Source organism: Homalodisca vitripennis, unplaced genomic scaffold (genome assembly GCF_021130785.1).
Source record: "Homalodisca vitripennis isolate AUS2020 unplaced genomic scaffold, UT_GWSS_2.1 ScUCBcl_61;HRSCAF=875, whole genome shotgun sequence".
NCBI classification, from domain to species: domain Eukaryota; kingdom Metazoa; phylum Arthropoda; class Insecta; order Hemiptera; family Cicadellidae; genus Homalodisca; species Homalodisca vitripennis.
Window position 1 is genome coordinate 35,564 of NW_025776195.1, and position 139,683 is coordinate 175,246.

Below are 139,683 nucleotides of genomic sequence, written 5' to 3' on the forward strand. Positions count from 1 at the left end.
CGCGGCCATCAAGAGCCTGAAAGAGCGCGGCGGTTCGTCGCTGCAGGCCATCAAAAAGTACATCGCGGCCAACTACAAGGTTGACGCCGAGAAGCTGGCCCCTTTCATCAGGAAGTACCTCAAGTCGGCCGTAGCGTCCGGCGCTCTCACCCAGCCGAAAGGCAAGGGGGCCACCGGCTCGTTCAAACTGTCGGTGAAATCCTCCGGAGAAGGAGCCAAGTCCGCCGGCAGCGAGACGGTCAAGAAGGCCGCCAAGAAAGCACCGGCCAAGCCGAAAGCCGGCGATAAGAAGCCGAAGGCGGCCAAAAAGCCAGCCGCAGCCAAGAAACCGGCCGCCGCCGCCGCGACCAAGAAGGCCGCCAAGCCCAAGACTCCCAGCAAGGCAAAGAAGGTCGCCAAACCGCCGACGAAAAAAGCCCAAGTCGCCCAAACCGAAGAAAGTGGCCGTGAAGAAAGCCAAAACGCCCAAGAAGACCGCCGCCAAGAAGAAGTAAACCGGCCGGCCAGTCGCTCTCCTCACTCGACTGTGGGAAATCCAAACGGCCTTTCTAAAGGCCACCCAAAATGTCATTCGTTTTAACGTGTTTTATTAGCGACCCCTGTTTTTTGATATTATTATTATAACAAATACATTACGAAACGGCTTGTTTTGTTTTGTTTTTTTTTTTTTAAGTATTATAAAAGTGATATTGTTTGCCGTCTTGTATTTGACGAAATTTATTTAATGTTTGACTCATAATTACAAATACTCACATGCACATATTATAATCAATATTAACGGGTTTTTTATAACTAATTACGATTGGTTTTTGTATTTATAAATGAACACTATATGTTATACGATTTTACGTTAATGTTATGTTTAGAAAGATATTTATGTACATTCAATATTACCTAAGTCTCTTCTATTGATAAACCTTTCATATGATATAAATCCCAACGTTAATAAATAACCTACCGTTCGTTTATATATATATATACACACACACACACACACACACACTCACACACACACACACACACACACATAATTTCTTAGTTCTTTTCATTGGGTAATATACAGATATATTTATGTTAATCATAATACCATATTGTAGTGTGATGTCAATATTTTATTTTGAGCAAACTTGCAAACTAATATGTCCCCGCATTCACAAAGATCGTAATTAAATATCAGTGATAAACGCGGCGCCGCTTGATCTGGGCTTGGGAGTTTGCAAGCTCGAGTAAATTTTTTTTCTAAAAGAGCAAGCAGCGCGAAGCGCTGCGCAGCGGGCAAGCGTCGCGTGATCTGACCCAAATTCTGAAAAATTTTGTTAAATTCAGAATAGTAGGCTATATTGTTTTAAACGTGTTTCATTACTAATTTGTGTGTGTTTTTTTTTTTTCGTACGGAAATTAATAAAACTCGTAAACTTAATATAATAAACGTAATCTAACTTATATAAAATTAAAATAGATTAATGCGGGGACACACTGGAAAAGACCCATTTTAAACTTAAAAATACACTGACTTGGATCACATTATAGGTATAAATCAAGCAATCGCAATCAGGTTCGCTAGACAAAAGCAGATTTACACTTGTTAACAGACAACTCTGTAATTATGTAATTTCATATAAAACAAGTCGAGAGTTTCTTGTTTTAGCCGCCGACATGATAACAGAATTCCAATGTTTACACAACTAAAAGCGGTAAAATAAGCGAAAATTAGAAGTTATGTTTAATCAGAGTTCAAAACGGTTCTTGGTTAATTAGAAGTCATGTGTATAAAACATGACCGAAACTATGGTTTTCGATCGGAATTGCAATTGAGTATTTTTATTGTAAACTCAATGTATGTTTGAAAAAAAAAAATAAATAAATAAACAGAAAATTATAAAATTTTCAGTGAAATCGGACTATGTTTAAAAAGTAAAAAGGAATTGAAAAATTCCTGGAATAAAATATTTATGACAAGCACAAAGTCATAAATTGGGTATTTTCGATAGAAAATATAGTCGAGAGCGACTTGAAACAACCAGGTTTTACATCGGTTTTACAACTATAAGCGGTAAAATAAGCGAAAACGAAACGAGTTATTGGTGGCCTTTAGAAAGGGCCGTTTGTCGTAGCCACCGGCAGCGGGGCAGGCAGTCGCACGCTTGTGTGTCACTTAGGCTCGTTCTCCGCGGATGCGGCGCGCCAGCTGGATGTCCTTGGGCATGATGGTGACTCGCTTGGCGTGGATGGCGCACAAGTTGGTGTCTTCGAAGAGTCCGACCAGGTATGCCTCGCTGGCCTCCTGCAGTGCCATGACGGCGGAGCTCTGGAAACGCAGGTCGGTCTTAAAGTCCTGGGCGATCTCGCGGACGAGCGCTGGAACGGGCAACTTGCGGATCAGCAGTTCGGTGCTCTTCTGGTAACGCCTGATCTCACGCAGGGCGACGGTGCCGGGCCTGTAACGGTGAGGCTTCTTTCACGACTCCTGTGGCCGGCGCGCTCTTACGGGCTGCCTTGGTGGCCAACTGCTTCCTGGGCGCCTTGCCTCCGGTGGACTTACGAGCGGTCTGCTTGGTACGTGCCATATCGTCAGCTGGTCTAGCCGAAATGAGTGATTGAAAATTTCAAGTCCAATTTATTATATACGGGCCGGCACGAGCTGAGAACGACTGTGATTGGTCGCCGCGTTACCGGCCAATCACAGAGCGGCCAGAGTTGACAAAACTACCGAGAACGGGCGATTTTATCATCTGTTTGACTAACGCCACTGCAACAGCAACATGACCGGTCGAGGCAAAGGTGGTAAGGGGCTGGGAAAGGGAGGCGCCAACAAGCGTCACAGGAAGGTGCTCCGTGACAACATCCAGGGCATCACCAAGCCCGCAATCCGTCGTCTGGCTCGCCGCGGCGGTGTCAAGCGTATCTCGGGCCTCATCTACGAGGAGACCCGCGGAGTGCTCAAGGTGTTTCTGGAGAACGTGATCCGTGACGCCGTCACATACACCGAGCACGCCAAGAGGAAGACGGTCACCGCCATGGACGTCGTGTACGCGCTCAAACGCCAGGGCCGCACACTGTACGGTTTCGGAGGTTAAGCTGAGCTGCCGCCTGTTCCGCGCGCGACATCGCCCCACAAAAGGCCTTTTTAAAGGCCACCATAAACTCTATCGTTTTTACGTTTCTCTTCGGCTTAGACAACGGATACCGCTGTTTTTTCTCGATTTTTATTCTAAGTATTACAAGTTGACAATAATAACAATTTCATTAATACATATAATATATAAAAATTTTTATTTATTTATATTTTTTTTTTTTTTTCTCAACATTTAAACTTATCATACTAGGTTTTCAATTGTTTTTTCTCTCACTCTTCTGTTCCTAATAAAAAAGTTTCTTAAATTTTCGTTTTTATTAAAAACCTTTGTTTATTTCACTTTTTAAGGCCAGATCATTTTACCGTATGTAATTTAACCAAGTAAAAAATCACTCGTATCTGACGACTGTCGTCGACAATTCCATTATCAATATACAACTTACAAGATTATTCATTGTTGTAAGTTCATGTTCATAAAATCTCTATTAAATTTCATTATGACTAGTCACTTAAGACCCTAGCTTGCCTATTCAAAGCTCAGATCACGCGACGCTTGCCCGCTGCGCAGCGCTTCGCGCTGCTTGCTCTTTTAGAAAAAAAATTTACTCGAGCTTGCAAACTCCAAGCCCAGATCAAGCGGCGCGCGTTTATCACTAAAAAAAATAAATAAAGTACTTTATTTCTTCTTCAAGTTTCATTTAGGCCGTGTATTTTTATCTCTATTAAATTTGTATTATTTATGTATTTTAAATAATATCTCTATTAAAAATTCCATTATGACAAGTCACTTCCAACACCCTAGCTTGCCTATTCGATTAAATTCACTAGCCCAAGTTTCTTTCAAACACAACGATCGATTTCCTATTTATCCGTAAAATAATACCTTAATTTATGTATATTTCTCGTCGGTAAAAGTAAAAGTAAATTTTCAACGATTCTTATGTTCCTAATAAAAGAAATTTCTTAAATTTTCATTTGTTTACAAATCTTTAGTTTATTTCACTTTTTAAGGCCAGATGATAACCTAACCAAGTAACTATCGCTCGTATCTGCCGATCATTATCAATATACAACATACAAGATTATTCATTATATTATATTCTCTATTTCCTTAGGCACAACAGAACCTAGCTTGCCAATTAATAACTCAGATCACGCGATGCTTGCCCGCTGCGCAGCGCTTCGCGCTGCTTGCTCTTTTAGAAAAAAAATTTACTCGAGCTTGCAAACTCCAAGCCCAGACCAAGCGGTCCGCGTTTATCACTACCGATAAATCATATTCTGTATTCCTATTGGTCGATTCGTACCGATTTCCCTTTTGCGCATGTGCGTGGAGATAGAATATATACGGTGAACTGTTAACACACGCTTATATAGGTAGGAGGTGGCCAAACTCGTGATTGGTCGGTTAAAAGTGACCAACCAGAGTCGAGAGGATTTCCCGCGTTTCAATTGACAATGAATTTTGACCGTTTTAATCGGACGATCCTTGTTCGAAATGACACTTATTTACTTAATTCACGTCGAGTATTGATAATGAGTTGAAGAATTATTTGAAAATACAGACTAATACCGATATATTCAGTACACATTCCGGCCAATTATTTTAATAATTTTGGAACGTAGTGATTAACCAATGAAATCGTTTAGAGTAAATAAAATAAACGTGTTGACAATCGTACTACAGACGAAATCGAGTATATTCATAACCGAGTATGTGTTCTAAATCCGATCTATACATTATGTTTATAGTTTCGTATTATCATAATATGTGTTAATCAATGTTTGGTGATTTACAGCTAGTAGTACTGCTATTGTGACCTCTATGGATATCGCCCGGTATTAGCAATAGAAGAGAGCTTCATTTTGAATAGTTACTCCGATTACTCTATACTGCCCTTTTGTAATGTTCTATTCAAATAGAGACAATAAATTATTTTAACATTATCAAGTGACGTAACTGCCACATGTACAAGTATCGTATCTCAAGCCAATCCACATTGTTTTATTCAGTGTAAACACTTTTAATATTAATTTTATTTTAATCCTTTTTTTTATTATACTATTTAGATTCAATCTGAAACATAGTTGGAAAAGTATGTTCATTCAGTACATACAAATATTTCCGTATTGTTTGAAATTTAAAGTAATTGAAACGAAATTGCAACGTGAATAATTTAAATCGTAATAAGAATAAACGTATAGAGGAGAAAAACACACTGTTTTCCCGAATTAATGTAGTGGTTTTAAATAATAATTACAATAAACGATGTTCAATAGGATTCACGCCCAGCGTATATACATCGTACCGAGCACTGGTTGAAACTGAATACAATTATAACTTTCGCACTGTACATAGATGTTACGCTTCAACAGTATTTAACAACGAATATCTTCAATATTGACGCGTTTTTTTTTTCTCACTTATTTACCGAAATACTAGAAATACTTATATATATCAACAAATTCTACAATTTTTATGAAATTGGCTGAGTTAATTAGCTATTATTATTAGTCTACTATATTCTTATTGTTTAGTTCAACGGTCGAGCATATACCTTCGGTCGTGATGCCATCAAGTAAAACTGAAGTTTATTTACCTAAATCATCACTAGTTTTTGTTTACGCTTTTTTTTTTACGACGAATATTGTTTAGTTATATCACTTGTATATCGATGTAAGTAAATAGATTAGTGCACTAATAAATTCTCTGACGGCATTCAATCAAGCTCGATCGTTACAGTCGTTGATAATATTTTAATCTTGATAATGAAAATAATATTTAATTTCACTCCTATCTAGAAAAAAAAAATTCTTTATAGACAATAATCGTAACTCACGCGTTTATCATTACGGCATGTTGTGATATCTTGCACAGCTAAGCGTTATAAAAACTAGGCGTATCGCAACACTCACTGCGTGTAAATTGGACATAATTTTTTTTTTTTACTTAAACACTATATTCCCACTCGGATTTATAGATTAAAACAATCCTTTAGTACGTATTAGCCGTACAGACTTGACGGGCCCATTTCTCTGACCGGTATGTAGAGTACACACCGTCACGGTACTTGTGTCAACAGGGCCTCACTTTATCGCGTTTCACCGTCGTGTCGGTTAGATCCTGTGCTCCGCTCCTCATTGTAGCCCTCCGGACACGTTCAGTGTACAATATAAACGAGTGAAATCCGATATTAGACCGCGTTTATAGTTTTTATAGACAGTTTTTTGGCTGTGTAACGCGTACAGACGGGGTTCGACCTCCACTAAATACTGTCTGGTGACGTTAAAATTCGTTTTAAAACGGCGTTCTACTCGCTTATCGTTGGTAAGACGTCTCGGCCATCGGAAAAACGGATTTTTACGTTTAATCAGGACCTTACGTACTGTTTACGAGAGGTTTTAGTGTCGAGAAACGACTAAAATCCGGCAGACTGGCGTGGCGATGGGACGGCCCGGCTCGGCGACCTCTGTACGGTACGTACTCAGGCCGCGAGCCGAGTCGCGGCTGGCGGCGGAGCCATCTGATATTCCCGACATACAGAATGGCAGACTCCGCTACAACGGCACCGGCACCAGCCGCTCCCACACCGAAGAAGGCGAAGGCCGCGGCCGCCAGCAAGAAGCCCCGCGTCAAGCCGGCTCACCCACCGACGTCGGACATGGTGAACGCGGCCATCAAGAGCCTGAAAGAGCGCGGCGGTTCGTCGCTGCAGGCCATCAAAAAGTACATCGCGGCCAACTACAAGGTTGACGCCGAGAAGCTGGCCCCTTTCATCAGGAAGTACCTCAAGTCGGCCGTAGCGTCCGGCGCTCTCACCCAGCCGAAAGGCAAGGGCGCCACCGGCTCGTTCAAACTGTCGGTGAAATCCTCCGGAGAAGGAGCCAAGTCCGCCGGCAGCGAGACGGTCAAGAAGGCCGCCAAGAAAGCACCGGCCAAGCCGAAAGCCGGCGATAAGAAGCCGAAGGCGGCCAAAAAGCCAGCCGCAGCCAAGAAACCGGCCGCCGCCGCCGCGACCAAGAAGGCCGCCAAGCCCAAGACTCCCAGCAAGGCAAAGAAGGTCGCCAAACCGCCGACCAAAAAGCCCAAGTCGCCCAAACCGAAGAAAGTGGCCGTGAAGAAAGCCAAAACGCCCAAGAAGACCGCCGCCAAGAAGAAGTAAACCGGCCGGCCAGTCGCTCTCCTCCCTCGACTGTGGGAAATCCAAACGGCCTTTCTAAAGGCCACCCAAAATGTCATTCGTTTTAACGTGTTTTATTAGCGACCCCTGTTTTTGATATTATTATAACAAATACATTACGAAACAGCTTGTTTTGTTTTGTTTTGTTTTTTTTTTTTTTAAGTATTATAAAAGTGATATTGTTTGCCGTCTTGTATTTGACGAAATTTATTTAATGTTTGACTCATAATTACAAATACTCACATGCACATATTATAATCAATATTAACGGTTTTTTATAACTAATTACGATTGGTTTTTGTATTTATAAATGAACACTATATGTTATACGATTTTACGTTAATGTTATGTTTAGAAAGATATTTATGTACATTCAATATTACCTAAGTCTCTTCTATTGATAAACCTTTCATAAGATATATATCCCAACGTTAATAAATAACCTACCGTTTGTTTATATATATATATATATATACACACACACACACACACACACACACACACACTAATTTCTTAGTTCTTTTCATTGGGTCATATACATTAATATTTATGTTAAATCATAATACCATATTGTAGTGTGATGTCAATATTTTATTTTGAGCAAACTTGCAAACTAATATGTCCCCGCATTCACAAAGATCGTAATTAAATATCAGTGATAAACGCGCGCCGCTTGATCTGGGCTTGGAGTTTGCAAGCTCGAGTAAATTTTTTTTCTAAAAGAGCAAGCAGCGCGAAGCGCTGCGCAGCGGGCAAGCATCGCGTGATCTGACAAATTCTGTAAATTTTGTTAAATTCAGAATAGTAGGCTATATTGTTTTAAACGTGTTTCATTACTAATTTTGTGTTGTTTTTTTTTTTTCGTACGGAAATTATAAACCTCGTAAACTTAATATAATAACGTAATCTAACTTATATAAATTAAAATAGATAATGCGTGGACAACACAGGACAAAAGAGTAAGTTGGGGGGGCCCAGAGAAAGTAAGAAGAAAAATGTGACAACAAAAAGCAAAAAGCAACAGGATAGAAGAAATATATAAAAGAAGGCAAAAATGAGACGATAGATAAGAAAAAAAAAAACTACATCACAAGAACGAAAGTCGCGTTTGTAACTCATCTCCCCTAACACTCCCCCCAACCAGCCTTCCCTCTCCCCCCACCCTCCACCTACACCTCATCCTTCTCCGTCCCCCTATTCGCCCTTCCCACCCCTCTCCCGTCTATCCTCCAGCTACACCCCCCAACACACCTCCCCTTACCCCTCTCCCCCCCTCTCCCCTCCCTCCTCCTCCCCCACCTCATCCCTCTCACCCTCCCCCCGCCACCCCTCTTACTCTGCCTCTCCTCTTCCCCACCTCTCCCCGCCTCCCCCCCTCCCCTACCCCCTCACTACTCCTCCATCCTCCCCCCTACACCTTTCGCTCCCTCAGTCCCGTCCACGTCCTACATCCCCCTCTCCTCCACCTCCCCCTCTCCTCCCAATCCACTCCCTCATCCCTCTCACCCCCTCTGATCCTCCCCTCCCTCCTTCCACCTACTCACCCTTCGTTCCCCCAACAAAAACCAACCCCACCACTGCCAAGTCACCCCAACACGGACAATACACCAGCAAACTCAACATAACGCAAGCCACAACGTCATAAATATCCCCATAGTACCCAGCCCACACTGACCAACAGACCTAATCCCATATACAACAAAGACCAGAGTAATGCTATGTAAGAAAGACCGCCTGTGCCCTATAACCGACTACCAATAAACACCACAAACAGCGTACAATACGCGCAAATAAGAAGTTAAGTTAAACAGAGTCCACGTTCTTGATAATTTAGAATAATGAGTATAAACATGACCGAAACAATGGTTTTCGATCGACTAGCAATGACGAAATTTTCTATGAAAACTCAATGTATGTATGAAAACAAAAAAATAAATAAATAAACCAGAAAATTCTAAAATTATTTACAGTGACAACAGGACAATGATTAAAAAGACAAAGGGACATATAAACATTCCTGGAATAAAAATTACATGCCCAGCCCAAATATCAAAATTGGGTAATATCGTGCAATAGAAAATAAAAGACGAGCGCTACATGACCCAACCAGTTTACAATCGAAATACAACTATAAGCGCTAAAAAATAGCACAAACGCACGAGTTAATTGTGGCCTTTAGAAGGCCGTTTGTCGTAGCCACCGCACGCGGGGCAGGCGCAGTGCACCTTGTGAGTCACATAAGGCTCGTTCTCCGCGGATGCGGCGCGCCAGCTGGATGTCCTTGGGCATGAATTGACTCGCTTGGCGAGATGGCGCTCAAGTTGGTGTCTACGAAGAGTCCGACCAGGTATGCTCTTCGCTGGCCACCTGCAGTGCCATGACGGCGGAGCTCGAAACCGCAGGTCCGTCTTAAGGTCCTGTGCTATCATCGCGACGAGACGCTGGAACGTCAACATGCGGATAAGCAGTTCGGTTGCTCTACCTGGTAAACGCCTGTAGATCTCACGCAGGGCACATTGCCCGGGCCAGTAACGGTGATGCTTCTTCACGACTCCTGTGGCCGGCGCGCTCTTACGGCTGCCTTTTTTGGTGGGCCAACTGCTTCCTGGGCGCCTTGGCCATCCGGTGGACATACTAGCGGTCTGCTTGGTACGATGCCATACGTCAGCTAGTCTAAGAGCCGAAATGAAGTTGATTAAAATTTTTCAATTCCAAATTATCCTATACTACGGGCCCGGCACGAGCTCAGAACCGACTGAGATTGGTCGCCGCGTTATCGCCAATACAGAGCAGCCATAGTTGACAAAACTTAAAACTACCGACAACGGCGATTTATCATCTGTTTGACTAACGCCACTGCAACAGCAACATGACCGACGAGGCAAAGGTGGTAAGGGGCTGGGAAAGGGAGGCGCCAAGCGTCACAGGAAGGTGCTCCGTGACAACATCCAGGGCATCACCAGCCCGCAATCCGTGTCGGCTCGCCGCGGCGTGTCAAGCGGATCTCGGGCCTCATCTAACGAGAGACCCGCGGATGCTCAAGGTGTTCGAGAAAGGATCCTGGTGGAGACTCCGTCACATACACCGAGCACCAGCCCAAGAGAAGACGGTCCCGCCAATGGACTCGGTACGCGCTGCAACGCCAGGCGCCGCACACTGTACGGTTTCGGAGGTTAGCTGAGCTGCCGCCTGTTCCGCGCGCGACATCGCACCCAAAAGGGCCTTTTAAAGCCACACCATAAACTCTATCGTTTTTATACGTTTCTCTTCGGCTTAGAACACGTATACCGCTGTTTTTTTTCTCGATTTTATACAAGTGAACAATATACAATTTTCATTATACATATAATATATAAAAAAAATTTATTTCATTTATTATTTTTTTTTTTTCCTCAACATTTTAAACTTGTCATACCTAGGTTTTTCAATTGTGTTTCTCTCACTCTTCTGTTCCTAATAAAAGTTTCTTAAATTTTTCGTTTTCATTAAAAACCTTTTGTTTATTTCACTTTTTAAGGTCCAGATCATTTTACCGTATGTAATTTAACCAAGTAAAAATCACTCGTATCTGACGACTGTCGTCGACAATTCCCACTATCAAAATACAACATACAAGATTATTCATTGTTGTAAGTTCATGTTCATATTTAATCTCTATTAAATTTTCATTATGACTAGTCACTTAAGACCCTAGCTTGCCTATTCAAAGCTCATATCACGCGACGCTTGCCCGCTGCGCAAGCGCTTCGCGCTGCTTGCTCTTATAGAAAAAAAATTTACTCGCTTGTAACAAACTCCAAGCCCAGATTAACAAGCGGCATCGCGTTTATCACAAAACAAAATAAAATAAATACTTTATTCTTCCTTCACAGTTTCATTTTAGGCCGTGTATATTTAATCTCTATTAAATTTGTATTATTTATTATTTTAAAGTAATATCTCTATTAAAATTCACTTACGACAAGTCACTTCCAACAACCTAGCTTGCCTATCTCGATTAAAAATTCACTAGCCCAAGTTATTCCTTTCAAACACAACCGATCGATTCTCTATTTATCCGTAAAATAATACCTTAATTAATGTATATTCTCGTCAGTAAAGTAAATTTTCAACGATAAAATCCTATAGTTTTTGTTATTCTGAGCAGTTGGGTGTTTGTTATTCCTATTGGTCGATTCTTGGCGATTTCCTTCATTGCGCATGTGCGTGGAGATAGAATATATACGTGAACTGTTAACACACGCTTATATAGGTAGGAGGTGGCCAAACTCGTGATTGGTCGGTTAAAAGTGACCAACCAGAGTCGAGAGGATTTCCCGCGTTTCAATTGACAATGAATTTTGACCGTTTTAATCGGACGATCCTTGTTCGAAATGAAACTTATTTACTTAATTCACGTCGAGTATTGATAATGAGTTGAAGAATTATTTGAAAATACAGACTAATACCGATATATTCAGTACACATTCCGGCCAATTATTTAAATAATTTTGGAACGTAGTGATTAACCAATGAAATCGTTTAGAGTAAATAAAATAAACGTGTTGACAATCGTACTACAGACGAAATCGAGTATATTCATAACCGAGTATGTGTTCTAAATCCGATCTATACATTATGTTTATAGTTTCGTATTGTCATAATATGTGTTAATCAATGTTTGGTGATTTACAGCTAGTAGCCTACTGCTATTGTGACCTCTATGGATATCGCCCGGTATTAGCAATAGAAGAGAGCTTCATTTTGAATAGTTACTCCGATTACTCTATACTGCCCTTGTAATTTGTAATGTTCTATTCAAATAGAGACAATACATTATTTTAACATTATCAAGTGACGTAACTGCCACATGTACAAGTATCGTATCTCAAGCCAATCCACATTGTTTTATTCAGTGTAAACACTTTTAATATTAATTTTATTTTAATCCTTTTTTTATATTATACTATTTAGATTCAATCTGAAACATAGTTGGAAAAGTATGTTCATTCAGTACATACAAATATTTCCGTATTGTTTGAAATTTAAAGTAATTGAAACGAAATTGCAACGTGAATAATTTAAATCGTAATAAGAATAAACGTATAAGAGAAAAACACACTGTTTTCCCGAATTAATGTAGTGGTTTTAAATAATAATTACAATAAACGATGTTCAATAGGATTCACGCCCAGCGTATATACATCGTACCGAGCACTGGTTGAAACTGAATACAATTATAACTTTCGCACTGTACATAGATGTTACGCTTCAACAGTATTTAACAACGAATATCTTCAATATTGACGCGTTTTTTTTTTCTCACTTATTTACCGAAATACTAGAAATACTTATATATATCAACAAATTCTACAATTTTTATGAAATTGGCTGAGTTAATTAGCTATTATTATTAGTCTACTATATTCTTATTGTTTAGTTCAACGGTCGAGCATATACCTTCGGTCGTGATGCCATCAAGTAAAACTGAAGTTTATTTACCTAAATCATCACTAGTTTTTGTTTACGCTTTTTTTTTACGACGAATATTGTTTAGTTATATCACTTGTATATCGATGTAAGTAAATAGATTAGTGCACTAATAAATTCTCTGACGGCATTCAATCAAGCTCGATCGTTACAGTCGTTGATAATATTTTAATCTTGATAATGAAAATAATATTTAATTTCACTCCTATCTAGAAAAAAAAAATTCTTTATAGACAATAATCGTAACTCACGCGTTTATCATTACGGCATGTTGTGATATCTTGCACAGCTAAGCGTTATAAAAACTAGGCGTATCGCAACACTCACTGCGTGTAAATTGGACATAATTTTTTTTTTTTTTTTTACTTAAACACTATATTCCCACTCGGATTTATAGATTAAAACAATCCTTTAGTACGTATTAGCCGTACAGACTTGACGGGCCCATTTCTCTGACCGGTATGTAGAGTACACACCGTCACGGTACTTGTGTCAACAGGGCCTCACTTTATCGCGTTTCACCGTCGTGTCGGTTAGATCCTGTGCTCCGCTCCTCATTGTAGCCCTCCGGACACGTTCAGTGTACAATATAAACGAGTGAAATCCGATATTAGACCGCGTTTATAGTTTTTATAGACAGTTTTTTGGCTGTGTAACGCGTACAGACGGGGTTCGACCTCCACTAAATACTGTCTGGTGACGTTAAAATTCGTTTTAAAACGGCGTTCTACTCGCTTATCGTTGGTAAGACGTCTCGGCCATCGGAAAAACGGATTTTTACGTTTAATCAGGACCTTACGTACTGTTTACGAGAGGTTTTAGTGTCGAGAAACGACTAAAATCCGGCAGACTGGCGTGGCGATGGGACGGCCCGGCTCGGCGACCTCTGTACGGTACGTACTCAGGCCGCGAGCCGAGTCGCGGCTGGCGGCGGAGCCATCTGATATTCCCGACATACAGAATGGCAGACTCCGCTACAACGGCACCGGCACCAGCCGCTCCCACACCGAAGAAGGCGAAGGCCGCGGCCGCCAGCAAGAAGCCCCGCGTCAAGCCGGCTCACCCACCGACGTCGGACATGGTGAACGCGGCCATCAAGAGCCTGAAAGAGCGCGGCGGTTCGTCGCTGCAGGCCATCAAAAAGTACATCGCGGCCAACTACAAGGTTGACGCCGAGAAGCTGGCCCCTTTCATCAGGAAGTACCTCAAGTCGGCCGTAGCGTCCGGCGCTCTCACCCAGCCGAAAGGCAAGGGCGCCACCGGCTCGTTCAAACTGTCGGTGAAATCCTCCGGAGAAGGAGCCAAGTCCGCCGGCAGCGAGACGGTCAAGAAGGCCGCCAAGAAAGCACCGGCCAAGCCGAAAGCCGGCGATAAGAAGCCGAAGGCGGCCAAAAAGCCAGCCGCAGCCAAGAAACCGGCCGCCGCCGCCGCGACCAAGAAGGCCGCCAAGCCCAAGACTCCCAGCAAGGCAAAGAAGGTCGCCAAACCGCCGACCAAAAAGCCCAAGTCGCCCAAACCGAAGAAAGTGGCCGTGAAGAAAGCCAAAACGCCCAAGAAGACCGCCGCCAAGAAGAAGTAAACCGGCCGGCCAGTCGCTCTCCTCCCTCGACTGTGGGAAATCCAAACGGCCTTTCTAAAGGCCACCCAAAATGTCATTCGTTTTAACGTGTTTTATTAGCGACCCCTGTTTTTGATATTATTATAACAAATACATTACGAAACAGCTTGTTTTGTTTTGTTTTTTTTTTTTTTAAGTATTATAAAAGTGATATTGTTTGCCGTCTTGTATTTGACGAAATTTATTTAATGTTTGACTCATAATTACAAATACTCACATGCACATATTATAATCAATATTAACGGTTTTTTATAACTAATTACGATTGGTTTTTGTATTTATAAATGAACACTATATGTTATACGATTTTACGTTAATGTTATGTTTAGAAAGATATTTATGTACATTCAATATTACCTAAGTCTCTTCTATTGATAAACCTTTCATATGATATAAATCCCAACGTTAATAAATAACCTACCGTTCGTTTATATATATATATATATATATATATATATACACACACACACACACACACACACACACACACACACACACACACACTAATTTCTTAGTTCTTTTCATTGGGTCGTATACATTAATATTTTATGTTAAATCATAATACCATATTGTAGTGTGATGTCAATATTTTATTTTGAGCAAACTTGCAAACTAATATGTCCCCGCATTCACAAAGATCGTAATTAAATATCAGTGATAAACGCGCGCCGCTTGATCTGGGCTTGGAGTTTGCAAGCTCGAGTAAATTTTTTTTCTAAAAGAGCAAGCAGCGCGAAGCGCTGCGCAGCGGGCAAGCATCGCGTGATCTGACAAATTCTGTAAATTTTGTTAAATTCAGAATAGTAGGCTATATTGTTTTTAAACGTGTTTCATTACTAATTTGTGTATTTTTTTTTCGTACGGAAATTAATAAACTCGTAAACTTAATCTAATAAACGTAATCTAACTTATATAAATTAAAATAGATAATGCGGGGACACACTGGAAAAGACCCATTTTAAAACTTAAAATACACTGACTTTGGATCACATTAGAGGTATAAATCAAGCAATCGCAATCAGGTTCGCTAGACAAAAGCAGATTTACACTTGTTAACAGACAACTCTGTAATTATGTAATTTCAATATAATAACAGAATTCCAATGTTTACACAACTAAAAGCGGTAAAATAAGCGAAAATTAGAAGTTATGTTTAATCAGAGTTCAACGCGGTTCTTGGTTAATTAGAAGTCATGTGTATAAAACATGACCGAAACTATGGTTTTCGATCGAATTGCAATTGACGTATTTTTATTGTAAACTCAATGTATGTTTGAAAAAAAAAAAAAATAAATAAATAAACAGAAAATTATAAAATTTTACAGTGAAATCGGACTATGTTTAAAAAGTAAAAAGGAATTGAAAAATTCCTGGAATAAAATATTTATGACAAGCACAAAGTCATAAATTGGGTATTTTCGATAGAAAATATAGTCGAGAGCGACTTGAAACAACCAGGTTTACATCGGTTTTACAACTATAAGCGGTAAAATAAGCGAAAACGAACGAGTTATTGGTGGCCTTTAGAAAGGCCGTTTGTCGTAGCCACCGGCAGCGCACGCTTGTGTGTCACTTAGGCTCGTTCTCCGCGGATGCGGCGCGCCAGCTGGATGTCCTTGGGCATGATGGTGACTCGCTTGGCGTGGATGGCGCACAAGTTGGTGTCTTCGAAGAGTCCGACCAGGTAAGCCTCGCTGGCCTCCTGCAGTGCCATGACGGCGGAGCTCTGGAAACGCAGGTCGGTCTTAAAGTCCTGGGCGATCTCGCGGACGAGACGCTGGAACGGCAACTTGCGGATCAGCAGTTCGGTGCTCTTCTGGTAACGCCTGATCTCACGCAGGGCGACGGTGCCGGGCCTGTAACGGTGAGGCTTCTTCACGCCTCCTGTGGCCGGCGCGCTCTTACGGGCTGCCTTGGTGGCCAACTGCTTCCTGGGCGCCTTGCCTCCGGTGGACTTACGAGCGGTCTGCTTGGTACGTGCCATATCGTCAGCTTGTCTCGCCTAAATGAGATATGTTTTTCCCCTTGCGGAAAATATTGACTATATACGGGCCGGCACGAGCTCAGAACGACTGTGATTGGTCGCCGCGTTATCGGCCAATCACAGAGCAGCCAGAGTTGACAAAACTACCGACAACGGGCGATTTTATCATCTGTTTGACTAACGCCACTGCAACAGCAACATGACCGGTCGAGGCAAAGGTGGTAAGGGGCTGGGAAAGGGAGGCGCCAAGCGTCACAGGAAGGTGCTCCGTGACAACATCCAGGGCATCACCAAGCCCGCAATCCGTCGTCTGGCTCGCCGCGGCGGTGTCAAGCGTATCTCGGGCCTCATCTACGAGGAGACCCGCGGAGTGCTCAAGGTGTTTCTGGAGAACGTGATCCGTGACGCCGTCACATACACCGAGCACGCCAAGAGGAAGACGGTCACCGCCATGGACGTCGTGTACGCGCTCAAACGCCAGGGCCGCACACTGTACGGTTTCGGAGGTTAAGCTGAGCTGCCGCCTGTTCCGCGCGCGACATCGCCCCACAAAAGGCCTTTTTAAAGGCCACCAAACATATCTCGTTTTTCACGTTTCTCTTCGGCAATGCCATTGATGACAAATCACCGCTGTATATTATCCGTATTTGTCGAGTTTTACAAGTGACTATACCATTTTATATTAGTGTTATAAATTTTTTTTTTTTTTTTCTTTATGTCACTCTTATATTAGACCTACCAATCATTCAAATACAAAATTTCTTTAATTTTTATTTGTTTAAAAATCTTTTCTTTTTTTTTTACACTTTTTAAGGCCAGATCAAAACCGTATTTAATTTAAAGCCATTCACTATCACTCTTATCTGCCGTTTCACTTACCTGACGACTGTCGACAGTATCATTATCAATATATACGATTTAAAAGATTATTCATTGTTATTCCTGATATAAGCTCTATCGTTTTTACGTTTCTCTTCGGCGTAGACAATGCCAATGCACACCGCTGTTTGTTCTCAATTTTATTTAGTATTGAAACATGTCATACTAGGTTTTCAATTGTTTTTTGTTACTCTTATGTTCCTAATAAAAGAAATTTCTTAAATTTTCATTTGTTTACAAATCTTTAGTTTATTTCACTTTTTAAGGCCAGATGATAACCTAACCAAGTAACTATCGCTCGTATCTGCCGATCATTATCAATATACAACATACAAGATTATTCATTATATTATATTCTCTATTTCCTTAGGCACAACAGAACCTAGCTTGCCAATTAATAACTCAGATCACGCGATGCTTGCCCGCTGCGCAGCGCTTCGCGCTGCTTGCTCTTTTAGAAAAAAAAATTTACTCGAGCTTGCAAACTCCAAGCCCAGACCAAGCGGTCCGCGTTTATCACTTCTATTAAATTTGTATTATTTATGTATTTTAAATAATATCTCTATTAAAAATTCCATTATGACAAGTCACTTCCAACACCCTAGCTTGCCTATTCGATTAAATTCACTAGCCCAAGTTTCTTTCAAACACAACGATCGATTTCCTATTTATCCGTAAAATAATACCTTAATTTATGTATATTTCTCGTCGGTAAAAGTAAAAGTAAATTTTCAACGATAAATCCTATCGTTTTGTGTATTCTGTATTCCTATTGGTCGATTCTTGGCGATTTCCCTTTTGCGCATGTGCGTGGAGATAGAATATATACGGTGAACTGTTAACACACGCTTATATAGGTAGGAGGTGGCCAAACTCGTGATTGGTCGGTTAAAAGTGACCAACCAGAGTCGAGAGGATTTCCCGCGTTTCAATTGACAATGAATTTTGACCGTTTTAATCGGACGATCCTTGTTCGAAATGAAACTTATTTACTTAATTCACGTCGAGTATTGATAATGAGTTGAAGAATTATTTGAAAATACAGACTAATACCGATATATTCAGTACACATTCCGGCCAATTATTTAAATAATTTTGGAACGTAGTGATTAACCAATGAAATCGTTTAGAGTAAATAAAATAAACGTGTTGACAATCGTACTACAGACGAAGTCGAGTACATTCATAAACGAGTATGTGTTCTAAATCCGATCTATACATTATGTTTATAGTTTCGTATTGTCATAATATGTGTTAATCAATGTTTGGTGATTTACAGCTAGTAGCCTACTGCTATTGTGACCTCTATGGATATCGCCCGGTATTAGCAATAGAAGAGAGCTTCATTTTGAATAGTTACTCCGATTACTCTATACTGCCCTTGTAATTTGTAATGTTCTATTCAAATAGAGACAATAAATTATTTTAACATTATCAAGTGACGTAACTGCCACATGTACAAGTATCGTATCTCAAGCCAATCCACATTGTTTTATTCAGTGTAAACACTTTTAATATTAATTTTATTTTAATCCTTTTTTTTTATTATACTATTTAGATTCAATCTGAAACATAGTTGGAAAAGTATGTTCATTCAGTACATACAAATATTTCCGTATTGTTTGAAATTTAAAGTAATTGAAACGAAATTGCAACGTGAATAATTTAAATCGTAATAAGAATAAACGTATAAGAGAAAAACACACTGTTTTCCCGAATTAATGTAGTGGTTTTAAATAATAATTACAATAAACGATGTTCAATAGGATTCACGCCCAGCGTATATACATCGTACCGAGCACTGGTTGAAACTGAATACAATTATAACTTTCGCACTGTACATAGATGTTACGCTTCAACAGTATTTAACAACGAATATCTTCAATATTGACGCGTTTTTTTTTTCTCACTTATTTACCGAAATACTAGAAATACTTATATATATCAACAAATTCTACAATTTTTATGAAATTGGCTGAGTTAATTAGCTATTATTATTAGTCTACTATATTCTTATTGTTTAGTTCAACGGTCGAGCATATACCTTCGGTCGTGATGCCATCAAGTAAAACTGAAGTTTATTTACCTAAATCATCACTAGTTTTTGTTTACGCTTTTTTTTTACGACGAATATTGTTTAGTTATATCACTTGTATATCGATGTAAGTAAATAGATTAGTGCACTAATAAATTCTCTGACGGCATTCAATCAAGCTCGATCGTTACAGTCGTTGATAATATTTTAATCTTGATAATGAAAATAATATTTAATTTCACTCCTATCTAGAAAAAAAAAAATTCTTTATAGACAATAATCGTAACTCACGCGTTTATCATTACGGCATGTTGTGATATCTTGCACAGCTAAGCGTTATAAAAACTAGGCGTATCGCAACACTCACTGCGTGTAAATTGGACATAATTTTTTTTTTTTTTTTTTTACTTAAACACTATATTCCCACTCGGATTTATAGATTAAAACAATCCTTTAGTACGTATTAGCCGTACAGACTTGACGGGCCCATTTCTCTGACCGGTATGTAGAGTACACACCGTCACGGTACTTGTGTCAACAGGGCCTCACTTTATCGCGTTTCACCGTCGTGTCGGTTAGATCCTGTGCTCCGCTCCTCATTGTAGCCCTCCGGACACGTTCAGTGTACAATATAAACGAGTGAAATCCGATATTAGACCGCGTTTATAGTTTTTATAGACAGTTTTTTGGCTGTGTAACGCGTACAGACGGGGTTCGACCTCCACTAAATACTGTCTGGTGACGTTAAAATTCGTTTTAAAACGGCGTTCTACTCGCTTATCGTTGGTAAGACGTCTCGGCCATCGGAAAAACGGATTTTTACGTTTAATCAGGACCTTACGTACTGTTTACGAGAGGTTTTAGTGTCGAGAAACGACTAAAATCCGGCAGACTGGCGTGGCGATGGGACGGCCCGGCTCGGCGACCTCTGTACGGTACGTACTCAGGCCGCGAGCCGAGTCGCGGCTGGCGGCGGAGCCATCTGATATTCCCGACATACAGAATGGCAGACTCCGCTACAACGGCACCGGCACCAGCCGCTCCCACACCGAAGAAGGCGAAGGCCGCGGCCGCCAGCAAGAAGCCCCGCGTCAAGCCGGCTCACCCACCGACGTCGGACATGGTGAACGCGGCCATCAAGAGCCTGAAAGAGCGCGGCGGTTCGTCGCTGCAGGCCATCAAAAAGTACATCGCGGCCAACTACAAGGTTGACGCCGAGAAGCTGGCCCCTTTCATCAGGAAGTACCTCAAGTCGGCCGTAGCGTCCGGCGCTCTCACCCAGCCGAAAGGCAAGGGCGCCACCGGCTCGTTCAAACTGTCGGTGAAATCCTCCGGAGAAGGAGCCAAGTCCGCCGGCAGCGAGACGGTCAAGAAGGCCGCCAAGAAAGCACCGGCCAAGCCGAAAGCCGGCGATAAGAAGCCGAAGGCGGCCAAAAAGCCAGCCGCAGCCAAGAAACCGGCCGCCGCCGCCGCGACCAAGAAGGCCGCCAAGCCCAAGACTCCCAGCAAGGCAAAGAAGGTCGCCAAACCGCCGACCAAAAAGCCCAAGTCGCCCAAACCGAAGAAAGTGGCCGTGAAGAAAGCCAAAACGCCCAAGAAGACCGCCGCCAAGAAGAAGTAAACCGGCCGGCCAGTCGCTCTCCTCCCTCGACTGTGGGAAATCCAAACGGCCTTTCTAAAGGCCACCCAAAATGTCATTCGTTTTAACGTGTTTTATTAGCGACCCCTGTTTTTGATATTATTATAACAAATACATTACGAAACAGCTTGTTTTGTTTTGTTTTGTTTTTTTTTTTTTTTTAAGTATTATAAAAGTGATATTGTTTGCCGTCTTGTATTTGACGAAATTTATTTAATGTTTGACTCATAATTACAAATACTCACATGCACATATTATAATCAATATTAACGGTTTTTTATAACTAATTACGATTGGTTTTTGTATTTATAAATGAACACTATATGTTATACGATTTTACGTTAATGTTATGTTTAGAAAGATATTTATGTACATTCAATATTACCTAAGTCTCTTCTATTGATAAACCTTTCATAAGATATAAATCCCAACGTTAATAAATAACCTACCGTTCGTTTATATATATATATATATATACACATATACACACACACACACACACACACACACTAATTTCTTAGTTCTTTTCATTGGGTCATATACATTAATATTTATGTTAAATCATAATACCATATTGTAGTGTGATGTCAATATTTTATTTTGAGCAAACTTGCAAACTAATATGTCCCCGCATTCACAAAGATCGTAATTAAATATCAGTGATAAACGCGCGCCGCTTGATCTGGGCTTGGAGTTTGCAAGCTCGAGTAAATTTTTTTTCTAAAAGAGCAAGCAGCGCGAAGCGCTGCGCAGCGGGCAAGCATCGCGTGATCTGACAAATTCTGTAAATTTTGTTAAATTCAGAATAGTAGGCTATATTGTTTTAAACGTGTTTCATTACTAATTTGTGTATTTTCGTACGGAAATTAATAAACTCGTAAACTTAATCTAATAAACGTAATCTAACTTATATAAATTAAAATAGATAATGCGGGGACACACTGGAAAAGACCCATTTTAAAACTTAAAATACACTGACTTTGGATCACATTAGAGGTATAAATCAAGCAATCGCAATCAGGTTCGCTAGACGGAGCAGATTTACACTTGTTAACAGACAACTCTGTAATTATGTAATTTCAATATAATAACAGAATTCCAATGTTTACACAACTAAAAGCGGTAAAATAAGCGAAAATTAGAAGTTATGTTTAATCAGAGTTCAACGCGGTTCTTGGTTAATTAGAAGTCATGTGTATAAAACATGACCGAAACTATGGTTTTCGATCGAATTGCAATTGACGTATTTTTATTGTAAACTCAATGTATGTTTGAAAAAAAAAAAAAATAAATAAATAAATAAACAGAAAATTATAAAATTTTACAGTGAAATCGGACTATGTTTAAAAAGTAAAAAGGAATTGAAAAATTCCTGGAATAAAATATTTATGACAAACACAAAGTCATAAATTGGGTATTTTCGATAGAAAATATAGTCGAGAGCGACTTGAAACAACCAGGTTTACATCGGTTTTACAACTATAAGCGGTAAAATAAGCGAAAACGAACGAGTTATTGGTGGCCTTTAGAAAGGCCGTTTGTCGTAGCCACCGGCAGCGCACGCTTGTGTGTCACTTAGGCTCGTTCTCCGCGGATGCGGCGCGCCAGCTGGATGTCCTTGGGCATGATGGTGACTCGCTTGGCGTGGATGGCGCACAAGTTGGTGTCTTCGAAGAGTCCGACCAGGTAAGCCTCGCTGGCCTCCTGCAGTGCCATGACGGCGGAGCTCTGGAAACGCAGGTCGGTCTTAAAGTCCTGGGCGATCTCGCGGACGAGACGCTGGAACGGCAACTTGCGGATCAGCAGTTCGGTGCTCTTCTGGTAACGCCTGATCTCACGCAGGGCGACGGTGCCGGGCCTGTAACGGTGAGGCTTCTTCACGCCTCCTGTGGCCGGCGCGCTCTTACGGGCTGCCTTGGTGGCCAACTGCTTCCTGGGCGCCTTGCCTCCGGTGGACTTACGAGCGGTCTGCTTGGTACGTGCCATAGCGTCAGCTTGTCTCGCCTAAATGAGATATGTTTTTCCCCTTGCGGAAAATATTGACTATATACGGGCCGGCACGAGCTCAGAACGACTGTGATTGGTCGCCGCGTTATCGGCCAATCACAGAGCAGCCAGAGTTGACAAAACTACCGACAACGGGCGATTTTATCATCTGTTTGACTAACGCCACTGCAACAGCAACATGACCGGTCGAGGCAAAGGTGGTAAGGGGCTGGGAAAGGGAGGCGCCAAGCGTCACAGGAAGGTGCTCCGTGACAACATCCAGGGCATCACCAAGCCCGCAATCCGTCGTCTGGCTCGCCGCGGCGGTGTCAAGCGTATCTCGGGCCTCATCTACGAGGAGACCCGCGGAGTGCTCAAGGTGTTTCTGGAGAACGTGATCCGTGACGCCGTCACATACACCGAGCACGCCAAGAGGAAGACGGTCACCGCCATGGACGTCGTGTACGCGCTCAAACGCCAGGGCCGCACACTGTACGGTTTCGGAGGTTAAGCTGAGCTGCCGCCTGTTCCGCGCGCGACATCGCCCCACAAAAGGCCTTTTTAAAGGCCACCATAAACTCTATCGTTTTTACGTTTCTCTTCGGCTTAGACAACGGATACCGCTGTTTTTTCTCGATTTTATTCTAAGTATTACAAGTGACAATAATAACAATTTCATTAATACATATAATATATAAAAATTTTATTTATTTATTATTTTTTTTTTTTTTTCTCAACATTTAAACTTATCATACTAGGTTTTCAATTGTTTTTTCTCTCACTCTTCTGTTCCTAATAAAAAGTTTCTTAAATTTTCGTTTTTATTAAAAACCTTTTGTTTATTTCACTTTTTAAGGCCAGATCATTTTACCGTATGTAATTTAACCAAGTAAAAATCACTCGTATCTGACGACTGTCGTCGACAATTCCATTATCAATATACAACTTACAAGATTATTCATTGTTGTAAGTTCATGTTCATAAAATCTCTATTAAATTTCATTATGACTAGTCACTTAAGACCCTAGCTTGCCTATTCAAAGCTCAGATCACGCGACGCTTGCCCGCTGCGCAGCGCTTCGCGCTGCTTGCTCTTTTAGAAAAAAAATTTACTCGAGCTTGCAAACTCCAAGCCCAGATCAAGCGGCGCGCGTTTATCACTAAAAAAAAAAAAATAAATAAAGTACTTTATTTCTTCTTCAAGTTTCATTTAGGCCGTGTATTTTTATCTCTATTAAATTTGTATTATTTATGTATTTTAAATAATATCTCTATTAAAAATTCCAATTATGACAAGTCACTTCCAACACCCTAGCTTGCCTATTCGATTAAATTCACTACCCCAAGTTTCTTTCAAACACAACGATCGATTTCCTATTTATCCGTAAAATAATACCTTAATTTATGTATATTTCTCGTCGGTAAAAGTAAAAGTAAATTTTCAACGATAAATCCTATCGTTTTGTGTATTCTGTATTCCTATTGGTCGATTCTTGGCGATTTCCCTTCATTGCGCATGTGCGTGGAGATAGAATATATACGGTGAACTGTTAACACACGCTTATATAGGTAGGAGGTGGCCAAACTCGTGATTGGTCGGTTAAAAGTGACCAACCAGAGTTGAGAGGATTTCCCGCGTTTCAATTGACAATGAATTAACCGTTTTAATCGGACGATCCTTGTTCGAAATGAAACTTATTTACTTAATTCACGTCGAGTATTGATAATGAGTTGAAGAATTATTTGAAAATACAGACTAATACCGATATATTCAGTACACATTCCGGCCAATTATTTAAATAATTTTGGAACGTAGTGATTAACCAATGAAATCGTTTAGAGTAAATAAAATAAACGTGTTGACAATCGTACTACAGACGAAGTCGAGTACATTCATAAACGAGTATGTGTTCTAAATCCGATCTATACATTATGTTTATAGTTTCGTATTGTCATAATATGTGTTAATCAATGTTTGGTGATTTACAGCTAGTAGCCTACTGCTATTGTGACCTCTATGGATATCGCCCGGTATTAGCAATAGAAGAGAGCTTCATTTTGAATAGTTACTCCGATTACTCTATACTGCCCTTGTAATTTGTAATGTTCTATTCAAATAGAGACAATAAATTATTTTAACATTATCAAGTGACGTAACTGCCACATGTACAAGTATCGTATCTCAAGCCAATCCACATTGTTTTATTCAGTGTAAACACTTTTAATATTAATTTTATTTTAATCCTTTTTTTTTATTATACTATTTAGATTCAATCTGAAACATAGTTGGAAAAGTATGTTCATTCAGTACATACAAATATTTCCGTATTGTTTGAAATTTAAAGTAATTGAAACGAAATTGCAACGTGAATAATTTAAATCGTAATAAGAATAAACGTATAAGAGAAAAACACACTGTTTTCCCGAATTAATGTAGTGGTTTTAAATAATAATTACAATAAACGATGTTCAATAGGATTCACGCCCAGCGTATATACATCGTACCGAGCACTGGTTGAAACTGAATACAATTATAACTTTCGCACTGTACATAGATGTTACGCTTCAACAGTATTTAACAACGAATATCTTCAATATTGACGCGTTTTTTTTTTTCTCACTTATTTACCGAAATACTAGAAATACTTATATATATCAACAAATTCTACAATTTTTATGAAATTGGCTGAGTTAATTAGCTATTATTATTAGTCTACTATATTCTTATTGTTTAGTTCAACGGTCGAGCATATACCTTCGGTCGTGATGCCATCAAGTAAAACTGAAGTTTATTTACCTAAATCATCACTAGTTTTTGTTTACGCTTTTTTTTTACGACGAATATTGTTTAGTTATATCACTTGTATATCGATGTAAGTAAATAGATTAGTGCACTAATAAATTCTCTGACGGCATTCAATCAAGCTCGATCGTTACAGTCGTTGATAATATTTTAATCTTGATAATGAAAATAATATTTAATTTCACTCCTATCTAGAAAAAAAAAATTCTTTATAGACAATAATCGTAACTCACGCGTTTATCATTACGGCATGTTGTGATATCTTGCACAGCTAAGCGTTATAAAAACTAGGCGTATCGCAACACTCACTGCGTGTAAATTGGATATAATTTTTTTTTTTTTTTTTACTTAAACACTATATTCCCACTCGGATTTATAGATTAAAACAATCCTTTAGTACGTATTAGCCGTACAGACTTGACGGGCCCATTTCTCTGACCGGTATGTAGAGTACACACCGTCACGGTACTTGTGTCAACAGGGCCTCACTTTATCGCGTTTCACCGTCGTGTCGGTTAGATCCTGTGCTCCGCTCCTCATTGTAGCCCTCCGGACACGTTCAGTGTACAATATAAACGAGTGAAATCCGATATTAGACCGCGTTTATAGTTTTTATAGACAGTTTTTTGGCTGTGTAACGCGTACAGACGGGGTTCGACCTCCACTAAATACTGTCTGGTGACGTTAAAATTCGTTTTAAAACGGCGTTCTACTCGCTTATCGTTGGTAAGACGTCTCGGCCATCGGAAAAACGGATTTTTACGTTTAATCAGGACCTTACGTACTGTTTACGAGAGGTTTTAGTGTCGAGAAACGACTAAAATCCGGCAGACTGGCGTGGCGATGGGACGGCCCGGCTCGGCGACCTCTGTACGGTACGTACTCAGGCCGCGAGCCGAGTCGCGGCTGGCGGCGGAGCCATCTGATATTCCCGACATACAGAATGGCAGACTCCGCTACAACGGCACCGGCACCAGCCGCTCCCACACCGAAGAAGGCGAAGGCCGCGGCCGCCAGCAAGAAGCCCCGCGTCAAGCCGGCTCACCCACCGACGTCGGACATGGTGAACGCGGCCATCAAGAGCCTGAAAGAGCGCGGCGGTTCGTCGCTGCAGGCCATCAAAAAGTACATCGCGGCCAACTACAAGGTTGACGCCGAGAAGCTGGCCCCTTTCATCAGGAAGTACCTCAAGTCGGCCGTAGCGTCCGGCGCTCTCACCCAGCCGAAAGGCAAGGGCGCCACCGGCTCGTTCAAACTGTCGGTGAAATCCTCCGGAGAAGGAGCCAAGTCCGCCGGCAGCGAGACGGTCAAGAAGGCCGCCAAGAAAGCACCGGCCAAGCCGAAAGCCGGCGATAAGAAGCCGAAGGCGGCCAAAAAGCCAGCCGCAGCCAAGAAACCGGCCGCCGCCGCCGCGACCAAGAAGGCCGCCAAGCCCAAGACTCCCAGCAAGGCAAAGAAGGTCGCCAAACCGCCGACGAAAAAGCCCAAGTCGCCCAAACCGAAGAAAGTGGCCGTGAAGAAAGCCAAAACGCCCAAGAAGACCGCCGCCAAGAAGAAGTAAACCGGCCGGCCAGTCGCTCTCCTCCCTCGACTGTGGGAAATCCAAACGGCCTTTCTAAAGGCCACCCAAAATGTCATTCGTTTTAACGTGTTTTATTAGCGACCCCTGTTTTTTGATATTATTATTATAACAAATACATTACGAAACAGCTTGTTTTGTTTTGTTTTGTTTTTTTTTTTTTAAGTATTATAAAAGTGATATTGTTTGCCGTCTTGTATTTGACGAAATTTATTTAATGTTTGACTCATAATTACAAATACTCACATGCACATATTATAATCAATATTAACGGTTTTTTTATAACTAATTACGATTGGTTTTTGTATTTATAAATGAACACTATATGTTATACGATTTTACGTTAATGTTATGTTTAGAAAGATATTTATGTACATTCAATATTACCTAAGTCTCTTCTATTGATAAACCTTTCATATGATATATATCCCAACGTTAATAAATAACCTACCGTTCGTTTATATATATATATATATATATATATATATACACACACACACACACACACACACACACACACACACACACTAATTTCTTAGTTCTTTTCATTGGGTCATATACATTAATATTTATGTTAAATCATAATACCATATTGTAGTGTGATGTCAATATTTTATTTTGAGCAAACTTGCAAACTAATATGTCCCCGCATTCACAAAGATCGTAATTAAATATCAGTGATAAACGCGCGCCGCTTGATCTGGGCTTGGAGTTTGCAAGCTCGAGTAAATTTTTTTTCTAAAAGAGCAAGCAGCGCGAAGCGCTGCGCAGCGGGCAAGCATCGCGTGATCTGACAAATTCTGTAAATTTTGTTAAATTCAGAATAGTAGGCTATATTGTTTTAAACGTGTTTCATTACTAATTTGTGTTTTTTCGTACGGAAATTAATAAACTCGTAAAAGTTAATCTAATAAACGTAATCTAACTTATATAAATTAAAATAGATAATGCGGGGACACACTGGAAGAGACCCATTTAAAACTTAAAATACACTGACTTTGGATCACATTAGAGGTATAAATCAAGCAATCGCAATCAGGTTCGCTAGACGGAGCAGATTTACACTTGTTAACAGACAACTCTGTAATTATGTAATTTCAATATAATAACAGAATTCCAATGTTTACACAACTAAAAGCGGTAAAATAAGCGAAAATTAGAAGTTATGTTTAATCAGAGTTCAACGCGGTTCTTGGTTAATTAGAAGTCATGTGTATAAAACATGACCGAAACTATGGTTTTCGATCGAATTGCAATTGACGTATTTTTATTGTAAACTCAATGTATGTTTGAAAAAAAAAAAAAAATAAATAAAATAAACAGAAAATTATACAATTTTACAGTGAAATCGGACTATGTTTAAAAAGAAAAAAAGGAATTGTAAAATTCCTGGAATAAAATATTTATGACAAACACAAAGTCATAAATTGGGTATTTTCAATAGAAAATATAGTCGAGAGCGACTTGAAACAACCAGGTTTACATCGGTTTTACAACTATAAGCGGTAAAATAAGCGAAAACGAACGAGTTATTGGTGGCCTTTAGAAAGGCCGTTTGTCGTAGCCACCGGCAGCGCACGCTTGTGTGTCACTTAGGCTCGTTCTCCGCGGATGCGGCGCGCCAGCTGGATGTCCTTGGGCATGATGGTGACTCGCTTGGCGTGGATGGCGCACAAGTTGGTGTCTTCGAAGAGTCCGACCAGGTAAGCCTCGCTGGCCTCCTGCAGTGCCATGACGGCGGAGCTCTGGAAACGCAGGTCGGTCTTAAAGTCCTGGGCGATCTCGCGGACGAGACGCTGGAACGGCAACTTGCGGATCAGCAGTTCGGTGCTCTTCTGGTAACGCCTGATCTCACGCAGGGCGACGGTGCCGGGCCTGTAACGGTGAGGCTTCTTCACGCCTCCTGTGGCCGGCGCGCTCTTACGGGCTGCCTTGGTGGCCAACTGCTTCCTGGGCGCCTTGCCTCCGGTGGACTTACGAGCGGTCTGCTTGGTACGTGCCATAGCGTCAGCTTGTCTCGCTAAATGAGATATGTTTTTCCCCTTGCGGAAAATATTGACTATATACGGGCCGGCACGAGCTCAGAACGACTGTGATTGGTCGCCGCGTTATCGGCCAATCACAGAGCAGCCAGAGTTGACAAAACTACCGAGAACGGGCGATTTTATCATCTGTTTGACTAACGCCACTGCAACAGCAACATGACCGGTCGAGGCAAAGGTGGTAAGGGGCTGGGAAAGGGAGGCGCCAAGCGTCACAGGAAGGTGCTCCGTGACAACATCCAGGGCATCACCAAGCCCGCAATCCGTCGTCTGGCTCGCCGCGGCGGTGTCAAGCGTATCTCGGGCCTCATCTACGAGGAGACCCGCGGAGTGCTCAAGGTGTTTCTGGAGAACGTGATCCGTGACGCCGTCACATACACCGAGCACGCCAAGAGGAAGACGGTCACCGCCATGGACGTCGTGTACGCGCTCAAACGCCAGGGCCGCACACTGTACGGTTTCGGAGGTTAAGCTGAGCTGCCGCCTGTTCCGCGCGCGACATCGCCCCACAAAAGGCCTTTTTAAAGGCCACCAAACATATCTCGTTTTTCACGTTTCTCTTCGGCAATGCCATTGATGACAAATCACCGCTGTATATTATCCGTATTTGTCGAGTTTTACAAGTGACTATACCATTTTATATTAGTGTTATAAATTTTTTTTTTTTTTTCTTTATGTCACTCTTATATTAGACCTACCAATCATTCAAATACAAAATTTCTTTAATTTTTATTTGTTTAAAAATCTTTTCTTTTTTTTTTACACTTTTTAAGGCCAGATCAAAACCGTATTTAATTTAAAGCCATTCACTATCACTCTTATCTGCCGTTTCACTTACCTGACGACTGTCGACAGTATCATTATCAATATATACGATTTAAAAGATTATTCATTGTTATTCCTGATATAAGCTCTATCGTTTTTACGTTTCTCTTCGGCGTAGACAATGCCAATGCACACCGCTGTTTGTTCTCAATTTTATTTAGTATTGAAACATGTCATACTAGGTTTTCAATTGTTTTTTTGTTACTCTTATGTTCCTAATAAAAGAAATTTCTTAAATTTTCATTTGTTTACAAATCTTTAGTTTATTTCACTTTTTAAGGCCAGATGATAACCTAACCAAGTAACTATCGCTCGTATCTGCCGATCATTATCAATATACAACATACAAGATTATTCATTATATTATATTCTCTATTTCCTTAGGCACAACAGAACCTAGCTTGCCAATTAATAACTCAGATCACGCGATGCTTGCCCGCTGCGCAGCGCTTCGCGCTGCTTGCTCTTTTAGAAAAAAAATTTACTCGAGCTTGCAAACTCCAAGCCCAGACCAAGCGGTCCGCGTTTATCACTAAAAAAAAAAATAAATAAAGTACTTTATTTCTTCTTCAAGTTTCATTTAGGCCGTGTATTTTTATCTCTATTAAATTTGTATTATTTATGTATTTTAAATAATATCTCTATTAAAAATTCCATTATGACAAGTCACTTCCAACACCCTAGCTTGCCTATTCGATTAAATTCACTACCCCAAGTTTCTTTCAAACACAACGATCGATTTCCTATTTATCCGTAAAATAATACCTTAATTTATGTATATTTCTCGTCGGTAAAAGTAAAAGTAAATTTTCAACGATAAATCCTATCGTTTTGTGTATTCTGTATTCCTATTGGTCGATTCTTGGCGATTTCTTCATTGCGCATGTGCGTGGAGATAGAATATATACGGTGAACTGTTAACACACGCTTATATAGGTAGGAGGTGGCCAAACTCGTGATTGGTCGGTTAAAAGTGACCAACCAGAGTTGAGAGGATTTCCCGCGTTTCAATTGACAATGAATTAACCGTTTTAATCGGACGATCCTTGTTCGAAATGAAACTTATTTACTTAATTCACGTCGAGTATTGATAATGAGTTGAAGAATTATTTGAAAATACAGACTAATACCGATATATTCAGTACACATTCGGGCCAATTATTTAAATAATTTTGGAACGTAGTGATTAACCAATGAAATCGTTTAGAGTAAATAAAATAAACGTGTTGACAATCGTACTACAGACGAAATCGAGTATATTCATAACCGAGTATGTGTTCTAAATCCGATCTATACATTATGTTTATAGTTTCGTATTGTCATAATATGTGTTAATCAATGTTTGGTGATTTACAGCTAGTAGCCTACTGCTATTGTGACCTCTATGGATATCGCCCGGTATTAGCAATAGAAGAGAGCTTCATTTTGAATAGTTACTCCGATTACTCTATACTGCCCTTGTAATTTGTAATGTTCTATTCAAATAGAGACAATAAATTATTTTAACATTATCAAGTGACGTAACTGCCACATGTACAAGTATCGTATCTCAAGCCAATCCACATTGTTTTATTCAGTGTAAACACTTTTAATATTAATTTTATTTTAATCCTTTTTTTTTATTATACTATTTAGATTCAATCTGAAACATAGTTGGAAAAGTATGTTCATTCAGTACATACAAATATTTCCGTATTGTTTGAAATTTAAAGTAATTGAAACGAAATTGCAACGTGAATAATTTAAATCGTAATAAGAATAAACGTATAAGAGAAAAACACACTGTTTTCCCGAATTAATGTAGTGGTTTTAAATAATAATTACAATAAACGATGTTCAATAGGATTCACGCCCAGCGTATATACATCGTACCGAGCACTGGTTGAAACTGAATACAATTATAACTTTCGCACTGTACATAGATGTTACGCTTCAACAGTATTTAACAACGAATATCTTCAATATTGACGCGTTTTTTTTTCTCACTTATTTACCGAAATACTAGAAATACTTATATATATCAACAAATTCTACAATTTTTATGAAATTGGCTGAGTTAATTAGCTATTATTATTAGTCTACTATATTCTTATTGTTTAGTTCAACGGTCGAGCATATACCTTCGGTCGTGATGCCATCAAGTAAAACTGAAGTTTATTTACCTAAATCATCACTAGTTTTTGTTTACGCTTTTTTTTTACGACGAATATTGTTTAGTTATATCACTTGTATATCGATGTAAGTAAATAGATTAGTGCACTAATAAATTCTCTGACGGCATTCAATCAAGCTCGATCGTTACAGTCGTTGATAATATTTTAATCTTGATAATGAAAATAATATTTAATTTCACTCCTATCTAGAAAAAAAAAAATTCTTTATAGACAATAATCGTAACTCACGCGTTTATCATTACGGCATGTTGTGATATCTTGCACAGCTAAGCGTTATAAAAACTAGGCGTATCGCAACACTCACTGCGTGTAAATTGGATATAATTTTTTTTTTTTTTTTTTTACTTAAACACTATATTCCCACTCGGATTTATAGATTAAAACAATCCTTTAGTACGTATTAGCCGTACAGACTTGACGGGCCCATTTCTCTGACCGGTATGTAGAGTACACACCGTCACGGTACTTGTGTCAACAGGGCCTCACTTTATCGCGTTTCACCGTCGTGTCGGTTAGATCCTGTGCTCCGCTCCTCATTGTAGCCCTCCGGACACGTTCAGTGTACAATATAAACGAGTGAAATCCGATATTAGACCGCGTTTATAGTTTTTATAGACAGTTTTTTGGCTGTGTAACGCGTACAGACGGGGTTCGACCTCCACTAAATACTGTCTGGTGACGTTAAAATTCGTTTTAAAACGGCGTTCTACTCGCTTATCGTTGGTAAGACGTCTCGGCCATCGGAAAAACGGATTTTTACGTTTAATCAGGACCTTACGTACTGTTTACGAGAGGTTTTAGTGTCGAGAAACGACTAAAATCCGGCAGACTGGCGTGGCGATGGGACGGCCCGGCTCGGCGACCTCTGTACGGTACGTACTCAGGCCGCGAGCCGAGTCGCGGCTGGCGGCGGAGCCATCTGATATTCCCGACATACAGAATGGCAGACTCCGCTACAACGGCACCGGCACCAGCCGCTCCCACACCGAAGAAGGCGAAGGCCGCGGCCGCCAGCAAGAAGCCCCGCGTCAAGCCGGCTCACCCACCGACGTCGGACATGGTGAACGCGGCCATCAAGAGCCTGAAAGAGCGCGGCGGTTCGTCGCTGCAGGCCATCAAAAAGTACATCGCGGCCAACTACAAGGTTGACGCCGAGAAGCTGGCCCCTTTCATCAGGAAGTACCTCAAGTCGGCCGTAGCGTCCGGCGCTCTCACCCAGCCGAAAGGCAAGGGGGCCACCGGCTCGTTCAAACTGTCGGTGAAATCCTCCGGAGAAGGAGCCAAGTCCGCCGGCAGCGAGACGGTCAAGAAGGCCGCCAAGAAAGCACCGGCCAAGCCGAAAGCCGGCGATAAGAAGCCGAAGGCGGCCAAAAAGCCAGCCGCAGCCAAGAAACCGGCCGCCGCCGCCGCGACCAAGAAGGCCGCCAAGCCCAAGACTCCCAGCAAGGCAAAGAAGGTCGCCAAACCGCCGACGAAAAAGCCCAAGTCGCCCAAACCGAAGAAAGTGGCCGTGAAGAAAGCCAAAACGCCCAAGAAGACCGCCGCCAAGAAGAAGTAAACCGGCCGGCCAGTCGCTCTCCTCCCTCGACTGTGGGAAATCCAAACGGCCTTTCTAAAGGCCACCCAAAATCTTATTCGTTTTCACGTGTTTTATTAGCGACCCCTGTTTTTTGATATTATTATTATAACAAATACATTACGAAACGGCTTGTTTTGTTTTGTTTTGTTTTTTTTTTTTTTTAAGTATTATAAAAGTGATATTGTTTGCCGTCTTGTATTTGACGAAATTTATTTAATGTTTGACTCATAATTACAAATACTCACATGCACATATTATAATCAATATTAACGGTTTTTTTTTTTTATAACTAATTACGATTGGTTTTTGTATTTATAAATGAACACTATATGTTATACGATTTTACGTTAATGTTATGTTTAGAAAGATATTTATGTACATTCAATATTACCTAAGTCTCTTCTATTGATAAACCTTTCATAAGATATAAATCCCAACGTTAATAAATAACCTACCGTTCGTTTATATATATATATATATATATATACACACACACACACACACACACACACACACACACACACTAATTTCTTAGTTCTTTTCATTGGGTCATATACAGATATTTATGTTAAATCATAATACCATATTGTAGTGTGATGTCAATATTTTATTTTGAGCAAACTTGCAAACTAATATGTCCCCGCATTCACAAAGATCGTAATTAAATATCAGTGATAAACGCGCGCCGCTTGATCTGGGCTTGGAGTTTGCAAGCTCGAGTAAATTTTTTTTCTAAAAGAGCAAGCAGCGCGAAGCGCTGCGCAGCGGGCAAGCATCGCGTGATCTGACAAATTCTGTAAATTTTGTTAAATTCAGAATAGTAGGCTATATTGTTTTAAACGTGTTTCATTACTAATTGTGTGTGTTTTTTTTTTTTTCGTACGGAAATTAATAAACTCGTAAAGTTAATCTAATAAACGTAATCTAACTTATATAAATTAAAATAGATAATGCGGGGACACACTGGAAGAGACCCATTTAAAACTTAAAATACACTGACTTTGGATCACATTAGAGGTATAAATCAAGCAATCGCAATCAGGTTCGCTAGACGGAGCAGATTTACACTTGTTAACAGACAACTCTGTAATTATGTAATTTCAATATAATAACAGAATTCCAATGTTTACACAACTAAAAGCGGTAAAATAAGCGAAAATTAGAAGTTATGTTTAATCAGAGTTCAACGGTTCTTGGTTAATTAGAAGTCATGTGTATAAAACATGACCGAAACTATGGTTTTCGATCGAATTGCAATTGACGTATTTTTATTTTAAACTCAATGTATGTTTGAAAAAAAAAAAAATAATATAAAATAAACAGAAAATTATACAATTTTACAGTGAAATCGGACTATGTTTAAAAAGAAAAAAAAAGGAATTGTAAAATTCCTGGAATAAAATATTTATGACAAACACAAAGTCATAAATTGGGTATTTTCAATAGAAAATATAGTCGAGAGCGATGATGATGACTTGAAACAACCAGGTTTACATCGGTTTTACAACTATAAGCGGTAAAATAAGCGAAAACGAACGAGTTATTGGTGGCCTTTAGAAAGGCCGTTTGTCGTAGCCACCGGCAGCGGGGCAGGCAGTGCACGCTTGTGTGTCACTTAGGCTCGTTCTCCGCGGATGCGGCGCGCCAGCTGGATGTCCTTGGGCATGATGGTGACTCGCTTGGCGTGGATGGCGCACAAGTTGGTGTCTTCGAAGAGTCCGACCAGGTATGCCTCGCTGGCCTCCTGCAGTGCCATGACGGCGGAGCTCTGGAAACGCAGGTCGGTCTTAAAGTCCTGGGCGATCTCGCGGACGAGACGCTGGAACGGCAACTTGCGGATCAGCAGTTCGGTGCTCTTCTGGTAACGCCTGATCTCACGCAGGGCGACGGTGCCGGGCCTGTAACGGTGAGGCTTCTTCACGCCTCCTGTGGCCGGCGCGCTCTTACGGGCTGCCTTGGTGGCCAACTGCTTCCTGGGCGCCTTGCCTCCGGTGGACTTACGAGCGGTCTGCTTGGTACGTGCCATAGCGTCAGCTTGTCTCGCTAAATGAGATATGTTTTTCCCCTTGCGGAAAATATTGACTATATACGGGCCGGCACGAGCTCAGAACGACTGTGATTGGTCGCCGCGTTATCGGCCAATCACAGAGCAGCCAGAGTTGACAAAACTACCGAGAACGGGCGATTTTATCATCTGTTTGACTAACGCCACTGCAACAGCAACATGACCGGTCGAGGCAAAGGTGGTAAGGGGCTGGGAAAGGGAGGCGCCAAGCGTCACAGGAAGGTGCTCCGTGACAACATCCAGGGCATCACCAAGCCCGCAATCCGTCGTCTGGCTCGCCGCGGCGGTGTCAAGCGTATCTCGGGCCTCATCTACGAGGAGACCCGCGGAGTGCTCAAGGTGTTTCTGGAGAACGTGATCCGTGACGCCGTCACATACACCGAGCACGCCAAGAGGAAGACGGTCACCGCCATGGACGTCGTGTACGCGCTCAAACGCCAGGGCCGCACACTGTACGGTTTCGGAGGTTAAGCTGAGCTGCCGCCTGTTCCGCGCGCGACATCGCCCCACAAAAGGCCTTTTTAAAGGCCACCAAACATATCTCGTTTTTCACGTTTCTCTTCGGCAATGCCATTGATGACAAATCACCGCTGTATATTATCCGTATTTGTCGAGTTTTACAAGTGACTATACCATTTTATATTAGTGTTATAAATTTTTTTTTTTTTTTTCTTTATGTCACTCTTATATTAGACCTACCAATCATTCAAATACAAAATTTCTTTAATTTTTATTTGTTTAAAAATCTTTTCTTTTTTTTTTACACTTTTTAAGGCCAGATCAAAACCGTATTTAATTTAAAGCCATTCACTATCACTCTTATCTGCCGTTTCACTTACCTGACGACTGTCGACAGTATCATTATCAATATATACGATTTAAAAGATTATTCATTGTTATTCCTGATATAAGCTCTATCGTTTTTACGTTTCTCTTCGGCGTAGACAATGCCAATGCACACCGCTGTTTGTTCTCAATTTTATTTAGTATTGAAACATGTCATACTAGGTTTTCAATTGTTTTTTGTTACTCTTATGTTCCTAATAAAAGAAATTTCTTAAATTTTCATTTGTTTACAAATCTTTAGTTTATTTCACTTTTTAAGGCCAGATCATTTTACCGTATTATGTAATTTAACCAAGTAAAAATCACTCGTATCTGACGACTGTCGTCGACAATTCCATTATCAATATACAACTTACAAGATTATTCATTATATTATATTCTCTATTTCCTTAGGCACAACAGAACCTAGCTTGCCAATTAATAACTCAGATCACGCGATGCTTGCCCGCTGCGCAGCGCTTCGCGCTGCTTGCTCTTTTAGAAAAAAAATTTACTCGAGCTTGCAAACTCCAAGCCCAGATCAAGCGGCGCGCGTTTATCACTAAAAAAAAAATAAATAAAGTACTTTATTTCTTCTTCAAGTTTCATTTAGGCCGTGTATTTTTATCTCTATTAAATTTGTATTATTTATGTATTTTAAATAATATCTCTATTAAAAATTCCATTATGACAAGTCACTTCCAACACCCTAGCTTGCCTATTCGATTAAATTCACTAGCCCAAGTTTCTTTCAAACACAACGATCGATTTCCTATTTATCCGTAAAATAATACCTTAATTTATGTATATTTCTCGTCGGTAAAAGTAAAAGTAAATTTTCAACGATAAATCCTATAGTTTTGTGTATTCTGTATTCCTATTGGTCGATTCTTGGCGATTTCTTCATTGCGCATGTGCGTGGAGATAGAATATATACGGTGAACTGTTAACACACGCTTATATAGGTAGGAGGTGGCCAAACTCGTGATTGGTCGGTTAAAAGTGACCAACCAGAGTTGAGAGGATTTCCCGCGTTTCAATTGACAATGAATTAACCGTTTTAATCGGACGATCCTTGTTCGAAATGAAACTTATTTACTTAATTCACGTCGAGTATTGATAATGAGTTGAAGAATTATTTGAAAATACAGACTAATACCGATATATTCAGTACACATTCGGGCCAATTATTTAAATAATTTTGGAACGTAGTGATTAACCAATGAAATCGTTTAGAGTAAATAAAATAAACGTGTTGACAATCGTACTACAGACGAAATCGAGTATATTCATAACCGAGTATGTGTTCTAAATCCGATCTATACATTATGTTTATAGTTTCGTATTGTCATAATATGTGTTAATCAATGTTTGGTGATTTACAGCTAGTAGCCTACTGCTATTGTGACCTCTATGGATATCGCCCGGTATTAGCAATAGAAGAGAGCTTCATTTTGAATAGTTACTCCGATTACTCTATACTGCCCTTGTAATTTGTAATGTTCTATTCAAATAGAGACAATACATTATTTTAACATTATCAAGTGACGTAACTGCCACATGTACAAGTATCGTATCTCAAGCCAATCCACATTGTTTTATTCAGTGTAAACACTTTTAATATTAATTTTATTTTAATCCTTTTTTTTTATTATACTATTTAGATTCAATCTGAAACATAGTTGGAAAAGTATGTTCATTCAGTACATACAAATATTTCCGTATTGTTTGAAATTTAAAGTAATTGAAACGAAATTGCAACGTGAATAATTTAAATCGTAATAAGAATAAACGTATAAGAGAAAAACACACTGTTTTCCCGAATTAATGTAGTGGTTTTAAATAATAATTACAATAAACGATGTTCAATAGGATTCACGCCCAGCGTATATACATCGTACCGAGCACTGGTTGAAACTGAATACAATTATAACTTTCGCACTGTACATAGATGTTACGCTTCAACAGTATTTAACAACGAATATCTTCAATATTGACGCGTTTTTTTTTCTCACTTATTTACCGAAATACTAGAAATACTTATATATATCAACAAATTCTACAATTTTTATGAAATTGGCTGAGTTAATTAGCTATTATTATTAGTCTACTATATTCTTATTGTTTAGTTCAACGGTCGAGCATATACCTTCGGTCGTGATGCCATCAAGTAAAACTGAAGTTTATTTACCTAAATCATCACTAGTTTTTGTTTACGCTTTTTTTTTACGACGAATATTGTTTAGTTATATCACTTGTATATCGATGTAAGTAAATAGATTAGTGCACTAATAAATTCTCTGACGGCATTCAATCAAGCTCGATCGTTACAGTCGTTGATAATATTTTAATCTTGATAATGAAAATAATATTTAATTTCACTCCTATCTAGAAAAAAAAAATTCTTTATAGACAATAATCGTAACTCACGCGTTTATCATTACGGCATGTTGTGATATCTTGCACAGCTAAGCGTTATAAAAACTAGGCGTATCGCAACACTCACTGCGTGTAAATTGGATATAATTTTTTTTTTTTTTTTTTACTTAAACACTATATTCCCACTCGGATTTATAGATTAAAACAATCCTTTAGTACGTATTAGCCGTACAGACTTGACGGGCCCATTTCTCTGACCGGTATGTAGAGTACACACCGTCACGGTACTTGTGTCAACAGGGCCTCACTTTATCGCGTTTCACCGTCGTGTCGGTTAGATCCTGTGCTCCGCTCCTCATTGTAGCCCTCCGGACACGTTCAGTGTACAATATAAACGAGTGAAATCCGATATTAGACCGCGTTTATAGTTTTTATAGACAGTTTTTTGGCTGTGTAACGCGTACAGACGGGGTTCGACCTCCACTAAATACTGTCTGGTGACGTTAAAATTCGTTTTAAAACGGCGTTCTACTCGCTTATCGTTGGTAAGACGTCTCGGCCATCGGAAAAACGGATTTTTACGTTTAATCAGGACCTTACGTACTGTTTACGAGAGGTTTTAGTGTCGAGAAACGACTAAAATCCGGCAGACTGGCGTGGCGATGGGACGGCCCGGCTCGGCGACCTCTGTACGGTACGTACTCAGGCCGCGAGCCGAGTCGCGGCTGGCGGCGGAGCCATCTGATATTCCCGACATACAGAATGGCAGACTCCGCTACAACGGCACCGGCACCAGCCGCTCCCACACCGAAGAAGGCGAAGGCCGCGGCCGCCAGCAAGAAGCCCCGCGTCAAGCCGGCTCACCCACCGACGTCGGACATGGTGAACGCGGCCATCAAGAGCCTGAAAGAGCGCGGCGGTTCGTCGCTGCAGGCCATCAAAAAGTACATCGCGGCCAACTACAAGGTTGACGCCGAGAAGCTGGCCCCTTTCATCAGGAAGTACCTCAAGTCGGCCGTAGCGTCCGGCGCTCTCACCCAGCCGAAAGGCAAGGGGGCCACCGGCTCGTTCAAACTGTCGGTGAAATCCTCCGGAGAAGGAGCCAAGTCCGCCGGCAGCGAGACGGTCAAGAAGGCCGCCAAGAAAGCACCGGCCAAGCCGAAAGCCGGCGATAAGAAGCCGAAGGCGGCCAAAAAGCCAGCCGCAGCCAAGAAACCGGCCGCCGCCGCCGCGACCAAGAAGGCCGCCAAGCCCAAGACTCCCAGCAAGGCAAAGAAGGTCGCCAAACCGCCGACGAAAAAGCCCAAGTCGCCCAAACCGAAGAAAGTGGCCGTGAAGAAAGCCAAAACGCCCAAGAAGACCGCCGCCAAGAAGAAGTAAACCGGCCGGCCAGTCGCTCTCCTCCCTCGACTGTGGGAAATCCAAACGGCCTTTCTAAAGGCCACCCAAAATCTTATTCGTTTTCACGTGTTTTATTAGCGACCCCTGTTTTTTGATATTATTATTATAACAAATACATTACGAAACAGCTTGTTTTGTTTTGTTTTGTTTTTTTTTTTTTAAGTATTATAAAAGTGATATTGTTTGCCGTCTTGTATTTGACGAAATTTATTTAATGTTTGACTCATAATTACAAATACTCACATGCACATATTATAATCAATATTAACGGTTTTTTTTTTTTATAACTAATTACGATTGGTTTTTGTATTTATAAATGAACACTATATGTTATACGATTTTACGTTAATGTTATGTTTAGAAAGATATTTATGTACATTCAATATTACCTAAGTCTCTTCTATTGATAAACCTTTCATAAGATATAAATCCCAACGTTAATAAATAACCTACCGTTCGTTTATATATATATATATATATATATATATATATATATATATATATATACACACACACACACACACACACACACTAATTTCTTAGTTCTTTTCATTGGGTCATATACAGATATATTTATGTTAAATCATAATACCATATTGTAGTGTGATGTCAATATTTTATTTTGAGCAAACTTGCAAACTAATATGTCCCCGCATTCACAAAGATCGTAATTAAATATCAGTGATAAACGCGCGCCGCTTGATCTGGGCTTGGAGTTTGCAAGCTCGAGTAAATTTTTTTTCTAAAAGAGCAAGCAGCGCGAAGCGCTGCGCAGCGGGCAAGCATCGCGTGATCTGACAAATTCTGTAAATTTTGTTAAATTCAGAATAGTAGGCTATATTGTTTTAAACGTGTTTCATTACTAATTTGTGTGTGTTTTTTTTTTTTCGTACGGAAATTAATAAACTCGTAAACTTAATCTAATAAACGTAATCTAACTTATATAAATTAAAATAGATAATGCGGGGACACACTGGAAAAGACCCATTTTAAACTTAAAATACACTGACTTTGGATCACATTAGAGGTATAAATCAAGCAATCGCAATCAGGTTCGCTAGACGGAGCAGATTTACACTTGTTAACAGACAACTCTGTAATTATGTAATTTCAATATAATAACAGAATTCCAATGTTTACACAACTAAAAGCGGTAAAATAAGCGAAAATTAGAAGTTATGTTTAATCAGAGTTCAACGGTTCTTGGTTAATTAGAAGTCATGTGTATAAAACATGACCGAAACTATGGTTTTCGATCGAATTGCAATTGACGTATTTTTATTGTAAACTCAATGTATGTTTGAAAAAAAAAAAAAAAATAAATAAATAAACAGAAAATTATACAATTTTACAGTGAAATCGGACTATGTTTAAAAAGAAAAAAAAAAAGGAATTGTAAAATTCCTGGAATAAAATATTTATGACAAACACAAAGTCATAAATTGGGTATTTTCAATAGAAAATATAGTCGAGAGCGATGATGATGACTTGAAACAACCAGGTTTACATCGGTTTTACAACTATAAGCGGTAAAATAAGCGAAAACGAACGAGTTATTGGTGGCCTTTAGAAAGGCCGTTTGTCGTAGCCACCGGCAGCGGGGCAGGCAGTGCACGCTTGTGTGTCACTTAGGCTCGTTCTCCGCGGATGCGGCGCGCCAGCTGGATGTCCTTGGGCATGATGGTGACTCGCTTGGCGTGGATGGCGCACAAGTTGGTGTCTTCGAAGAGTCCGACCAGGTATGCCTCGCTGGCCTCCTGCAGTGCCATGACGGCGGAGCTCTGGAAACGCAGGTCGGTCTTAAAGTCCTGGGCGATCTCGCGGACGAGACGCTGGAACGGCAACTTGCGGATCAGCAGTTCGGTGCTCTTCTGGTAACGCCTGATCTCACGCAGGGCGACGGTGCCGGGCCTGTAACGGTGAGGCTTCTTCACGCCTCCTGTGGCCGGCGCGCTCTTACGGGCTGCCTTGGTGGCCAACTGCTTCCTGGGCGCCTTGCCTCCGGTGGACTTACGAGCGGTCTGCTTGGTACGTGCCATATCGTCAGCTGGTCTAGCCGAAATGAGTGATTGAAAATGGCGATGGCGACGGGATGACGGGGAGTCCTTGTTCCCCTCAGAAGGCAGAGCTTCTGTGCTGATTGCACAATGGCTGCTGGTCAGCGTGTTGGCGTCTTATGTTCTGTAAACTCAGAAACACTTTTTGCGCCTGTGGGGCTAAATATATACATAGTATAGGCATCTTAAAACTAATTCTTAATACTATTAATACTATACTATACTATACTATTTTTTTTTTTTTTTTTTTTTTTTTATTTACAATTTGGTCAGTAAATTCCTATAATTTATTATTATCTACATACAGGTCAGCAATTTCTATACTTATTTGTATTTACAATCTGGTCACTATTTTCTACAATTATTATTATTTACAATACAGGTCAGTAATTTCTGTAACTTATTATTATTTACAATTGGTCGGTGGTTTTGTTTATAGTCGGTGTGGTGGTCTGTAGTGTGGCTTCTATTGTTTTTAGGGTGGATCGTGTAGCAGTATCAACTTCGGGTTTCTTACTTGTGAGCTGATTGAAAATTTCAAGTCCAATTTACTATATACGGGCCGGCACGAGCTGAGAACGACTGTGATTGGTCGCCGCGCTACCGGCCAATCACAGAGCGGCCAGAGTTGACAAAACTACCGAGAACGGGCGATTTTATCAGACATCAGCAAGGCATTCGACAGGGTTTTGGCACGCAGGTCTGAATTTCAAGCTGGCACGCAGTCCTCTCCCCAAGAAGCTAAGACAACTGTTAAGATCTTATCTGCAAGACCGGCACTACCAAGCCCAGTCGCAGTAGCGGTCGGCCCGTCAATATCCAGCAACAGGCAGATCACCGCTGGTGTGCCACAGGGCTCAGTCCTAGGACCAATCCTGTACCTGTGGTACACCAACCGATATCCCTGTTCACCCCAGGGGTCTCAGTCGCTCTCTACGCAGACGACGCGCTCTTCTATACCAAATCGAAGATAGTCCAAGCCTCCTGTGCAGACGCATCCAGAGCCAACTGGATCTCCTAGCGCCCTTGGGGGGATGCGAAAATGGAGGATGAAGGCCAACACAGACAAATGTGCGGCAATCTGCTATCACCAGGAAGAGGTTGGGGCCATGTCGCACAGAACACTCTACTTCTGGAAGGCCAACGTATCGCGTGGACAAAGAGGCTGAGATACCTGGGGATGACCCTAAGCAGGACACCGACCACCACTCCAGCTGCAGAAGACCGACTGCAGAAAGCCAAGGCCGCACGCAGAAGCCTTCTCCCAACTACTGCGACCAGCCGCCGCCCTCCCACTCACCACCAAGCTGCTGCTGTACAGGGCCATACATTCGACCGGTCCTGACATACGCCGGGCCCGCATGGTACGCCGGGGACGTCTAAAACAACAAGGAAGAAGCTGGAAGCTTTTCCAGCACAAGACGGTCCGGCTCCTGAACGGACTCACCGTGGTTTCGTCAGGAACTCTGTCATCATGGCGGTCCACAGGGCTTCCTACTGTGGAGGAGTGTGTCAGGAACGCAGCAGTCCACCTGTACGCAGCAGCTGCAGAATCTCAGTGGCCAAATCATCAGGGAATGGTCGACCAAAGAAGGGCCGCGGGCCAGGAAAATCCCAAAACCAAGAATGCTACTACAGATCCTCCGTAGCAACAACAACATCAATCATGTAAATACTTACCTTTTAACAATGTAAACCACATGAGACCTGTATGTATACAAAACAAAAAATTGTAGAAAACACTGAGCTTACCATAACAGATTGTAAACAATAAATACCAAAATGAACTGACCCGACTGTAAATTGCCTCCGGTGGACTTACGAGCGGTCTTGACTTGGTACGTGCCATATCGTCAGCTGGTCTAGCCGAAATGAAGTGATTGAAAACGATGGCGATGGCGACGGGATGACGGGGAGTCCTTGTCCCCTCAGAAGGCAGCTTCTGTGCTGATTGCACAATGGCTGCTGGTCAGCGGTGGCGTCTTATGTTCTGTAACTCAGAAACACTTTTGCGCCTGTGGGCTACTATATACATAGTATATGCATCTTAAAACTAATTCTTAATACTATTATACTATACTATACTATACTATATTTTTTTTTTTTTTTTTTTTTTTTTTTATTTACAATTTGGTCAGTAAATTCTATAAATTTATTATTATCTACATACAGGTCAGCAATTTCTATATTAAATATTAAATAAATCATAAACACTTATTTGTATTTACAATCTGGTCACTATTTTCTACAATTATTATTATTTACAATACAGGTCAGTAATTTCTGTAACTTATTATTTATTTTTACAATTGGTCGGTGGTTTGTTTATAGTCGGTGTGGTGGTCATGTAGTGTGCTTCTATTGTTGTTTTTAATGGTGGGATCGTGTAGCAGTATCAACTTCGGGTTCTTACTTGTGAGTGATTGAAAATTTCAAGTCCAATTTACTATATACGGGCCGGCACGAAGCTGAGAACGACTGTGATTGGTCGCCGCGCTACCGGCCAATCACAGAGCGGCCAGAGTTGACAAAACTACCGAGAACGGGCGATTTTATCAGACATCAGCAAGGCATTCGACAGGGTATTGGCACGCAGGTCCTGAATTTTCAAGCTGGCACGCAGTCCCTCTCCCCAAGAAGCTAAGACAACTGTTAAGATCTTATCTGCAAGACCGGCACTTCGCAAGTTAGCGGTCGGGCCCGTCAATATCCAGCAACAGGCAGATCACCGCTGGTGTGCACAGGGCTCAGTCCTAGGACCAATCCTGTACCTGTGGTACACCAAACGATATCCCTGTCACCCCAGGGGTCTCAGTCGCTCTCTACGCAGACGACGCGCTCCTTCTATACCAAAATCGAAGATAGTCCAAGCCTCCTGCAGACGCATCCAGAGCCAACTGGATCTCCTAGCGCCCTGGATGCGAAAATGGAGGATGAAGGCCAACACAGAACAAATGTGCGGCAATTCTGCTTCACCAGGAAGAGGTGGGGCCATGTCGCAACAGAACACTCCTACTTCTGGAAGGCCAACGTATCGCGTGGACAAAGAGGCTGAGATACCTGGGGATGACCCTAAGCAGGACACCGAACACCACCACTCCAGCTGCAGAAGACCGACTGCAGAAAGCCAAGGCCGCACGCAGAAGCCTTCTCCCACTACTGCGGACCAGCCACGCCGAGTAAGTCGAACAGGGATGGGAAAGGCCCTCCCACTCACGCACCAAGCTGCTGCTGTACAGGGCCATCATTCGACCGGTCCTGACATACGCCGGCCGGGCCCGCATGGTACGCCGGGACGTCTAAAACAACAAGGAAGAAGCTGGAAGCTTTTCAGCACAAGACGGTCCGGCCTCCTGACGGACTCACCGTGGTTCGTCCAGGAACTCTGTCATCATGCGGTCCACAGGGCTTCCTACTGTGGAGGAGTGTGTCAGGAACGCAGCAGTCCACCTGTACGCAGCAGCTGCAGAATCTCAGTGGCCACACATTCAGGAATGGTCGACCAGAGAAGGGCCGCGGGCCAGGGAAAATCCCAAAACCAAGAAAGCTACTACAGGATCCCTCCGTAGCAACAACAACATAATCATGTAAATACTTACCTTTAACAATGTAAACCACAGAATTGTATGTATAAACAAAAATTGTAGAAAACACTGAGCTTACCATAACAGATTGTAAACAATAAATACCCAAATGAACTGACCCGACTGTAAATTGCCTCCGGTGGACTTACGACGAGCGGTCTGCTTGGTACGTGCCATATCGTCAGCTGGTCTAGCCGAAATGAGTGATTGAAAACGATGGCGATGGCGACGGGATGACGGGGAGTCCTTGTCCCAGTCCCCTCAGAAGGCAGCTTCTGTGCTGATTGCACAATGCTGCTGGTCAGCGGTGGCGTCTTTTGTTATCTGTAACTCAGAAACACTTTTGCGCCTGTGGGCTATTTTTATATACATAGTATATGCATCTTAAAACTAATTCTTAATACTATTATACTATACTATACTATACTATTTTTTTTTTTTTTTTTTTTTTTTTTTTTTTTTTTTTATTTACAATTTGGTCAGTAAATTCTATTAATTTATTATTATCTACATACAGGTCAGCAATTTCTATACTTATTTGTATTTACAATCTGGTCACTATTTTCTACAATTATTATTATTTACAATACAGTCAGTAATTTCTGTAACTTATTATTATTTACAATTGGTCGGTGGTTTGTTTATAGTCGGTGTGGTGGTCTGTAGTGTGCTTCTATTGTTTTTATGGTGGATCGTGTAGCAGTATCAACTTCGGGTTTCTTACTTTATTTGGGTGGGCTTCTTCCCTGGTTGCCCACTCCCTGATGTGGGGCCACTCTGATTCCTCGGCTGCTGTGTACAGGCGGTGAGCATCATTCCTGACATATTCCTCCACAGTAGGGAGACCTGTGGTCCGCATAATGACTGAGTTCCTGACGAACCATGGTGTGTCCGTCAGGAGTCTGATCGTCTTGTGCTGGAAGGATTCCAGCTTTCTCCTCGATGTCATTGACGCTCCAGCGTACCATGCGGGGGCGGCGTATGTCAGGACTGGTCGGATGATCGTCCTATACAACAGCAGCTTAGTTGTTGTGGAGATGGCAGCAGACGGTCGCAGTAGTGGCATTATGGCTCCTCTGGCGCTCTTGGCTTTTTGGAGTCGGTCTTCGGCTGCCGGTGTCGTTGTCAGTGTTCTGGTCATTTTCATCCCCAGATATCTCATTGACGATGTCCACGCAAGACGTGTACCTTCCATTTTCAGACTGTTATGGAGGACGTTGCCAAGCCTCTTCTTTTTTGAAAAGCAAATAGCTTCGCACTTATCTGCATTGGCTTTGATCCTCCATTTTTTCATCCAGGGTGCTAGTAGGTCTAGCTGTCTCTGGATGGGTCTTGTAGAATACAGTGCATTCTTCGATGTCGAGTAGAAAAGTGCATCGTCTGCGTAGAGAGCGCTTGAGACTCCGGGGGCTAGTGGGATGTCGTTGGTGTACCACAGATATAGGATTGGCCCTAGTACAGAGCCTTGTGGTACACCAGCGGCGATGTTTCTGGCGGTGGACATTGTCCCGCCAACAGAAACCCTGAATTTCCGGTCCATCAGGTAAGATTTTATTATTTGCCGGATGAGTCGGGGGAGAGGGCTGTGGGCCAGCTTGTAGTTGAGGCCGGCGTGCCACACTCGGTCGAATGCCTTGCTGACATCCACCGAGACAGCTGTGGTCACTCGGCCCAGGTTGGCATTATTGGCAATATCTGACATCACCCTGGTTAATTGGAGTGTGGTGGAGTGGCCACGGCGGAAACCGTACTGGTCCTCCCTCAGTGCCAGATAAAAATCCTCGGGAAATCGTGCCAATATGAGTCTCTCGAGTACTTTTGAGAGGGCTGGTAGTAGGGAGATTGGTCTGTAGCTTCCTGGAAGTGTCAGATTTTTCCCTGATTTTGGTAGCATTATTATTTTGGCTATCCTCCACGGTGATGGGAAGTGATGAAGTCGCAGGCAGCTGTTTAGGAGTAAGGTGAGCCATGTGACCACCCAAGGTGGTAGTCTTCGCAGTGCTGGTGGTCCCAATGTGTCCAGACCCGGGGCTTTCCTGGGCTTTAGTCCGGCCAGGGCTCTGGATACCTCCTGCTCTGTGATGGGTGGCACCTCCTCCTCGTCGCTGTCCTCCGTCTCCATCTCCATACGTGCGTCCTCCTCCAGGTAGATTTCCACCGTAGATGTGTGTTCAGGGTCACTGATGTCGGGGTGGGGGGAAAACTGAGACTCCATGCAGTCCGCAAAAACTTCAGCTTTTTCGAGTGTGGAGTAGACCATCCCGTGCTGACCGAGAATCGGCCTCTCCAGCCGTTTGTCAGCTTTGAGGGCTTTGGCCAAGCGCCACACTGACCCATCCTCAGGGTTAATGGTTGCGAGATAGTCACTCCAACTCTTGTTGCTGTGGTTCTGCAGGAGCCTCTTAACTTTCTCAGCCTGCCTGTTGAAAGCTGTCTTGTCTCCAGGATACCGTGTCCTCTGCCAGATTTTCCTTAGCCGCCTCCTTGTGTTCACTTCCTCCTGCAGGTGCTGGGGAAGTCGGTGGCGGTAGTCCGATTGCTGTACTTCGGGTCTTAGTGAATTGGATACGGCATCCTGGAGGCAAGCGTGTAGTTCCTCCACTTGATGGTCGAGATTAGCCGCAGAGTCTGGAGCAGTGACTTGGCGTGGGCGGTCTGCCAGGTACGTGAAGTACTTGCTCCAGTTTACTGTCGGCTTTTTTCCTGGAGGGTAGCGGTGTGTTGTAGGCCGGTCGAGAGTTATGATGACCGGCAGGTGGTCAGAGGTGAGGTCGCAGGCGACTCCAACCGTTACTGGCATTGTTATGGCGCTGTGTAGGGCTATGTCTAGTATGTCTGGCCGGTGATTCACTACCCTGGGGTAGCGGGTCGGTTCCCCGGGCACACTAATTTCAACATGTGGCATCCGCCTCAGGTGTTGCCTAAGTTGTCTGCCAGCTGAGTTGGTAGCTGCACAGCCCCATGCCGTGTGTTTTGCATTGAAGTCGCCTGCTATTAGGGCTGGGTAGTTGGGGCGTAATAATTGGGCTAGTTCATCTGGGTTTATTGGCGCTGTGGCACTGCAGTATATGGAGGAAAGTTCTATTTCTGGGCCACCAAAAGAAACAGCTACTGTCGTGTGTTCGGTCGACATGCCACGATTTTCAATTAATCTGTGTGGCACTCGGCGGTGTACAAGCACCGCGGTGCCTCCCGATGAGCGGCCTGGTTGCCGTTGTGGGCGGTCAGTCCTGTATACCGCGTAATTTGGGGCCGAGAATGGTATCCTCGGTGACAGGTGTGTCTCCTGCAGTAGGGCCACGTCGATGTCACATTCGGCCAGGAACTGGATGAGCTCAGCGCGCTTGTGTCTGAGTCCATCGCAGTTCCAAGATACCAGACGCGGGCATCTAGCCATGTCGGGAGCCAAGGAGAGAGGCCAGCGACTGTAGAGTCCGTGTTACGGTCGTCAGCTGCTCGAGAATTACACTGAGCAGTGCCGACATTTCCTCCTGGTCAAAGTGGTGGTGGCCTTGAAAATGGCCGTTTTGCCGCTCCTCGCTAGTAGTCCGGGGCCGGTGTTGCCTAGCTGCTGGCGGGGCGTTGGTGTCCGCTGGGCGGGTGGGCTGCGCTGGCTTGCGCGGCTCCTCTTCTTTCCTCGGCTGCTGTGCGGTCCGCTGGGGATAAGCCGGGGCTCTGACTGCTTCTGCCCATGTCCTCGGCCCGGTCGTCCTGTTGGCGGGATTCCTCGGAAGACGCCGCCTCCTCCTGCTCTCCTTCTCCGTCTCCGAGTGTTCTTCCTCGCCGTGGTCGTCGGTCCGCTGCTCGCCGTCAAGTGATGGCTTCAGGGGCGCAGGGTCGCTAAGCTGGGCGTTGGCGGTGGGGGGGGGTGGCTGGCGCTGGTTGGTCGCTGCTCTCGTCCAATGGCGGGGGGGCTGAGCACGTGGCGGCTGACCACGTGGCGGCTGACCGCGTGGCGGCTGAGCTCGTAGCGGCAGGGCGCGTGGCGGCTGGGCGATCGATGCGCTGTGACTGGGCTGCGCGGCCGGCCAGTGGGAGCGCGCCGCGCGCGGCTTCGGACAAAGGCTGTCCTTTCACCGGCTGCCGGCGCGCGGCGATGCCCGAGACTGGCCCCTTCTTCTCGGCCAGATATTTTTGGCAGCCCCGGTAATTTGCGTTGTGCGGTCCTCCGCAATTACAGCACAGGCCACGCTCGCCACGTGGCTTGTCACATGCTATAACTTTGTGGGGGCCTCCACAACGCACACATATGGCTGGTCTACCACAATTTCCAGACCCGTGGCCAAACTGTTGGCAATTATGGCACTGGATTGGGCCTGCGGGCTTTTTATATGGTCTTATATTAATCCCTACATAAAACAACTTATTTACACTATACACTTCAGGAATTGGCCTACTAGAGTCGGGGAGAATATTTACAACCCATAATCTGGTTTCCCCTCTCCTGGTTTTAAGTTTGAACACTTCACCGACCGCAAATTGTAGGTCGGTGAGTGCATCATAGAGTTCAATGTCAGTTATATCTAGCGGGAGTCCATCTATAACAATTTTTGTAGGCCTAGTGCCTGGCAAAGACCTTGTGTAGAACGGTATCTCGTTTGTACACAAGTAACTTTGAATACATCTAAAATTGTCCACTGTACTTGTGTTAACGATGTACTTACTCGCACGGCAGACTGCGTGGAAGTCTCCATTTGTTATTTTGTGCAGCTCCGCTGCGTGGCTGTGCCATCCCTGGAAGGCGTCAATGGTCAGCGGCGGGATACGTGGTCGCTGCGTAGGCTGTGTGTCCACAATATCCATTGATGCGGCACTGCAGGGCCTGGAGTCGGGTGGAGAAGCGGTGTTTTCACGTCTCCGCTTGTTGCCACGTGGTCGGTCGGGGGTCGGGGGCTGAAGCGAGTCCGCGGCAGTGTCCTCCATTGTTATACAATGGGTCGCACAAAAACAGCACTATACACAATTTCACTTGATTTTATAAATAGACTGTTTGAAAATATAAATAAATAGATAGATAGTTAACACTTCAAGCTGGTATTAGGTCCACGGCAGTGTCCTCCATTGTTATAACAAGGCCGGCACAAACATAGAACAATGACATTAAAGTTATGAAAATAGAAAATAAATAAAACACTACAAATAACACTTGTCCACGTGATACTTAATTATTTAAAACTACATTTACACTAAAAGCACTATATACATTTACTTTTAACAAGCACATTTTAACAGTAAAACGGACAACAGCGTACCCACGCTAACTAAACAAAATGGCGATATTGCCAGAGAAGCGACTGGCGTGACTTCCCCTGGCAACTGGATCAATAAAATGTGAGTGAGTGTTTGAAAAGGCAGGCAGGCAGCGGGTAGGCCGGGACTCTTGTCCCTTCTCTAGTAGCTTCTCTGTAACAAACAGAATGACTACTGGTCGTAGTACGTCCAGCCCCAAGAGGGGCTATTTTGCGTTGGGTCGTGGGGAATTGTTAGGTGTGTGGATTTATTATTATGTAGGAGAGGAGTGGTGTAGTAGTGTAGGTCGTGGTGTTAAGTGGAAAGTCGTTGTGGTGTAGTCTATTTATTTTTCTATGGTGGGTCGTCTAAAATTACTTTGAGCTGTGGTATTTTCCATGGGTGGACGGCTTCCCTGGTTGCCCACTCACGGATGTGCTCCCACTCTGATTCGGCTGCTGCTGCGTACATGGCTCTCGCCTGGCCAGTGATAAAGTCATGCAGGCTGGTTAGTCCTGCAGACCGTAGGACGACCGTGTTTCTGACGAACCATGGTGTGTTCGTCAGTTGGCGGATTGTCCTGTTCTGGAAGGCTTCTATTGCCTTCCTGGTCGTCTTGGAGGTGTGTGGGTACCAGGCGGGAGCCGCGTAAGTCACGATGGGGCGGACTATCGTCTTGTACAGCAGTAGCTTGGTGTTGATGGGAAGTCCGGAGTGAGGTCGCAGTAGTGCCGACAGCCCTTGGCGGGCGGCCATTCCTAGGCGGATCCTCCCTTTGGCGGCAAGTCCAGTCGTGAGAGTCCTGTTGAGGACGACTCCCAAGTATTTGATGGACTTGGTCCACCTTAGTTGGTCCCCCTGCAGGTGAATTTTCTCTCGCTGGACTGGATACTGGGGGTGTTTTGTGAAGCAGATTGCCTCGGTCTTCTGGGTGTTTATCCTGACTTTCCACTTCCTCAGCCAGGGGTCGAGTTGTTCCATTTGCCTTCTCATGTAGGCACATGATAGGCGGATGGTGGCCGACTTACTGTAGAACAGTGCGTCGTCAGCATAGAGGGCGAGAGACATCCTGGGAATGACTGGGATGTCATTAGTGTACCACAGGTACAGCACTGGACCCAGTACAGATCCCTGTGGCACGCCCGCGGTGATGGGCCGAGAAGACGACGCGGCCTGCTCTACTGCAACAGAGAAGGTTCTGTCGGCCAGGTAGGACTGGAGTAGTCGGAACAGGCTTCGAGGAAGTGGACTGTGGGCCAACTTGTAGAGGAGCCCTTGATGCCAGACGCGGTCGAAGGCCTTGCTGACATCCAGGGAGACTGCAGTGGTGACCAGTCCTTGGTTGTGCGAGTCAGTGAGGTCCGAGAACACTCTAGTCAGTTGGAGGGTGGTGGAGTGACCCCGTCGGAAGCCGTACTGCTCCTTCCGGATTCCCGAGTGGAAATCCTCGGGGAAGCGGGCCAGAATGAGTCGCTCTAGGATCTTTGACAGGGAAGGAAGGAGGGAGATTGGGCGGTAGCTGTCAGGTAGGGTGAGGTTCTTGAGAGGCTTTGGGAGTAGGATAAGTTTTGCCTGTTTCCAGGGTTTGGGGAAGTATTTGAGTCGGAGGCAGGAGTTGAAGAGGGAGGTTATCCATGTTACGACCCATTCTGGCAGTCTTCTGAGGGCTGGGGTGCCCAGTCGGTCTGCTCCCGGGGCCTTCTTCGGGCGGAGTCTGGCGAGGGCGCCGGCAACTTCAGCCTCGGTGATGGGGGGCAGTTCGTCCGGTTCCAGCGAGTCTTCTTGGTCGGTGGCTTCCAGGAAGCCCTCCACTGCACTAGAGTGTTCTGGGTCGTCGATGTCGTGGTTGGGGGAGAACTGAGCCTCCATGGTGTCGGCGAAGACTTCAGCTTTCTCCTCCGCAGAGTAGACCAGACCGCTCTGTCCTTGGATGGGACAGACAGTCCTCTTATCGCCTCTGAGGGTTCGGGCGATCCGCCAGATGGAGCCGTCGTCTGTGTTAAGAGTGTCAACAAACTCCCTCCAGCGGCTCTCTCCATGTTGTTGTAGTAAGTTAAAGACCCTCTGCGATTGGCGATTAAAGGCTGCCCTGTCCCCAGTATACCTTGTCCTCTGCCATCTCCGTCTGAGTTGCCGTCTCAGCCGGATCTCGTCCATGAGATGACTCGGGAGGTTGCGGCGGCAGTCCGGTCGGTCGGTGGCTGGTCTTGCTGAGCGATCCATGGCTTCCTGCAGGCAGGAGTGTAGTTTGGAGACTCCAGCGTCCAGTTCAGTGTCAGTTGTGGGAGGTCGGGGAGAGAGTGGTCTGTCGGCCAGATAATTATAGTATCTGGTCAAATCCACGGTCTGTCTCTTCCTTGGGGGCAGAAGTCGGTCAAAGTAGTCAGTCAGGTGAATAGTAATTGGGAGGTGGTCAGAAGATAGGTCCTGAACAGCGGAGACGTCGAGTGAGGCGGGAAGATTACAGTGAAGTGCAAAGTCTAGTATGTCCGGGCGGTGTTGTTGTGGGCCGGGGAAGTGAGTGGCTTCCACCGGTGCAGTCAGGGAGACGTGGGGGCGGGTGTCCAGGAAGTTAAGTAGTTCGCGGCCAGCGCAGTTGTTGGCGACACAACCCCAGGATGTGTGCTTGGCGTTGAAGTCGCCGGCTACAACTGCTGGGCAGCCCGGTCGAAGAAGTAGGTCGAGCTCTGCGAGGTCGAGTCGTGTTCTCGGCGGGCTGTACACTGAAGACAGTTCCATCTCTGGTCCTCCGAAGCAGGCCGCGATCGAAGTAACCTCCGTGGACAATCCCGGGCGTGGGACAAGTCGGTGAGGGACTCGGCGGTGAACTAGTATGGCTGTTCCACCAGCCGGGCGGTGATGTAGGGGGTGGGGTGGTCTGTCTGTTCTGTAGATGAAGTAGTTGGGGATTGTGAATGGTGTCTGCGGTGTGAGGTGAGTCTCCTGCAGCAAGGCGATGTCGGTGTCGAATTCGCCTAGGAACTGCAGAAGCTCGTGCCGCTTCCCTCGGAGGCCGTTGCAGTTCCAGGAGACAATCCTGGGCTTCCTATCCATGGGAGACTGCGTTGCTGGAGACGGCCTGGGAGGTCAGCATGCCCGCCAGGGATTGGAGCATCTGCACCACCGCAGTAAGCTGGTCGATTACCTTGACGAGCAAGGTATTTACGTCTGGGCGTTGGTAGTCAGGGGCAGCGGGGCTCACTTGGTGGGGCCGAGTGGAGTTTCCAGGGTGGCCTTTAAATTGGCCTTTTTCCCTGTGCCCAGAATTGTAGACAGGCGGGGGCCGCTGCCTGATGTCAGGCTCACAAGCTGGTGGTGTCGGCCGTGGAAGTTTCACGAGTCCGGGCTGGTCGAAGTCATCGGCAGTCGTCCGGTCGGCTCCGTCCCTAGTGACTTCTGCCCAGGACCGGGCGGTCGTGGCCCGGTTGGCTGGGTTGCGAGGCGGCCGGTGTTTTCGCCTGGGCGCCGACTCGGAGAAATCTTCCTCGGCGGGTGGGCAGGCAGCTGGGCAGGTAGGCAGGCAGGCAGCTGGGCAGGTAGGCAGGCAGGCAGGTAGGCAGGTCGGCTCCGGCTCCTGGGGCGGCTGGCGTTGGAATGACTGGGCGGCTCGGCGGCAGTCACCTCCCTCGGCTCGCGCGGGGGAGGGGGAGCGCGGCGCTGGTTGGCTGCCGCGCTGCGCCAATGAGAGGCGCGCGCTCGGGTGGCCTTTAGAAAGGCCTCGGGCGGGACGCTGTGTATTTTGCCCGATTCTCGGGCTATTTTGGGCTTTGAGGCGTTTAAATGCCTCACAACCCTTATAGTTAGCATTATGGGACTTGCCACAATTACAGCAGGTCCCCTTCTCACCGGCCGGTTTTTGGCACATTGCCGCGGTATGTGGCCCGCCGCATCGCATGCAGCGCAATTCTCTGCCGCAGTTGTCACTGCCGTGGCCGAAGTGCTGGCAGCGGTGACATTGTATTGGCCCGGGAGGTTTCCTGTACGGTTTTATTTCCACCTTCACGTACAGGAGTGAAGCTAGTTTATAAATGTCTGTTGGGATATTTGTCGATTCTATATCACGGTCACTGTCTGGCTGGAGTGTTACCACCCATAGCCTAGTCTCTCCTCTGCTCGTTTTGAGCTTAAAAACATCGCCCACGGCAAAATTTTTCTCAACAAGGGCATCTGAGATTAGTTCTGGGGTGGTAAATGGCGGTAGGCCTGATATAGTTACTTTCAGGGGTCGAGTGCCCGGTAGTGACCGGGTGAAAAAATTTACTTTGTTGTTTAACAAATAATTTTGGATGATACGAAAATTGTCAATTGATGACGTCTTGACAATAATTTCGCCCTTTGTACTGCGAGCGTTTAGATCTCCTTTAACAAGTTGGTGAATTGCAGCCGCGTGTGAGTACCAACTTGGGGTGAAATCGATGTAGATAGGGGGAATGTGGGGCAATTGTACGGGAGGGATATCCATTGCTGATACTGAAGAGGCATTAGACAGGCTGCTCTCGGGCCTAGAAACCGCGGGGGAATTACAATTAGCTGGCCTCATGCGCTTAGGCGGCCGGAGCGGTGAGGGCGAGGGGGGGGAGGGTGGCAGGGCGTTTCCCGCCATAATTTCGCCGTTAACAATGGCTAAAGTCCTTAATAATATTAATAAAGTCTAATATCTAAAATATAAAGTCACAAATAATATAGTCTAAGTCACATAATACTCACATAGCACAATCACAGTTCACAAAACACTTAAACAATACACAACACATTTGAACACATTTGAAAATAACGGTCACTTTATACTACAAAGAAAAACAAGATGGCTAAATCGCCAGGAAAACAACTGGCGTGGCTTCTCCTGGCAACTAACAAACAACACTGAGATGATGATGAGTGAGTGATGAGTGTTTGAAAATGGCGATGGCGACGGGATGACGGGGAGTCCTTGTCCCCTCAGAAGGCAGCTTCTGTGCTGATTGCACAATGGCTGCTGGTCAGCGGTGGCGTCTTATGTTCTGTAACTCAGAAACACTTTTGCGCCTGTGGGCTATTATATACATAGTATATGCATCTTAAAACTAATTCTTAATACTATTATACTATACTATACTATACTATACTATTTTTTTTTTTATTTACAATTTGGTCAGTAAATTCTATAATTTATTATTATCTACATACAGGTCAGCAATTTCTATACTTATTTGTATTTACAATTTGGTCACTATTTTCTACAATTATTATTATTTACAATACAGGTCAGTAATTTCTGTAACTTATTATTATTTACAATTGGTCGGTGGTTTGTTTATAGTCGGTGTGGTGGTCTGTAGTGTGCTTCTATTGTTTTTATGGTGGATCGTGTAGCAGTATCAACTTCGGGTTTCTTACTTTATTTGGGTGGGCTTCTTCCCTGGTTGCCCACTCCCTGATGTGGGGCCACTCTGATTCCTCGGCTGCTGTGTACAGGCGGTGAGCATCATTCCTGACATATTCCTCCACAGTAGGGAGACCTGTGGTCCGCATAATGACTGAGTTCCTGACGAACCATGGTGTGTGCGTCAGGAGTCTGATCGTCTTGTGCTGGAAGGATTCCAGCTTTCTCCTCGATGTCATTGACGCTCCAGCGTACCATGCGGGGGCGGCGTATGTCAGGACTGGTCGGATGATCGTCCTATACAACAGCAGCTTAGTTGTTGTGGAGATGGCAGCAGACGGTCGCAGTAGTGGCACTATGGCTCCTCTGGCGCTCTTGGCTTTTTGGAGTCGGTCTTCGGCTGCCGGTGTCGTTGTCAGTGTTCTGGTCATTTTCATCCCCAGATATCTCATTGACGATGTCCACGCAAGACGTGTACCTTCCATTTTCAGACTGTTATGGAGGACGTTGCCAAGCCTCTTCTTTTTTGAAAAGCAAATAGCTTCGCACTTATCTGCATTGGCTTTGATCCTCCATTTTTTCATCCAGGGTGCTAGTAGGTCTAGCTGTCTCTGGATGGGTCTTGTAGAATACAGTGCATTCTTCGATGTCGAGTAGAAAAGTGCATCGTCTGCGTAGAGAGCGCTTGAGACTCCGGGGGCTAGTGGGATGTCGTTGGTGTACCACAGATATAGGATTGGCCCTAGTACAGAGCCTTGTGGTACACCAGCGGCGATGTTTCTGGCGGTGGACATTGTCCCGCCAACAGAAACCCTGAATTTCCGGTCCATCAGGTAAGATTTTATTATTTGCCGGATGAGTCGGGGGAGAGGGCTGTGGGCCAGCTTGTAGTTGAGGCCGGCGTGCCACACTCGGTCGAATGCCTTGCTGACATCCACCGAGACAGCTGTGGTCACTCGGCCCAGGTTGGCATTATTGGCAATATCTGACATCACCCTGGTTAATTGGAGTGTGGTGGAGTGGCCACGGCGGAAACCGTACTGGTCCTCCCTCAGTGCCAGATAAAAATCCTCGGGAAATCGTGCCAATATGAGTCTCTCGAGTACTTTTGAGAGGGCTGGTAGTAGGGAGATTGGTCTGTAGCTTCCTGGAAGTGTCAGATTTTTCCCTGATTTTGGTAGCATTATTATTTTGGCTATCCTCCACGGTGATGGGAAGTGATGAAGTCGCAGGCAGCTGTTTAGGAGTAAGGTGAGCCATGTGACCACCCAAGGTGGTAGTCTTCGCAGTGCTGGTGGTCCCAATGTGTCCAGACCCGGGGCTTTCCTGGGCTTTAGTCCGGCCAGGGCTCTGGATACCTCCTGCTCTGTGATGGGTGGCACCTCCTCCTCGTCGCTGTCCTCCGTCTCCATCTCCATACGTGCGTCCTCCTCCAGGTAGATTTCCACCGTAGATGTGTGTTCAGGGTCACTGATGTCGGGGTGGGGGGAAAACTGAGACTCCATGCAGTCCGCAAAAACTTCAGCTTTTTCGAGTGTGGAGTAGACCATCCCGTGCTGACCGAGAATCGGCCTCTCCAGCCGTTTGTCAGCTTTGAGGGCTTTGGCCAAGCGCCACACTGACCCATCCTCAGGGTTAATGGTTGCGAGATAGTCACTCCAACTCTTGTTGCTGTGGTTCTGCAAGAGCCTCTTAACTTTCTCAGCCTGCCTGTTGAAAGCTGTCTTGTCTCCAGGATACCGTGTCCTCTGCCAGATTTTCCTTAGCCGCCTCCTTGTGTTCACTTCCTCCTGCAGGTGCTGGGGAAGTCGGTGGCGGTAGTCCGATTGCTGTACTTCGGGTCTTAGTGAATTGGATACGGCATCCTGGAGGCAAGCGTGCAGTTCCTCTACTTGATGGTCGAGATTAGCCGCAGAGTCTGGAGCAGTGACTTGGCGTGGGCGGTCTGCCAGGTACGTGAAGTACTTGCTCCAGTTTACTGTCGGCTTTTTTCCTGGAGGGTAGCGGTGTGTTGTAGGCCGGTCGAGAGTTATGATGACCGGCAGGTGGTCAGAGGTGAGGTCGCAGGCGACTCCAACCGTTACTGGCATTGTTATGGCGCTGTGTAGGGCTATGTCTAGTATGTCTGGCCGGTGATTTACAACCCTGGGGTAGCGGGTCGGTTCCCCGGGCACACTAATTTCAACATGTGGCATCCGCCTCAGGTGTTGCCTAAGTTGTCTGCCAGCTGAGTTGGTAGCTGCACAGCCCCATGCCGTGTGTTTTGCATTGAAGTCGCCTGCTATTACGGCTGGGTAGTTGGGGCGTAATAATTGGGCTAGTTCATCTGGGTTTATTGGCGCTGCGGCACTGCAGTATATGGAGGAAAGTTCTATTTCTGGGCCACCAAAAGAAACAGCTACTGTCGTGTGTTCGGTCGACATGCCACGGTTTTCAATTAATCTGTGTGGCACTCGGCGGTGTACAAGCACCGCGGTGCCTCCCGATGAGCGGCCTGGTTGCCGTTGTGGGCGGTCAGTCCTGTATACCGCGTAATTTGGGGCCGAGAATGGTATCCTCGGTGACAGGTGTGTCTCCTGCAGTAGGGCCACGTCGATGTTACATTCGGCCAGGAACTGGATGAGCTCAGCGCGCTTGTGTCTGAGTCCATCGCAGTTCCAAGATACCAGACGCGGGCATCTAGCCATGTCGGGAGCCAAGGAGAGAGGCCAGCGACTGTAGAGTTTGTGTGACAGTGGTCAGTTGCTGCAGGATGACACCGAGCAGGGCGGTGATTTCTTCTTGTCGGCCGCTGTGGTCTGCAGGAAAGTGGCCTTGAATTTGGCACTCCTCTGGTAGCCTGGGTCTCCGTGGTTCGGCGGTCGGCGGGTCGGTGTTGTTCCCTGGGCGGGCGGGCTGCTCAGTCCGGGCTTGCTCGGTGTCGGCTGAGCGGGCGGGCTGCCTGGTCCGCGGATACTCAGGGGCAGTTGGGCGAGCGGGCTTCTTGGCAGACTTCTCCGGGCGGGCTGAGGTTTTGGCCACTTCGGCCCAGGTCCTCGGTCCATTCCCCCTGTTGGCGGGGTTTCTTGGTGGTCGGCGTCTTCTCCTTTCTTCCTTCTCCGCTTCCTCCTCCTCTTCTCGATGTTCCCCGTCCTGCTGCTCGCCGTCGAATGAGGGCTCCTGGGGTGCGCGGCCCCTGAGGTCGGTGTTGGTGGCTGGGGGGGTGGTGGGCTCTAGTTGGTCCACTTGCTCGACCAATGGCAGGGCGGCTGAGCACGTGGTGGCAGGGCGCGAGGCGGCTGTGCGCGTGCCGCGCTGTGGTTGGGCCCCGCGCTCGGCCAATGGGAGCGCGGCGCGCGCAGCGGCGGACAAAGGCTGCCCTTCTACCGGCCGCCGGCGCTGGGCAATGCCCGAGCCTGGACCCTTCTTTTCGGCCAGGTATTTTTGGCAGCCCCGGTAATTCGCGTTATGCGGCCCTCCGCAGTTACAGCACAAGCCACGCTCGCCACGTGGTTTGTCACATGTTACAACTTTGTGGGGGCCTCCACAACGCACACATACGGCTGGTCTACCACAATTTCCAGACCCGATTTTATCATCTGTTTCTAACGCCACTGCAACAGCAACATGACCGGTCGAGGCAAAGGTGGTAAGGGGCTGGGAAAGGGAGGCGCCAAGCGTCACAGGAAAGTGCTCCGTGACAACATCCAGGGCATCACCAAGCCCGCAATCCGTCGTCTGGCTCGCCGCGGCGGTGTCAAGCGTATCTCGGGCCTCATCTACGAGGAGACCCGCGGAGTGCTCAAGGTGTTTCTGGAGAACGTGATCCGTGACGCGGTCACATACACCGAGCACGCCAAGAGGAAGACGGTCACCGCCATGGACGTCGTGTACGCGCTCAAACGCCAGGGCCGCACACTGTACGGTTTCGGAGGTTAAGCTGAGCTGCCGCCTGTTCCGCGCGCAACATCGCCCCACAAAAGGCCTTTTTAAAGGCCACCAAACATATCTCGTTTTTCACGTTTCTCTTCGGCAATGCCATTGATGACACATCACCGCTGTATATTATCCGTATTTGTCGAGTTTTACAAGTGACTATACCATTTTATATTAGTGTTATAATTTTTTTTTTTTTTTCTTTATGTCACTCTTATATTAGACCTACCAATCATTCAAATACAAAATTTCTTTAATTTTTATTTGTTTAAAAATCTTTTCTTTTTTTTTTTTACACTTTTTAAGGCCAGATCAAAACCGTATTTAATTTAAAGCCATTCACTATCACTCTTATCTGCCGTTTCACTTACCTGACGACTGTCGACAGTATCATTATCAATATAGTATACGATTTACAAGATTATTCATTGTTATTCCTAATAAGCTCTATCGTTTTTACGTTTCTCTTCGGCGTAGACAATGCCAATGCACACCGCTGTTTGTTCTCAATTTTATTTAGTATTGAAACATGTCATACTAGGTTTTCAATTGTTTTTTTTTGTTACTCTTATTTTCCTAATAAAAGAAATTTCTTAAATTTTTATTTGTTTACAAATCTTTAGTTTATTTCACTTTTTAAGGCCAGATCATAACCTTATGTTATTTAACCAAGTAACTATCGCTCGTTATCAATATACAACATACAAGATTATTCATTATATATTCTCTATTTCCTTAGGCACAACAGAACCTAGCTTGCCAATTAATAACTCAGATCACGCGATGCTTGCCCGCTGCGCAGCGCTTCGCGCTGCTTGCTCTTTTAGAAAAAAAATTTACTCGAGCTTGCAAACTCCAAGCCCAGACCAAGCGGTCCGCGTTTATCACTACCGATAAATCATATTCTGTATTCCTATTGGTCGATTCTTGGCGATTTCTTCATTGCGCATGTGCGTGGAGATAGAATATATACGGTGAACTGTTAAGACGCTTATATAGGTAGGAGGTGGCCAAACTCGTGATTCGTCGGTTAAAAGTGACCAACCAGAGTCGAGAAGATTTCCCGCCTTTCAATTGACAATGAATTTTGACCGTTTTAATCGGACGATCCTTGTTCGAAATGAAACTTATTTACTTAATTCACGTCGAGTATTGATAATGAGTTGAAGAATTATTTGAAAATACAGACTAATACCGATATATTCAGTACACATTCCGGCCAATTATTTTAATAATTTTGGAACGTAGTGATTAACCAATGAAATCGTTTAGAGTAAATAAAATAAACGTGTTGACAATCGTACTACAGACGAAATCGAGTATATTCATAACCGAGTATGTGTTCTAAATCCGATCTATACATTATGTTTATAGTTTCGTAATATCATAATATGTGTTAATCAATGTTTGGCTAGTACTGTTATTGTTATTTTGGCCTCTATGGATATCGCCCGGTATTAGCAATTTATAGAAAAGAGCTTCATTTTTGAATAGTTACTCCGATTACTCTGTACTGCCTTTGTAATTTTCTATTAAAATAGAGACAATTATTTTAACATTATCAAGTGACGTAACTGCCAAATGTACAATGATCGTATCTCAAACCAATCCACATTGTTTTATTCAGTGTAAACACTTTTAATAATAATTTTATTTTAATCCTTTCTTTTTATAATACTATTTAGATTCGATATGAAACAGAGTTGGAAAAGTATGTTCATTCAGTACAGACGACTATTTCCGTATTGTTTGAAATTTAAAGTAATTGAAACGAAAATGCAACGTGAATAATTTAAATCGTAATAAGAATAAACGTATAGGAGAAAAACGCACTGTTTTCCCGAATTAATGTAGTGGTTTTAAATAATAATTACAATAAACGATGTTCAATAGGATTCACGCCCAGCGTATATACATCGTACCGAGCACTGGTTGAAACTGAATACAATTATAACTTTCGCACTGTACATAGATGTTACGCTTAAACAGTATTTAACAACGAATATCTTCAATATTGGCGCGTTTTTTTTTTCTCACTTATTTACCGAAATACTAGAAATACTTATATATCAACAAATTCTACAATTTTTATGAAATTTGCTGAGTTAATTAGCTATTATTATTAGTCTACTATATTCTTATTGTTTAGTTCAACGGTCGAGCATATACCTTCGGTCGTGATGCCGTCAAGTAAAACTGAAGTTTATTTACCTAAATCATCACTAGTTTTTGTTTACGCTTTTTTTTTTACGACGAATATTGTTTAGTTGTATCACTTGTATATCGATGTAAGTAAATAGATTAGTGCACTAATAAATTCTCTGACGGCATTCAATCAAGCTCGATCGTTACAGTCGTTGATAATATTTTAATCTTGATAATGAAAATAATATTTAATTTCACTCCTATCTAGAAAAAAAAAACTTTATAGACAATAATCGTAACTCACGCGTTTATCATTACGGCATGTTGTGATATCTTGCACAGCTAAGCGTTATAAAAAACTAGGCGTATCGCAACACTCACTGTGTGTAAATTGGACATAATTTTTTTTTTTACTTAAACACTATATTCCCACTCGGATTTATAGATTAAAACAATCCTTTAGTACGTATTAGCCGTACAGACTTGACGGGCCCATTTCTCTGACCGGTATGTAGAGTACACACAGTCACGGTACTTGTGTCAACAGGGCCTCACTTTATCGCGTTTCACCGTCGTGTCGGTTAGATCCTGTGCTCCGCTCAAGGGATCAGACCCAAGCGTGCCGAACTCATCCAGTTCCTCACCGAGTACGACATCGATGTTGCCCTCCTCCAGGAAACACACCTTTCCCCGAGATATAACTTCACCGCTCCGAACTACGCGGTTTACAGGACGGACCGCCCACAGCAGCAGCGACGCCGCCCCTCGGGTGGCACGGCCGTACTAGTGCACCGCCGTGTTCCGCACCGAGCTGTAAACTGCGCAGAGGCAACAACGGAAGTTACTACCGTTGCAGTATCCTTCGGAGGGCCTGAAATCACACTATCCTCAATATACTGTAAAAACGATGCTCCAATTGAACAGGCTGATTTAAACAGACTACTAAGGCCCAACGGTACTGCTCTCATAGCCGGCGATTTTAACGCAAAAAACACGGCGTGGGGCTGCACGGCCACCAACACTGCAGGGATACGACTACGGCAGCAGCTCAGAGGAATGCCACACGTGATGATGAGCGTGCCAGAAGAGCCGACCCGCTACCCCAGGGTGGAGAACCATCGGCCGGACATCCTGGACTTCGCCATGCACTGCGGCATACCAGCAGCAGTGACGGTAGGTGTCGTCACGGACCTGAGCTCGGACCACTTGCCAGTCATGATATACCTAAACCGACCTGGAACTTACCGGTATCCCCCAGGTAAGAGGTCACAGGTCAACTGGGCCAGATATCACACTTTCCTGGCAGACCGCCCACGTCCAGTAGTCGTCCCAGACTCCAAGGCCGACCTCAACAGACAAGTAGGAGAACTTCAATCCTGCCTACAGGACGCCATGACCAACTGCCTCAAGCCAACCTCACCCGTGGCTGACCACCGCCGCCGACTTCCTCAACACCTGCAAGAAGAAGTCCAACTGCGGAGACGGCTGAGGAAGACCTGGCAGAGAACGCGTTTTCCTGGGGACAAAGCCGCCTTCAACAGACAGACAGAAAGAGTTAAGCAACTCCTGCAGGACCATAGCGCACAAAGGTGGAAAACTTATCTTGAGACAATAAGTCCGGAGGATGGGTCTGCATGGCGGCTAGCCAAAGCTCTGAAAACGGCAAAAAAGCTCGAGCAGCCCATCCTAGGAACGCAAGGACTAGTCTACTCCACACAAGATAAGGCCGAAGCCTTTGCCGACTGCATGGAGTTGCAATTCTCCCCCCACCCAAACATCAGTGACCCCGGGCACACCGATATGGTCGATGCCTACCTGGAAGCAGAAGCCCGTGAAGAAGAAGAGGACAGCGATGAAGAGGAAGTGGAACCCATTACAGAGCAGGAAGTCTCTCGGGCCCTGGCCAAGCTGAAACCGAGGAAGGCACCAGGACCAGATGACTTGGGCCCACCTGCTTTGAAAAAGCTACCACCATGGGTCATCACGTGGCTCACTGTCCTCTTCAACAGCTGCTTGCGATTTCGCCACTTCCCACCCCAGTGGAAGCAGGCGAAAATAATCATGCTCCCAAAAGCCCATAAGAACTTAACGCTCCCAGGTAGCTATCGACCAATATCACTACTCCCAGCCCTCTCCAAACTACTAGAGCGACTCGTGCTGGTGCGGTTTCCGGAAGACTTCTTCCTAGCTCTGAGGGAGGAGCAGTATGGCTTCCGCCGAGGCCACTCGACAACCCTCCAGTTAACAAGAGTCACCACGGAGATTGCAGACAATGCCAACCTCGGTCGAGTGACCACTGCTGTCTCAATAGACATCAGCAAGGCATTCGACAGGGTTTGGCACGCAGGTCTGAATTTCAAGCTGGCACGCAGTCCTCTCCCCAAGAAGCTAAGACAACTGTTAAGATCTTATCTGCAAGACCGGCACTTCGCAGTAGCGGTCGGCCCGTCAATATCCAGCAACAGGCAGATCACCGCTGGTGTGCCACAGGGCTCAGTCCTAGGACCAATCCTGTACCTGTGGTACACCAACGATATCCCTGTCACCCCAGGGGTCTCAGTCGCTCTCTACGCAGACGACGCGCTCTTCTATACCAAATCGAAGATAGTCCAAGCCTCCTGCAGACGCATCCAGAGCCAACTGGATCTCCTAGCGCCCTGGATGCGAAAATGGAGGATGAAGGCCAACACAGACAAATGTGCGGCAATCTGCTTCACCAGGAAGAGGTGGGGCCATGTCGCACAGAACACTCTACTTCTGGAAGGCCAACGTATCGCGTGGACAAAGAGGCTGAGATACCTGGGGATGACCCTAAGCAGGACACCGACCACCACTCCAGCTGCAGAAGACCGACTGCAGAAAGCCAAGGCCGCACGCAGAAGCCTTCTCCCACTACTGCGACCAGCCGCCGCCCTCCCACTCACCACCAAGCTGCTGCTGTACAGGGCCATCATTCGACCGGTCCTGACATACGCCGGGCCCGCATGGTACGCCGGGACGTCTAAAACAACAAGGAAGAAGCTGGAAGCTTTTCAGCACAAGACGGTCCGGCTCCTGACGGACTCACCGTGGTTCGTCAGGAACTCTGTCATCATGCGGTCCACAGGGCTTCCTACTGTGGAGGAGTGTGTCAGGAACGCAGCAGTCCGCCTGTACGCAGCAGCTGCAGAATCTCAGTGGCCACACATCAGGGAATGGTCGACCAGAGAAGGGCCGCGGGCCAGGAAAATCCCAAAACCAAGAATGCTACTACAGGATCCTCCGTAGCAACAACAACATAATCATGTAAATACTTACCTTTAACAATGTAAACCACAGACCTGTATGTATAAACAAAAATTGTAGAAAACACTGAGCTTACCATAACAGATTGTAAACAATAAATACCAAATGAACTGACCCGACTGTAAATAATAATCAAAAAAAAAAAAAAAAAATGACCAGTTTGTAAATAAAAATAGCATAGTAAAATAGTTTTAAGATTAGCTTTAAGTGTATATATACTCGTGTATATCCTGACTATTAAAACAACAAATAAACTGACCTGACTGTAAACAATAATTAAAAAAATGACCAGATTGTAAATAAAAATAGCATAGTAAATAGTTTTAAGATTAGCTTTAAGTTGTATATATATACTCTTGTATATCCTGACTATCAACACAACAAATGAACTGACCTGACTGTAAATAATAAATAATTAATGACCAGATTGTAAAGAAAAATAGCATAGTAAAATAGTTTTAAGTTTCAAGTTTTAGTTTTAAGATTAGCTTTAAGTAGAATATATACTCTTGTATATCCTGACTAATAACACTAAAGCTCCTGAACATCCAGGAGAATAGATGTTTCAGCTGACCAGCAGTCATTGTGTTTGTAAACACAGATACTGCCAGAGAGGGGATACAACAATCCCCGCCTACCCGCCTGCCTGCCTGCCTGCCGATTTTATCATCTGTTTCTAACGCCACTGCAACAGCAACATGACCGGTCGAGGCAAAGGTGGTAAGGGGCTGGGAAAGGGAGGCGCCAAGCGTCACAGGAAAGTGCTCCGTGACAACATCCAGGGCATCACCAAGCCCGCAATCCGTCGTCTGGCTCGCCGCGGCGGTGTCAAGCGTATCTCGGGCCTCATCTACGAGGAGACCCGCGGAGTGCTCAAGGTGTTTCTGGAGAACGTGATCCGTGACGCGGTCACATACACCGAGCACGCCAAGAGGAAGACGGTCACCGCCATGGACGTCGTGTACGCGCTCAAACGCCAGGGCCTCACACTGTACGGTTTCGGAGGTTAAGCTGAGCTGCCGCCTGTTCCGCGCGCAACATCGCCCCACAAAAGGCCTTTTTAAAGGCCACCAAACATATCTCGTTTTTCACGTTTCTCTTCGGCAATGCAATTGATGACACATCACCGCTGTATATTATCCGTATTTGTCGAGTTTTACAAGTGACTATACCATTTTATATTAGTGTTATAAATTTTTTTTTTTTTCTTTATGTCACTCTTATATTAGACCTACCAATCATTCAAATACAAAATTTCTTTAATTTTTATTTGTTTAAAAATCTTTTCTTTTTTTTACACTTTTTAAGGCCAGATCAAAACCGTATTTAATTTAAAGCCATTCACTATCACTCTTATCTGCCGTTTCACTTACCTGACGACTGTCGACAGTATCATTATCAATATAGTATACGATTTACAAGATTATTCATTGTTATTCCTAATAAGCTCTATCGTTTTTACGTTTTCTCTTCGGCGTAGACAATGCCAATGCACACCGCTGTTTGTTCTCAATTTTATTTAGTATTGAAACATGTCATACTAGGTTTTCAATTGTTTTTTTTTTTGTTACTCTTATTTTCCTAATAAAAGAAATTTCTTAAATTTTTATTTGTTTACAAATCTTTAGTTTATTTCACTTTTTAAGGCCAGATCATAACCTTATGTTATTTAACCAAGTAACTATCGCTCGTTATCATTATCAATATACAACATACAAGATTATTCATTATATATTCTCTATTTCCTTAGGCACAACAGAACCTAGCTTGCCAATTAATAACTCAAATCACGCGATGCTTGCCCGCTGCGCAGCGCTTCGCGCTGCTTGCTCTTTTAGAAAAAAAATTTACTCGAGCTTGCAAACTCCAAGCCCAGACCAAGCGGTCCGCGTTTATCACTACCGATAAATCATATTCTGTATTCCTATTGGTCGATTCTTGGCGATTTCTTCATTGCGCATGTGCGTGGAGATAGAATATCCCTTAACTACTACGGACCGTCTCTGGGACCGCACGGGAAATTTCGACAGGGATTTCTCCCTCACCTTGCAACTCCGGAACCTTCACTCCACAGTACCTTCCTGACCTTGGGTAGTCAGTTTAAGTAGTGGTGTCGCACGAACAAAGACCAAACCGGTTTCTGAGTTATTGATCCGTTGCGGTCTGAGAGACGTTCCGTAGTGTTCATGTTAGTTTTTGTGAGGTCCATTAGACGTTCCGTAGTGATTGTGTTACTTTTATCAGGACTATTTAAATATTTTATAAATACTCTATCTTTTTATTTTTGTTGTAATAATTTAACATGGATAAAGACCAACACTGTTCAGAAATGTCATCTGTACCTTCTACTAGCTCTTACAGGGGTTAGAAGGAGCTCTCGAACCTCACGTAAGGCGTGTTTTGGACTCAAGAACAAACGATTTCTCGGACAATTTGTACGATTTGGTTCATGAAACACTTGATGGTGACCTTGAAGACGATATCGACGATAGTGATCAGGATCCAGACTACGTAGAAGAAAGTGATCATGATTCAAAAAGTGAGCAGAGTGCAGACGAGTGCAACATAGAAGAAGTAAGTAAGTCTACTACCGAAGCGGATTTATTGGCTTCAAACTATTCTATTATTACAACCACTTCTGATTCACTAGGTTCTACCAAAAAGGATATCAAAATACTACTACCAGTTGTATCAACACGCCAGTTATTGTTGATTCTGTGGCGAACGAAATTGACGCCAACCACTGATCCTGAAGGAAACCATTTGATGCCAATCGCCAATGACGAAACACCAACATCAAACACCGTTAGAATTGGGTCATTCTATTACGGTAGAAGAACAAAGGACATGATTAAAAAGAAAGTACCGCCTTTTCGCTGGAGAAAAATGCATCAAATCAAGCAGTTCGAACCAGGGCTCACAATATCATTACACAGTTACCAGGACTGAAGTCTCGAGCATCAAATCTTGGAGCAAATCCTGATATTGAAGAAATATGGCAGCTACTGATTTCTAATGATATTCTAGCAGAAATTGTGCACTGGACAAATGTTAAGATACATTCTCTGAGGCAAAAATATGATAAAATCCACTTTCATTCTTTTTCTTCATGACATGGATGAAATAGAATTAAAGGGCTTTATTGGCCTTTTAGTGTACAGTGCTGCCTTCAAAGCTGGTAATGAATCCGTCGCTAGCTTGTTTGCAACCGACGGAACAGGTAGAGAAATTTTCCGTGTTGTAATGAGCAAGGAAAGATTTCTTTTCATCCTACAAGCTCTCAGATTCGACAACTCAAGAGATAGGGAAGAGAGAAAAATTGAGACGAAGGAAGCAGCAGTAGCAAATATATTTTATAAGTTTTATAGAAAACTGCCAGTCCTGCTATACTATGGGTGAATCTGTATGTAATTGATGAAATGTTGGTACCCTTCCGGGGTATAAATCCAAATTCAAAATGTACATGCCTAAAAAGCCTGCCAAATATGGCCTTAAAATTCAATGTTTCGCTGATGCAAAGACGCATTACTTTTTCAATGGATATATTTATGCAGGAAAAAAAACAGTGATGGTAAAGGCCTTACTGACCCAACAAGTGAAAACCCTCCTTATACCCACTCAAGTAGTGCTCCGCCTGATTAAACCTATTGAAAATAGTAAACGGAACTTGACTGCAGACAATTGGTACAGTTCTATACAGCTTGTCAACGAACTGTATCAGAGAGGGATAACATTTGTAGGAACTTTAAAAAAAAAATAAAAATGAAATCCCAGAGAGCTTTCTTCCATCAAGTACAAAAGAAGAAAACAGCTGCATGTACGGTTTCACTGAAAATATTTCTTTGCTCTCTTACGTTCCCAAAAGATCAAGAGCAGTTATCTTGGTTTCATCGATGCACCATGGTCAGACTACAGATGACATTAGTGGGAAACCTGAAATTATCGCTGAATATAACCGAACAAAAGGTGGAGTGGACACAATAGATATGATGTGTTTCAAAACTATTCCTCCTCTAGACGCACACAAAGGTGGCCAATGGTAATTTTTTTTACTATTGTAAACATAGCCTCTAGGAGTAAATGCATATATTCTATACAATTCCTACAGAAACACGAAACCTATGACCAGATTTGATTTTATGAAGTCTCTTGCTCAAAAGCTTGTTACCCCTCTCATGCAAAGAAGACCTTCAAAAGGGACATCTGAGTCGAGATATGCAGATGAGTCTCAAGCGAATTCTTCAAGTAGAAGACCAGCCTTTTCCAAGAAGAAAACAACGGTCCAGAAATCCTGAATGTGAAGAAAACGTGCAACATGTGCCCTCCAAGGCTCAAAAGGAAGACGAGATATGTTTGTAAATGTTGTGCCAAACCTATTTGCCTGGAGTGTTCAAAGAAAGTTTTGTGTGGATTGTATCAAGGGTATCCCGGCACGGCCATAGATCTACTGAATCTGACAATCAAGTATTATTGTTTTATGTTTATTATTGCTTTCTTATTCACATTTTTCTTTATCAAGTACGTTACATAATACACAAGTAATGTTTTTACTCTTAAAGAAGTCTATGTTTTGTTTAATTGCTCTTCAGTATTATAACCTGTTTTTGTTCAAACTTTTTAGACCCAAGTGCAATGTATAAACTAATGACATGTATTCTTTACATTTAAAATTTATATTTGACAATAATATTCTTCTATATTAAGTATTTGACATAATACTCAAGTAATCTAATTTCTTTTAATTGAGTAATCTTTTGCTTATTTGATCCTTTCTTTATCATAAAATGGTTTTGTTCAAAAACTTTTAAACCCAAGATCAATGTATAAAATTAAGGATGTGCTAATGTTTACAGTTCAAAATAACATTTTATTTTTTACCTATGGTACTCAATAATACCATTCTTTTTGGTTTACACATTTTGTTGCAACCTAATTTCCTATTTAAAATAATTTAAAATTTCAATTTCAATTTTTTCACTATTAAATTAAAAACAATGCAAAATATAATATAAACAAGCTGTATGATTTATTTTTATTTTTTTAAGTCATTATAAGAAAGTTAAGAAGAGAGTTCAAAGTATTTTTTGCTATATATGTATAATCTTTTTGTAATTACACATGTTTTTTAAAAGCGGTCTGTGAGACCCCTCCCGTAGTAGTTATGGGACAAAAAAACGTCCGTAGTAGTCAAGGGATATATACGGTGAACTGTTAAGACGCTTATATAGGTAGGAGGTGGCCAAACTCGCGATTCGTCGGTTAAAAGTGACCAACCAGAGTCGAGAAGATTTCCCGCCTTTCAATTGACAATGAATTTTGACCGTTTTAATCGGACGATCCTTGTTCGAAATGAAACTTATTTACTTAATTCACGTCGAGTATTGATAATGAGTTGAAGAATTATTTGAAAATACAGACTAATACCGATATATTCAGTACACATTCCGGCCAATTATTTTAATAATTTTGGAACGTAGTGATTAACCAATGAAATCGTTTAGAGTAAATAAAATAAACGTGTTGACAATCGTACTACAGACGAAATCGAGTATATTCATAACCGAGTATGTGTTCTAAATCCGATCTATACATTATGTTTATAGTTTCGTAATATCATAATATGTGTTAATCAATGTTTGGTGATTTACAGCTAGTACTGTTATTGTTATTTTGGCCTCTATGGATATCGCCCGGTATTAGCAATTTATAGAAAAGAGCTTCATTTTTGAATAGTTACTCCGATTACTCTGTACTGCCCTTTTGTAATTTTCTATTAAAATAGAGACAATTATTTTAACATTATCAAGTGACGTAACTGCCAAATGTACAATTATCGTATCTCAAACCAATCCACATTGTTTTATTCAGTGTAAACACTTTTAATAATAATTTTATTTTAATCCTTTCTTTTTATAATACTATTTAGATTCGATATGAAACAGAGTTGGAAAAGTATGTTCATTCAGTACAGACGACTATTTCCGTATTGTTTGAAATTTAAAGTAATTGAAACGAAAATGCAACGTGAATAATTTAAATCGTAATAAGAATAAACGTATAGGAGAAAAACGCACTGTTTTCCCGAATTAATGTAGTGGTTTTAAATAATAATTACAATAAACGATGTTCAATAGGATTCACGCCCAGCGTATATACATCGTACCGAGCACTGGTTGAAACTGAATACAATTATAACTTTCGCACTGTACATAGATGTTACGCTTAAACAGTATTTAACAACGAATATCTTCAATATTGGCGCGTTTTTTTTCTCACTTATTTACCGAAATACTAGAAATACTTATATATCAACAAATTCTACAATTTTTATGAAATTTGCTGAGTTAATTAGCTATTATTATTAGTCTACTATATTCTTATTGTTTAGTTCAACGGTCGAGCATATACCTTCGGTCGTGATGCCGTCAAGTAAAACTGAAGTTTATTTACCTAAATCATCACTAGTTTTTGTTTACGCTTTTTTTTTACGACGAATATTGTTTAGTTGTATCACTTGTATATCGATGTAAGTAAATAGATTAGTGCACTAATAAATTCTCTGACGGCATTCAATCAAGCTCGATCGTTACAGTCGTTGATAATATTTTAATCTTGATAATGAAAATAATATTTAATTTCACTCCTATCTAGAAAAAAAAAACTTTATAGACAATAATCGTAACTCACGCGTTTATCATTACGGCATGTTGTGATATCTTGCACAGCTAAGCGTTATAAAAACTAGGCGTATTGCAACACTCACTGCGTGTAAATTGGACATAATTTTTTTTTTTTTTTTTACTTAAACACTATATTCCCACTCGGATTTATAGATTAAAACAATCCTTTAGTACGTATTAGCCGTACAGACTTGACGGGCCCATTTCTCTGACCGGTATGTAGAGTACACACAGTCACGGTACTTGTGTCAACAGGGCCTCACTTTATCGCGTTTCACCGTCGTGTCGGTTAGATCCTGTGCTCCGCTCATCATTGTAGCCCTCCGGACACGTTCAGTGTACAATATAAACGAGTGAAATCCGATATTAGACCGCGTTTATAGTTTTTATAGACAGTTTTTTTGGCTGTGTAACGCGTACAGACGGGGTTCGACCTCCACTAAATACTGTCTGGTGACGTTAAAATTCGTTTTAAAAACGGCGTTCTACTCGCTTATCGTTGGTAAGACGTCTCGGCCATCGGAAAAAACGGATTTTTACGATTAACCAGGACCTTACGTACTGTTTACGAGAGGTTTTAGTGTCGAGAAACGACTAAAATCCGGCAGACTGGCGTGGCGATGGGACGGCACCGCTCGGCGACCTCTGTACGGTACGTACTCAGGCCGCGAGCCGAGTCGCGGCTGGCGGCGGAGCCATCTGATATTCCCGACATACAGAATGGCAGACTCCGCTACAACGGCACCGGCACCAGCCGCTCCCACACCGAAGAAGGCGAAGGCCGCGGCCGCCAGCAAGAAGCCCCGCGTCAAGCCGGCTCACCCACCGACTTCGGACATGGTGAACGCGGCCATCAAGAGCCTGAAAGAGCGCGGCGGTTCGTCGCTGCAGGCCATCAAAAAGTACATCGCGGCCAACTACAAGGTTGACGCCGAGAAGCTGGCCCCTTTCATCAGGAAGTACCTCAAGTCGGCCGTAGCGTCCGGCGCTCTCACCCAGCCGAAAGGCAAGGGCGCCACCGGCTCGTTCAAACTGTCGGTGAAATCCTCCGGAGAAGGAGCCAAGTCCGCCGGCAGCGAGACGGTCAAGAAGGCCGCCAAGAAAGCACCGGCCAAGCCGAAAGCCGGCGATAAGAAGCCGAAGGCGGCCAAAAAACCAGCCGCAGCCAAGAAACCGGCCGCCGCCGCCGCGACCAAGAAGGCCCGCCAGTCAGGTCAGGTCGCTGTGACTGTGGGGGGGTGGATCCCCCACTTCTCTCAAGGCCTCTGCCGGTTAGGCTTTTTACCTTGTGTCGCAAGGGTCGAAGCCCTAGTAGCCTTCGCTACCTGTCCAGTGGGGTGAATGATCGTGTTGTTAGTCGTAGTCGTTCTATGTCGTCAGTCGTCCCATTGGAAGAACGCAGTTGGGGGACCTCCTGGGCTCGAAGCTCACGGATGTGATCCCACGGAGAGGAATCTGCTGCTTCTTCGAGGCTCGATGTCAGGCCTTCCACGAAGCTCCTGATGGTAGGAACGTTGGACGAAGCCCTGACCACGGTGTTCCTCACGAACCAGGGCGACCCAGTGGCCCGCCGGAGACAAACGCTCTGGACAGCGAGCAGCTGCCTCCGAGCGGTCTTGCAGGTGAGGTTGTACCATGCTGGGGCCGGCATAAGTGAGCACTGGTCGTATCAGAGCCGTGTAGAGCAGGACTTTCGTCCTGGTCGGTAGCTTTCGTGGAGTTGAGCAGGGGGCCGATGCTGCCGATGCCCTTCCTTGCTTGAACCGCAGATCCTCTTGACGTGGGGAGTGAAGGTCAGCTTGGGAGTCCAGAAGTACCCCCAGGTACTTGACTGACGTCTTCCCATGGTATGTCGCCACCGTTGAGTGTCAAGGTGACGGCCGTCCGCTTGTCTCCTTGTCCTCGTGAAGTTTATGGCTTCACATTTGTCAACGTTTGACCTTAATCCTCCACTTGGTCAACCAGGGCTCCAGGTAGGTGCAGCTGCCGCTGGATGTAGAATCCAGCCATCCTCAGGTTGGCAGACGTGGCCGTGAGGAGCGCATCGTCCGCGTACAGGGACAGCTGCACTCTCGGAGCGACCGGAAAGTCGTTAGTGTACCACAGGTACAGGATCGGGCCGAGGACCGATCCTTGTGGCACACCAGATGTCACTTGGGCGGGTCGTGGAGGTGGATCGGGCAACGCTGACGGAGAAGGTCCGGAGGTGGAGATAGCTGCGGAGCAGCCTGAAGATCCTGCCAGGCAACGGTGACGATGTTCAACTTGAAGAGCAGTCCCTCGTGCCACACCTTGTCGAAGGCTTTGCTCACGTCTAATCAGGACCGAAGTGGAGTGGTGCTTCCTCCCTACAGCTCCGGTGATGTTGTTCAGGACTCTGCGGAGCTGAAGGGTGTTGGAGTGGCCCGGTGCGGAAGCCGAATTGTTCTGTCCTGATTAGACGCGAAGAACTCCTCGGGAAATCTCGCTAGGACGAATCTTCTCCTGGATTTTGGAGAGCACAGGCAGGAGGGAGATCGGCCTGTGGTTCTCCGGGAAGAGAGGGTCCTTGCCGGGCTTGGGTAATCACGATCACCTTGGCATCCTTCCAGGTGGTCGGGAAGTGGGCCAGGCGAAGGCATGAGTTGAAGATGCAGGTGATCGTGAACGATCACCCAAGCCGGCAGGTTCTTCAACGCTGGAGTTTCCCAAGGAGTCCGGGCCAGGTGCCTTCTTCGGGCGAAGGCGGCGAATGTGGTCTTGCACTTCAAGTGTAGTCACAGTGGGCAGTGGGTTCGTCTTCGTCGGGTTGGTATCCCTCCAGGAAGTCTTCGATGGTCTCACAGGTGTCCTCGTCGTAGACATCCGCGTGTGGGGAGAATTGGTCTTCCATGGTGTCGGCGAAGGCCTCCGCTCGATCTTCAGGGGAGTAGACAATGCCCACGCTGGCCATTGGAGTTGGCCGGTTGGTCTTCTTCTCCCCTCGGAGGGCCCTGGAGATTTTCCAGATGCCGCCGACACCACCGTCAGCTTGATGTTCACCACGAAGTCATCCCACGCAGCCGCTCTGTGTTCCGCCAGGAGACGAGAGCACTTCCCTGGCCTGGCGGTTGAAGGTCTGCTTGGCGTGGGGACAACGGGAACTGCTGATACTCCCTTCGCAGTCTGCGTCGAAGACGTATCTCCTCTCTCCAGCTCCTCGGGCAGAGGTGGAGTGAAGTCGGTCCGGGAGAGAGGGGATGACGAGGCCGTCATAGCCTCCTGGAGGGTGGTGGTCAAGTCGAGTACCTGTCGGTCCTAGCTGGTCCGTGACTCGGCAGGAGTTGGTGTGGTGGCCGATGTCGGTCAGCGAGGTGGTTTGCATAGTGGTGCCAGTTGATCTTGTTGGGACGAGTAGGAGGATAGGATGGAGCTCCGTCGTCCGGGAAGTCAAAAACAACTGGCACGTGGTCTGATGAGAGATCAGACACTGCAAACACCTCGATGTGTCCGTCCAGCGAGCCAGCTAGACCGATATCCAGTATGTCCGGGAGGTGTCGCCCATTGTAGTTGTAGTGGGTGGGCTCCTCGGGTGTCCAGTAGTCAGTGCTCGGATGTGGAGTCGGTTTTCCAGGAGACGGTGGAGGTCTCTGCCGGTGGAATTGGTGTTTCCGGCATCCCCAGTCCCAGGGTGTTTTGGCGTTCAGGTCCCCCGGCAACAAGTGCAGGGAGCCAGGTCGCAGCAGGGCATCGAGGCAGCGTGGCTGGATGATCCGCTGAGGCGGATTATACACGGAGGCGATCTCCCAGTTTTCAGTTCCACTGTACTGGACGGCAACCCGATTGATCTCGATTCCTGGGGCAGGGACTGCTGCCAGGAGTCGGTGGAGTCACTCGTCGATGTACTAGGATCGCCGAGCCTCCGCTGGGTCGGATGTTCTGGAGCTGCCTGTCGGTGCGGTACACCTGGTAGTTGGGGATGCTGAAGCGGTCCTGTCGTCCTGAAGTGGGTCTCCTGGAGAAGAGCGACGTCCACATCCATTTCCGTCAGTAGTTGGCTGAGTTCCAGCCGCTTATCTGCCAGCCCGTCGGCGTTCCAGCTGACAACTCTCAGCTTACCCATGCATGGTGGCGGACAACATGTCCATGAGGCGTGACATCATCGCCACCATGCTGGTCAGCTGGGAGAGAAACTGGTGATATCCCTGCCTTGAGTTCCTCGGGAATACGGGCAGCATGCTGAGAGGTCGGCATGTTGTTTTTTGTGTGGGCGGCTGGGCCTGAGGTTCTGCGCTAGCAGCCAATCTTTGGCAGTTCCAAGCGAGGTTTCGGAGTGGGCCTGGGTAGGGCTGGTCTCCTCTCAGGTCTCACAGGGGCTGGTACGGCTTCTTTCCTCGGGCTCTCTGATCGTGTAAGGTCTCGCGGCTCGGAGATGGGGGTTTTCGCGGCAGGACGAGCTCTCTCCGATTTTCCGGCTTCCGAGCAGGTCGGTGTCGGCGACGTCGAACCACCTCGAAGTCCTCGTCTTCTCGGCTTGTCAGTGGAGGGCTCTGCGATGTCGTCAGCAGGGGCAGCAGGGGCAGTGTCAGGAGCTTCCCGGGGCTTTGGAGGCTCGGCCCTGGAAGGTTCAGGCCCTCCGAGTCCTCTTTGCAGCGGCAGCATAGGAGAGCTGTCTCTCACTCTTAAAGCTTGAGCAACCCCTGTAGTTTGCCGCATGAGCCTCTCCACAGTTGCAGCATCTCGCCGGGGTCGTGGATTCTTTCAGGCAGAGGCTTGAAGGGTGGCCATCACCACAGCGGACACACCGAAGTTCCCGATGGCAGTGACTCGAGCCGTGTCCAAATCCTTGGCAGCGGTTGGCATTGGACGGGTCCACTAGGCCCTGGTATATTTCCGGACCTCCAGTCTACAGTAAAAGAGTGATCTGACACTGTAGACGTCAGTTTGGAGGCCGGAGTCCGACTCCTCCGCGGAGTGTAAATGAGCCACAGGCTGTCGTTTTTTCCTCGGCTTGTTTTCAGGAGTTTTGGCCTCCACGATTCCGAGGTTTTCTCCATGTAAAGCCTCCGTTATTTCCTCAGGCGACAGGGTGGCTGGTAGCCCCTTTATGACCACCTTGAGGAGTCGCTCGGTGGTCATAGCGAAAAGTGTGAAATTTGAGGTTTTTGTTCTTGCAGATACCTCTGGAGTTGTCGGAAGTGGGCCACGGTGTTAGTCTTCAGCCGCAGGGTCCGTGCGGTGCAGACTGCCTCCAAGTCGCCCCCAACCAGCTGTTTCAAAGTCACTGCGTGGCTGCCCCATCCTTTTGGGGACGTCCATGATGATGGGGAGGAATGCGGGGGCCCCGCTCAACCTCCATGTCTTCTCCGGCAGCGGTGTCCGTCCCGTCGATTCTTCGGCGGAAGAGACGGAGCTGGGGCCGCTTGCCGCTTCCGCAGACCCGCGGCAGGGACGGCCTGATGAGCCGGAAATTGGCCCCAGGGGTAGCTGGCATCATGGTCCTGGGCCACTGGGGTTGAGATCGTCCCGGTGTTGTAGAGTGGCCTTTAGAAAGGCCTTTTTGGGCCTCAGACCGGCGCAGGTTCCCCTGGCAACTTAGTCGCTGCACACCCTGGCAGCTTTCCGGGTAGTCCGGACTTCACCCGGCCCTGACAAGTCCCGGGTGGGAATAAGTTTGCTGGCCTGAGCAGCAAGTGCGGTGCTGGGATCACCCGCGGCCCGGTCGGCTGACCGGGGCGGGCTCACCTGGCACATCGCGTTACAGGTCTCCGGTAAAAAACCGGACTTCACCCGGGCCCTGTTCTCGCCGTCCCGGGTTGGAATGGTGTTGCTGGGACGTCCAGGCCGGTTGGTTGGCCTTGTAAAAGGGCCATTTGGGCAGACAGCGCTGGGGCCCGCTTGGCAAGCCGCGCGGGACCCCAGTAGTGTCGCCAGCGGCTCCGGTAAAACCGGCTCCGCCAACTGGGACCGCCGAGGCAGATCCCGCTTCTTCCATCTTCAAATCGTGGTTGGTGGTCGCTCTAGAAGAGGTGTTGACTCAACCACGTCTCGGAGCAGAATGGGGAGTATGAAGGCCGCCAAGCCCAAGACTCCCAGCAAGGCAAAGAAGGTCGCCAAACCGCCGACCAAAAAGCCCAAGTCGCCCAAACCGAAGAAAGTGGCCGTGAAGAAAGCCAAAACGCCCAAGAAGACCGCCGCCAAGAAGAAGTAAACCGGCCGGCCAGTCGCTCTCCTCCCTCGACTGTGGGAAACCCAAACGGCCTTTCTAAAGGCCACCCAAAATCTTATTCGTTTTCACGTGTTTTATTAGCGACCACTGTTTTTGATATTATTATAACAAATACATTACGAAACAGCTTGTTTTGTTTTGTTTTGTTTTTTTTTTTTTTTAAGTATTATAAAAGTGATATTGTTTGCCGTCTTGTATTTGACGAAATTTATTTAATGTTTTACTCATAATTACAAATACTCACATGCACATATTATAATCAATATTAACGGGTTTTTTATAACTAATTACGATTGGTTTTTGTATTTATAAATGAACACTATAATATGTTATACGATTTTACGTTAATGTTATGTTTAGAAAGATATTTATGTACATTCAATATTACCTAAGTCTCTTCTATTGATAAACCTTTCATGTGATATAAATCCCAACGTTAATAAATAACCTACCGTTTGTTTATATATATATATATATATATATATATACACACACACACACACACACACACACACACACACACTAATTTCTTAGTTCTTTTCATTGGGTCGTATACAGATATATTTTATGTTAAATCATAATACCATATTGTAGTGTGATGTCAATATTTTATTTTGAGCAAACTTGCAAACTAATATGTCCCCGCATTCACAAAGATCGTAATTAAATATCAGTGATAAACGCGCGCCGCTTGATCTGGGCTTGGAGTCTGCAAGCTCGAGTAAATTTTTTTTCTAAAAGAGCAAGCAGCGCGAAGCGCTGCGCAGCGGGCAAGCATCGCGTGATCTGACCCATTCTGAAAATTTTTTTAAAATTCAGAATAGTAGGCTATATTGTTTTAAACATGTTTCATTACTAATTTGTGTGTGTGTTTTTTTTTTCGTACGGAAATTAATAAACTCGTAAACTTAATCTAATAAACGTAATCTAACTTATATAAATTAAAATAGATAATGCTGGGACACACTGGAAAATACCCGTTTTAAACTTAAAATACACTGACTTGGATCACATTAGAGGTATAAATCAAGCAATCGCAATCAGGTTCGCTAGACGGAGCAGATTTACACTTGTTAACAGACAACTCTGTAATTATGTAATTTCAATATAAAACAAGTCGAGAGTTGCTTGTTTTAGCCGCCGACATAATAACAGAATTCCAATGTTTACACAAGTAAAAGCGGTAAAACAAGCGAAAATTAGAAGTTATGTTTAATCAGAGTTCAACGGTTCTTGGTTAATTAGAAGTCATGTGTATAAAACGTGACCGACTCTATTGTTTTCGATCGAATTACATTTCAACTCAATGTTTGTTTGGGGGGAAAAATAAATAAAAAAGTAAATAAATAAACAGAAAATTATACAATTTTACAGTGAAATCGGACTGTGTTTAAAAAGAAAAAAAAGGAATTGAAAAATTCCTGGAATAAAATATTTATGACAAGCACAAAGTCATAAATTGGGTATTTTCGATAGAAAATATAGTCGAGAACGACTTGAAACGACCAGGTTTACATCGGTTTTACAACTATAAGCGGTAAAATAAGCGAAAACGAACGAGTTATTGGTGGCCTTTAGAAAGGCCGTTTGTCGTAGCCACCGGCAGCGGGGCAGGCAGTGCACGCTTGTGTGTCACTTAGGCTCGTTCTCCGCGGATGCGGCGCGCCAGCTGGATGTCCTTGGGCATGATGGTGACTCGCTTGGCGTGGATGGCGCACAAGTTGGTGTCTTCGAAGAGTCCGACCAGGTATGCCTCGCTGGCCTCCTGCAGTGCCATTACGGCGGAGCTCTGGAAACGCAGGTCGGTCTTAAAGTCCTGGGCGATCTCGCGGACGAGACGCTGGAACGGCAACTTGCGGATCAGCAGTTCGGTGCTCTTCTGGTAACGCCTGATCTCACGCAGGGCGACGGTGCCGGGCCTGTAACGGTGAGGCTTCTTCACGCCTCCTGTGGCCGGCGCGCTCTTACGGGCGGCCTTTGTGGCCAACTGCTTCCTGGGCGCCTTGCCTCCGGTGGACTTACGAGCGGTCTGCTTGGTACGTGCCATATCGTCAGCTGGTCTAGCCGAAATGAGTGATTGAAAATGGCGATGGCGACGGGATGACGGGGAGTCCTTGTCCCCTCAGAAGGCAGCTTCTGTGCTGATTGCACAATGGCTGCTGGTCAGCGGTGGCGTCTTATGTTCTGTAACTCAGAAACACTTTTGCGCCTGTGGGCTATTATATACATAGTATATGCATCTTAAAACTAATTCTTAATACTATTATACTATACTATACTATACTATTTTTTTTTTTTTTTTTTTTTTTTTTTTATTTACAATTTGGTCAGTAAATTCTATAATTTATTATTATCTACATACAGGTCAGCAATTTCTATACTTATTTGTATTTACAATCTGGTCACTATTTTCTACAATTATTATTATTTACAATACAGGTCAGTAATTTCTGTAACTTATTATTATTTACAATTGGTCGGTGGTTTGTTTATAGTCGGTGTGTGGTGGTCTGTAGTGTGCTTCTATTGTTTTTATGGTGGATCGTGTAGCAGTATCAACTTCGGGTTTCTTACTTGTGAGTGATTGAAAATTTCAAGTCCAATTTACTATATACGGGCCGGCACGAGCTGAGAACGACTGTGATTGGTCGCCGCGCTACCGGCCAATCACAGAGCGGCCAGAGTTGACAAAACTACTGAGAACGGGCGATTTTATCAGACATCAGCAAGGCATTCGACAGGGTTTGGCACGCAGGTCTGAATTTCAAGCTGGCACGCAGTCCTCTCCCCAAGAAGCTAAGACAACTGTTAAGATCTTATCTGCAAGACCGGCACTTCGCAGTAGCGGTCGGCCCGTCAATATCCAGCAACAGGCAGATCACCGCTGGTGTGCCACAGGGCTCAGTCCTAGGACCAATCCTGTACCTGTGGTACACCAACGATATCCCTGTCACCCCAGGGGTCTCAGTCGCTCTCTACGCAGACGACGCGCTCTTCTATACCAAATCGAAGATAGTCCAAGCCTCCTGCAGACGCATCCAGAGCCAACTGGATCTCCTAGCGCCCTGGATGCGAAAATGGAGGATGAAGGCCAACACAGACAAATGTGCGGCAATCTGCTTCACCAGGAAGAGGTGGGGGCCATGTCGCACAGAACACTCTACTTCTGGAAGGCCAACGTATCGCGTGGACAAAGAGGCTGAGATACCTGGGGATGACCCTAAGCAGGACACCGACCACCACTCCAGCTGCAGAAGACCGACTGCAGAAAGCCAAGGCCGCACGCAGAAGCCTTCTCCCACTACTGCGACCAGCCGCCGCCCTCCCACTCACCACCAAGCTGCTGCTGTACAGGGCCATCATTCGACCGGTCCTGACATACGCCGGGCCCGCATGGTACGCCGGGACGTCTAAAACAACAAGGAAGAAGCTGGAAGCTTTTCAGCACAAGACGGTCCGGCTCCTGACGGACTCACCGTGGTTCGTCAGGAACTCTGTCATCATGCGGTCCACAGGGCTTCCTACTGTGGAGGAGTGTGTCAGGAACGCAGCAGTCCACCTGTACGCAGCAGCTGCAGAATCTCAGTGGCCACACATCAGGGAATGGTCGACCAGAGAAGGGCCGCGGGCCAGGAAAATCCCAAAACCAAGAATGCTACTACAGGATCCTCCGTAGCAACAACAACATAATCATGTAAATACTTACCTTTAACAATGTAAACCACAGACCTGTATGTATATAAACAAAAATTGTAGAAAACACTGAGCTTACCATAACAGATTGTAAACAATAAATACCAAATGAACTGACCCGACTGTAAATAATAATCAAAAAAAAAAAAAAAAAAAATGACCAGTTTGTAAATAAAAATAGCATAGTAAAATAGTTTTAAGATTAGCTTTAAGTGTATATATACTCGTGTATATCCTGACTATTAAAACAACAAATAAACTGACCTGACTGTAAACAATAATTAAAAAAAAAAAATGACCAGATTGTAAATAAAAATAGCATAGTAAATAGTTTTAAGATTAGCTTTAAGTTGTATATATATACTCTTGTATATCCTGACTATCAACACAACAAATGAACTGACCTGACTGTAAATAATAAATAATTAATGACCAGATTGTAAAGAAAAATAGCATAGTAAAATAGTTTTAAGTTTCAAGTTTTAGTTTTAAGATTAGCTTTAAGTAGAATATATACTCTTGTATATCCTGACTAATAACACTAAAGCTCCTGAACATCCAGGAGAATAGATGTTTCAGCTGACCAGCAGTCATTGTGTTTGTAAACACAGATACTGCCAGAGAGGGGATACAACAATCCCCGCCTACCCGCCTGCCTGCCTGCCTGCCTGATTTTATCATCTGTTTCTAACGCCACTGCAACAGCAACATGACCGGTCGAGGCAAAGGTGGTAAGGGGCTGGGAAAGGGAGGCGCCAAGCGTCACAGGAAAGTGCTCCGTGACAACATCCAGGGCATCACCAAGCCCGCAATCCGTCGTCTGGCTCGCCGCGGCGGTGTCAAGCGTATCTCGGGCCTCATCTACGAGGAGACCCGCGGAGTGCTCAAGGTGTTTCTGGAGAACGTGATCCGTGACGCGGTCACATACACCGAGCACAAGTACAAGTCGCTGTGACTGTGGGGGCTGGATCCCCCACTTCTCTCAAGGCCTCTGCCGTTTTGGCTTTTGCCTTGTGTCAACAAGGGTCAAAGCCCTAGTAGCTTTCGCTACCTGTCAGTGTTGTAGTGTAATGTGTAGTGTAGTGTTGTTGTCTAGTCGTCCATTGGAAGACGGAGTTGGGGGACCTCCTGGTCACGTAGATGACGGATGTGTTCCCACGGCGAGGATTCTGCTGCTTCTTGAAGAGTCGAAGTAAGTCCTTCCACGAAGCTTCTGATCGTAGGGACGTTGGCCGATGCTCTGATCACGGTGTTTCTTACAAACCAGGGCGACCCAGTGGCCCGCCGGAGGCACCTACTCTGGACTGCGAGTAGTTTTCTCCGGGCGGACTTGCAGGTGAGGTGATACCATGCTGGAGCCGCGTAGGTTATCACCGGTCTGGTCAGAGCCGTGTAGAGCAGGACCTTCGTCCTGGCTGGCAGCTTCGTGGAGCGGAGCAGTGGGCCGATGCTAGCAAAGCCCTTCCTTGCCAGTCCACAGATCCTCGTGACGTGGGGAGTGAAGGTCAGTCTGCTGTCCAGGAGTACCCCCAGGTACTTGACCGTCGTCTTCCAAGGAATGTTGTCCCCGTTGAGAGTCAGTTGTCGGCCGTCCGCTTGCCTCCTTGACCTTGTGAAGTTGATCGCTTCACACTTGTCTACGTTGACCTTGATCCGCCATTTTTCACACCAGGGCTCCAGTAGATCCAGCTGCCGCTGCATGTAGACTCTGGCCATCCTCAGGTTTGCAGATGTGGCCGTGAAGAGTGCATCATCGGCGTACAGCGACAGCTGCACTCTTGGAGCTACGGGGATGTCGTTTGTGTACCACAGGTACAGGATCGGGCCGAGCACTGACCCCTGTGGTACACCGGAGGAGACTGGTCGAGTCGTGGAGGTGGATCGGGCAACGCAGACGGAGAAGGTCCGGTGGTGAAGGTAGTTGCGGATTAGCCGGAACATCCTGCCAGGCAGCGGGGACTCTGTGAGTTTGTACAGTAGGCCGTCGTGCCACACCTTGTCGAAGGCCTTGCTCACGTCTATCAGGACCGAAGTTGAATGGTGTTTCCTCTCCACCGCTCCTGAGATGTAGTTTAGAACTCTGCGGAGTTGGAGGGTGGTCGAGTGTCCACTTCGGAAACCGAACTGTTCAGTCCTAATAGACGTGAAAAACTCCTCAGGGAACCTAGCCAGCATGATCCTCTCGAAGATCTTGGAGAGTACAGGCAGCAGGGAGATGGGCCTGTGGTTCTCCGGGAAAAGGGGGTCCTTGCCGGGCTTGGGAATCATGACTACCTTGGCATCCTTCCAGATGGTCGGGAAGTGGGCCAGGCGTATGCAGGAATTCATGATGCATGTGATGGTGACGATCACCCAAGCCGGCAAGTTCTTCAAAGCTGGCGTTCCCAGGGAGTCTGGGCCAGGAGCCTTCTTTGGGCGGAGGCGACGGATGTTGTCGTGTACTTCTTGTGTAGTCACCAAGGGCAGCGGGTCATCCTCTTCAGGTTCGTAGTCCTCCAGGAAGTCTTCGATTCTTTCGCAGGCGACCTCGTCGTAGATGTCAGCGTGTGGGGAGAATTGGTCCTCCATGGTGTCGGCGAAGGCCTCAGCTCTGTCTCTGGGGGAGTAAACGATACCACGTTGGCCGTGGAGAGGGCGGTTTACCTTCTTGTCCCCTCGGAGGGCTTTGGAGACCTTCCAGATGCCGCCGACACCATCGTCAGCTTGGTGTTCCACGAAGTTGTCCCACGCAGCTGCTCTGTGTTCCGCCAAGAGACGTGAGCATCTCCTGGCTTGGCGGTTGAAGACTTGCTTAGCGTGGGGACACCGTGTCAGCTGGTACTCCCTTCGCAGTCTACGACGTAGGCGTATCTCCTCTCTCAGGTTCTCGGGAAGAGGTGGAGTGAGATTCTTCTGTGAGAGAGGGGACGAGGAAATTTCTACAGCCTCCTGGAGGGTGTTGGTCAGGTCCAGAACCTGTTGGTCTAGCTGGTCTGGCGATTCGGCCGGGGTTGGTGGGGGCCGAGGTCTGTCGGCGAGGTGGTTTGCATATTTGTGCCAGTTGACCTTGGTGGGGCGCATCGGAGGGTAGGCTGGCGCTCCGTCGTCCGGTAGGTCAAAGACAACTGGCACGTGGTCTGACGAGAGGTCAGACACAGCAAACACCTCGATATTTCCATCCAGTGACCCAGCTAGACCAATGTCAAGGATGTCCGGCGGGTGTCCTTGGTGGTGGTAGTGTGTAGGCTCCTCAGGGGCCAGTACATGGACGTGGTGGCGGGTTTCCAGGAGACGCTTGAGGTCCCTGCCGGTGGAGTTTGACTTCCGGCATCCCCAGTCCAGGTGTTTCGCATTGAGGTCCCCGGCGATGAGTGCAGGAAAGCCGGGTCGCAGCAGGCAGTCGAGGCAGTGCGGTTGGAGCAACCTATTTGGCGGGTTGTAGACGGAAGCTATCTCTAGCTCCGTCCCATTGTAGCTGACGGCAACCCGGGTGATTTCAGTCCCCGGGGTAATAACTGCAGCCAGTAGGCGATGAGTCACCCTCCGGTGGACTAAGACCGCCGTGCCTCCGCTGGGTCGGATGTCCTGCAGCTGTCTATCAGTGCGATACACCTGGAAATTTGGGATGGTGAAGGAGTCCGTCTGCCTGAAGTGGGTCTCCTGGAGGAGAGCGATGTCCACGTCCATGTCCTGGAGGAGCTGGCTAAATTCCAGCCTCTTGTCAGCAAGCCCGTTGGCATTCCAGCTGACAACTCTCAGCTTACCCATGCATGGTGGCGGACAACATATCCATGAGGCGAGACATCATCGCCACCATGCTGGTCAGCTGGGAGAGGAACTGCGATATTCCTGCCTTGAGTTCCTCAGGAATACGGGCAGCAGGCTGAGAGGTCGGCATGTTGCTTTGTGTGGGCGGCTGGGCCTGTGGTTCTGCACTAGCAGCCATCTTTGGCAGTTCCAAGCGAGGTCTCGGCGTAGGCCTGGGTAGGGCTGATCTCCTCTCAGGTCTCACAGGGGCTGGTACAGCTTCAATCCTCGGGCTCTCTTCTCGCGGCTCAGAGATGGAGGTTTTCGCGGCAGGCCGGGCTCTCCGATTTTCCGGCTTCCGAGCAGGTCGGTGTCGGCGACGTCGAACCACCTCGAAGTCCTCGTCTTCTCGGCTGTCAGTGGAGGGCTCTGTGATGTCGTCAACAGGGGCAGCTGGGGCAGAGTCAGGAGCTTCCCGAGGCTTTGGAGGCTCGGCCCTGGAAGGTTCAGGCCTCCGAGTCCTCTTTGCAGCGGCAGCATACGAGAGCTGTTTCTCGTTTTTGTAGCTGGCACACCCGCGGTAGTTGGCAGAGTGTGCCTCGCCACAATTACAGCATCTTGCCGGGCTAGTTGACTCCTTTGGGCACAGGCTGGCAGGGTGGCCCTCGCCGCATCTGACGCAACGCGTGTCCCGGTGGCAGTGTCTGGAACCGTGTCCGTAGCCTTGGCATCGGTGGCACTGGATCGGTCCTCCCGGTCGGGTGTACTTCTTAATCTCCAGCTTGCAAAAAAGTACACTCTGGAGATTGTAGATATCAGTAGGCGGTCTCAGGCCATCGCCACTGCGCAGTGTGATCAGCCACAGGCTGGTCGGCTGGCCTCTCCTTGTCTTTAACAGTTTGGCCTCCACTATGCCATAGCCGATGTCTTGGAACTCGGCCACGACCTCCTCAGGAGTCAGAGTAGAGGGCAGTCCTCTGACCACCACCTTCAGGAGACGCTCGGTCGCCATAGCAAAGGTGTGGAAGTTTATCTTCTGCTCCTGCAGATATCTCTGCAAGGACCTGAAGTGGGCCACAGTAGTGGTTTTGAGCCGTAATGTCCTGGCCGTGCACACAGCTTCAAGATCTCCTCCTAGGAGCTGCTTCAGGGTCACTGCATGGCTACCCCATCCTTTCGGGATGTCCAAGATGATGGGGGGAATGCGGGGGCCTCGCTCAACCTCCATATCTTCACTGGCAGCGGTCTCCGTCCGTCGGCTCTTAGGCGGAAGAGTCGAGGCTGGGGCCGCTTGCCGCTTCCGCAGACCCGCGGCAGAACGGCCTGATGAGCCGGAATTGGCCCCAGGGGTAGCTGGCACCAAGGCCTGGGCCACTGGGGTTGAGATCCCCGGTGTTGTAGAGTGGCCTTTAGAAAGGCCTTTTTGGGCCTCAGACCGGCGCAGGTTCCCCTGGCACTTAGTCGCTGCACCCTGGCAGCTTTCCGGGGTAGTCCGGACTTCACCCGGGCCCTGACAAGTCCCGGGTGGAATAAGTTTGCTGGCCTGAGCAGCAGTGCGGTGCTGGGATCCCGCGGCCCGGTCGGCTGACCGGGGCGGGCTCACCTGGCACATCGCGTTACAGGTCTCCGGTAATAACCAGACTTCACCCGGGCCCTGTTCTCCCGTCCCGGGTGGAATGGTGTTGCTGGGACGTCCAGCGGTTGGTTGGCCTTGTAAAAGGCCTTTTGGGCAGACAGCGCTGGGGCCCGCTTGGCAAGCCGCGCGGGACCCCAGTAGTGTCGCCAGCGGCTCCGGTAAACCGGCTCCGCCAACTGGGACCGCCGAGGCAGATCCCTCTTCCATCATCTTCAGCCGTGGTCGATGTCGCTCTAGTAGAGATGTTCACTCGTCCACGTCTCGGAGCAGAATGAGCATACACCGAGCACGCCAAGAGGAAGACGGTCACCGCCATGGACGTCGTGTACGCGCTCAAACGCCAGGGCCGCACACTGTACGGTTTCGGAGGTTAAGCTGAGCTGCCGCCTGTTCCGCGCGCAACATCGCCCCACAAAAGGCCTTTTTAAAGGCCACCAAACATATCTCGTTTTTCACGTTTCTCTTCGGCAATGCCATTGATGACACATCACCGCTGTATATTATCCGTATTTGTCGAGTTTTACAAGTGACTATACCATTTTATATTAGTGTTATAAATTTTTTTTTTTCTTTATGTCACTCTTATATTAGACCTACCAATCATTCAAATACAAAATTTCTTTAATTTTTATTTGTTTAAAAATCTTTTCTTTTTTTTACACTTTTTAAGGCCAGATCAAAACCGTATTTAATTTAAAGCCATTCACTATCACTCTTATCTGCCGTTTCACTTACCTGACGACTGTCGACAGTATCATTATCAATATAGTATACGATTTACAAGATTATTCATTGTTATTCCTAATAAGCTCTATCGTTTTTACGTTTCTCTTCGGCGTAGACAATGCCAATGCACACCGCTGTTTGTTCTCAATTTTATTTAGTATTGAAACATGTCATACTAGGTTTTCAATTGTTTTTTTTTTGTTACTCTTATGTTCCTAATAAAAGAAATTTCTTAAATTTTTATTTGTTTACAAATCTTTAGTTTATTTCACTTTTTAAGGCCAGATCATAACCTTATGTTATTTAACCAAGTAACTATCGCTCGTTATCAATATACAACATACAAGATTATTCATTATATATATTCTCTATTTCCTTAGGCACAACAGAACCTAGCTTGCCAATTAATAACTCAGATCACGCGATGCTTGCCCGCTGCGCAGCGCTTCGCGCTGCTTGCTCTTTTAGAAAAAAAATTTACTCGAGCTTGCAAACTCCAAGCCCAGACCAAGCGGTCCGCGTTTATCACTACCGATAAATCATATTCTGTATTCCTATTGGTCGATTCTTGGCGATTTCTTCATTGCGCATGTGCGTGGAGATAGAATATATACGGTGAACTGTTAACACACGCTTATATAGGTAGGAGGTGGCCAAACTCGTGATTCGTCGGTTAAAAGTGACCAACCAGAGTCGAGAGGATTTCCCGCGTTTCAATTGACAATGAATTTTGACCGTTTTAATCGGACGATCCTTGTTCGAAATGAAACTTATTTACTTAATTCACGTCGAGTATTGATAATGAGTTGAAGAATTATTTGAAAATACAGACTAATACCGATATATTCAGTACACATTCCGGCCAATTATTTTAATAATTTTGGAACGTAGTGATTAACCAATGAAATCGTTTAGAGTAAATAAAATAAACGTGTTGACAATCGTACTACAGACGAAATCGAGTATATTCATAACCGAGTATGTGTTCTAAATCCGATCTATACATTATGTTTATAGTTTCGTATTATCATAATATGTGTTAATCAATGTTTGGTGATTTACAGCTAGTACTGTTATTGTGGCCTCTATGGATATCGCCCGGTATTAGCAATTTATAGAAAAGAGCTTCATTTTTGAATAGTTACTCCGATTACTCTGTACTGCCCTTCTTGTAATTTTCTATTCAAATAGAGACAATAAATTATTTTAACATTATCAAGTGACGTAACTGCCAAATGTACAAGTATCGTATCTCAAACCAATCCACATTGTTTTATTCAGTGTAAACACTTTTAATAATAATTTTATTTTAATCCTTTTTTTTTATAATACTATTTAGATTCAATATGAAACAGAGTTGGAAAAGTATGTTCATTCAGTACATACAAATATTTCCGTATTGTTTGAAATTTAAAGTAATTGAAACGAAATTGCAACGTGAATAATTTAAATCGTAATAAGAATAAACGTATAAGAGAAAAACACACTGTTTTCCCGAATTAATGTAGTGGTTTTAAATAATAATTACAATAAACGATGTTCAATAGGATTCACGCCCAGCGTATATACATCGTACCGAGCACTGGTTGAAACTGAATACAATTATAACTTTCGCACTGTACATAGATGTTACGCTTCAACAGTATTTAACAACGAATATCTTCAATATTGACGCGTTTTTTTTTTCTCACTTATTTACCGAAATACTAGAAATACTTATATATATCAACAAATTCTACAATTTTTATGAAATTGGCTGAGTTAATTAGCTATTATTATTAGTCTACTATATTCTTATTGTTTAGTTCAACGGTCGAGCATATACCTTCGGTCGTGATGCCATCAAGTAAAACTGAAGTTTATTTACCTAAATCATCACTAGTTTTTGTTTACGCTTTTTTTTACGACGAATATTGTTTAGTTATATCACTTGTATATCGATGTAAGTAAATAGATTAGTGCACTAATAAATTCTCTGACGGCATTCAATCAAGCTCGATCGTTACAGTCGTTGATAATATTTTAATCTTGATAATGAAAATAATATTTAATTTCACTCCTATCTAGAAAAAAAAAAATTCTTTATAGACAATAATCGTAACTCACGCGTTTATCATTACGGCATGTTGTGATATCTTGCACAGCTAAGCGTTATAAAAACTAGGCGTATCGCAACACTCACTGCGTGTAAATTGGACATAATTTTTTTTTTTTTTTTTTTTTTTTTTTTACTTAAACACTATATTCCCACTCGGATTTATAGATTAAAACAATCCTTTAGTACGTATTAGCCGTACAGACTTGACGGGCCCATTTCTCTGACCGGTATGTAGAGTACACACAGTCACGGTACTTGTGTCAACAGGGCCTCACTTTATCGCGTTTCACCGTCGTGTCGGTTAGATCCTGTGCTCCGCTCCTCATTGTAGCCCTCCGGACACGTTCAGTGTACAATATAAACGAGTGAAATCCGATATTAGACCGCGTTTATAGTTTTTATAGACAGTTTTTTGGCTGTGTAACGCGTACAGACGGGGTTCGACCTCCACTAAATACTGTCTGGTGACGTTAAAATTCGTTTTAAAAACGGCGTTCTACTCGCTTATCGTTGGTAAGACGTCTCGGCCATCGGAAAAAAAAACGGATTTTTTACGTTTAATCAGGACCTTACGTACTGTTTACGAGAGGTTTTAGTGTCGAGAAACGACTAAAATCCGGCAGACTGGCGTGGCGATGGGACGGCCCGGCTCGGCGACCTCTGTACGGTACGTACTCAGGCCGCGAGCCGAGTCGCGGCTGGCGGCGGAGCCATCTGATATTCCCGACATACAGAATGGCAGACTCCGCTACAACGGCACCGGCACCAGCCGCTCCCACACCGAAGAAGGCGAAGGCCGCGGCCGCCAGCAAGAAGCCCCGCGTCAAGCCGGCTCACCCACCGACGTCGGACATGGTGAACGCGGCCATCAAGAGCCTGAAAGAGCGCGGCGGTTCGTCGCTGCAGGCCATCAAAAAGTACATCGCGGCCAACTACAAGGTTGACGCCGAGAAGCTGGCCCCTTTCATCAGGAAGTACCTCAAGTCGGCCGTAGCGTCCGGCGCTCTCACCCAGCCGAAAGGCAAGGGCGCCACCGGCTCGTTCAAACTGTCGGTGAAATCCTCCGGAGAAGGAGCCAAGTCCGCCGGCAGCGAGACGGTCAAGAAGGCCGCCAAGAAAGCACCGGCCAAGCCGAAAGCCGGCGATAAGAAGCCGAAGGCGGCCAAAAAGCCAGCCGCAGCCAAGAAACCGGCCGCCGCCGCCGCGACCAAGAAGGCCGCCAAGCCCAAGACTCCCAGCAAGGCAAAGAAGGTCGCCAAACCGCCGACCAAAAAGCCCAAGTCGCCCAAACCGAAGAAAGTGGCCGTGAAGAAAGCCAAAACGCCCAAGAAGACCGCCGCCAAGAAGAAGTAAACCGGCCGGCCAGTCGCTCTCCTCCCTCGACTGTGGGAAATCCAAACGGCCTTTCTAAAGGCCACCCAAAATGTCATTCGTTTTCACGTGTTTTATTAGCGACCCCTGTTTTTGATATTATTATAACAAATACATTACGAAACAGCTTGTTTTGTTTTGTTTTGTTTTTTTTTTTTTAAGTATTATAAAAGTGATATTGTTTGCCGTCTTGTATTTGACGAAATTTATTTAATGTTTGACTCATAATTACAAATACTCACATGCACATATTATAATCAATATTAACGGGTTTTTTATAACTAATTACGATTGGTTTTTGTATTTATAAATGAACACTATAATATGTTATACGATTTTACGTTAATGTTATGTTTAGAAAGATATTTATGTACATTCAATATTACCTAAGTCTCTTCTATTGATAAACCTTTCATAAGATATAAATCCCAACGTTAATAAATAACCTACCGTTTGTTTATATATATATATATATATATATATATATACACACACACACACACACACACACACACACTAATTTCTTAGTTCTTTTCATTGGGTCATATACAGATATATTTTATGTTAAATCATAATACCATATTGTAGTGTGATGTCAATATTTTATTTTGAGCAAACTTGCAAACTAATATGTCCCCGCATTCACAAAGATCGTAATTAAATATCAGTGATAAACGCGCGCCGCTTGATCTGGGCTTGGAGTTTGCAAGCTCGAGTAAATTTTTTTTCTAAAAGAGCAAGCAGCGCGAAGCGCTGCGCAGCGGGCAAGCATCGCGTGATCTGACCCATTCTGAAAATTTTGTTAAATTCAGAATAGTAGGCTATATTGTTTTAAACGTGTTTCATTACTAATTTGTGTTTTTTCGTACGGAAATTAATAAACTCGTAAACTTAATCTAATAAACGTAATCTAACTTATATAAATTAAAATAGATAATGCTGGGACACACTGGAAAATACCCGTTTTAAACTTAAAATACACTGACTTGGATCACATTAGAGGTATAAATCAAGCAATCGCAATCAGGTTCGCTAGACGGAGCAGATTTACACTTGTTAACAGACAACTCTGTAATTATGTAATTTCAATATAAAACAAGTCGAGAGTTGCTTGTTTTAGCCGCCGACATAATAACAGAATTCCAATGTTTACACAACTAAAAGCGGTAAAATAAGCGAAAATTAGAAGTTATGTTTAATCAGAGTTCAACGGTTCTTGGTTAATTAGAAGTCATGTGTATAAAACATGACCGAAACTATGGTTTTCGATCGAATTGCAATTGACGTATTTTTATTGTAAACTCAATGTTTGTTTGAAAAAAAAAAATAAAATAAATAAATAAACAGAAAATTATACAATTTTACAGTGAAATCGGACTATGTTTAAAAAGAAAAAAAAAGGAATTGAAAAATTCCTGGAATAAAATATTTATGACAAGCACAAAGTCATAAATTGGGTATTTTCGATAGAAAATATAGTCGAGAGCGACTTGAAACAACCAGGTTTACATCGGTTTTACAACTATAAGCGGTAAAATAAGCGAAAACGAACGAGTTATTGGTGGCCTTTAGAAAGGCCGTTTGTCGTAGCCACCGGCAGCGGGGCAGGCAGTGCACGCTTGTGTGTCACTTAGGCTCGTTCTCCGCGGATGCGGCGCGCCAGCTGGATGTCCTTGGGCATGATGGTGACTCGCTTGGCGTGGATGGCGCACAAGTTGGTGTCTTCGAAGAGTCCGACCAGGTATGCCTCGCTGGCCTCCTGCAGTGCCATGACGGCGGAGCTCTGGAAACGCAGGTCGGTCTTAAAGTCCTGGGCGATCTCGCGGACGAGACGCTGGAACGGCAACTTGCGGATCAGCAGTTCGGTGCTCTTCTGGTAACGCCTGATCTCACGCAGGGCGACGGTGCCGGGCCTGTAACGGTGAGGCTTCTTCACGCCTCCTGTGGCCGGCGCGCTCTTACGGGCTGCCTTGGTGGCCAACTGCTTCCTGGGCGCCTTGCCTCCGGTGGACTTACGAGCGGTCTGCTTGGTACGTGCCATATCGTCAGCTGGTCTAGCCGAAATGAGATATGTTTTCCCCTTGCAAATTTTACTATATACGGGCCGGCACGAGCTGAGAACGACTGTGATTGGTCGCCGCGCTATCGGCCAATCACAGAGCAGCCAGAGTTGACAAAACTACCGACAACGGGCGATTTTATCATCTGTTTCTAACGCCACTGCAACAGCAACATGACCGGTCGAGGCAAAGGTGGTAAGGGGCTGGGAAAGGGAGGCGCCAAGCGTCACAGGAAGGTGCTCCGTGACAACATCCAGGGCATCACCAAGCCCGCAATCCGTCGTCTGGCTCGCCGCGGCGGTGTCAAGCGTATCTCGGGCCTCATCTACGAGGAGACCCGCGGAGTGCTCAAGGTGTTTCTGGAGAACGTGATCCGTGACGCCGTCACATACACCGAGCACGCCAAGAGGAAGACGGTCACCGCCATGGACGTCGTGTACGCGCTCAAACGCCAGGGCCGCACACTGTACGGTTTCGGAGGTTAAGCTGAGCTGAGCTGCCGCCTGTTCCGCGCGCAACATCGCCCCACAAAAGGCCTTTTTAAAGGCCACCAAACATATCTCGTTTTTCACGTTTCTCTTCGGCAATGCCATTGATGACACATCACCGCTGTATATTATCCGTATTTGTCGAGTTTTACAAGTGACTATACCATTTTATATTAGTGTTATAAATTTTTTTTTTTTTTTTCTTTATGTCACTCTTATATTAGACCTACCAATCATTCAAATACAAAATTTCTTTAATTTTTATTTGTTTAAAAATCTTTTCTTTTTTTTACACTTTTTAAGGCCAGATCAAAACCGTATTTAATTTAAAGCCATTCACTATCACTCTTATCTGCCGTTTCACTTACCTGACGACTGTCGACAGTATCATTATCAATATAGTATACGATTTACAAGATTATTCATTGTTATTCCTAATAAGCTCTATCGTTTTTACGTTTCTCTTCGGCGTAGACAATGCCAATGCACACCGCTGTTTGTTCTCAATTTTATTTAGTATTGAAACATGTCATACTAGGTTTTCAATTGTTTTTTTTTGTTACTCTTATGTTCCTAATAAAAGAAATTTCTTAAATTTTCATTTGTTTACAAATCTTTAGTTTATTTCACTTTTTAAGGCCAGATCATAACCTTATGTTATTTAACCAAGTAACTATCGCTCGTATCTGCCGTTATCAATATACAACATACAAGATTATTCATTATATATATTCTCTATTTCCTTAGGCACAACAGAACCTAGCTTGCCAATTAATAACTCAGATCACGCGATGCTTGCCCGCTGCGCAGCGCTTCGCGCTGCTTGCTCTTTTAGAAAAAAAATTTACTCGAGCTTGCAAACTCCAAGCCCAGACCAAGCGGTCCGCGTTTATCACTACCGATAAATCATATTCTGTATTCCTATTGGTCGATTCTTGGCGATTTCTTCATTGCGCATGTGCGTGGAGATAGAATATATACGGTGAACTGTTAAGACGCTTATATAGGTAGGAGGTGGCCAAACTCGTGATTCGTCGGTTAAAAGTGACCAACCAGAGTCGAGAAGATTTCCCGCGTTTCAATTGACAATGAATTTTGACCGTTTTAATCGGACGATCCTTGTTCGAAATGAAACTTATTTACTTAATTCACGTCGAGTATTGATAATGAGTTGAAGAATTATTTGAAAATACAGACTAATACCGATATATTCAGTACACATTCCGGCCAATTATTTTAATAATTTTGGAACGTAGTGATTAACCAATGAAATCGTTTAGAGTAAATAAAATAAACGTGTTGACAATCGTACTACAGACGAAATCGAGTATATTCATAACCGAGTATGTGTTCTAAATCCGATCTATACATTATGTTTATAGTTTCGTATTATCATAATATGTGTTAATCAATGTTTGGTGATTTACAGCTAGTACTGTTATTGTTATTTTTGGCCTCTATGGATATCGCCCGGTATTAGCAATTTATAGAAAAGAGCTTCATTTTTGAATAGTTACTCCGATTACTCTGTACTGCCCTTCTTGTAATTTTCTATTCAAATAGAGACAATAAATTATTTTAACATTATCAAGTGACGTAACTGCCAAATGTACAAGTATCGTATCTCAAACCAATCCACATTGTTTTATTCAGTGTAAACACTTTTAATAATAATTTTATTTTAATCCTTTTTTTTTATAATACTATTTAGATTCAATCTGAAACATAGTTGGAAAAGTATGTTCATTCAGTACATACAAATATTTCCGTATTGTTTGAAATTTAAAGTAATTGAAACGAAATTGCAACGTGAATAATTTAAATCGTAATAAGAATAAACGTATAAGAGAAAAACACACTGTTTTCCCGAATTAATGTAGTGGTTTTAAATAATAATTACAATAAACGATGTTCAATAGGATTCACGCCCAGCGTATATACATCGTACCGAGCACTGGTTGAAACTGAATACAATTATAACTTTCGCACTGTACATAGATGTTACGCTTCAACAGTATTTAACAACGAATATCTTCAATATTGACGCGTTTTTTTTTCTCACTTATTTACCGAAATACTAGAAATACTTATATATATCAACAAATTCTACAATTTTTATGAAATTGGCTGAGTTAATTAGCTATTATTATTAGTCTACTATATTCTTATTGTTTAGTTCAACGGTCGAGCATATACCTTCGGTCGTGATGCCATCAAGTAAAACTGAAGTTTATTTACCTAAATCATCACTAGTTTTTGTTTACGCTTTTTTTTACGACGAATATTGTTTAGTTATATCACTTGTATATCGATGTAAGTAAATAGATTAGTGCACTAATAAATTCTCTGACGGCATTCAATCAAGCTCGATCGTTACAGTCGTTGATAATATTTTAATCTTGATAATGAAAATAATATTTAATTTCACTCCTATCTAGAAAAAAAAAAAATTCTTTATAGACAATAATCGTAACTCACGCGTTTATCATTACGGCATGTTGTGATATCTTGCACAGCTAAGCGTTATAAAAACTAGGCGTATCGCAACACTCACTGCGTGTAAATTGGACATAATTTTTTTTTTTTTTTTTTTTTTTTTTACTTAAACACTATATTCCCACTCGGATTTATAGATTAAAACAATCCTTTAGTACGTATTAGCCGTACAGACTTGACGGGCCCATTTCTCTGACCGGTATGTAGAGTACACACAGTCACGGTACTTGTGTCAACAGGGCCTCACTTTATCGCGTTTCACCGTCGTGTCGGTTAGATCCTGTGCTCCGCTCCTCATTGTAGCCCTCCGGACACGTTCAGTGTACAATATAAACGAGTGAAATCCGATATTAGACCGCGTTTATAGTTTTTATAGACAGTTTTTTGGCTGTGTAACGCGTACAGACGGGGTTCGACCTCCACTAAATACTGTCTGGTGACGTTAAAATTCGTTTTAAAACGGCGTTCTACTCGCTTATCGTTGGTAAGACGTCTCGGCCATCGGAAAAAAAAAAAAAACGGATTTTTACGTTTAATCAGGACCTTACGTACTGTTTACGAGAGGTTTTAGTGTCGAGAAACGACTAAAATCCGGCAGACTGGCGTGGCGATGGGACGGCCCGGCTCGGCGACCTCTGTACGGTACGTACTCAGGCCGCGAGCCGAGTCGCGGCTGGCGGCGGAGCCGGAGCCATCTGATATTCCCGACATACAGAATGGCAGACTCCGCTACAACGGCACCGGCACCAGCCGCTCCCACACCGAAGAAGGCGAAGGCCGCGGCCGCCAGCAAGAAGCCCCGCGTCAAGCCGGCTCACCCACCGACGTCGGACATGGTGAACGCGGCCATCAAGAGCCTGAAAGAGCGCGGCGGTTCGTCGCTGCAGGCCATCAAAAAGTACATCGCGGCCAACTACAAGGTTGACGCCGAGAAGCTGGCCCCTTTCATCAGGAAGTACCTCAAGTCGGCCGTAGCGTCCGGCGCTCTCACCCAGCCGAAAGGCAAGGGCGCCACCGGCTCGTTCAAACTGTCGGTGAAATCCTCCGGAGAAGGAGCCAAGTCCGCCGGCAGCGAGACGGTCAAGAAGGCCGCCAAGAAAGCACCGGCCAAGCCGAAAGCCGGCGATAAGAAGCCGAAGGCGGCCAAAAAACCAGCCGCAGCCAAGAAACCGGCCGCCGCCGCCGCGACCAAGAAGGCCGCCAAGCCCAAGACTCCCAGCAAGGCAAAGAAGGTCGCCAAACCGCCGACCAAAAAGCCCAAGTCGCCCAAACCGAAGAAAGTGGCCGTGAAGAAAGCCAAAACGCCCAAGAAGACCGCCGCCAAGAAGAAGTAAACCGGCCGGCCAGTCGCTCTCCTCCCTCGACTGTGGGAAATCCAAACGGCCTTTCTAAAGGCCACCCAAAATGTCATTCGTTTTAACGTGTTTTATTAGCGACCCCTGTTTTTGATATTATTATAACAAATACATTACGAAACAGCTTGTTTTGTTTTGTTTTGTTTTTTTTTTTTTTTTAAGTATTATAAAAGTGATATTGTTTGCCGTCTTGTATTTGACGAAATTTATTTAATGTTTGACTCATAATTACAAATACTCACATGCACATATTATAATCAATATTAACGGGTTTTTTATAACTAATTACGATTGGTTTTTGTATTTATAAATGAACACTATAATATGTTATACGATTTTACGTTAATGTTATGTTTAGAAAGATATTTATGTACATTCAATATTACCTAAGTCTCTTCTATTGATAAACCTTTCATAAGATATAAATCCCAACGTTAATAAATAACCTACCGTTCGTTTATATATAATATATATATATATATATACACACACACACACACACACACACACACTAATTTCTTAGTTCTTTTCATTGGGTCATATACAGATATATTTATGTTAAATCATAATACCATATTGTAGTGTGATGTCAATATTTTATTTTGAGCCGGTTAATCTTGCAAACTAATATGTCCCCGCATTCACAAAGATCGTAATTAAATATCAGTGATAAACGCGCGCCGCTTGATCTGGGCTTGGAGTTTGCAAGCTCGAGTAAATTTTTTTTCTAAAAGAGCAAGCAGCGCGAAGCGCTGCGCAGCGGGCAAGCATCGCGTGATCTGACCCATTCTGAAAATTTTGTTAAAATTCAGAATAGTAGGCTATATTGTTTTAAACGTGTTTCATTACTAATTTGTGTGTGTGTGTTTTTTTTTCGTACGGAAATTAATAAACTCGTAAACTTAATCTAATAAACGTAATCTAACTTATATAAATTAAAATAGATAATGCTGGGACACACTGGAAAATACCCGTTTTAAACTTAAAATACACTGACTTGGATCACATTAGAGGTATAAATCAAGCAATCGCAATCAGGTTCGCTAGACGGAGCAGATTTACACTTGTTAACAGACAACTCTGTAATTATGTAATTTCAATATAAAACAAGTCGAGAGTTGCTTGTTTTAGCCGCCGACATAATAACAGAATTCCAATGTTTACACAACTAAAAGCGGTAAAATAAGCGAAAATTAGAAGTTATGTTTAATCAGAGTTCAACGCGGTTCTTGGTTAATTAGAAGTCATGTGTATAAAACATGACCGAAACTATGGTTTTCGATCGAATTGCAATTGACGTATTTTTATTGTAAACTAAATGTTTGTTTGAAAAATAAAAATAAAAAAAATAAATAAATAAATAAACAGAAAATTATACAATTTTACAGTGAAATCGGACTATGTTTAAAAGAAAAAAAGGAATTGAAAAATTCCTGGAATAAAATATTTATGACAAGCACAAAGTCATAAATTGGGTATTTTCGATAGAAAATATAGTCGAGAGCGACTTGAAACAACCAGGTTTACATCGGTTTTACAACTATAAGCGGTAAAATAAGCGAAAACGAACGAGTTATTGGTGGCCTTTAGAAAGGCCGTTTGTCGTAGCCACCGGCAGCGGGGCAGGCAGTGCACGCTTGTGTGTCACTTAGGCTCGTTCTCCGCGGATGCGGCGCGCCAGCTGGATGTCCTTGGGCATGATGGTGACTCGCTTGGCGTGGATGGCGCACAAGTTGGTGTCTTCGAAGAGTCCGACCAGGTAAGCCTCGCTGGCCTCCTGCAGTGCCATGACGGCGGAGCTCTGGAAACGCAGGTCGGTCTTAAAGTCCTGGGCGATCTCGCGGACGAGACGCTGGAACGGCAACTTGCGGATCAGCAGTTCGGTGCTCTTCTGGTAACGCCTGATCTCACGCAGGGCGACGGTGCCGGGCCTGTAACGGTGAGGCTTCTTCACGCCTCCTGTGGCCGGCGCGCTCTTACGGGCTGCCTTGGTGGCCAACTGCTTCCTGGGCGCCTTGCCTCCGGTGGACTTACGAGCGGTCTGCTTGGTACGTGCCATATCGTCAGCTGGTCTAGCCGAAATGAGTGATTGAAAATGGCGATGGCGACGGGATGACGGGGAGTCCTTGTCCCCTCAGAAGGCAGCTTCTGTGCTGATTGCACAATGGCTGCTGGTCAGCGGTGGCGTCTTATGTTCTGTAACTCAGAAACACTTTTGCGCCTGTGGGCTATTATATACATAGTATATGCATCTTAAAACTAATTCTTAATACTATTATACTATACTATACTATACGGTCAATTATTTTTTTTTTTTTTTTTTTTTTTTTTTTTTTTTTTTTTTTTTATTTACAATTTGGTCAGTAAATTCTATAATTTATTATTATCTACATACAGGTCAGCAATTTCTATACTTATTTGTATTTACAATCTGGTCACTATTTTCTACAATTATTATTATTTACAATACAGGTCAGTAATTTCTGTAACTTATTATTATTTATACAATTGGTCGGTGGTTTGTTTATAGTCGGTGTGGTGGTCTGTAGTGTGCTTCTATTGTTTTTATGGTGGATCGTGTAGCAGTATCAACTTCGGGTTTCTTACTTTATTTGGGTGGGCTTCTTCCCTGGTTGCCCACTCCCTGATGTGGGGCCACTCTGATTCCTCGGCTGCTGTGTACAGGCGGTGAGCATCATTCCTGACATATTCCTCCACAGTAGGGAGACCTGTGGTCCGCATAATGACTGAGTTCCTGACGAACCATGGTGTGTCCGTCAGGAGTCTGATCGTCTTGTGCTGGAAGGATTCCAGCTTTCTCCTCGATGTCATTGACGCTCCAGCGTACCATGCGGGGGCGGCGTATGTCAGGACTGGTCGGATGATCGTCCTATACAACAGCAGCTTAGTTGTTGTGGAGATGGCAGCAGACGGTCGCAGTAGTGGCATTATGGCTCCTCTGGCGCTCTTGGCTTTTTGGAGTCGGTCTTCGGCTGCCGGTGTCGTTGTCAGTGTTCTGGTCATTTTCATCCCCAGATATCTCATTGACGATGTCCACGCAAGACGTGTACCTTCCATTTTCAGACTGTTATGGAGGACGTTGCCAAGCCTCTTCTTTTTTGAAAAGCAAATAGCTTCGCACTTATCTGCATTGGCTTTGATCCTCCATTTTTTCATCCAGGGTGCTAGTAGGTCTAGCTGTCTCTGGATGGGTCTTGTAGAATACAGTGCATTCTTCGATGTCGAGTAGAAAAGTGCATCGTCTGCGTAGAGAGCGCTTGAGACTCCGGGGGCTAGTGGGATGTCGTTGGTGTACCACAGATATAGGATTGGCCCTAGTACAGAGCCTTGTGGTACACCAGCGGCGATGTTTCTGGCGGTGGACATTGTCCCGCCAACAGAAACCCTGAATTTCCGGTCCATCAGGTAAGATTTTATTATTTGCCGGATGAGTCGGGGGAGAGGGCTGTGGGCCAGCTTGTAGTTGAGGCCGGCGTGCCACACTCGGTCGAATGCCTTGCTGACATCCACCGAGACAGCTGTGGTCACTCGGCCCAGGTTGGCATTATTGGCAATATCTGACATCACCCTGGTTAATTGGTAGTGTGGTGGAGTGGCCACGGCGGAAACCGTACTGGTCCTCCCTCAGTGCCAGATAAAAATCCTCGGGAAATCGTGCCAGTATGAGTCTCTCGAGTACTTTTGAGAGGGCTGGTAGTAGGGAGATTGGTCTGTAGCTTCCTGGAAGTGTCAGATTTTTCCCTGATTTTGGTAGCATTATTATTTTGGCTATCCTCCACGGTGATGGGAAGTGATGAAGTCGCAGGCAGCTGTTTAGGAGTAAGGTGAGCCATGTGACCACCCAAGGTGGTAGTCTTCGCAGTGCTGGTGGTCCCAATGTGTCCAGACCCGGGGCTTTCCTGGGCTTTAGTCCGGCCAGGGCTCTGGATACCTCCTGCTCTGTGATGGGTGGCACCTCCTCCTCGTCGCTGTCCTCCGTCTCCATCTCCATACGTGCGTCCTCCTCCAGGTAGATTTCCACCGTAGATGTGTGTTCAGGGTCACTGATGTCGGGGTGGGGGGAAAACTGAGACTCCATGCAGTCCGCAAAAACTTCAGCTTTTTCGAGTGTGGAGTAGACCATCCCGTGCTGACCGAGAATCGGCCTCTCCAGCCGTTTGTCAGCTTTGAGGGCTTTGGCCAAGCGCCACACTGACCCATCCTCAGGGTTAATGGTTGCGAGATAGTCACTCCAACTCTTGTTGCTGTGGTTCTGCAGGAGCCTCTTAACTTTCTCAGCCTGCCTGTTGAAAGCTGTCTTGTCTCCAGGATACCGTGTCCTCTGCCAGATTTTCCTTAGCCGCCTCCTTGTGTTCACTTCCTCCTGCAGGTGCTGGGGAAGTCGGTGGCGGTAGTCCGATTGCTGTACTTCGGGTCTTAGTGAATTGGATACGGCATCCTGGAGGCAAGCGTGTAGTTCCTCCACTTGATGGTCGAGATTAGCCGCAGAGTCTGGAGCAGTGACTTGGCGTGGGCGGTCTGCCAGGTACGTGAAGTACTTGCTCCAGTTTACTGTCGGCCTTTTTCCTGGAGGGTAGCGGTGTGTTGTAGGCCGGTCGAGAGTTATGATGACCGGCAGGTGGTCAGAGGTGAGGTCGCAGGCGACTCCAACCGTTACTGGCATTGTTATGGCGCTGTGTAGGGCTATGTCTAGTATGTCTGGCCGGTGATTTACTACCCTGGGGTAGCGGGTCGGTTCCCCGGGCACACTAATTTCAACATGTGGCATCCGCCTCAGGTGTTGCCTAAGTTGTCTGCCAGCTGAGTTGGTAGCTGCACAGCCCCATGCCGTGTGTTTTGCATTGAAGTCGCCTGCTATTAGGGCTGGGTAGTTGGGGCGTAATAATTGGGCTAGTTCATCTGGGTTTATTGGCGCTGTGGCACTGCAGTATATGGAGGAAAGTTCTATTTCTGGGCCACCAAAAGAAACGGCTACTGTCGTGTGTTCGGTCGACATGCCACGATTTTCAATTAATCTGTGTGGCACTCGGCGGTGTACAAGCACCGCGGTGCCTCCCGATGAGCGGCCTGGTTGCCGTTGTGGGCGGTCAGTCCTGTATACCGCGTAATTTGGGGCCGAGAATGGTATCCTCGGTGACAGGTGTGTCTCCTGCAGTAGGGCCACGTCGATGTCACATTCGGCCAGGAACTGGATGAGTTCAGCGCGCTTGTGTCTGAGTCCATCGCAGTTCCAAGATACCAGACGCGGGCATCTAGCCATGTCGGGAGCCAAGGAGAGAGGCCAGCGACTGTAGAGTTTGTGTGACAGTGGTCAGTTGCTGCAGGATGACACCGAGCAGGGCGGTGATTTCTTCTTGTCGGCCGCTGTGGTCTGCAGGAAAGTGGCCTTGAATTTGGCACTCCTCTGGTAGCCTGGGTCTCCGTGGTTCGGCGGTCGGCGGGTCGGTGTTGTTCCCTGGGCGGGCGGGCTGCTCAGTCCGGGCTTGCTCGGTGTCGGCTGAGCGGGCGGGCTGCCTGGTCCGCGGATACTCGGGGGCAGTTGGGCGAGCGGGCTTCTTGGCAGACTTCTCCGGGCGGGCTGAGTTTTTGGCCACTTCGGCCCAGGTCCTCGGTCCATTCCCCCTGTTGGCGGGGTTTCTTGGTGGTCGGCGTCTTCTCCTTTCTTCCTTCTCCGCTTCCTCCTCCTCTTCTCGATGTTCCCCGTCCTGCTGCTCGCCGTCGAATGATGGCTCCAGGGTGCGCAGGTCGCTGAAGTCGGTGTTAGCGGTGGGGGGGATGGTGGGCTCTAGTTGGTCGCCGCTCTCGACCAATGGCAGGGCGGCTGAGCACGTGGCGGCTGACCACGTGGCGGCTGACCGCGTGGCGGCTGAGCTCGTAGCGGCAGGGCGCGTGGCGGCTGGGCGATCGATGCGCTGTGACTGGGCTGCGCGGCCGGCCAGTGGGAGCGCGCCGCGCGCGGCTTCGGACAAAGGCTGTCCTTTCTACCGGCCGCCGGCGCTGGGCAATGCCCGAGCCTGGACCCTTCTTTTCGGCCAGGTATTTTTGGCAGCCCCGGTAATTCGCGTTATGCGGCCCTCCGCAGTTACAGCACAAGCCACGCTCGCCACGTGGTTTGTCACATGTTACAACTTTGTGGGGGCCTCCACAACGCACACATTTGGCCGGTCGTACCACAATTTCCAGACCCGTGGCCAAACTGCTGGCAATTATGGCACTGGATTGGGCCTGCGGGCTTTTTATATGGTCTTATATTAATCCCTACATAAAACAACTTATTTACACTATACACTTCAGGAATTGGCCTACTAGAATCGGGGAGAATATTTACAACCCATAATCTGGTTTCCCCTCTCCTGGTTTTAAGCTTGAACACTTCACCGACCGCAAATTGTAGGTCGGTGAGTGCATCATAGAGTTCAATGTCAGTTATATCTAGCGGGAGTCCATCTATAACAATTTTTGTAGGCCTAGTGCCTGGCAAAGACCTTGTGTAAAACGGTATCTCGTTTGTACACAAGTAATTTTGAATACATCTAAAATTATCCACTGTACTTGTGTTAACTAAGTACTTACTCGCACGGCAGACTGCGTGGAAATCTCCATTTGTTATTTTGTGCAGCTCCGCTGCGTGGCTGTGCCATCCCTGGAAGGCGTCAATGGTCAGCGGCGGGATACGTGGTCGCTGCGTAGGCTGTGTGTGTCCACAATATCCATTGATGCGGCACTGCAGGGCCTGGAGTCGGGAGGAGAAGCGGTGTTTTCACGTCTCCGCTTGTTGCCACGTGGTCGGTCGGTGGGTCGGGGGCTGAGGCGAGTCCGCGGCAGTGTCCTCCATTGTTATACAATGGGTCGCACAAAAACGGCACTATACACAATTTCACTTAAGTTTATAAATAGACTGTTTGAAAATATATAGATAAATAGAAAGATAGTTAACACTTCAAGGCTAGTATTAGGTCCACGGCAGTGTCCTCCATTGTTTATAACAAGGCCGGCACAAACATAGAACAATGACATTGAAGTTATAAAAATAGAAAATAAATAAAACACTACAAATAACACTTGTCCACGTGATACTTAATTATTTAAAATTACATTTACACTGAAAGCACTATATACATTTACTATTAACACGCACATTTTAACGGTAAAACGGACAACAGCGTACCCACGCTAACTAAACAAAATGGCGATATTGCCAGAGAAGCGACTGGCGTGACTTCCCCTGGCAACTCGATCAATAAAACTGAGTGAGTGTGAGTGGGTGTTTAAAAATTTCAAGTCCAATTTATTATATACGGGCCGGCACGAGCTGAGAACGACTGTGATTGGTCGCCGCGCTACCGGCCAATCACAGAGCGGCCAGAGTTGACAAAACTACCGACAACGGGCGATTTTATCATCTGTTTCTAACGCCACTGCAACAGCAACATGACCGGTCGAGGCAAAGGTGGTAAGGGGCTGGGAAAGGGAGGCGCCAAGCGTCACAGGAAGGTGCTCCGTGACAACATCCAGGGCATCACCAAGCCCGCAATCCGTCGTCTGGCTCGCCGCGGCGGTGTCAAGCGTATCTCGGGCCTCATCTACGAGGAGACCCGCGGAGTGCTCAAGGTGTTTCTGGAGAACGTGATCCGTGACGCCGTCACATACACCGAGCACGCCAAGAGGAAGACGGTCACCGCCATGGACGTCGTGTACGCGCTCAAACGCCAGGGCCGCACACTGTACGGTTTCGGAGGTTAAGCTGAGCTGAGCTGCCGCCTGTTCCGCGCGCAACATCGCCCCACAAAAGGCCTTTTTAAAGGCCACCAAACATATCTCGTTTTTCACGTTTCTCTTCGGCAATGCCATTGATGACACATCACCGCTGTATATTATCCGTATTTGTCGAGTTTTACAAGTGACTATACCATTTTATATTAGTGTTATAAATTTTTTTTTTTTTTTTCTTTATGTCACTCTTATATTAGACCTACCAATCATTCAAATACAAAATTTCTTTAATTTTTATTTGTTTAAAAATCTTTTCTTTTTTTTTTACACTTTTTAAGGCCAGATCAAAACCGTATTTAATTTAAAGCCATTCACTATCACTCTTATCTGCCGTTTCACTTACCTGACGACTGTCGACAGTATCATTATCAATATATATACGATTTAAAAGATTATTCATTGTTATTCCTAATAAGCTCTATCGTTTTTACGTTTCTCTTCGGCGTAGACAATGCCAATTTGTCACACCGCTGTTTGTTCTCAATTTTATTTAGTATTGAAACTTGTCATACTAGGTTTTCAATTGTTTTTTTTTGTTACTCTTATGTTCCTAATAAAAGAAATTTCTTAAATTTTCATTTGTTTACAAATCTTTAGTTTATTTCACTTTTTAAGGCCAGATCATAACCTTATGTTATTTAACCAAGTAACTATCGCTCGTATCTGCCGATCATTATCAATATACAACATACAAGATTATTCATTATATTATATTCTCTATTTCCTTAGGCACAACAGAACCTAGCTTGCCAATTAATAACTCAGATCACGCGATGCTTGCCCGCTGCGCAGCGCTTCGCGCTGCTTGCTCTTTTAGAAAAAAAATTTACTCGAGCTTGCAAACTCCAAGCCCAGACCAAGCGGTCCGCGTTTATCACTACCGATAAATCATATTCTGTATTCCTATTGGTCGATTCTTGGCGATTTCTTCATTGCGCATGTGCGTGGAGATAGAATATATACGGTGAACTGTTAACACACGCTTATATAGGTAGGAGGTGGCCAAACTCGTGATTCGTCGGTTAAAAGTGACCAACCAGAGTTTGAGAAGATTTCCCGCGTTTCAATTGACAATGAATTTTGACCGTTTTAATCGGACGATCCTTGTTCGAAATGAAACTTATTTACTTAATTCACGTCGAGTATTGATAATGAGTTGAAGAATTATTTGAAAATACAGACTAATACCGATATATTCAGTACACATTCCGGCCAATTATTTTAATAATTTTGGAACGTAGTGATTAACCAATGAAATCGTTTAGAGTAAATAAAATAAACGTGTTGACAATCGTACTACAGACGAAATCGAGTATATTCATAACCGAGTATGTGTTCTAAATCCGATCTATACATTATGTTTATAGTTTCGTATTATCATAATATGTGTTAATCAATGTTTGGTGATTTACAGCTAGTACTGCTATTGTGACCTCTATGGATATCGCCCGGTATTAGCAATAGAAAAGAGCTTCATTTTGAATAGTTACTCCGATTACTCTATACTGCCTCTTGTAATTTTCTATTCAAATAGAGACAATAAATTATTTTAACATTATCAAGTGACGTAACTGCCACATGTACAAGTATCGTATCTCAAGCCAATCCACATTGTTTTATTCAGTGTAAACACTTTTAATATTAATTTTATTTTAATCCTTTTTTTTTATAATACTATTTAGATTCAATCTGAAACATAGTTGGAAAAGTATGTTCATTCAGTACATACAAATATTTCCGTATTGTTTGAAATTTAAAGTAATTGAAACGAAATTGCAACGTGAATAATTTAAATCGTAATAAGAATAAACGTATAAGAGAAAAACACACTGTTTTCCCGAATTAATGTAGTGGTTTTAAATAATAATTACAATAAACGATGTTCAATAGGATTCACGCCCAGCGTATATACATCGTACCGAGCACTGGTTGAAACTGAATACAATTATAACTTTCGCACTGTACATAGATGTTACGCTTCAACAGTATTTAACAACGAATATCTTCAATATTGACGCGTTTTTTTTTCTCACTTATTTACCGAAATACTAGAAATACTTATATATATCAACAAATTCTACAATTTTTATGAAATTGGCTGAGTTAATTAGCTATTATTATTAGTCTACTATATTCTTATTGTTTAGTTCAACGGTCGAGCATATACCTTCGGTCGTGATGCCATCAAGTAAAACTGAAGTTTATTTACCTAAATCATCACTAGTTTTTGTTTACGCTTTTTTTTACGACGAATATTGTTTAGTTATATCACTTGTATATCGATGTAAGTAAATAGATTAGTGCACTAATAAATTCTCTGACGGCATTCAATCAAGCTCGATCGTTACAGTCGTTGATAATATTTTAATCTTGATAATGAAAATAATATTTAATTTCACTCCTATCTAGAAAAAAAAAAATTCTTTATAGACAATAATCGTAACTCACGCGTTTATCATTACGGCATGTTGTGATATCTTGCACAGCTAAGCGTTATAAAAACTAGGCGTATCGCAACACTCACTGCGTGTAAATTGGACATAATTTTTTTTTTTTTTTTTTTACTTAAACACTATATTCCCACTCGGATTTATAGATTAAAACAATCCTTTAGTACGTATTAGCCGTACAGACTTGACGGGCCCATTTCTCTGACCGGTATGTAGAGTACACACAGTCACGGTACTTGTGTCAACAGGGCCTCACTTTATCGCGTTTCACCGTCGTGTCGGTTAGATCCTGTGCTCCGCTCCTCATTGTAGCCCTCCGGACACGTTCAGTGTACAATATAAACGAGTGAAATCCGATATTAGACCGCGTTTATAGTTTTTATAGACAGTTTTTTGGCTGTGTAACGCGTACAGACGGGGTTCGACCTCCACTAAATACTGTCTGGTGACGTTAAAATTCGTTTTAAAACGGCGTTCTACTCGCTTATCGTTGGTAAGACGTCTCGGCCATCGGAAAAAAAAACGGATTTTTACGTTTAATCAGGACCTTACGTACTGTTTACGAGAGGTTTTAGTGTCGAGAAACGACTAAAATCCGGCAGACTGGCGTGGCGATGGGACGGCACCGCTCGGCGACCTCTGTACGGTACGTACTCAGGCCGCGAGCCGAGTCGCGGCTGGCGGCGGAGCCATCTGATATTCCCGACATACAGAATGGCAGACTCCGCTACAACGGCACCGGCACCAGCCGCTCCCACACCGAAGAAGGCGAAGGCCGCGGCCGCCAGCAAGAAGCCCCGCGTCAAGCCGGCTCACCCACCGACGTCGGACATGGTGAACGCGGCCATCAAGAGCCTGAAAGAGCGCGGCGGTTCGTCGCTGCAGGCCATCAAAAAGTACATCGCGGCCAACTACAAGGTTGACGCCGAGAAGCTGGCCCCTTTCATCAGGAAGTACCTCAAGTCGGCCGTAGCGTCCGGCGCTCTCACCCAGCCGAAAGGCAAGGGCGCCACCGGCTCGTTCAAACTGTCGGTGAAATCCTCCGGAGAAGGAGCCAAGTCCGCCGGCAGCGAGACGGTCAAGAAGGCCGCCAAGAAAGCACCGGCCAAGCCGAAAGCCGGCGATAAGAAGCCGAAGGCGGCCAAAAAACCAGCCGCAGCCAAGAAACCGGCCGCCGCCGCCGCGACCAAGAAGGCCGCCAAGCCCAAGACTCCCAGCAAGGCAAAGAAGGTCGCCAAACCGCCGACCAAAAAGCCCAAGTCGCCCAAACCGAAGAAAGTGGCCGTGAAGAAAGCCAAAACGCCCAAGAAGACCGCCGCCAAGAAGAAGTAAACCGGCCGGCCAGTCGCTCTCCTCCCTCGACTGTGGGAAATCCAAACGGCCTTTCTAAAGGCCACCCAAAATGTCATTCGTTTTAACGTGTTTTATTAGCGACCCCTGTTTTTGATATTATTATAACAAATACATTACGAAACAGCTTGTTTTGTTTTGTTTTGTTTTTTTTTTTAAGTATTATAAAAGTGATATTGTTTGCCGTCTTGTATTTGACGAAATTTATTTAATGTTTGACTCATAATTACAAATACTCACATGCACATATTATAATCAATATTAACGGGTTTTTTTATAACTAATTACGATTGGTTTTTGTATTTATAAATGAACACTATATGTTATACGATTTTACGTTAATGTTATGTTTAGAAAGATATTTATGTACATTCAATATTACCTAAGTCTCTTCTATTGATAAACCTTTCATAAGATATAAATCCCAACGTTAATAAATAACCTACCGTTCGTTTATATATATATATATACACACACACACACACACACACACACACACACACACACACACACACACACACTAATTTCTTAGTTCTTTTCATTGGGTCATATACAGATATATTTATGTTAAATCATAATACCATATTGTAGTGTGATGTCAATATTTTATTTTGAGCAAACTTGCAAACTAATATGTCCCCGCATTCACAAAGATCGTAATTAAATATCAGTGATAAACGCGCGCCGCTTGATCTGGGCTTGGAGTTTGCAAGCTCGAGTAAATTTTTTTTCTAAAAGAGCAAGCAGCGCGAAGCGCTGCGCAGCGGGCAAGCATCGCGTGATCTGACCCATTCTGAAAATTTTGTTAAATTCAGAATAGTAGGCTATATTGTTTTAAACGTGTTTCATTACTAATTTGTGTGTGTGTGTTTTTTTTTTCGTACGGAAATTAATAAACTCGTAAACTTAATCTAATAAACGTAATCTAACTTATATAAATTAAAATAGATAATGCTGGGACACACTGGAAAATACCCATTTTAAACTTAAAATACACTGACTTGGATCACATTAGAGGTATAAATCAAGCAATCGCAATCAGGTTCGCTAGACGGAGCAGATTTACACTTGTTAACAGACAACTCTGTAATTATGTAATTTCAATATAAAACAAGTCGAGAGTTGCTTGTTTTAGCCGCCGACATAATAACAGAATTCCAATGTTTACACAACTAAAAGCGGTAAAATAAGCGAAAATTAGAAGTTATGTTTAATCAGAGTTCAACGCGGTTCTTGGTTAATTAGAAGTCATGTGTATAAAACATGACCGAAACTATGGTTTTCGATCGAATTGCAATTGACGTATTTTTATTGTAAACTAAATGTTTGTTTGAAAAATAAAAATAAAATAAATAAATAAACAGAAAATTATAAAATTTTACAGTGAAATCGGACTATGTTTAAAAAGAAAAAAAAAGGAATTGAAAAATTCCTGGAATAAAATATTTATGACAAGCACAAAGTCATAAATTGGGTATTTTCGATAGAAAATATAGTCGAGAGCGACTTGAAACAACCAGGTTTACATCGGTTTTACAACTATAAGCGGTAAAATAAGCGAAAACGAACGAGTTATTGGTGGCCTTTAGAAAGGCCGTTTGTCGTAGCCACCGGCAGCGGGGCAGGCAGCGCACGCTTGTGTGTCACTTAGGCTCGTTCTCCGCGGATGCGGCGCGCCAGCTGGATGTCCTTGGGCATGATGGTGACTCGCTTGGCGTGGATGGCGCACAAGTTGGTGTCTTCGAAGAGTCCGACCAGGTAAGCCTCGCTGGCCTCCTGCAGTGCCATGACGGCGGAGCTCTGGAAACGCAGGTCGGTCTTAAAGTCCTGGGCGATCTCGCGGACGAGACGCTGGAACGGCAACTTGCGGATCAGCAGTTCGGTGCTCTTCTGGTAACGCCTGATCTCACGCAGGGCGACGGTGCCGGGCCTGTAACGGTGAGGCTTCTTCACGCCTCCTGTGGCCGGCGCGCTCTTACGGGCTGCCTTGGTGGCCAACTGCTTCCTGGGCGCCTTGCCTCCGGTGGACTTACGAGCGGTCTGCTTGGTACGTGCCCATATCGTCAGCTGGTCTAGCCGAAATGAGTGATTGAAAATTGGCGATGGCGACGGGATGACGGGGAGTCCTATGTTCCCTCAGAAGGGGCAGCTTCTGTGCTGAGTGTGGCACAATGGCTGCTGGTCAGACATCGGTGGCGGTCTTATGTTCCGGGATGTAACTCAGAAACTCTTATTGCGCCTGTGGCTATTATATACATAGTATATGCATCTTAAAACTAATTCTTAATACTATTTTTCTATACTATAGCTTAATTATTTTATTTACAAACGGTCAATTATTTTCTATAGATATTTTTATATCAACAAAACAGGACAGTAAATTCATCAATAATTTTTTTACAATTAGGTCAGCCTATTTTCTATAATATTTTATTTACAATTTGTTTACAGTCAGTAAATACTATAAATTTGTTTTATAGTACATACAGGTATATATCACTTTAAAGCAATTTCTATACTATGCTATTTTTATTTACAATCTGGTCACTATTTTCTACAATTATTATTATTTACAATAACAGGTCAGTAATTTCTGTAACTTATTATTATTTTAATTGGTCGGTGAGTGTGTGGTTTGTTTATAGTCGGTGTGGTGGTCCTGTAGTGTGCTTCTATTGTTTTTATGGTGGATCCTGTGTAGCAGTATCAACTTCGGTTTCTTACTTTATTTGGGTGGGCATCTTCCCTGGTTGCCCACTCCCTGATGTGGGGCCACTCTGAGATTCCCTCGGCTGCTGTGTACAGGCGGTGAGCATCATTCCTGACAATTCCTCCACAGTAGGGAGACCTGTGGTCCGCATAATGACTGAGTTCCTGACGAACCATGGTGTGTGTGTCCGTCAGGAGTCTGATCGTCTTGTGCTGTGAAGGATTCCAGCATTTCTCCTCGATGTCATTGACGCTCCAGCGTACCATGCGGGGGCGGCGTATGTCAGGACTGGTCGGATGATCGTCCCTATACAACAGCATGCTTAGTTGTTGTGGAGATGGCAGCAGAAACGTCGCAGTAGTGGCATTATGGCTTCCTCTGGCGCTCTTGGCTTTTTGGAGTCGGTCTTCGGCTGGCCGGTGTCGTTGTCAGTGTTCTGTCATTTTTCATCCCCAGATATCTCATTGACGATGTCCACGCAAGACGGTGTACCTTCCATTTTCAGACTGTTATGGAGGACGTTGCCAAGCCTCTTCTTTTTTGAAAAGCAAATAGCTTCGCACTTAATCTGCATTGGCTTTGATCCTCTCATTTTTTCATCCAGGGTGCTAGTAGGTCTAGCTGTCTCTGGATGGGTCTTGTAGAATACAGTGCATTCCTTCGATGTCGAGTAGAAAAGTGCATCGTCTGCGTAGAGAGCGCTTTGGAGACTCCGGGGGTCTAGTGGGATGTCGTTGGTGTACCACAGATATAGGATTGGCCCTAGTACAGAGCCTTGTGGTACACCAGCGGCGAATGTTTACTGGCGGTGGACATTGTCCCGCCAACAGAAACCACTGAATTTCCGGTCCATCAGGTAAGATTTTATTATTGTGCGCGGATGAGTCGGGGGAGAGGGCTGTGAGTCCAGCTTGTAGTTGAGGGGCCGGCGTGCCACAACCTCGGTCCGAATGCCATTGCTGATGTCACATTCCCCCCCCCCCACCGAGACAGCTGTGGTCACTCGGCCCAGGTTGGCATTATTGGCAATATCCTGGACATCAGCCCTGGGTTAATTGGAGTTGTGGGTGGAGTGGCCACGGCGGAAACCGTACCTGGGGGGGGGGGGGGGGGGGGGGGGGGGGGGGGGGGGGGGGGGGGGGGGGGGGGTCCTCCCTCAGTGCCAGATAAAAATGCCTCGGGAAATCGTGCCAGTATTAGTCTCTCGAGTACTTTTGAGAGGGCTGGTAGTAGGGAGATTTGGTCTGTAGCTTCCTGGAAGTGTTCAGATCTTTTCCCTGATTTTGGTAGCATTATTATTTTGGCTATCCTCCACGGTGATGGGAAGTGAAAAAATGAAGTCGCAGGCAGCTGTTTTAGGAGTAAGGTGAGCCATGTGACCACCCAAGGTGGTAGTCTTCTTCGCAGTGCTGGTGGTCCCAATGTGTCCAGACCCTGGGCTTTCTCTGGGCTTTATGTTCCGGCCAGGGCTCTGGATACCTCCTGCTCTGTGATGGGTGGCACCTCCTCCTCGTCGCTGTCCTCCGTCTCCATCTCCATAACGTGCGTCCTCCTCCAGGTAGATTTCCACCGTAGATGTGTGTTCAGGGTCACTAGATGTCGGGTGGGGGGAAAACTGAGACTCCATGCAGTCCGCAAAAACTTCAAGCTTTTTCGAGTGTGGAGGTAGACCATCCCGTGCTGACCGAGAAATCGGCCTCTCCAGCCGTTTGTCAGCTTTGAGGGCTTTGGCCAATAGCGCCACACTGCAGGACCCATCCTCAGGGTTAATGGTTGCGAGATAGTCACTCCAACTCTTTGTTGCTGTGGTTTCTGCCAGGAGCCTCTTAACTTTCTCAGCCTGCTGTTGAAGCTGTCTTGTCTCCAGGATACCGTGTCCTCTGCCAGATTTTCCTTAGCCGCCTCCTTGTGTTCACTTCCATCCCTGCAGGTGTCGGGGGAAGTCGGCGGCGGTAGTCCGATTGGCCCTGTACTTCGGGTCTTAGTGAATTGGATAACGGCATCCTGGAGGCAAGCGTGTAGTTCCTCCTCTACTTGATGGTCGAGATTAGCCGCAGAGTCTGGAGCAGTGACTTGGCGTGGGCGGTCTGCTGCCAGGGTACGTGAAGTACTTGCCCAGTTTACTGTCGGACCTTTTTCCTGGAGGGTAGCGGTGTGTTGTAGGCCGGTCGAGAGTTATATGACCGGCAGTGGTCAAGAGGTGAGGTCGCAGGCGACTCCAACCGTTACTGGCATTGTTATGGCGCTGTGTAGGGCTATGTCTAGGGGGGGGGGGGGGGGGGGGGAATGTCTGGCCGGTGATTCCACTACCCTGGGGTAGCGGGTCGGTTCCCCGGGCACACTAATTACAACATGTGGCATCCGCCTCAGGTGCTTGCCTAACAGTTGTATCTGCCGAGCTGGAGTTTGGGGTGAGCTGCACATCAGCCCCCATGCCGTGTGTTTTTGCATTGAAGTCGCCTGCTATTAGGGCTGGGTAGTTGGGGGCGTAATAGTATTGGGCTAGGTTACATCTGGGTTTATTGGCGCTGTGGCACTGCAGTATATGGAGGAAAGTTCTATTTCTGGTGCCACCAAAAGAAACACGGCTACTGTCGTGTGTTGCCGGATCGACATGCCCACGTATTTTCAAATTAATCTGTGTGGCACTCGGCGGTGTACAAGCACTCCCCCCCCCCGCGGTGCCCTCCCGATGAGCAGGCCTGGTTGCCGTATCGTGTGGGCGTTGTCAGTCCTGTATACACCGCCGTAATTTGGGGGCCGAGAATGGTATCCTCGGTGACAGGTGTGTCTCCTGCAGAGTAGGGCCCACGTCGATGTGTCACATTTCGGCCAGGAACTGGATGAGTTCACAGCGCGCTTGTGTCTGAGTCCATCGCAGTTCCAAGATACCAGACGCGGGCATCTAGCCATGTCGGCGGAGCCAAGAGATAGAGGCCTAGCGACTGTAGTAGTCCGTGTTACGGACGTCAGCTGCTCGAGAATTGACACTGAGCAGTGCGACACTTCCTCCTGGTCGAAAGTGGTGGGTGGCCTTGCAAAAATGGCCGTTGAATTTATGGCCCGCTCCTCGCTAGTAGTGTCCGGGGCCGGTGTGGCCTAGCTGTTCCCCTGGCGGGGCGTTGGTGCTCAGTCCGCTGGGCGGTGTGCGGTTTGCGCTGGCATTGCGCGGCTCCGTCTTTCTTTCCTCGGCTCATCTACATAATTCTGTGCGGGTCCGCTGGCAGGGATAAGCCGGGGCTGAGTTTTTGAGGCTTCTGCCCATGTCCTCGGCCCGGTCTTCCTGTTGTCGGGGATTCCTCGGTGGACGCCGTCTCCTCCTGCTCTCCTTCTCCGTCTCCGATCCTTCTTCCCTCGCGTGGTCGTCGGTCCGCTGCTCGCCGTCGAAGTGATGGCTTCAGGGTGCGCAGGGGTCGCTAAGCTGGGCGTTAGCGGTGGGGGGGGGATGGTGGCGCTGGTTGGTCGTCGCCGCTCTCGACCAATGGCGGGGGGGCTGAGCACGTGGCGGCTGACCTCGTGGCGGCTGACTCCCGCGTCGGCGGCATGAAGCTCGTATCGGCAGGGCGCGTGGCGGCTGGGCGAATCGATGCGCTGTGACTGGGCTGCAGCGGCCGGCCAGTGGGAGCGCGCCGCGCGCGGCTTCGGCGGCAAAGGCTGTCCTTTCACCCCGGCTGCCGGCGTGCGGCGATGCCCGAGACTGGCCCCTTCTTTTTCGGCCAGTATTTTTGTGCAGCCGCCGGTAATTTGCGTTGTGCGGGCCTCCGCAGTTACAGCACATGGCCACGCTCGCCAGGGGGGGGGGGTGGCTTGTCACAGTGCTAAACTTTGGTGGGGGGGCCTCCACAACGCACACATTTCTGGCCGGTCGTCCACAATTACCAGACCCGTGGCCAAACTGCTGCTGGCAATTAAGGGCACTGGATTGGGCCTCTGCGGGTTTTGTATGGTCCTTATATTAACCGCTACATAAAACAACTTATTTACACTATAAACACTTCAGGAATGGCCTACTAGAAATCGGTGGGGAATAGTTTTACAACCCATAATCTGGTTTCCCCTCTCCTGGTTTTTAAGTTTGAACACTTCACCGACCGCAAATTGTAGGTCGGTGGGTGAGTGCATCATAGAGTTCAATGTCAGTTATATCTAGCGGGAGTCCATCTATAACAATTTTTTGTAGGCCTAGTGCCTGGCAAAGACCTTGTGTAAAAAACGGTATCGTCGTTTGTACACAAGTAATTTTGAATACATCTAAAATTGTCACACCTGTACTTGTGTTAACTAACGCATGTACTTACTCGCACCGGCAGATACTGCGTGGAAATCTCCATTTGTTAGTTTGTGCAGCTCCGCTGCGTGGCTGTGCCATCCCTGGAAAGGCGTCAATATGGTAAGCGGCGGGATTACGTGGTCGCTGCGTAGGCTGTGTGTCCACAATATCCATTGGATCGGCACTGCAGTGGCCTCCAGAGTGCGGGAGGAGAAGCGGGGGTGGGGTGTTTTCACTTGGCCGTCCGCTTGTTGCCACGTGGTCGGGGTGTCGGGGGTCGGGGGCTGAAGGCGAGTCCGCGGCAGTGTCCTCCATTGTTATACAATGGGTCTCAGACAAAAACGGCAGCTATACACAATTTCACTTATGTTTGGTAAATAGACTGTTTGAAAATATAGATTAATAGATAGATAGTTAAATAGTTAACACTTCAGGCTAGTATTAGGTCCACGGGCAGTGTCCTCCATTGTTATAACAAGGCCGGCACAAACATAGAACAATGACAATTTGAAGTTTATAAAAAATAGAAAGTAAATAAATAAATAAAACACTACAAATAACACTTGTCCACGTGATACTTAACTATTTAAAATTACATTTACACTGAAAGCACTATATACATTTACTATAAACACACGCACAATTTTAACGGTAAAACGGACAACAGCGTACCCACGCTAACTAAACAAAATGGCGATATTGCCAGAGAAGCGACTGGCTAGTGACTTCCCCTAGCAACTCGATCGATACACTGTGTGTGATGTGAAGTGATGGACGTGAGTGTGATTGAAAATTTCAAGTCCAATTTACTATATACGGGCCGGCACGAGCTGAGAACGACTGTGATTGGTCGCCGCGTTATCGGCCAATCACAGAGCGGCCAGAGTTGACAAAACTACCGAGAACGGGCGATTTTATCATCTCACAGTGTATCGATCGCGTTGCCAGGGGAAGTCACGACAGTCGCTTCACTGGCAATATCGCCATCTTGTTTAGTTAGCGTGGGTACGCTGTTGTCCGTTGTTTCATAATGTGCTTGTTAATAGTAAATGTATATAGTGTTTTTTTTTAGTGTTAAATGTAATTGTAATTGACTAAGTATCACGTGGACAAGTGTTATTTGTAGTGTTTATTAATTTTATTTATTTCAATTTTCATAAATAACTCAATGTCATTGTTCTATGTTTGTGCCGGCCTTGTCGTAACAATGGAGGACACTCCCGTGGACCTAAGATTAGCATAAAGACTTAACTATCTTTCTATTCATTTATATTTTAAAATAGTTTATTTATAAAGACAAGTGATATTGTGTATAGTGCTGTTCTTGTGCGACCCATTGTATAACAATGGAGGACACTGCTACGGACTCGCCTCAGCCCCCGACCCCCGACCGACCACGTGCCAACAAGAGACGACGCCAAGATTGCCCTGTCCAGCCGGAATCCCGCCCAAACAGCTCTGCCTCGGCCCAATCCTCTACCAACATGGACACGCAGACTGTAAATACTCCCCGCATCCCACCGCTGTACATCGACAGCTTTCAAGGATGGCACGGCCACGCCGCCGAGATGCACAAAATTACTGGCGGAGATTTCCACGCTATCTGCAGAAACAGTGAGTACGTAGTCAAGACTAGTACTGTGGACAATTTTAGACTAGTGCAAAAATATTTAACCGATAAAAATATTGCATTTTTTACGCGCTCATTGCCAGGCACTAGGCCTACTAAAATAATTATAGCGGGCTTGCCGCTAGACGTAAAAGATATAGAAATATATGACGAGCTTACCGACCTAAACTTTGCAGTAGGTGAAATATTCAAATTAAAGACAAGCCGTGGAGAAACCAGACTCTGGGTAGTGTCACTACTCCCGGACTCTGTTACCGACGGAGAAACTAACAAAATAAGTGAAATTTACAACATAGACAAATTATTTTATGTCAGTGTTAAAATTAGACCCTATAAAAAACCGGCTGGCCCAATTCAGTGCCACAACTGCCAACAGTTTGGCCATGGCTCTGGCAATTGTGGTAGGCCAGCAAAATGTGTAAGGTGTGGTGGGCCTCACCAGGCCAAAGAATGTGGAAAGCCCCAGGGAGAGCGTGGCCTGTGCTGCAACTGTGGCGGGCAACATAACGCTAACTACCGGGGCTGCCCAAAATACTTGGCCGAAAAGAAGGGGCCAGTCCCGGGCATCGCCGCACGCCGGCAGCCGGTGAAAGGACAGCCTTTGTCCCAAGCCGAGCGCGGCGCGCTCCCACGGGCCGGCCGCGCAGCCCAGTCACAGCGCGCCGCTCGCCCAGCCGCCACGCGCCCTGCCGCTACGAGCTCAGCCGCCACGTGGTCAGCCGCCACGTGCTCAGCCCCCCCGCCATTGGACGAGAGCGGCGACCAACCAGCGCCAGCCACCCCCCCCACCGCTAACGCCCAGCTTAGCGACCACGCGCCCCTGATGCCATCACTTGACGGCGAGCAGCGGACCAGCGACCACGGCGAGGATGAAGACTCCGAGGCCGAGAAGGAGAGTAGGAGGAGACGGCGTCCACCGAGGAATCCCGCCAACCGGACAACCGGGCCGAGGACATGGGCAGAAGCCGTCAAGACCCCGGCTTATCCCCAGCGGACCGCACAAGAGCCGAGGAATGAAGAGGAGCCGCGCAAGCCAGCGCAGCCCACCCGCCCAGCGGACACCAACGCCCCGCCAGCAGCTAGACCACACCGGCCCCGGACTACAACCGAGGAGCGACACAACGGCCATTTTCAAGGCCACCACCACATCGACCAGGAGGAAATGTCGGCACTACTCAGAGTCATCCTCGAGCAACTGACAACGGTAACACGTACTCTACAGTCGCTGGCCTCTCTCCTTGGCTCCCGTCATGGCTAGATGCCCGCGACTAGTATCCTGGAACTGCGATGGGATCAGACACAAGCGTGCCGAACTCATCCAGTTCCTCACCGAGTACGACATCGATGTTGCCCTCCTCCAGGAAACACACCTTTCCCCGAGATATAACTTCACCGCTCCGAACTACGCGGTTTACAGGACGGACCGCCCACAGCAGCAGCGACGCCGCCCCTCGGGTGGCACGGCCGTACTAGTGCACCGCCGTGTTCCGCACCGAGCTGTAAACTGCGCAGAGGCAACAACGGAAGTTACTACCGTTGCAGTATCCTTCGGAGGGCCTGAAATCACACTATCCTCAGTATACTGTAAAAACGATGCTCCAATTGAACAGGCTGATTTAAACAGACTACTAAGGCCCAACGGTACTGCTCTCATAGCCGGCGATTTTAACGCAAAAAACACGGCGTGGGGCTGCACGGCCACCAACACTGCAGGGATACGACTACGGCAGCAGCTCAGAGGAATGCCACACGTGATGATGAGCGTGCCAGAAGAGCCGACCCGCTACCCCAGGGTGGAGAACCATCGGCCGGACATCCTGGACTTCGCCATGCACTGCGGCATACCAGCAGCAGTGACGGTAGGTGTCGTCACGGACCTGAGCTCGGACCACTTGCCAGTCATGATATACCTAAACCGACCTGGAACTTACCGGTATCCCCCAGGTAAGAGGTCACAGGTCAACTGGGCCAGATATCACACTTTCCTGGCAGACCGCCCACGTCCAGTAGTCGTCCCAGACTCCAAGGCCGACCTCAACAGACAAGTAGGAGAACTTCAATCCTGCCTACAGGACGCCATGACCAACTGCCTCAAGCCAACCTCACCCGTGGCTGACCACCGCCGCCGACTTCCTCAACACCTGCAAGAAGAAGTCCAACTGCGGAGACGGCTGAGGAAGACCTGGCAGAGAACGCGTTTTCCTGGGGACAAAGCCGCCTTCAACAGACAGACAGAAAGAGTTAAGCAACTCCTGCAGGACCATAGCGCACAAAGGTGGAAAACTTATCTTGAGACAATAAGTCCGGAGGATGGGTCTGCATGGCGGCTAGCCAAAGCTCTGAAAACGGCAAAAAAGCTCGAGCAGCCCATCCTAGGAACGCAAGGACTAGTCTACTCCACACAAGATAAGGCCGAAGCCTTTGCCGACTGCATGGAGTTGCAATTCTCCCCCCACCCAAACATCAGTGACCCCGGGCACACCGATATGGTCGATGCCTACCTGGAAGCAGAAGCCCGTGAAGAAGAAGAGGACAGCGATGAAGAGGAAGTGGAACCCATTACAGAGCAGGAAGTCTCTCGGGCCCTGGCCAAGCTGAAACCGAGGAAGGCACCAGGACCAGATGACTTGGGCCCACCTGCTTTGAAAAAGCTACCACCATGGGTCATCACGTGGCTCACTGTCCTCTTCAACAGCTGCTTGCGATTTCGCCACTTCCCACCCCAGTGGAAGCAGGCGAAAATAATCATGCTCCCAAAAGCCCATAAGAACTTAACGCTCCCAGGTAGCTATCGACCAATATCACTACTCCCAGCCCTCTCCAAACTACTAGAGCGACTCGTGCTGGTGCGGTTTCCGGAAGACTTCTTCCTAGCTCTGAGGGAGGAGCAGTATGGCTTCCGCCGAGGCCACTCGACAACCCTCCAGTTAACAAGAGTCACCACGGAGATTGCAGACAATGCCAACCTCGGTCGAGTGACCACTGCTGTCTCAATAGACATCAGCAAGGCATTCGACAGGGTTTGGCACGCAGGTCTGAATTTCAAGCTGGCACGCAGTCCTCTCCCCAAGAAGCTAAGACAACTGTTAAGATCTTATCTGCAAGACCGGCACTTCGCAGTAGCGGTCGGCCCGTCAATATCCAGCAACAGGCAGATCACCGCTGGTGTGCCACAGGGCTCAGTCCTAGGACCAATCCTGTACCTGTGGTACACCAACGATATCCCCGTCACCCCAGGGGTCTCAGTCGCTCTCTACGCAGACGACGCGCTCTTCTATACCAAATCGAAGATAGTCCAAGCCTCCTGCAGACGCATCCAGAGCCAACTGGATCTCCTAGCGCCCTGGATGCGAAAATGGAGGATGAAGGCCAACACAGACAAATGTGCGGCAATCTGCTTCACCAGGAAGAGGTGGGGCCATGTCGCACAGAACACTCTACTTCTGGAAGGCCAACGTATCGCGTGGACAAAGAGGCTGAGATACCTGGGGATGACCCTAAGCAGGACACCGACCACCACTCCAGCTGCAGAAGACCGACTGCAGAAAGCCAAGGCCGCACGCAGAAGCCTTCTCCCACTACTGCGACCAGCCGCCGCCCTCCCACTCACCACCAAGCTGCTGCTGTACAGGGCCATCATTCGACCGGTCCTGACATACGCCGGGCCCGCATGGTACGCCGGGACGTCTAAAACAACAAGGAAGAAGCTGGAAGCTTTTCAGCACAAGACGGTCCGGCTCCTGACGGACTCACCGTGGTTCGTCAGGAACTCTGTCATCATGCGGTCCACAGGGCTTCCTACTGTGGAGGAGTGTGTCAGGAACGCAGCAGTCCGCCTGTACGCAGCAGCTGCAGAATCTCAGTGGCCACACATCAGGGAATGGTCGACCAGAGAAGGGCCGCGGGCCAGGAAAATCCCAAAACCAAGAATGCTACTACAGGATCCTCCGTAGCAACAACAACATAATCATGTAAATACTTACCTTTAACAATGTAAACCACAGACCTGTATGTATAAACAAAAATTGTAGAAAACACTGAGCTTACCATAACAGATTGTAAACAATAAATACCAAATGAACTGACCCGACTGTAAATAATAATCAAAAAATGACCAGTTTGTAAATAAAAATAGCATAGTAAAATAGTTTTAAGATTAGCTTTAAGTGTATATATACTCGTGTATATCCTGACTATTAAAACAACAAATAAACTGACCTGACTGTAAACAATAATTAAAAAAATGACCAGATTGTAAATAAAAATAGCATAGTAAATAGTTTTAAGATTAGCTTTAAGTTGTATATATATACTCTTGTATATCCTGACTATCAACACAACAAATGAACTGACCTGACTGTAAATAATAAATAATTAATGACCAGATTGTAAAGAAAAATAGCATAGTAAAATAGTTTTAAGTTTCAAGTTTTAGTTTTAAGATTAGCTTTAAGTAGAATATATACTCTTGTATATCCTGACTAATAACACTAAAGCTCCTGAACATCCAGGAGAATAGATGTTTCAGCTGACCAGCAGTCATTGTGTTTGTAAACACAGATACTGCCAGAGAGGGGATACAACAATCCCCGCCTACCCGCCTGCCTGCCTGCCTGCCTGATTTTATCATCTGTTTGACTAACGCCACTGCAACAGCAACATGACCGGTCGAGGCAAAGGTGGTAAGGGGCTGGGAAAGGGAGGCGCCAAGCGTCACAGGAAGGTGCTCCGTGACAACATCCAGGGCATCACCAAGCCCGCAATCCGTCGTCTGGCTCGCCGCGGCGGTGTCAAGCGTATCTCGGGCCTCATCTACGAGGAGACCCGCGGAGTGCTCAAGGTGTTTCTGGAGAACGTGATCCGTGACGCCGTCACATACACCGAGCACGCCAAGAGGAAGACGGTCACCGCCATGGACGTCGTGTACGCGCTCAAACGCCAGGGCCGCACACTGTACGGTTTCGGAGGTTAAGCTGAGCTGCCGCCTGTTCCGCGCGCGACATCGCCCCACAAAAGGCCTTTTTAAAGGCCACCAAACATATCTCGTTTTTCACGTTTCTCTTCGGCAATGCCATTGATGACAACATCACCGCTGTATATTATCCGTATTTGTCGAGTTTTACAAGTGACTATACCATTTTATATTAGTGTTATAAATTTTTTTTTTTTTTTTTTTTTTTTTTCTTTATGTCACTCTTATATTAGACCTACCAATCATTCAAATACAAAATTTCTTTAATTTTTATTTGTTTAAAAATCTTTTCTTTTTTTTTTTTTACACTTTTTAAGGCCAGATCAAAACCGTATTTAATTTAAAGCCATTCACTATCACTCTTATCTGCCGTTTCACTTACCTGACGACTGTCGACAGTATCATTATCAATATAGTATACGATTTACAAGATTATTCATTGTTATTCCTAATAAGCTCTATCGTTTTTACGTTTTCTCTTCGGCGTAGACAATGCCAATGCACACCGCTGTTTGTTCTCAATTTTATTTAGTATTGAAACTTGTCATACTAGGTTTTCAATTGTTTTTTGTTACTCTTATGTTCCTAATAAAAGAAATTTCTTAAATTTTCATTTGTTTACAAATCTTTAGTTTATTTCACTTTTTAAGGCCAGATCATAACCTTATGTTATTTAACCAAGTAACTATCGCTCGTATCTGCCGATCATTATCAATATACAACATATACAAGATTATTCATTATATTATATTCTCTATTTCCTTAGGCACAACAGAACCTAGCTTGCCAATTAATAACTCAGATCACGCGATGCTTGCCCGCTGCGCAGCGCTTCGCGCTGCTTGCTCTTTTAGAAAAAAAATTTACTCGAGCTTGCAAACTCCAAGCCCAGACCAAGCGGTCCGCGTTTATCACTACCGATAAATCATATTCTGTATTCCTATTGGTCGATTCTTGGCGATTTCTTCATTGCGCATGTGCGTGGAGATAGAATATATACGGTGAACTGTTAAGACGCTTATATAGGTAGGAGGTGGCCAAACTCGTGATTCGTCGGTTAAAAGTGACCAACCAGAGTTTGAGGATTTCCCGCGTTTCAATTGACAATGAATTTTGACCGTTTTAATCGGACGATCCTTGTTCGAAATGAAACTTATTTACTTAATTCACGTCGAGTATTGATAATGAGTTGAAGAATTATTTGAAAATACAGACTAATACCGATATATTCAGTACACATTCCGGCCAATTATTTAAATAATTTTGGAACGTAGTGATTAACCAATGAAATCGTTTAGAGTAAATAAAATAAACGTGTTGACAATCGTACTACAGACGAAATCGAGTATATTCATAACCGAGTATGTGTTCTAAATCCGATCTATACATTATGTTTATAGTTTCGTATTATCATAATATGTGTTAATCAATGTTTGGTGATTTACAGCTAGTACTGCTATTGTGACCTCTATGGATATCGCCCGGTATTAGCAAATAGAAGAGAGCTTCATTTTGAATAGTTACTCCGATTACTCTATACTGCCTCTTGTAATGTTCTATTCAAATAGAGACAATAAATTATTTTAACATTATCAAGTGACGTAACTGCCACATGTACAAGTATCGTATCTCAAGCCAATCCACATTGTTTTATTATTCAGTGTAAACACTTTTAATATTAATTTTATTTTAATCCTTTTTTTTATTATACTATTTAGATTCAATCTGAAACATAGTTGGAAAAGTATGTTCATTCAGTACATACAAATATTTCCGTATTGTTTGAAATTTAAAGTAATTGAAACGAAATTGCAACGTGAATAATTTAAATCGTAATAAGAATAAACGTATAAGAGAAAAACACACTGTTTTCCCGAATTAATGTAGTGGTTTTAAATAATAATTACAATAAACGATGTTCAATAGGATTCACGCCCAGCGTATATACATCGTACATACCGAGCACTGGTTGAAACTGAATACAATTATAACTTTCGCACTGTACATAGATGTTACGCTTCAACAGTATTTAACAACGAATATCTTCAATATTGACGCGTTTTTTTTTTTTTTTCTCACTTATTTACCGAAATACTAGAAATACTTATATATATATATCAACAAATTCTACAATTTTTATGAAATTGGCTGAGTTAATTAGCTATTATTATTAGTCTACTATATTCTTATTGTTTAGTTCAACGGTCGAGCATATACCTTCGGTCGTGATGCCATCAAGTAAAACTGAAGTTTATTTACCTAAATCATCACTAGTTTTTGTTTACGCTTTTTTTTTACGACGAATATTGTTTAGTTATATCACTTGTATATCGATGTAAGTAAATAGATTAGTGCACTAATAAATTCTCTGACGGCTTTCAATCAAGCTCGATTGATAATAGTCGTTGATAATATTTTAATCTTGATAGTGAAAATAATATTTAATTTCACTCCTATCTAGAAAAAAAAAAAATTCTTTATAGACAATAATCGTAACTCACGTGTTTATCATTACGGCATGTTGTGATATCTTGCACAGCTAAGCGTTATAAAAACTAGGCGTATCGCAACACTCACTGCGTGTAAATTGGACATAATATATATATTTTTTTTTTTTTTACTTAAACACTATATTCCCACTCGGATTTATAGATTAAAACAATCCTTTAGTACGTATTAGCCGTACAGACTTGACGGGCCCATTTCTCTGACCGGTATGTAGAGTACACACCGTCACGGTACTTGTGTCAACAGGGCCTCACTTTATCGCGTTTCACCGTCGTGTCGGTTAGATCCTGTGCTCCGCTCCTCATTGTAGCCCTCCGGACACGTTCAGTGTACAATATAAACGAGTGAAATCCGATATTAGACCGCGTTTATAGTTTTTATAGACAGTTTTTTGGCTGTGTAACGCGTACAGACGGGGTTCGACCTCCACTAAATACTGTCTGGTGACGTTAAAATTCGTTTTTAAAACGGCGTTCTACTCGCTTATCGTTGGTAAGACGTCTCGGCCATCGGAAAAAAAAACGGATTTTTACGTTTAATCAGGACCTTACGTACTGTTTACGAGAGGTTTTAGTGTCGAGAAACGACTAAAATCCGGCAGACTGGCGTGGCGATGGGACGGCCCGGCTCGGCGACCTCTGTACGGTACGTACTCAGGCCGCGAGCCGAGTCGCGGCTGGCGGCGGAGCCATCTGATATTCCCGACATACAGAATGGCAGACTCCGCTACAACGGCACCGGCACCAGCCGCTCCCACACCGAAGAAGGCGAAGGCCGCGGCCGCCAGCAAGAAGCCCCGCGTCAAGCCGGCTCACCCACCGACGTCGGACATGGTGAACGCGGCCATCAAGAGCCTGAAAGAGCGCGGCGGTTCGTCGCTGCAGGCCATCAAAAAGTACATCGCGGCCAACTACAAGGTTGACGCCGAGAAGCTGGCCCCTTTCATCAGGAAGTACCTCAAGTCGGCCGTAGCGTCCGGCGCTCTCACCCAGCCGAAAGGCAAGGGGGCCACCGGCTCGTTCAAACTGTCGGTGAAATCCTCCGGAGAAGGAGCCAAGTCCGCCGGCAGCGAGACGGTCAAGAAGGCCGCCAAGAAAGCACCGGCCAAGCCGAAAGCCGGCGATAAGAAGCCGAAGGCGGCCAAAAAGCCAGCCGCAGCCAAGAAACCGGCCGCCGCCGCCGCGACCAAGAAGGCCGCCAAGCCCAAGACTCCCAGCAAGGCAAAGAAGGTCGCCAAACCGCCGACGAAAAAGCCCAAGTCGCCCAAACCGAAGAAAGTGGCCGTGAAGAAAGCCAAAACGCCCAAGAAGACCGCCGCCAAGAAGAAGTAAACCGGCCGGCCAGTCGCTCTCCTCCCTCGACTGTGGGAAATCCAAACGGCCTTTCTATTTTTTTTTTTTTTTTTTTTTTTTTTTGTTAAGCAGAGGGAACCTTCAAAAGGTACCGGCGTCCCGGTTATGTGGGATTCTTACCGCACTAAACCACTCTGCTGCCACGTCCTTCGTGGCCGTACAGCACCTGAACTCTAGGTTCACTGGCTGTAGAATGAAGCGCTGAAACTTAAAATTTTTTATAGAGTCGCCCTAATTAGGAATCACTGTTACGAAAACAAATTAATAATTTAAAAGAAAAATATTGAATTTTAACAACTGCGTCACAAGTTGGGATCGCAGGCTCTCTCCTGTAGATGAATTTGCTACGGTGGGTCGTCCAGGATGGTGATGGGGCGCCGCCTGTAGTCGTCCGGACCATCGTACGGCGCTGTGATTGCAGCTATATGTTGATGATTCGACGCTGCAGCTGTCTGGAAGATCTTCTCAGCCGATGCTCTCGCAAACACCTCCAACGTCGGGACTTCTAGGGATTTCCTTATGGTTTCGTTCCGCACAAACCATGGTTGCCGGGTGATAGATCGGAGGGCCTTGTTTTGTATGGTCTGAAGTGACTTGCGGTTAGATCGGCTGCAGTTGGTCCACCAAGCTGTGGAGGCATACATCATAACCGATCTAACCACAGCGAAAAAAATTGTGGTCTTGACGCTCATAGGGAGGGGCGAGCGACGGTTTGTTAGTGGGCCTATTGACCCAGCAATTTTCTTCGCCTCCTCGGCTTTTTTCTTAGCGTGGGGTCCGAAATTTAGTTTAGAGTCAAGAATAACTCCTAGGTATTTGGCATGGGGTTTCCATGCAATTGGATCGTCATCCAGAGTCACGGGTGGCGGGAGTCTCTTCGGCATTTTCCTACGCTTTCTGAAGCAGACAGCTGAACTCTTCTCAGTGTTTATGGAAATGCGCCACTTTTCCAGCCACGGAGAGAGAAGGTCCATCTGCTGCTGCATGACGTCAGCGGCTCGTGTCGGCTGAAAGCTCCTGCAGAGGAACATGGCGTCGTCTGCGTACAAGGACAACGTTACCCTAGGTACCAGTGGCATGTCGTTGGTGTAAACGAGATAAAGCACTGGTCCTAGTACGCTGCCCTGTGGCACGCCCGCCTCGATCGTCCTTTCTGTAGAAAGTTCGCCGTCCACGGCGATGCGGAAGGTCCTTCCTGTGAGGTAGGAGCGGAGGAGATGTACCATGGTGGGGGGAACTGGTGAATCTGCAAGTTTGTACAGGAGCCCCTCGTGCCATACTCTGTCAAAACGCTCTGCTGACATCTAGAAATACTGCAACTGAGCACAGGTTGTAGTTCATGTTGTCAGCCAGCATGTTCACAACGCGAACTAGTTGTTGAGTCGTCGAATGATCTCTCCTGAATCCGAACTGCTCTGGCCGGATGAAGTCATTTAGGTAGGGAACTAATCTGGAAAGGAGAAGCTTCTCGAAGAGCTTAGAGATAGTGGGGAGGAGTGATATGGGGCGGAAGTTCTGTGGGAACAGGCGGGATTTTCCAGGTTTGGGAATGAGAATGACTTTGGCCACCTTCCAGCTAGCCGGGAAGTGATGCAATCGGACGGCGCTGTTGAACATACTAACCAGGCAATTCAGCAGTGATGCAGGGGCAGCGAGTAGGGCTCTGTTACCAATTCTATCCAGTCCGGGAGCTTTCCTCGGTTTGGATTTTTTGATGAACGCCTCTACTTCCTCCAGGGTGAACTGCTCCAGCTCCTCCTCAGGCTCCATACTAAAGAAGTGTTCAAGAGTTTCCTCCACGTGCTCGCAGTGGTCCTCATTGTAGATGTCTGCGTTAGGCCTGAACTGTTCCTCCATGGTGTCAGCAAAGGCCTCTGCTTTGTCCATGGCGGAATAGGCCAGGCCTCGCTGTCCGTGGAGGGGCTGGTTTGTCGGTTTCTCGCTGCGCAAGATCTTCGCCGTTTTCCAAGCACTGCCGTCCTCCAACTCCAGGCCAGAGAGATAGGAGTTCCACGTCTCGGTCCTGTAGTCGAACAGCATCCGCTTGACGATGTTACACTGGGCGTTGAAGGCTCGTTTAGCAACTGGCTGCCGGGTTAGTTGCCAGATGCGTCGCAGGCGTCTTCGTTTGTCCACCGCGGCTCGGATGATGGCAGGCAGTGCTGATCTGGTGTGCGGGGGGCGACCAGGTCGAGACGCTTCCACCAAGCTGTCCGAGATTGCGGTGTGCAATTCTGAAACATAGACGTCAAGCTCGTTGGGCGTCGCTGCTGGGGGTGGGGGCTGGAGTCGTTCGCTCAGGAGGCCACTGTAGCGTTCCCAGTCCGTCCTAACTGACAAGCCAGTGGGTGGAGTTTTCGAGACTGGGGATGTAGCTATTGTCGCCAGTACGGGTAGGTGGTCAGATGACAGGTCGTTGGCTACGCTTAAGTCCACCTGATGTTGGAGTTCCTTGAACAGGAAGAGGTCCAGCACGTCAGGGAGGGCGTTGAGTCGCGGTGGGTAATACGTGGGGTCTACAGGTGCTACCACCTGCGTATCCTCCCGCTGATCCACGTAGTCTCGAAGGCGTCGTCCCTTGGTGTTTGGCCTTCTGCTGTGCCACGACGCGTGCTTGGCATTTAAGTCCCCGCCAATGATGACAGAGTCTCCATAGCCAAACAGGGCGTCTAGCTCAGCCGGGCGAAGCACTGCGTTCGGAGCGCAGTAAGCAGAGAAGATGTATATCTCGGCTCCACTTGCATTCACCGCTATTCCTGTGGACTCGAGGTCAGTAGTGGCGACGGTGATGGGTCTGTGCACAACTCTCCGGTGGACCAGGATGGCAGTGCCTCCGCCAGGGTTTCTTCTTCCACGCGGTGGCCTGTCCGTCCGGTATGTTTGGTAGCCTGGAACGTTGAACACAGAGCCGGGCTGAAGGTGTGTTTCCGTTAGGAGCAGCACATCCACGTCGTGGTCGGTGGCAAACAAGTGGAGTTCATTTTTTCGGGACATCACTCCATTCGCATTCCAGACAACCAGTCTTAAGTGTCTATCCATGGACCAGGAGTTCCTGGAATGAGACAAGAATGGCTGCAAGCAGCTCATTGGGTGTTTTGCTGGTGTCGGTCACGATTGTGACTAATGTCGATATCCACTTGAACACTGCCGCGTGGGACAAGTATCCCGGCTGATTAGGTGTCTCATCAGCAGTGCTGCTCCGTTGAGTAGGTTGGTATGCAGTGTGGTGTCTATCTGCAGGTGCAGGCTGGGTTTCCCTTGTCCGCTCTTCTGCCTCTTCGGCCTTCTCCTCTTCATCGCGGTTTACACGGCTGCTTGATGGCTTACGGCGGCCGGAACTACCTCTATTTCTCCTCCTCTGCGGTTTGGGGGCTTGGGGGATGGCCATATCCAGGGGTGCTGTAGGTGCAGCTGGGGCTGCAGGTGCAGCTGGGGCTTCAGGAGCTGCAGTAGCTTGGGGGGATTGGCGGCAGTTGAGCTCTGTGCGGCGGGGATTGATGGCTCTGCCCGAGATTCGGGTGCTGCCTGCATTGCCTCGGTTTTGAGGTGCCGGCGTGTCAGGGCGGAGCCGCGGGCTGGCTAGCACATCCGCGTACCTACGGCCTGCGATGTGGTTTGTAGGGCGGATCTGCGGTTTTCCTGCGGTCGGGCGTGGAGCTGGACCTCTCTGTTGGCGTTGTGGTGCCTCTCGGCGGTGTGTTAGCGCGCCCAGGGCGCGTTTGTGCGCCGCGCAGCCCCTGTAGCTCGCAGGGTGGTCGCCTCCACAGTTGGCACATTTGCACCGGTTCTCCTTAGGCAGCGTGCAGGACTTGACCTCATGGCCTCCTCCACACCTGACGCAGCGTGCTGGTAGGTGACAGTTCCTGGAACTGTGGTTAAATTGTTGGCAGTTGAAACACTGCGGCAGTCCTTGCCTTGGCGCGAATTGGCTCACAGTGATTCTGACGCCCAACAGTTGAGTCAGCTGCCAGATCTGAGTCCAGCTGCCAGTCTTCTTGAAACGAATGTAGAAACTATTCGTTTGGTGGCGACCAGCCTGGTCACGGCGCTGGAGTGGAGCGACGTGGGTTGGAGTGAAACCTAGGTCGCGGAGCTCATCTGCAATGTCCTCAGTGGCGGTCCAGGCAGGCAGCCCCCTGACAACTGTCTTCAGTTCCTGCTCCTCTCGTAGACTGAAGGTGTGGAAGGACAGCTTGGAGTCCAGCAGTTCCCTCTGCGCGGTCCTGAAGCATAGCTCGCTGGAGCACAGGATATGTAGGCGGGTGCCTACATATTTAGCTTCAAATTGGCAGCCAGCGTCCCTTAGCCGGCGAAATAGCGGCGTCCACGCGGTTACGCCTTGGACAACTAAAGGAGGGATCCTTTGTTTGCGGCGCTCGCCGACAGCAGGTTCTCGTGCCTGTGGAATTGTGCAGGCGTTTGATGAGCTGGAGGCGTTTGAGGCGCGTCTCCCTCTCTTCCTGGTGTGCACGGCCTGCCATTGTTCGTCTTCACCGTTGTGCGGATCGGAGGTGGCCGGCGCGTCTTCACTGGGGTGGGGTTCTACTTCCATCTCGGAGTAGTGTAGTTAGTCCCGCCAGGCAGGGCAGCGGTGTTGGTAGGCGCTGATTATTGATCGGTGGGTGGGGTGGCGGGCGGGAGCCCCGCCACAGGTACCGTTAGCTTCCGCTAGCTACGGACCACGTGGCGACCAGAATGCTTACACACTAACAATTGATATAATACCTAACAGTTATAATGGTTGATCTTACAAACTATTGTATATACACAAAACTTAACATCACTGTTAACAATTCTTAAGCGGAATAAAATTACTAGAATACTATAATATAATATGTTGAGTATTAAGAGTAATAAATAAATAAAGAATATCAATAAGTAAACACGAGGCGCTTCGCCAAAGGACAAGTCCTATGCTATTACACTATAATAATATAATATTAATAATAATTACAATTCTATATTAACAATTATGTTATGATAATAGAGTTTCTTGCTGCATTTAGGAAATTATTTAGTCCATGATTAAATTCGGCTAATGTCTCGGATGCAGGCAAACTGTTTCACTGTGTTGAGATATTTGTAAAACAAGTTTACTAAATTGACACACAGGCAGGGCAGCGGCGCGTGTAGGCGCCGAGTATTGATCGGTTGTTGGGCGGGCGGGCGGGAGTACCGTTACAAGTACCGTTAGCTTCCGCTGGCTCCGGACCACGTGGCGACCAAGAATGTTTTGCACACTTACAGTTGGTGTATTGGTTATCTTACAAACTACTACACTGTACAAAAAACTTAGCTAACATTGTTAACAATTCATATGTGTATTAATAACAAGACTACAATAATAAATATGTTAATTAATGAGAATGATAAATAAACACGTTGCGTTCCGCCAAAAGGCAAGTCTGGTGTTATTACACTACGTAAATAACAAGTTTAGTAACACTATTTGATAATTGTTTATAGTGTGCAAATAGGATTTAGTTCCGACAGAGTTCCATGTGGGACAAACACTAAACTTCTCCTTATAAAAAGGAATAGTTAAGGGCAGAACAAAAGTCTAAAAATAAATATAATAGTTGGGGACAAGTTTAGTAACACTATTTGATAATTGTTTATAGTGTGCAAATAGGATTTAGTTCCGACAGAGTTCCATGTGGGACAAACACTAAACTTCTCTTTATAAAAGGGAATAGTTAAGGGCAGAACAAAAGTCTAAAATAAATATAATAGTTGGGGAAAAATTGTTAGTTTGTAAAGTACTAATGTTAGAACTCACAAATAGCAGGGCAGCGATGAATGGTTAATCCAAAAAAAGCACAGCGCCACACTAACACATGGTGTCACTAGGAAATAGGCACAATTTTAAACAACACTGTGAGTAAACCACAAACAAGGCACAAACTGAGCGGAGCGAAAGCGCGGCACGTCCGAGCAGTACGGCGGGTGAGTCGAGAGTGAAGAAGGCCGCCAAGCCCAAGACTCCCCAGCAAGGCAAAGAAGGTCGCCAAACCGCCGACCAAAAAGCCCAAGTCGCCCAAACCGAAGAAAGTGGCCGTGAAGAAAAGCCAAAACGCCCAAGAAGACCGCCGCCAAGAAGAAGTAAACCGGCCGGCCAGTCGCTCTCCTCCCTCGACTGTGGGAAATCCAAACGGCCTTTCTAAAAACCACCCAAAATGTCATTCGTTTTAACGTGTTTTATTAGCGATCCCTGTTTTTGATATTATTATAACAAATACATTACGAAACAGCTTGTTTTGTTTTGTTTTTTTGTTTTTTTTGTTTGTTTTTTTTTTTTTTTTTTTAAGTATATATAAAAGTGATATTGTTTGCCGTCTTGTATTTGACGAAATTTATTTAATGTTTGACTCATAATTACAAATACTCACATGCACATATTATAATCAATATTAATGGGTTTTTTATAACTAATTACGATTGGTTTTTGTATTTATAAATGAAAACTATATGTTATACGATTTTACGTTAATGTTATGTTTAGGAAAGATATTTATGTACATTCAATATTACCTAAGTCTCTTCTATTGATAAACCTTTCATAAGATATATATCCCAACGTTAATAAATAACCTACGTTTGTTTATATATATATATATATATATATACACACACACACACACACACACACACTAATTTCTTAGTTCTTTTCATTGGGTCATATATATTAATTTTTATGTTAAATCATAATACCATATTGTAGTGTGATGTCAATATTTTATTTTGAGCAAACTTGCAAACTAATATTTCACCGCATTCACAAAGATCGTAATTAAATATCAGTGATAAACGCGCGCCGCTTGATCTGGGCTTGGAGTTTGCAAGCTCGAGTAAATTTTTTTTCTAAAAGAGCAAGCAGCGCGAAGCGCTGCGCAGCGGGCAAGCATCGCGTGATCTGACAAATTCTGTAAATATTGTTAAATTCAGAATAGTAGGCTATATTGTTTTAAACGTGTTTCATTACTAATTTGTGTTTTTTCGTACGGAAATTAATAAACTCGTAAACTTAAATGTAAACTGACTTGGATCACATTAGAGGTATAAATCAAGCAATCGCAATCAGGTTCGCTAGACGGAGCAGATTTACACTTGTTAACAGACAACTCTGTAATTATGTAATTTCAATATAATAACAGAATTCCAATGTTTACACAACTAAAAGCGGTAAAATAAGCGAAAATTAGAAGTTATGTTTAATCAGAGTTCAACGCGGTTCTTGGTTAATTAGAAGTCATGTGTATAAAACATGACCGAAACTATGGTTTTCGATCGAATTGCAATTGACGTATTTTTTATTGTAAACTCAATGTATGTTTGAAAAAAAAAAAATAAAAAAAAAAAACAGAAAATTATACAATTTTACAGTGAAATCGGACTATGTTTAAAAAGAAAAAAAAAAAAAAAAAAAAAAAAAAAGGAATTGTAAAATTCCTGGAATAAAATATTTATGACAAACACAAAGTCATAAATTGGGTATTTTCAATAGAAAATATAGTCGAGAGCGACTTGAAACAACCAGGTTTACATCGGTTTTTTACAACTATAAGCGGTAAAATAAGCGAAAACGAACGAGTTATTGGTGGCCTTTAGAAAAGGCCGTTTGTCGTAGCCACCGGCAGCGCACGCTTGTGTGTCACTTAGGCTCGTTCTCCGCGGATGCGGCGCGCCAGCTGGATGTCCTTGGGCATGATGGTGACTCGCTTGGCGTGGATGGCGCACAAGTTGGTGTCTTCGTCTTCGAAGAGTCCGACCAGGTAAGCCTCGCTGGCCTCCTGCAGTGCCATGACGGCGGAGCTCTGGAAACGCAGGTCGGTCTTAAAGTCCTGGGCGATCTCGCGGACGAGACGCTGGAACGGCAACTTGCGGATCAGCAGTTCGGTGCTCTTCTGGTAACGCCTGATCTCACGCAGGGCGACGGTGCCGGGCCTGTAACGGTGAGGCTTCTTCACGCCTCCTGTGGCCGGCGCGCTCTTACGGGCTGCCTTGGTGGCCAACTGCTTCCTGGGCGCCTTGCCTCCGGTGGACTTACGAGCGGTCTGCTTGGTACGTGCCATAGCGTAAGCTTGTCTCGCTAAATGAGATATGTTTTTCCCCTTGCGGAAAATATTCAAGACTATATACGGGCCGGCACGAGCTGAGAACGACTGTGATTGGTCGCCGCGTTATCGGCCAATCACAGAGCAGCCAGAGTTGACAAAAACTACCGACAACGGGCGATTTTATCATCCCGATCTCACCTGGTGTATCGATCGCGTTGCCAGGGGAAGTCACGACAGTCGCTTCACTGGCAATATCGCCATCTTGTTTAGTTAGCGTGGGTACGCTGTTGTCCGTTGTTTCATAATGTGCTTGTTAATAGTAAATGTATATAGTGTTTTTTTTAGTGTTAAATGTAATTGTAATTGACTAAGTATCACGTGGACAAGTGTTATTTGTAGTGTTTATTAATTTTATTTATTTCAATTTTCATAAATAACTCAATGTCATTGTTCTATGTTTGTGCCGGCCTTGTCGTAACAATGGAGGACACTCCCGTGGACCTAAGATTAGCATAAAGACTTAACTATCTTTCTATTCATTTATATTTTTAAAAATAGTTTATTTATAAAGACAAGTGATATTGTGTATAGTGCTGTTCTTGTGCGACCCATTGTATAACAATGGAGGACACTGCTACGGACTCGCCTCAGCCCCGACCCCCGACCGACCACGTGCCAACAAGAGACGACGCCAAGATTGCCCTGTCCAGCCGGAATCCCGCCCAAACAGCTCTGCCTCGGCCCCAATCCTCTACCAACATGGACACGCAGACTGTAAATACTCCCCGCATCCCACCGCTGTACATCGACAGCTTTCAAGGATGGCACGGCCACGCCGCCGAGATGCACACAAAATTACTGGCGGAGATTTCCACGCTATCTGCAGAAACAGTGAGTACGTAGTCAAGACTAGTTACTGTGGACAATTTTAGACTAGTGCAAAAATATTTAACCGGATATAAAATGATTGCATTTTTTACGCGCTCATTGCCAGGCACTAGGCCTACTAAAATAATTATAGCGGGCTTGCCGCTAGACGTAAAAGATATAGAAAATATATGACGAGCTTACCGACCTAAACTTTGCAGTAGGTGAAATATTCAAATTAAAGACAAGCCGTGGAGAAACCAGACTCTGGGTAGTGTCACTACTCCCTCCCGGGACTCTGTTACCGACGGAGAAACTAACAAAATAAGTGAAATTTACAACAAATAGACAAATTATTTTATGTCAGTGTTAAAAATTAGACCCTATAAAAAACCGGCTGGCCCAATTCAGTGCCACAACTGCCAACAGTTTGGCCATGGCTCTGGCAATTGTGGTATAGGCCAGCAAAATGTGTAAGGTGTGGTGGGGCCTCACCAGGCCAAAAGAATGTGGAAAGCCCCAGGGAGAGCGTGGCCTGTGCTGCAACTGTGGCGGGCAACATAACGCTAACTACCGGGGCTGCCCAAAAATACTTGGCCGAAAAGAAGGGGCCAGTCCCGGGCATCGCCGCACGCCGGCAGCCGGGTGAAAGGACAGCCTTTGTCCCAAGCCGAGCGCGGCGCGCTCCCACGGGCCGGCCGCGCAGCCCAGTCACAGCGCGCCGCTCGCCCAGCCGCCACGCGCCCTGCCGCTACGAGCTCAGCCGCCACGTGGTCAGCCGCCACGTGCTCAGCCCCCCCGCCATTGGACGAGAGCGGCGACCAACCAGCGCCAGCCACCCCCCCCACCGCTAACCGCCCAGCTTAGCGACCACGCGCCCCCTGATGCCATCACTTGACGGCGAGCAGCGGACCAGCGACCACGGCGAGGATGAAGACTCCGAGGCCGAGAAGGAGAGTAGGAGGAGACGGCGTCCACCGAGGAATCCCGCCAACCGGACAACGGGCCGAGGACATGGGCAGAAGCCGTCAAGACCCGGCTTATCCCCAGCGGACCGCACAAGAGCCGAGGAATGAAGAGGAGCCGCGCAAGCCAGCGCAGCCCACCCGCCCAGCGGACACCAACGCCCCGCCAGCAGCTAGACCACACCGGCCCCGGACTACAACGAGGAGCGACACAACGGCCATTTTCAAGGCCACCACCACATCGACCAGGAGGAAATGTCGGCACTACTCAGAGTCATCCTCGAGCAATCTGACAACGGTAACACGTACTCTACAGTCGCTGGCCTCTCTCCTTGGCTCCCGTCATGGCTAGATGCCCGCGACTAGTATCCTGGAACTGCGATGGGATCAGACACAAGCGTGCCGAACTCATCCAGTTCCTCACCGAGTACGACCATCGATGTTGCCCTCCTCCAGGAAACACACCTTTCCCCGAGATATAACTTCACCGCTCGAACTACGCGGTTTACAGGACGGACCGCCCACAGCAGCAGCGACGCCGCCCCTCGGGTGGCACGGCCGTACTAGTGCACCGCCGTGTTCCGCACCGAGCTGTAAACTGCGCAGAGGCAACAACGGAAGTTACTACGTTTGCAGTATCCTTCGGAGGGCCTGAAATCACACTATCTCCTCAGTATACTGTAAAAACGATGCTCCAATTGAACAGGCTGATTTAAACAGACTACTAAGGCCCAACGGTTACTGCTCTCATAGCCGGCGATTTTAACGCAAAAAACACGGCGTGGGGCTGCACGGCCACCAACACTGCAGGGATACGACTACGGCAGCAGCTCAGAGGAATGCCACACGTGATGATGAGCGTGCCAGAAGAGCCGACCCGCTACCCCAGGGTGGAGAACCATCGGCCGGGACATCCTGGACTTCGCCATGCACTGCGGCATACCAGCAGCAGTGACGGTAGGTGTCGTCACGGACTGAGCTCGGACCACTTGCCAGTCATATATACCTAAACCGACCTGGAACCTACCGGTATCCCCCAGGTAAGAGGTCACAGGTCAACTGGGCCAGATATCACACTTTCCTGGCAGACCGCCCACGTCCAGTAGTCGTCCCAGACTCCAAGGCCGACCTCAACAGACAAGTAGGAGAACTTCAATCCTGCCTACAGGGACGCCATGACCAACTGCCTCAAGCCAACCCTCACCCGTGGCTGACCACCGCCGCCGACTTCCTCAACACCTGCAAGAAGAAGTCCAACTGCGGAGACGGCTGAGGAAGACCTGGCAGAGACGCGTTTTCCTGGGGACAAAGCCGCCCTTTCAACAGACAGACAGAAAGAGTTAAGCAACTCCTGCAGGACCATAGCGCACAAAGGTGGAAAACTTATCTTGAGACAATAAGTCCGGAGGATGGGTCTGCATGGCGGCTAGCCAAAGCTCTGAAAACGGCAAAAAAGCTCGAGCAGCCCATCCTAGGAACGCAAGGACTAGTCTACTCCACACAAGATAAGGCCGAAGCCTTTGCCGACTGCATGGAGTTGCAATTCTCCCCCCACCCAAACATCAGTGACCCCCGGGCACACCGATATGGTCGATGCCTACCCTGGAAGCAGAAGCCCGTGAAGAAGAAGAGGACAGCGATGAAGAGGAAGTGGAACCCATTACAGAGCAGGAAGTCTCTCGGGCCCTGGCCAAGCTGAAACCGAGGAAGGCACCAGGACCAGATGACTTGGGGGCCCACCTGCTTTGAAAAAGCTACCACCATGGGTCATCACGTGTGGCTCACTGTCCTCTTCAACAGCTGCTTGCGATTTCGCCACTTCCCACCCCAGTGGAAGCAGGCGAAAATAATCATGCTCCCAAAAGCCCATAAGAACTTTACGCTCCCAGGTAGCTATCGACCAATATCACTACTCCCAGCCCTCTCCAAACTACTAGAGCGACTCGTGCTGGTGCGGTTTCCGGAAGACTTCTTCCTAGCTCTGAGGGAGGAGCAGTATGGCTTCCGCCGAGGCCACTCGACAACCCTCCAGTTTAACAAGAGTCACCACGGAGATTGCAGACACAATGCCAACCTCGGTCGAGTGACCACTGCTGTCTCAATAGACATCAGCAAGGCATTCGACA

The 139,683-nt window shown here is 45.4% G+C and overlaps 23 protein-coding genes across 23 annotated transcripts; 19 read left to right on the forward strand and 4 right to left on the reverse strand.

The window, feature by feature from the left end:
* The first annotated feature begins 6,578 nt into the window (after positions 1-6,578).
* LOC124370266 (histone H1-like) lies at positions 6,579-7,305 on the forward strand. Its single transcript, XM_046828554.1, has one exon. It carries the CDS (start codon positions 6,622-6,624, stop codon positions 7,237-7,239), a length of 618 nt encoding a protein of 205 aa, XP_046684510.1. The 5' UTR covers positions 6,579-6,621; the 3' UTR covers positions 7,240-7,305.
* A 6,339-nt stretch (positions 7,306-13,644) lies between these two features.
* On the forward strand, positions 13,645-14,371 carry LOC124370269 (histone H1-like). Its single transcript, XM_046828556.1, has one exon. The coding sequence runs from the start codon at positions 13,688-13,690 to the stop codon at positions 14,303-14,305; it is 618 nt and encodes a 205-aa protein (XP_046684512.1). The 5' UTR covers positions 13,645-13,687; the 3' UTR covers positions 14,306-14,371.
* Positions 14,372-15,857: 1,486 nt separating this feature from the next.
* Positions 15,858-16,332, reverse strand: LOC124370273 (histone H3). The gene has a single exon (XM_046828561.1). It carries the CDS (start codon positions 16,326-16,328, stop codon positions 15,918-15,920), a length of 411 nt encoding a protein of 136 aa, XP_046684517.1. The 5' UTR covers positions 16,329-16,332; the 3' UTR covers positions 15,858-15,917.
* Positions 16,333-16,476: 144 nt separating this feature from the next.
* LOC124370275 (histone H4) lies at positions 16,477-16,907 on the forward strand. The gene has a single exon (XM_046828563.1). It carries the CDS (start codon positions 16,528-16,530, stop codon positions 16,837-16,839), a length of 312 nt encoding a protein of 103 aa, XP_046684519.1. The 5' UTR covers positions 16,477-16,527; the 3' UTR covers positions 16,840-16,907.
* Positions 16,908-20,202: 3,295 nt separating this feature from the next.
* LOC124370268 (histone H1-like) lies at positions 20,203-20,929 on the forward strand. The gene has a single exon (XM_046828555.1). The coding sequence runs from the start codon at positions 20,246-20,248 to the stop codon at positions 20,861-20,863; it is 618 nt and encodes a 205-aa protein (XP_046684511.1). The 5' UTR covers positions 20,203-20,245; the 3' UTR covers positions 20,864-20,929.
* A 1,467-nt stretch (positions 20,930-22,396) lies between these two features.
* Positions 22,397-29,272, reverse strand: LOC124370290. Its single transcript, XM_046828578.1, has 4 exons — positions 28,843-29,272; positions 26,889-27,261; positions 22,989-23,357; positions 22,397-22,885 (listed from the first exon to the last, which is right to left on the reverse strand). Exons 1-4 carry the CDS (start codon positions 29,250-29,252, stop codon positions 22,457-22,459), a joined length of 1,581 nt encoding a protein of 526 aa, XP_046684534.1. The 5' UTR covers positions 29,253-29,272; the 3' UTR covers positions 22,397-22,456.
* On the forward strand, positions 23,016-23,564 carry LOC124370274 (histone H4). The gene has a single exon (XM_046828562.1). The coding sequence runs from the start codon at positions 23,067-23,069 to the stop codon at positions 23,376-23,378; it is 312 nt and encodes a 103-aa protein (XP_046684518.1). The 5' UTR covers positions 23,016-23,066; the 3' UTR covers positions 23,379-23,564.
* Positions 26,571-27,297, forward strand: LOC124370270 (histone H1-like). The gene has a single exon (XM_046828557.1). It carries the CDS (start codon positions 26,614-26,616, stop codon positions 27,229-27,231), a length of 618 nt encoding a protein of 205 aa, XP_046684513.1. The 5' UTR covers positions 26,571-26,613; the 3' UTR covers positions 27,232-27,297.
* A 127-nt stretch (positions 29,273-29,399) lies between the features above and the next one.
* Positions 29,400-29,830, forward strand: LOC124370277 (histone H4). The gene has a single exon (XM_046828565.1). It carries the CDS (start codon positions 29,451-29,453, stop codon positions 29,760-29,762), a length of 312 nt encoding a protein of 103 aa, XP_046684521.1. The 5' UTR covers positions 29,400-29,450; the 3' UTR covers positions 29,763-29,830.
* Positions 29,831-33,186: 3,356 nt separating this feature from the next.
* On the forward strand, positions 33,187-33,914 carry LOC124370271 (histone H1-like). The gene has a single exon (XM_046828559.1). It carries the CDS (start codon positions 33,231-33,233, stop codon positions 33,846-33,848), a length of 618 nt encoding a protein of 205 aa, XP_046684515.1. The 5' UTR covers positions 33,187-33,230; the 3' UTR covers positions 33,849-33,914.
* A 1,499-nt stretch (positions 33,915-35,413) lies between these two features.
* LOC124370291 lies at positions 35,414-42,595 on the reverse strand. The gene is made up of 5 exons (XM_046828579.1): positions 42,169-42,595; positions 40,144-40,548; positions 36,774-36,780; positions 36,016-36,384; positions 35,414-35,934 (listed from the first exon to the last, which is right to left on the reverse strand). The coding sequence occupies exons 1-5, from the start codon at positions 42,576-42,578 to the stop codon at positions 35,485-35,487; spliced, it is 1,641 nt and encodes a 546-aa protein (XP_046684535.1). The 5' UTR covers positions 42,579-42,595; the 3' UTR covers positions 35,414-35,484.
* LOC124370276 (histone H4) lies at positions 36,043-36,473 on the forward strand. Its single transcript, XM_046828564.1, has one exon. It carries the CDS (start codon positions 36,094-36,096, stop codon positions 36,403-36,405), a length of 312 nt encoding a protein of 103 aa, XP_046684520.1. The 5' UTR covers positions 36,043-36,093; the 3' UTR covers positions 36,406-36,473.
* LOC124370272 (histone H1-like) lies at positions 39,857-40,584 on the forward strand. Its single transcript, XM_046828560.1, has one exon. The coding sequence runs from the start codon at positions 39,901-39,903 to the stop codon at positions 40,516-40,518; it is 618 nt and encodes a 205-aa protein (XP_046684516.1). The 5' UTR covers positions 39,857-39,900; the 3' UTR covers positions 40,519-40,584.
* Positions 42,596-60,361: 17,766 nt separating the features above from the next.
* On the forward strand, positions 60,362-60,750 carry LOC124370279 (histone H4). The gene has a single exon (XM_046828566.1). It carries the CDS (start codon positions 60,378-60,380, stop codon positions 60,687-60,689), a length of 312 nt encoding a protein of 103 aa, XP_046684522.1. The 5' UTR covers positions 60,362-60,377; the 3' UTR covers positions 60,690-60,750.
* Positions 60,751-66,777: 6,027 nt separating this feature from the next.
* Positions 66,778-67,141, forward strand: LOC124370280 (histone H4). Its single transcript, XM_046828567.1, has one exon. It carries the CDS (start codon positions 66,815-66,817, stop codon positions 67,124-67,126), a length of 312 nt encoding a protein of 103 aa, XP_046684523.1. The 5' UTR covers positions 66,778-66,814; the 3' UTR covers positions 67,127-67,141.
* A 6,337-nt stretch (positions 67,142-73,478) lies between these two features.
* LOC124370281 (histone H1-like) lies at positions 73,479-79,005 on the forward strand. Its single transcript, XM_046828568.1, has 2 exons — positions 73,479-73,996; positions 78,828-79,005. Exons 1-2 carry the CDS (start codon positions 73,517-73,519, stop codon positions 78,963-78,965), a joined length of 618 nt encoding a protein of 205 aa, XP_046684524.1. The 5' UTR covers positions 73,479-73,516; the 3' UTR covers positions 78,966-79,005.
* Positions 79,006-83,344: 4,339 nt separating this feature from the next.
* Positions 83,345-88,473, forward strand: LOC124370284 (histone H4). The gene is made up of 3 exons (XM_046828572.1): positions 83,345-83,595; positions 84,181-84,184; positions 88,315-88,473. Exons 1-3 carry the CDS (start codon positions 83,386-83,388, stop codon positions 88,410-88,412), a joined length of 312 nt encoding a protein of 103 aa, XP_046684528.1. The 5' UTR covers positions 83,345-83,385; the 3' UTR covers positions 88,413-88,473.
* A 3,081-nt stretch (positions 88,474-91,554) lies between these two features.
* Positions 91,555-92,281, forward strand: LOC124370282 (histone H1-like). Its single transcript, XM_046828570.1, has one exon. The coding sequence runs from the start codon at positions 91,598-91,600 to the stop codon at positions 92,213-92,215; it is 618 nt and encodes a 205-aa protein (XP_046684526.1). The 5' UTR covers positions 91,555-91,597; the 3' UTR covers positions 92,216-92,281.
* Positions 92,282-94,433: 2,152 nt separating this feature from the next.
* On the forward strand, positions 94,434-94,817 carry LOC124370283 (histone H4). Its single transcript, XM_046828571.1, has one exon. It carries the CDS (start codon positions 94,467-94,469, stop codon positions 94,776-94,778), a length of 312 nt encoding a protein of 103 aa, XP_046684527.1. The 5' UTR covers positions 94,434-94,466; the 3' UTR covers positions 94,779-94,817.
* Positions 94,818-97,977: 3,160 nt separating this feature from the next.
* On the forward strand, positions 97,978-98,677 carry LOC124370260 (histone H1-like). The gene has a single exon (XM_046828548.1). The coding sequence runs from the start codon at positions 97,994-97,996 to the stop codon at positions 98,609-98,611; it is 618 nt and encodes a 205-aa protein (XP_046684504.1). The 5' UTR covers positions 97,978-97,993; the 3' UTR covers positions 98,612-98,677.
* A 1,532-nt stretch (positions 98,678-100,209) lies between these two features.
* Positions 100,210-100,708, reverse strand: LOC124370288 (histone H3). The gene has a single exon (XM_046828575.1). The coding sequence runs from the start codon at positions 100,689-100,691 to the stop codon at positions 100,281-100,283; it is 411 nt and encodes a 136-aa protein (XP_046684531.1). The 5' UTR covers positions 100,692-100,708; the 3' UTR covers positions 100,210-100,280.
* An 8,839-nt stretch (positions 100,709-109,547) lies between these two features.
* On the forward strand, positions 109,548-110,274 carry LOC124370287 (histone H1-like). The gene has a single exon (XM_046828574.1). The coding sequence runs from the start codon at positions 109,591-109,593 to the stop codon at positions 110,206-110,208; it is 618 nt and encodes a 205-aa protein (XP_046684530.1). The 5' UTR covers positions 109,548-109,590; the 3' UTR covers positions 110,209-110,274.
* Positions 110,275-126,985: 16,711 nt separating this feature from the next.
* On the forward strand, positions 126,986-127,697 carry LOC124370285 (histone H1-like). The gene has a single exon (XM_046828573.1). It carries the CDS (start codon positions 127,030-127,032, stop codon positions 127,645-127,647), a length of 618 nt encoding a protein of 205 aa, XP_046684529.1. The 5' UTR covers positions 126,986-127,029; the 3' UTR covers positions 127,648-127,697.
* The last annotated feature ends 11,986 nt before the right edge of the window (positions 127,698-139,683 follow it).

What these genes read in the sequence shown, in the direction of transcription:
- LOC124370266 (XM_046828554.1), top strand. Translation starts at nt 6,622, where the DNA reads ATGGCAGACTCCGCTACAACGGCACCGGCACCAGCCGCTCCCACACCG.
- LOC124370269 (XM_046828556.1), top strand. Translation starts at nt 13,688, where the DNA reads ATGGCAGACTCCGCTACAACGGCACCGGCACCAGCCGCTCCCACACCG.
- LOC124370273 (XM_046828561.1), bottom strand. Translation starts at nt 16,328, where the DNA reads ATGGCACGTACCAAGCAGACCGCTCGTAAGTCCACCGGAGGCAAGGCG.
- LOC124370275 (XM_046828563.1), top strand. Translation starts at nt 16,528, where the DNA reads ATGACCGGTCGAGGCAAAGGTGGTAAGGGGCTGGGAAAGGGAGGCGCC.
- LOC124370268 (XM_046828555.1), top strand. Translation starts at nt 20,246, where the DNA reads ATGGCAGACTCCGCTACAACGGCACCGGCACCAGCCGCTCCCACACCG.
- LOC124370274 (XM_046828562.1), top strand. Translation starts at nt 23,067, where the DNA reads ATGACCGGTCGAGGCAAAGGTGGTAAGGGGCTGGGAAAGGGAGGCGCC.
- LOC124370270 (XM_046828557.1), top strand. Translation starts at nt 26,614, where the DNA reads ATGGCAGACTCCGCTACAACGGCACCGGCACCAGCCGCTCCCACACCG.
- LOC124370290 (XM_046828578.1), bottom strand. Translation starts at nt 29,252, where the DNA reads ATGGCACGTACCAAGCAGACCGCTCGTAAGTCCACCGGAGGCAAGGCG. An exon ending in ATCCGCGGAGAACGAGCCTA is followed by an intron (nt 27,262 to 28,842) that starts AGTGACACACAA and finishes GATTTCCCACAG; the next exon opens with TCGAGGGAGGAGAGCGACTG. An exon ending in CGCCCTTGCCTTTCGGCTGG is followed by an intron (nt 23,358 to 26,888) that starts GTGAGAGCGCCG and finishes GAAACCGTACAG; the next exon opens with TGTGCGGCCCTGGCGTTTGA.
- LOC124370277 (XM_046828565.1), top strand. Translation starts at nt 29,451, where the DNA reads ATGACCGGTCGAGGCAAAGGTGGTAAGGGGCTGGGAAAGGGAGGCGCC.
- LOC124370271 (XM_046828559.1), top strand. Translation starts at nt 33,231, where the DNA reads ATGGCAGACTCCGCTACAACGGCACCGGCACCAGCCGCTCCCACACCG.
- LOC124370276 (XM_046828564.1), top strand. Translation starts at nt 36,094, where the DNA reads ATGACCGGTCGAGGCAAAGGTGGTAAGGGGCTGGGAAAGGGAGGCGCC.
- LOC124370272 (XM_046828560.1), top strand. Translation starts at nt 39,901, where the DNA reads ATGGCAGACTCCGCTACAACGGCACCGGCACCAGCCGCTCCCACACCG.
- LOC124370291 (XM_046828579.1), bottom strand. Translation starts at nt 42,578, where the DNA reads ATGGCACGTACCAAGCAGACCGCTCGTAAGTCCACCGGAGGCAAGGCG. An exon ending in ATCCGCGGAGAACGAGCCTA is followed by an intron (nt 40,549 to 42,168) that starts AGTGACACACAA and finishes GATTTCCCACAG; the next exon opens with TCGAGGGAGGAGAGCGACTG. An exon ending in TTGTCAACTCTGGCTGCTCT is followed by an intron (nt 35,935 to 36,015) that starts GTGATTGGCCGA and finishes ATTTTCCGCAAG; the next exon opens with GGGAAAAACATATCTCATTT.
- LOC124370279 (XM_046828566.1), top strand. Translation starts at nt 60,378, where the DNA reads ATGACCGGTCGAGGCAAAGGTGGTAAGGGGCTGGGAAAGGGAGGCGCC.
- LOC124370280 (XM_046828567.1), top strand. Translation starts at nt 66,815, where the DNA reads ATGACCGGTCGAGGCAAAGGTGGTAAGGGGCTGGGAAAGGGAGGCGCC.
- LOC124370281 (XM_046828568.1), top strand. Translation starts at nt 73,517, where the DNA reads ATGGCAGACTCCGCTACAACGGCACCGGCACCAGCCGCTCCCACACCG. An exon ending in CCGCCGCCGCGACCAAGAAG is followed by an intron (nt 73,997 to 78,827) that starts GCCCGCCAGTCA and finishes GGGAGTATGAAG; the next exon opens with GCCGCCAAGCCCAAGACTCC.
- LOC124370284 (XM_046828572.1), top strand. Translation starts at nt 83,386, where the DNA reads ATGACCGGTCGAGGCAAAGGTGGTAAGGGGCTGGGAAAGGGAGGCGCC.
- LOC124370282 (XM_046828570.1), top strand. Translation starts at nt 91,598, where the DNA reads ATGGCAGACTCCGCTACAACGGCACCGGCACCAGCCGCTCCCACACCG.
- LOC124370283 (XM_046828571.1), top strand. Translation starts at nt 94,467, where the DNA reads ATGACCGGTCGAGGCAAAGGTGGTAAGGGGCTGGGAAAGGGAGGCGCC.
- LOC124370260 (XM_046828548.1), top strand. Translation starts at nt 97,994, where the DNA reads ATGGCAGACTCCGCTACAACGGCACCGGCACCAGCCGCTCCCACACCG.
- LOC124370288 (XM_046828575.1), bottom strand. Translation starts at nt 100,691, where the DNA reads ATGGCACGTACCAAGCAGACCGCTCGTAAGTCCACCGGAGGCAAGGCG.
- LOC124370287 (XM_046828574.1), top strand. Translation starts at nt 109,591, where the DNA reads ATGGCAGACTCCGCTACAACGGCACCGGCACCAGCCGCTCCCACACCG.
- LOC124370285 (XM_046828573.1), top strand. Translation starts at nt 127,030, where the DNA reads ATGGCAGACTCCGCTACAACGGCACCGGCACCAGCCGCTCCCACACCG.